This window comes from Dendrobates tinctorius, unplaced genomic scaffold, assembly GCF_039654945.1.
Source record: "Dendrobates tinctorius isolate UK_male_01 unplaced genomic scaffold, ASM3965494v1 ptg000069l, whole genome shotgun sequence".
Classification (NCBI taxonomy): Eukaryota; Metazoa; Chordata; class Amphibia; order Anura; family Dendrobatidae; genus Dendrobates; species Dendrobates tinctorius.
In genome coordinates, this window is record NW_027361737.1 from 22,900,265 (window position 1) to 23,044,443 (window position 144,179).

Consider the following 144,179-nt stretch of genomic DNA (forward strand, 5'->3'; position numbering starts at 1 on the left):
AGAATCCTCCGGTTCTCCGGTGGGCCACTCCGACGCTGATCAGGCTCACTACCTTTCTTCACCAGAAGAGGGAGTTCCTCGGGCCTCAGTAGTGAAGGGGAAAATGAACTCACAACAGTACCTCCCCCTTGAGGAGGGGTCACCGAACCCTCAACCACGCCACCAGGGCGATCAGGGTGAGCCCGATGAAAGGCACGCACCAATCTTTTGGCATGAATATCAGAGGCAGAGACCCAGGAACTATCCTCCTGACCATAACCCTTCCACTTAACCAAATACTGGAGTCTCCGTCTAGCCAGACGGGAATCCAGTACTTTCTCTACCTCATATTCCATGTTACCTTCAACCAATACAGGGTCTGGAGGTGCAACCCCCGGAACAACAGGTTCAACAAACCTCTTCAACAAAGATTTATGGAACACATTATGGATTTTAAATGTGACAGGAAGAGCCAAACGAAAAGAGACCGGATTAATAATCTCCAAAATCTTGTAAGGTCCAATAAATCTAGGCTTAAACTTAGGAGAAGCCACCTTCATAGCAATATTTTTTGATGATAACCACACCATATCACCAACCTTAAATTGGGGACCAATGGTCCTATGTCGGTTGGAAAACCGCTGGGCCTTTTCCTGGGAGAGAGATAACTTATCCACCACTTGGTCCCAGATCTGGTGCATTCTCTCCACCACAGTGTCAACCCCTGGGCAGGCGGAGGGCTCCACCTGCCCTGAAGAAAATCGAGGATGAAACCCAAAGTTACAAAAAAAAGGAGACATCAAAGTGGCAGAACTAGGTCTATTATTTAAAGCAAATTCGGCCAAGGGCAAAAATGAAACCCAATCATCCTGATCAGCAGAAATAAAACATCTCAAATATGACTCCAAGGTCTGGTTTGTTCTCTCTGTCTGCCCATTGGTCTGAGGGTGAAAAGCAGAGGAGAAGGACAACTGAATTCCCAGCTTGGAACAGAAAGTTCTCCAAAATCTAGACACAAACTGGACTCCTCTGTCAGATACAATGTTCTCAGGAATCCCGTGCAAGCGAACCACCTGTTGTAAAAACAGGGGCACCAATTCAGAGGAAGAAGGCAACTTAGGGAGTGGTACAAGATGAACCATCTTAGAGAACCTATCACAAATCACCCAAATAACAGTCATCCTTTGAGAGACAGGCATATCAGAGATGAAATCCATTGAAATATGGGTCCATGGCCTCTTGGGGACAGGCAAAGGCATCAACAACCCACTAGAGCGAGAACACGATTTAGACCGGGAGCACGTCCCACAGGACTGCACAAAATTCCTGACATCATGAGACAAGGAGGGCCACCAAAAAGACCGACTCACCAGATCTCTAGTACCAAAAATACCTGGATGACCAGCCAAAGCAGAGCAGTGAACTTCAGACATCACTCTCTTCTTCCACTGGTCAGGAACATACAACTTTCCACTGGGACAATGCTCAGGTTTGTCCTCCTGAAACTCTTCCAGAGCACGTCTCAAATCGGTCGAAATGGCAGAAAGAACTACCCCTTCACCTAAGAAGGTAGCAGGCTTGGTCACCACAGGAGAATCAGCAAAGAAGCTCCTAGAGAGGGCGTCAGCCTTGACATTCTTAGTTCCAGGAAGAAACGAAACCACAAAATCAAAACGTGTAAAAAGCAAGGCCCACCTAGCCTGTCTAGGGTTCAAGCGCTTAGCCGACTCTAGGTAAATCAAATTCTTGTGGTCAGTGAGGACCACGACTTGATGCTTAGCTCCCTCCAACCAATGTCTCCACTCCTCAAATGCCCATTTCATGGCTAACAGTTCCCGATTGCCCACATCATAGTTACGTTCAGATGGAGAGAACTTTCGGGAAAAGAAAGCACAGGGATTCATTTTAGATGTTACAGGATCCTTTTGGGACAAAACAGCTCCTGCACCAATCTCAGAAGCATCCACTTCTACCTGGAACGGAAGTGAGACATCAGGTTGCCGCAAAACCGGGGCGGAGGTGAATCTTCGCTTCAGCTCCTGAAAGGAAGAAACAGCCTCTGGAGACCAATTTAACACATCAGCACCCTTCTTAGTCAAATCAGTCAATGGCTTGGCAATACTAGAAAATTTTGCTATAAATTTCCGATAAAAATTAGCAAAACCCAAAAACTTCTGGAGGGCCTTCAAAGAAGTGGGCTGAACCCAATCGTAAATGGCCTGTACCTTGGCCGGGTCCATTTCAATAGTTGACGGAGACAAAATAAATCCCAAAAAAGAAATCCTCTGTACTCCAAAAAGGCATTTAGATCCTTTGACATACAGGGAATTCTCCCTCAAGATCCGGAACACAGTCCGAACATGTTCCACATGAGAATCCCAATCCTTGGAGAAGATCAAAATATCATCCACATAGATAATCAAAAATTTATCGACAAAATCTCGGAAAATATCGTTCATGAAGCACTGGAAGACAGAAGGGGCATTAGTGAGCCCAAAAGGCATCACCAGGTACTCAAAATGTCCCTCCGGAGTATTAAACGCCATCTTCCATTCATCCCCATGCTTAATGCGAATAAGATTATACGCCCCCCTGAGGTCAAGCTTGGTAAACCAGCAAGCACCATTAACTCTGGAGAATAGATCAGAAATCAGGGGTAACGGATACTGATATTTAACAGTAATTTTGTTGAGAGCACGATAATCAATACAAGGTCTTAATGATCCATCCTTTTTGGCTACAAAAAAAAAAACGGCACCTAAGGGTGACGAGGATGGTCTAATATGACCCTTCTCCAACGCCTCCTTAATATAGGATCGCATAGCCTCGTTCTCGGGTACAGATAAATTGAAGAGGAAGAGTAGTGAAGGGGAAAATGAACTCACAACAGATCTGATTCTCTCGGATGAGAGAATCGGTGCAAACTGAGGAGAAGATGGAGAACAAAATGTCTCCATCTTCTCCATTCTGTGAGTCCGTGAACATCTAAGTACAGTCCGATGATTTCCACGCACTCTTTGACCTGAATGGGCAAGTGGCATCAGATTTCAAACTGATGACAGATTTTGTCAGTGAAACAAATCGTGCATCAGTCCCGCCCATTGAACAACATTTGTCTACTCCACCTTCCCCTTTCTATATGTATTTTTCGGCATCTCTTTGATGCTATTGCTCACTAATAATTTTTATGGAAAACAATAAGCTGAATTGAATATAGCAATACAAATAATCTCCGAAGGTGTCTGTATCCCTTAACGTACGGTATTAAAATTTCTGCTGGTCCTTTTCTTGCCATGCAGTCAACATCTTAACTGTGTGAGTAGTTATTACTATTATTTGATGGGTTGAGTTTGGTTTGTAATGTAAAAAATAATTCTATTTTGCCAATTGGTCCCCCTACTATTTAATATATTTATTAATGATCTAGTGGATGGCTTACACAGTAAAATATCAGTATTTGCAGATGATACAAAACTATGTAAGGTAGTTAACACAAAGGAGGACAGTTTACAACTACAGACAGATTTGAGTAAATTGGAGAATTGGGCTGAAAAATGGCAAATGAGGTTTAACACAGATAAGTGTAAGGTTATGCACATGGGAAGGAGAAACAGATGCTACAATTACTTACTAAATGGGAAACTGCTGGGGAAATCAGACATGGAAAAAGACTTAGGCATCTTAGTCAATAAGAAGCTAAATTGGAGTGCCCAGTGTCAGGCAGCTGCCACCAAAGCAAATAGGGTCATGGGATGCATTAGAAGAGGTCTGGGGACACGAGATGAAAACATAATTCTCCCTCTGTACAAATCACTCGTCAGACCACACTTGGAGTATTGTGTGCAATTTTGGACGCCAGTGCTCAAGAAAGACATTACTGAACTTGAAAGAGTTCAAAGGCGGGCTACTAAAATGATAAATGGAGTTGGTTCACTACAATACCCAGAAAGGTTATCAAAATTAGGTCTATTTACTCTAGAAAAGAGAAGACTTAAGGGAGACTTAATATCTATGTACAAGTATATCAGAGGGCAATACAGAGATCTCTCCAATGAACTGTTTGTACCAAGGACTGTGACAAGAACAAGGGGGCATTCTCTTCGTTTGGAGGAAAGACAATTTCTGCACCAGCATAGAAGAGGGTTCTTCACGGTAATAGCAGTGAGGCTCTGGAATTCTCTTTCTGAGGAAGTGGTGATGGCCAACTCACTGAATGAATTTAAGAAAGGAATGGATGCGTTTCTTGTAAGTAACAGTATAGAAGGTTACGATTAACAGAATATTATAGGTAGATGGTTGACCCAGCTTAGGGGAAGGAAATTTTTTCCCTGTGGAGAAAATTGGCTTCTACTCTGTGGGTTTTTTGCCTTCCCCAGGATCAACAATGCAGCTGCACTAAAAATAGGCTGAACTAGATGGACATAAGGTCTTCCTTCAGCCTTCTAAACTATGTTACTATGTTACTATCATATTTTAGTTACTTTTATTTACGGTACTTATTTAATGCAGTTTTTCCTTCTCACTTGCTTATGTGGTGATGACCTTTTGAAGAAAAATCTCCACAAAACTGACCCAAAAATTCACATTTTAAAAGTATATAGTAGCCCTGACATTTCAGGTTTTTCTGGTTTCTCCTCCTGTTTCTCTGCTTTCTTCTCATTTCATACCTTCAGCTGCCATAACTTGCTTTTTGTCTTTAATATTAGCTCCGCAAATTACAGTAATCACCTTGAGCACTTTCTTTTCCCCTCCCCCTCATAAATATGTGAGCTGCTAATATGCTTGCCTGCCCAGATATGCTTACACCTATGAGTTTCTACAGAAATAAAGATAGGTTTGCATATATGATATCGATATTCTTGTATAGAAACTGAGCATATGTGTGCATTTATTTTTTTAATTCTACTTTTCTGTTTTTTTTTGTTTTTTATAAAATAGATTAATTCTACAATTAGCAAAGTTATGATGGGTTGCCAGGGTCAATCAAGTACAGATATAAAGTATAGTATTATGTAAGGAAGGTAATATTATATATTAGAAGAACATAGTGGATAAACAATAGGACAGATTTTCTATTGTTGTGCCAGAATTCAAATTGTCAATTGTGTCGTCATGGACAAATCTATCAATAATTTGCACCAATAGAGAACATACAGTGGATACGGAAAGTATTCAGACTACCCCTTTAAATTTTTCACTCTTTGTTTCATTGCAGCCATTTGGTAAATTCAAAAAAGTTCATTTTTTTTCTCATTACTGTACACTCTGCACCCCATCTTGAATGAAAAAAACAGAAATGTAGAAATTTTTGCAAATGTATTAAAAAATAAAAACTGAAATATCACATGGTCAGACCCTTTGCTCAGACACTCATCTAAGTGTCACATGCTGTCCATTTCCTTGTGATCCTCCTTGAGATAGTTCTACTCTTTCATTGGAGTCCAGCTGTGTTTAATTAAACTGAGTTCAGTCTAGGAGCATTTTCAGGAAGGACTGGGACACAGACAATTACGACTTGAATATGGAAACAGATAGAACCTATTTACATATTTACCGTATATACTTGTTTATAAGCCGACCCCCTAATTTTGCCACAGAAAACTGGGAAAACGTATTGACTCGCGTATAAGCCTAGGGTGGAAAATGTAGCAGCTACTGGTAAATTTCAAAAATAAAAAGATACCAATAAAAGTAAAATTATTCGAGACATCAGTAGGTTAAATGTTTTTGAATATCCATATTGAATCAGGAGACCCATATAATGCTCCATACAGTTCATGATGGCCCCATTAGATGCTCCATAGAATAATATGCCTCATATGCTGCTCCATAAAGGTTATGGCTCCATAAGATGATCCATAGAATATTCCCCATAAGATGCTCCAAAGAATAGGCCCCATAGGCTGCCCCATAAGATGCTTCATAGAATATGCCCCCCATAAGATGCTCCATAGATTTTGCCCCCATAAAATGCTCCATAGATTATGCCCCCATAAGATGCTTCATAGATTATGCCCCATTAGATGCTCCATAGATTATACCCCCATAAGATTCTTCATAGATTATGCCCCATAAGATGCTCCATACATTATGCCCCATAAGATGCTCCATAGATTATGCCCCATAAGATGCTCCATACATTATGCCCCTATAAGATGCTCCATAGATTATGCCCCCATAAAATGCTCCATAGATTATGCCCCATATGCCGCTGCTGCAAATAAAAAAAAAATGACATACTCACCTCTCGTCGCTGGGGGTTAGGTGCCGGTGTCACCGCTGGCTCAGGACCTTGCACCTGAGATATTCACCTGTCCCCGGTCCATCGCTGCACGCTGCTCTGTCTTCCGGGTCCTCTGTTAGTGACATTGAGGCAGCAGAGGGCGTGGCGCGAACAAACTACGTCATTGAGCCCTCTGCTGCATGAAAGTCACTGACAGAGGACTCTGAAGACAGAGCGGGTGCAGCGATGGACCGGGGACAGATGAATATCGCATATACTTACCCAGCCCCTGGGTCTCCGGCAGCTCTTCCTTCAGCAGTCACGTGGTACCGCTAATTAAAGTTATGAATATTCGCATATTCTTGACTTTAATGAGCGGTACCATGTGACTGCTGAAGGAAGGCGTGGGAGAAGTAGGGGGGCTGCAGAGACACCCCGCCGGGTAAGTATGATCTGACACCCCCACTCCCCCACCCCCGCCGCCCCTCTGGCGTATATGACTCGCGTATAAGCCGAGAGGGGGATCCGACGCTATGACTTGGTTGCAAATGACTCTGAGGGACCTACTGGTTTCTTGACTCGAGAAGTTTTACAGATATGGAACGATTTTAAAACTAAAAAGAAATTGACCAGCACTCTGAATCCGTTGACACCAATATTTGGTAACCCGGATTTTCCTCCAGGGTGTCACAGAAACCAATTTCTGGGTTGGCATAGAAGTACTGACTTACGTCTGGGACAAGTGTTGGTGGAAGGGAATGTTCCGTCTTGGGAAACCTTACAGGAAAAGTTCCCCACTAGGGCGCTCTCCTGTATGGAATACAATCAGCTGAGATCGTTTATCCGGGGACATTTGGTCGACCGTACTTCTCCCCCCCCCATGACACGGTTGGAAAATTTACTACAACAACAGGACCCTCCCTCTCATCTGATTTCGGTCTTATACAAGGAATTCCATACAGGAGACTCGGACGGGGCCCCGAGCTACATCCGAGCATGGGAAGAGGAGATGGGATATACATTTTCAGCTGAAGACCTTGACAAAGCTTATCTCTTTACGCATAAAATGTCTCCGGCTGGGGGCGCACAGAAGAAAAATGTTAAGATACTGACCAGGTGGTACCTGTCCCCCGTCAGACTAAAGTCTATTTTCCCGTCGGTAGACCATACCTGCTGGTGATGTGAAGCCGAAAGAGGCACACTATTCCATATTTGGTGGCAGTGCCCTGCTATACGACCCTTCTGGGAAAAGGTGTTTGGGGCTTATCAAAAAATTTCTGGAAAATACATTCACCCCCCCCTCCCCGCAAATTGCCATCCTATCAATCCTTCCAGGTCCCATATCCACTAAGAAAAGAAGCCTTCTCCGGTTTTGCATTACCGCGGCGCGCATGGTAATCCCACGCCACTGGCGCACGACGACACCACCGACTATGGCAGAATGGGTGTCAGAATTTGCAGATATCTTCCGTATGGAGGAACTGTTGGCCGAAATGGAGGGAGATAACACTCGTTTGGTCCGAGTGTGGCAGCCTTGGGTATTATTCAAAGAAACTCGCGGACTACCTCGATTGGTCGAGGGAGCTCCTTAGAGGTCGGCTCGGAGGTCCGAGACCTGCTTCCCCCCCACCCTCTTTCTTTTCCTTCTCCCTCCATACTCCCTGTGAGTCTCTTCGTCCCCTTTCTAACTTCTTTTCTTCACTGTTCATTGAAGTACACCTCCGCTGGTTACATGTAAGATATGGTTAAACATGCCTGCAATTATTATTTTCTTATATTCGTTTACAGATGATGCTGACGTGCCAGAAGACACACGGGGTGGCATGACATCTCTCCAGGCTGTTATAATGTACACGAGTAAACATTGTATAAAGAATGTGTTACGGTTGCTGTAGAGGGAAGGTATGGAGATGCAACCCGGAAGTGGACCCTCTGGGTTACGGCTCCAGAGCCCCCAAGGGCGAGTGCCCAGGTGAGGACCACCCCCTATACAGGGAGTGTTAGGGGCAGACCCCCAGGGGATGGAACCGCGACAGCCGGAACCAAAGGGGCGACTATGGCTAGGCAGGAGTGGAGGCACAGGCGTATCCATACAGAGAGCACAGGAGAGCACAGAGAGCGTAGGGATCAGGCAGAGCGCAGGACCGGAGCGTAGCGGGTGCGGGTGGCTGGAGGCTGCAAAAGAAGACACAAAAAGCGGAAGGATGAGAGGAGCAGGGCCGAGTAGGAGCAACTGAGGAACACAGTACAGCAGGAGAGCAGAGGAAGGACTGACGGAGGCAGAGAAGGTAGAGGCAAGAGTAAGGGTGCGAGGAGCAGGAGCACAGCGCAAACAGAGGCAGGTTAATAGGGCCTGGAACACGGAGGGAGCTGCAAAGACAGTGAAACCGTGTTAGAAGAACAGGCGTCTTACCTGTCCAGACGCCGGCCATAAGTAGCGCTGGGCGCCGCCATGTTGGAGGCGGGGCCAGCGTGTCATGTTACCCAGGGGGCTGCACGCCTGGAGGGAGGCAGTGCGCAGACTCCTGCCTCCGGGGGAGCCGGAGGCCGGGCGCGGGGACACGCTGGAGAGCAGGAGCACGCAGGGAAGTGCGCGTCGCCGGGTAAGTGAAGCCCCGGGGCGTAACAGTACCCCCCCTTTACGTCCCCCTCTCCACACGCTGGAGAGAAATCGTCTCATAATGCGAGGAGCATCAATATTCTCCTGGGCTTCCCATGATCTCTCCTCAGGACCAAAACCCCTCCAATCCACCAAAAACAGGGTCTTTCCCTTAACTGTCTTCATAGCCAATATATCCAGAACCTCAAAGGTATTATCCGAGCTACAGGGTTGGGAATTTTGGGAAGGCGCGGAGTGGTATTGGTTAAACACTGCAGGTTTGAGGAGAGATGCATGAAAGGTATTGGGAATCCTTAGTGAAGCGGGCAATTTCAATTTGTAGGCCACGTCGTTGATGCGACTTAAGATCTCAAAGGGGCCAATGTAACGAGGACCTAATTTATAGGAGGGAATCTTCAACCTGACATGCCGAGAAGACAACCAAACTCTATCCCCTGGGCGATACAGAGGTGCGTCTAGCAGACCCTTGTCAGCATACCTCTTCATCCTGAGGCTGGCACCCTCGAGGGCTACTTTGGTCTCCCTCCAAATCTGAGAGAAGTCCGTAGACAAAGAGTCCGCTGCCGGGACACCCGAGGTAGGGGAAACAGGAAGGGGAATGCCGGGGTGCTGACCAAAAACCACAAAAAAGGGAGATTTGGAGGAGGCTTCACTTGGGTGGTTATTATATGCAAACTCAGCCCAAGGAAGAAGAGAAACCCAATCATCTTGGTGCACATTGGAAAAATGCCAAAGATAGGATGTTAGAGCCTGGTTGACTCGCTCGACTTGACTATTAGACTGAGGGGTGGTAGGCAGAGGAAAAGTCCAAAGTGATCTTCAGCAACCCGCAGAGGGCTCGCCAAAAACGGGAGGTAAACTGGACTCCTCGATCCGAGACAATATGCTGTGGGAAACCATGGAGGCGAATGACATGGAGCAGGAAGATCCTTGCCAAGTCAGAAGCGGTAGGAGGACCAGGTAGAGCGATAAAGTGAGCCATTTTGGAAAATCGGTCCACGACTACCAAAATAACCGTACATTTGGAAGAGGAGGGCAAATCGGTGATGAAATCCATCGCAATATGAGTCCATGGATTGGTAGGTACAGGTAACGGATGTAGGAGTCCCGAAGGACGATGTCGTGGTACCTTGTTCCGGGCACACGAAGGACAGGAGGCGATGAAATCCTGGACGTCCCTGCGAAGTGAAGGCCACCAATAATGGTGGGAGGCAAGCGAAAGAGTCTTCTTAACTCCAGAATGCCCAGAAAATTTTGACGAGTGGCTCCAGCGAAGAACCATGAGTCTATCTCCACTCCGAACAAAAGTTTTACCAGATGGTGGGGAGACTAGGCTTAGAGGGGCCACGGTAAGGATCCTGGCGGGGTCGATGAGATCTGCTGGACCCTCCTCCTTATCCACTGGCTGGAATGACCGTGACAGGGCATCTGCCTTAGCATTCTTATCCCCTGGTCGGAAGTGGAGTTCGAAGTCAAAGCGTTCGAAGAACAAGGACCATCTGGCCTGCCATGGATTGAGCCTTTGGGCGGACTGAAGATAGGCCAAATTTTTGTGATCCGTAAAAATGATGAACGGATGGAGAGCACCCTTGAGAAGATGGCGCCATTCTTCAAGAGCCATCTTTATGGCCAAAAGTTCTCTGTCTCCAACGGCATAGTTACGTTCGGGAGTGGAGAAAGCCTTTGAAAAGAATCCGCAGGTGAGAGTACGCCCCGGAGGAGGTCTTCTGCAGAAGGACTGCTCCTGCTCCCACCGAGGAGGCGTCAACCTCTAAAATGAATGGTCGGCTGGTATCTGGAAGATGAAGTACCGGAGTCTTCGCAAACTCCTGCTTCAAGGGCCAATGATTGGGATCAGCCCCTTTGCGAACAAGAGCCGAGATGAGTTTAGTCAACGAAGAAAAGTGGGGGATAAATTGCCGGTAATAATTGGCAAACCCCAAAAACCGCTGGATAGCCTTTAGTCCGAGGGGACGGGCCACTTGAGAACTGCCGAGACTTTCTCAGGGTCCATCTCTAACCCTGAGTTCGAGACGATGTAACCAAGGAACGGCAACGAAGTCTGCTCAAAGAGGCACTTCTCCAACTTGGCAAAAAGATGGTTCTCCCTAAGACGTTGGAGGACTTGGCGAACGTCTCGGCGATGTGTGGCCAGATCCGGAGAGAAGACTAAGATGTCGTCAAGGTAGACTACGACACAGGAGTAGAGGAGATCGACATCATTAACAAGTTCCTGGAATACTGCAGGTGCGTTGCAGAGCCCAAAGGGCATAACCAAATACTCGTAGTGCCCGTCTCGTGTGTTGAACGTCGTCTTCCACTCATCTCCAGGACGTATGCGAACCAGATTATAGGCCCCTCGTAGGTCAAGCTTTGTAAACACACGTGCTCCTTTCAGCCGATCAAAGAGCTCAGAGATGAGTGGCAGTGGATATTTCTTCTTCACGGTGATGCGATTCAGGCCACGGTAATCGATGCAGGGACGCAACGACCCATCCTTCCCTTCTTCTTTACAAAAAAGAAGCCCGCTCCTGCAGGGGATGATGACTTGCGAATGAAGCCCCTGGCCAGGTTGTCTTGGATGTATTCAGATATGGCTTGGGTCTCCACCGAGGAGAGAGGATAAATCCTACCCCGAGGCGGAGTGGTGCCGGGAGCGAGCTCAATGGGGCAGTCGTAGGGTCGGTGCAGCGGTAGAGTTTCGACCTCTTTCTTATCGAAAACATCCACAAAGGCACTGTAGGCAGACGGCAATCCGGATAGAACAGGAGAGGGAAGAGGGGTACCCACAGGATGCACCGGCAGCAGACACCGAGCCCGACAAGACTCCCCCCCCCCAGCGCAAAACGTTGCCGCTATGCCAGTCTAAAGTAGGCTCGTGGAGTCGTAACCAAGGAAGACCGAGTAGGATAGGATGGGAGATACCTGCCAAGACAAAAAACTTAATTTTCTCCCTGTGTAGGGCTCCTACCTGCAACTCTATCTCATGAGTGACATGAGTAACTGTCTCTAGCAGGGGTCAACCATCTACAGAAGCTAGGCTTAGGGGGTTCACTAAGGGTTTCACTGGAACCGAAAATTTGTTGACCTCCTCAAGTCTAATAAAATTTCCGGCGGCACCCGAGTCCACATAGGCCACCAGAGAAGCCCGCTTCCCTTCAACATGCAAAAGGACAGACAAAGTGAGGGGTTGAGAGGTATCAAAAACGCCCAGGAAGGCCTCTCTTACCTGGCCTAGGCGGAGAAGTTTTCCGGACGTCAGGACAGGTTCGGAGCAAATGGGAGCTGCTGCCGCAGTAGAAACAAAGGCCTTGCAGGGTTCTCTCCCTGCGACGCTGGTCAGAGAGCTTCAGGCGGTCCACCTGCATAGGTTCAGAGGCGGAGGCTAAGGAGAGAATCCTGGGTCGGGGACTCGGTGGTCTGCGAAGAGAAGATAAAGGGCGAGAGGCCCTCCTCTCCTTGGCCCGTTCCTGAAACCGGAGATCTATCCGTCTGGCCAGGGAAATCAAGTCCTCCAGGGCTGTAGGGGTATCCCGACCAGCGAGCTCATCTTTAATACGACTCGAGAGACCTCGCCAGAAGGCGCCCACCAACGCCTCGTTATTCCAACCTAAGTCAGCGGACAGGGTCCTGAACTGTATGGCGTACTGGCCCACGGTTAATGAACCTTGGCAGAGGCTAAATAGAGCCTCGGTGGTGGAAGCTAACCGACCTGGTTCGTCAAAAACCCGACGAAAAGTGTCCATAAAAACGGATAACTGGGTAACCACCGGGTCATCACGCTCCCAGAGGGGATTGACCCAAGCCAGAGCACCTCCCTCAAGGTACGAGATGATGAAGGCCACTTTGGCTCGGTCAGTGGGGTACTGCTGTGGCATTAATTCAAAATGGAGGCGGCACTGATTTAAAAAACCCCGACACAATTTGGCGTCACCGCTATACCGGGGTGGTTTGGCCAGCCGTGGAGGAGGATGGGAACCCACAGCAGGAGAGGCAGAGGCGGCCGAGTGCAAAGCGAGCAACCGACCGTCCACCGAAACCATATAGGTGAGGATATGGGACTGGGTATCACGCTGCTGTGCCAATTCTTGTTGTAAGCCAGCCAACTGAGCGGCGTTACCAGGGTCAGAGAATTGGAGAGCGGAAAGACGCGAGTCCATAGTTTTCATAAAGGACATCATGCGCGTCTGGTTCTCCCGAAGGAAAATCAACTCCTTTTGGGCACCTGTGGCTCCAGCGGGGTCCATGGCCTGTTCTTACTGTTACGGTTGCTGTAGCGGGAAGGTACGGAGATGCAACCCGGAAGTGGACCCTCTGGGTCACGGCTCCAGAGCCCCCGAGGTCGAGCGCCCAGGTGAGGACCACCCCCTATACAGGGAGTGTTAGGGACAGACCCCCAGGGGATGGAACCGCGACAGCCGGAACCAAAGGGGCGACTAGGGCTAGGCAGGAGTGGAGGCACAGGCGTATCCGTACAGAGAGCACAGGAGAGCACAGAGAGCGTAGGGATCAGGCAGAGCGCAGGACCGGAGCGTAGCGGGTGCGGGTGGCTGGAGGCTGCAAAAGAAGACACAAAAAGCGGAAGGATGAGAGGAGCAGGGCCGAGTAGGAGCAACTGAGGAACACAGTACAGCAGGAGAGTAGATGAAGGACTGATGGAGGCAGAGAAGGTAGAGGCAAGAGTAAGGGTGCGAGGAGCAGGAGCACAGCGCAAACAGAGGCAGGTTAATAGGGCCTGGAACACGGAGGGAGCTGCAAAAACAGTGAAACCGTGTTAGAAGAACAGGCGTCTTACCTGTCCAGACGCCGGCCATAAGTAGCGCTAGGCGCCGCCATGTTGGAGGCGGCGCCAGCGCGTCATGTTACCCAGGGGGCTGCACGCCTGGAGGGAGGCAGTGCGCAGACTCCTGCCTCCGGGGGAGCCGGAGGCCGGGCGCGGGGACGCGCCGGAGAGCAAGAACGTGCAGGGAAGTGCGCGCCGCCGGGTAAGTGAAGCCCGGGGGCGTAACAGAATGTTCATACAGCTGAGTCTATCAATCCATAGTGACAAATACATGTTTGTTCTCTGGTACACGGTAGTATTGATGAATATGCACCAATCTTCATCCAACTGAGGCGATATGAGCCCTAGAGCCGGAAGATATCTCGTCTTTACAAGAGACTGACTATATTGTAACCTAACACGGCTTGGTGTACAATGTTTGTTGTCTTGTATGTTATTATGTCTAATTGTTTTCAATAAAACAGATTCAACATAAGCTGAGAGGGGGACTTTCAGCCCCAAAAAATGGGCTATCAAATCTCGGCTTACACGCGAGTATATACGGTACATAGGTTGAAAAAAGACCTAGGTCCATCAAGCTCAACCTTTCTCCACCAATTGTACATTTCAACTATAACCCACAGTATTATGTTTATCAAGAAAATCATCTAGCTCTTTTTTAAAAGGTGTTATAGTGTCTGCCGTTACTACCGCTTGTGGTCGGGTATTCCACAGTGTGACTGCTCTAACTGTAAAGAACACTTTCCTATTCAGCTGTCGGAATCGCCTTTCTTCCACCTGTAATGAGTGCCCTCTGGTCCTTAGTATGGTTTTTGGAAAGAATAAGTTATGTTCCAGTCCTTTATACTGGCCACACATATATATACATGTAAATGAGATCTCTTCTGAGGTGTCTTTTTTCTTAGCTAAACAAGCCCAACTTTTCCAACCTTTCATCATATGAGAGGCTTTCCATCCATTGCAGTAATCTAGTTGCCCGTCTTTGAACTGATTCTATCTTCTGCATATCCTTTTTAAAATGTGGAGCCCAAAACTGGATGCCATATTCTAGATGTGGCCTCACCATTGATTTATAAAGGTGTAATAATACGTTGGGATCTTGGGATTTTATCTGTCTTTTTATACATCCTAAGATCTTGTTTGCTTTTGCAGCTGCTGCTCGATGCTGAGTACTGCTGCTCAGCTTACTTGTAACCAGAATACCCAAGTCCTTCTCCTGTTCTACAGTTCCAAGTATGTTCCCATTGTATGTATATGCAGCAATAGGATTGCCCTGTCCCAGGTGCATTACTTTACATTTATCTACATTAAATCTCATTTTACAAGTGTTTGCCCATTCAGACATCTTATTCAGATCGTTTTGCAAATATTGTAATGTCAAGGTCAGATTTTAATATCCTACATAGTTTGGTGTTGCTCTCAGACTGGACAGACAAGGAGCCGCAGGTGCTTCAAAGGTGCAGAGCCGCAGGTGCGTCACGGGTGCAGAGTCACAGGTGCGTCACAAGTGCAGAGCCGCAGGTGCATCACGAGTGCAGAGCCGCAAGTGCGGTCAGGCGTAGGAAGCCGCAGACATGGTCAGGCATAGGACAAGTACACACTGGACAGACAGGACCAGATTCACATAAGGTGGTTGCAATGAAGTAGCAATGTACTGTAAGGAGGCTTATGGCCGCGTAGTCGATGGGAGGTATGTGTCACAGAGATGGCTGCTCTCTGTGATGTAATCATGAGTATTTCTTTAGTGCACATAAGCACTAAAAAGGCGTTTGGTGCACCTGTGTCCGGGTAGCTATGAGATGGGCGGGTCTGGCTACCCGCATACCTCATATCTGGATGTGGTTACAGTCTATATAATGGAGGCTGTTTTTTGGCACATGGTCTGTGACTGGAGGCATGGAGGCCTCCATTGCGTGTGTACTAAGACATTGACCTGACCTGGCGGACCTGCTGTGCTATATGAACTGTTTGCTTTGTCTGTTTGTTTCCATTTTGTGCCACAGAAGGCCATCTTTTCTTTGCTTAAACTTAAGCAGATTTATGGAGCATATAAACCGGATGGACATGAAAATCGCTTCCTATGCTTACCTAAACCCACAGCCGAGTGAGTAAAACCTCATAGTACACAAAGATCACTATTTTTGTACAGAGACAACAGAATAGAGAGAGGTGCTGGTTCAGATACTGCAAGTTAAAGGAGAAGGAACAGACGCAGCAAGGTAGGGAATGATCTAGACTTGGATACAAACAGGTACATAGAAAGGTACTAATAAAGACAAGGACAGAATCTGGGGACAGGCGTGGGGTATACAGCCCTCAGGGTGGAATGGAAACAGGCAAGATTAGAGACAGGACCTGGCAACTCAGTAGTTGCAGACAGACTGAAAGAGAATGTTGCTCAGGCATCTTCCCATTGGTGGAGAGACTTTAAATACCAGGTGCCTCTTAGCAATAAGCTGGGGACACATTAGGAATGCGCACACGGTCTCTTTAAAAATCAGGAAGGGCAGGCATGGCCGCCCTAAACATACAACCAGAAAGTATGTACACAGCAAGCAGAGGATTATAACAGCATACGTGGTTTACAGCATACAGCAAGCAGAGGACAGAACTCACTGCATGGCCAGGAGTGGTGAGTAAGTCGTGTATCTGCCTGGTGGGGGATGGAAAGCCATGCAGTTAAACCTGCAGGGATGTTACATCATAATCAGGTTAGGTCCCCAACAATAAGGTATGCTTTGTTGTTGGCCATTGGGCACTCATCTAGCCAACTTATGCGCTAAGTACCTTCATTTTTTTGTGTAGCAATTTTTTCTGTATCCATGTTGCAGTTCCATTTTTCTATATTTCATATGTACAGTGCGGAAAATAAGTATTTGATACACTGTCAATTTCTCCCTCACCCATGACAGCACCACGGAGAGGGGGTCCGCCCATCAAGGACAGGAACCTACAGACAAAAGAGCGGCACCTCTCCTCCGCCCCCAGTTGGGTTCCTGTCCTTGACGGGTGAACCACGGCAGCAGGAGCGCAGCACTTACCAGGGTGAAGATCCGGGACCGTCCCGTCCGCGGTCAGACAGCGGGGAGGCCCCTGTCGCGGCGGGGTCGGTTGCCGAAGCCGCCACCGCTGCAGCTGAGGGGCTGTCCAGGGTGAGCGGGCGGGGAGGACCGGGCCGCCGCTCCGGGAGGAGTAGGGGTCGGGGGACGCCGGTATAGGGGCAGCGCCGGGTACAGAGGTGTACCAAGATGGCGCTGCCCCGGAAGTAGAAGGAGGAACTTCCAGGTCCCCGCGGTCGGCACATGCGCAGTGCGCACTCCCCGGGGGAGGCAGCGGTGCAGGCCGTGAAATCAGGTGACGCCAGGGCGGCTTATTCAAATTTGGAACGCTGAAGCAGCCTCAGGGCTGGAAGCGTTCAGGCGTGATGGATAGCGACCAGCATGAGGAGCTACAGCAGCCTAAGCAGCAGCAGCAACATAGGCAGCATCACCAGCACCGCCAAAAGGATAAAGACGGACGGGGGAGCCCGTCCAGTAGTCACTCCACGCAGCATTCAACTGCAAGGAGCAAGTCACCTGCCGTGGATCGCCCAGTGAGGGATTTGGATCCACTTCCAGAACCGGTACCTGCAACCGCGCATGGGGGGTAAGTGGATCTTCGTGAATGTTCCCCATTGTAATAGACTTCTTTCCCTTATCAGGGAAAGAAGAGAGAAAAAACCAAGAACAGGGAATGCCCCACCTGTAGGAAACCATTACCAACGCCCTGGGAGAAAAAATTGTGTGACTCCTGTATACAGGAGGTCCTCGGCGGTGAAACCCCGGATCATGCCGCAGACCTAAGGGCGGTAATCCGCGCAGAAATTCAGAGTGCCCTTTCATCCAAGAAACGGGAAAGGAAAGGAAGGAAGGGGGACGTGGTAATAGAGTCCCAATCAGAGAGCTTATCGTCAGGGGAAGTCACCTCCCATACTGTAAATACCGACTCGTCATCCTCCGAAGAGGAGACGGAAGGTCGTCATTGTTTCCCCCTGGACGAAGTGGATGCTTTAGTAAAAGCGGTAAGATCCACTATGGGGGTGGAGGACCCCCGGACTGATAGATCAGTCCAGGACATTATGTTCGGAGGACTGGGTCAAAAGAAACGGAGGGTATTTCCGTTAAATAAGAACGTCCAAGGCCTCATAGATAAAGAATGGGAAAAACCGGATAGGAAAAACTCTACGGTTCCTTCCATCAAAAGAAAGTACCCATTTGATGAGGAGGCATCCACATCGTGGGATAAGGCCCCCAAACTAGACATGGCGGTTGCCAAAGCTTCAAGAAGGTTTGCACTCCCCTTTGAAGATATGGGTACCCTGAAAGATCCGTTAGATAAAAAAGCGGATACCCTACTTAAGGGCACCTGGGAATCAGCAGGGGGAAATATCAGGCCGGCGGTAGCGGCAACCTGTACCTCCAGAGCTCTTATGGTATGGATAGACCAATTGGAGAGACAGATAAGGGAAGGGGTTCCCAGAGATAAAATCCTGGAATCCCTGCCAATGATAAGAGGGGCGGCAGCCTTCCTGGCCGACTCTTCGGCTGATTCGATAAGATTGTCATCCAAAACGGCAGCCTTGTCGAATGCAGCTAGAAGAGCTTTATGGTTAAAATGTTGGCCTGGGGATCTCCAGACAAAAATGAAGTTATGCGCCATTCCCTGTGAAGGGAAATTCCTCTTCGGGGAAACTTTGGATGACATCCTCGAAAAGGCAGCCGACAAAAAGAAAGGCTTCCCAAACCTAGGACCAGTGAGCGCCACGTGCTTTAAACGGTCCTTTCGGAACAAAAAGTTCTTTCAGAGGAGACCCCCGAGAGACCAAAAATGGGAAGACAGAAGAAGGGACAGGGGGTTCATCTTCGGTAACTCGTCCCGGGATAAAAAACCCGCCAAGTGACTGTGGGCCCAGGGTGGGAGGGAGACTAAGTTTTTTCCTCCCAGCCTGGGAGAAAATATCCAACAATCCCTGGCTGATAAATCTTATAAGATCAGGATTAAGGATAAGCTTTTATTCTCTCCCGCCGCAAAAATATATTACCCCGATAAGGTCGTCAAAAAACGAACAAGACGCCCTCGAAAAGGAGGTCCTGAGTATGTTGGACAAAAAAGTCCTACAGGAGGTTCCCCCACAGGAGAGAGGCAGGGGGTTCTACTCGCCTCTCTTCCTAGTAACCAAACCAGACGGCACCTTCGGCACCATCATAAATTTAAAAAGACTGAATTGCTATGTCAAGAACGAAAAATTCAAGATGGAATCGATCAAATCGACCATCAAAATTCTCTTTCTGCAATGCTTTATGGTGGTCTTAGACCTCAGCGATGCCTACTACCATGTCCCCATTCACAAAGAATCCAGGCAATACCTCAGGCTAGCAGTCTCAATAGCAGGAGAAATAAGAGAATTCCAATACAGAGCCCTGCCATTTGGGATCACAGTGGCTCCACGGGTCTTTACGAAATTGGTGGCAGAGATGATGGCTCACATAAGAGAACAGGATGTTCTGATAGTGCCATATTTGGACGACTTTTTGATAGCGAGCAACTCAGGCCAGAAATGCACAGAACAGAGGGACAGAGTGATGAGCACTCTAAAAAACCTCGGGTGGCTTCTGAACCTGAAAAAGTCAAGGCTGGAACCAAGGAGAGTCCAGGAGTTCCTAGGCCTGACACTGGATTCAAACATCCAAGTGTGTTACTTGCCAGATCACAAAAGGGACAGAATCATTCATATGGTACAAAAAGCGAGGCAAAACCCTTCTATGACACTAAGACGAGCAATGTCCCTGATAGGGTCCCTCTCTGCATGCTTGCCGGCGGTCCAGTGGGCACAAATACACATGAGGGATCTGCAGTGGGATGTCCTGACCAACCAGCGGGCTTTAGGAGACCACTTGGAACATCATATTACGCTAGATTCAAAAACTATTCATTCCCTAGCCTGGTGGGAGGACAAAAACAACTTGTCCAAATGGATTCCCTGGGAGGCCAAGATCACACATGTAATTACCACCGACGCCAGTCCGGTGGGATGGGGAGCACACATGGGCATCAGTGTGGCTCAAGGGGGATGGAGAGGTCAAGAACTAAAAGCCTCCTCGAATCAAAAAGAACTACTAGCAGTAAATTATGCCTTGAGTCACTTTTTGCCAGCATTAAAGAGCCATCATGTCCGGATATTCTCGGACAACCGAGTAACAGTGGCCTATATAAACCACCAGGGGGGAACCAGGTCCAGAACGCTAATGGAGGCATCCTCCGAGATATTCAGGTTAGCCGAGGAAAACTTACTGTCCCTATCGGCACTACACATACGGGGAGTAGAGAACGAGACAGCAGACTTTCTGAGCCGTACCCAACTACATCAAGGGGAGTGGGCTCTAAATTAGTCCGTTTTTCAGAAGATTGTGGAAATGTGGGGAACCCCAGACATAGACTTATTTGCAGACCACAAAAACAAAAAAGTGGAAGCATTCTGTTCTCTAAATCCCAAAGGGAATCCTCGGACCCTGGACGCATTTATGCTCCCATGGACACGAGGACTACTGTATGCCTTCCCACCGACCATTCTCCTCCCGGCGGTGATAAGGAAAGTCAGGGAAGAGGGGGCTCGGGTAATACTTATAGCCACTTTCTGGCCAAAAAGAACATGGTTTTCATGGCTCAGAATAATGTCAGTAACCGACCCCTGGGTTCTACCAGATCTCCCCGACCTCCTATCGCAGGGTCCTGTGCTACACCCCCAAGCAGTGAACCTCCATTTAACAGCATGGAATTTGAAAGGTCACTGCTGAGGGGGAAAGGATTTTCAGAAAATCTAATTTCCACGTTGCAAAAAAGTAGAAAACCAATTACAACCAAAGGTTCAGGATGGAATACAAATGGATAAAATCCTGGAATTCCTCCAAAGGGGGTTAGAACAGGGACTAGCGACTAACACACTGAGGGTACAGGTAGCGGCCCTAGGCGCCCTCTATAATCAGGAGGTGGCGAGCGACCCTTGGGTATCACGGTTTATGAGGGCCGCAGCCAGGTCTAGACCAATAGCTACCCAGAAAGTACCATCATGGGATCTGAACTTAGTGTTGTCAGCCCTAACAGGACCCCCATTCGAGCCTATCCAGTCAGCTCCACTAAAGACCCTATCATTAAAAACGATACTGCTAGTGGCCCTAACATCTGCTCGCAGAGTGAGTGACATTCAAGCCTTATCGGCAATACCCCAATTCATTAAAATTATGGAGGATAGAATTATATTGAAACCTGACCCTGCATATTTGCCCAAGGTAGCAACACACTTCCATAGATCACAGGAGGTAGTCCTTCCTTCCTTCTGCCCAAACCCTACGAATAGAGGAGAGGAGAAATTTCACACATTAGATGTGAAGAGGTGCTTAGTGCACTACCTAGAGGCCACCAAGGGATGTAGGAAGGAAGGATCTCTCTTTGTGTGTTTCCAGGGACCTCGAAAGGGGCTCGGGGCGTCCAAAAGTACCCTGGCAAGATGGATAAGGGATGCGATTGCCCTGGCATACTCATGCAGCGGGAATACCATCCCGGAGGGTCTAAAAGCCCACTCTACGAGAGCAATGGCGACCTCATGGGCAGAAAGATCAGAGGTATCAATAGAGCAGATCTGTAAGGCGGCCACCTGGTCAACACCTTCTACCTTTCTCAAACACTATCGCCTAGATCTAGCCTCTGCGTCTGACCTGACCTTCGGGAGAAGGGTCCTTCAGGCGGTGGTCCCTCCCTAAGCTACCAATCTCTGAAATTCTCTCCGTGGTGCTGTCATGGGTGAGGGAGAATAGCTTAGTTACTCACCGATAACGGTGTTTCTCGGAACCCATGACAGCACCCGCTTAATTCCCCCCCTTTTTTCACGTGTGCGGTGAGCACGATTTAATGTGTGTAGAGTGTGTTCTTAGACACGAGGCTTCTCTATAAGTATACAAATTATAATGTTATGTATATACTTTTGTTGTTAATTAACCGGGAGACCCTCTGATGCTCTGTAACCAACTGGGGGCGGAGGAGAGGTGCCGCTCTTTTGTCTGTAGGTTCCTGTCCTTGATGGGCGGACCCCCTCTCTCCGTGGTGCTGTCATGGGTTCCGAGAAACACCATTATAGGTGAGTAACTAAGCTATTTGCAAGTTTTCCCTCCTACAAAGAATGGAGAGGTCTGTAATTTTTATTGTAGGTACACTTCAACTGTGAGAGACAGAATCTATAAAAAAAAAAATTCAGAAAATCACATTGTATGATTTTAGATACAGATCTTGCTCCCTCCAAAGATTTTCTATTGGGTTCAGGTCTGGATACTGGCTAGGCCACTCCAGGACCTTGAAATGTTTCTTACTGAGCCAACTGAGCCACTCCTTTGTTGTCCTGGCTGTATTTTGAGTCATTGTCATGCTGGAAGACCCAATCAAATCTCATCTTCAATGCTTTTACTGGGGGAAGGAGGTTGTTGGCCAAAATCTCACAAACAATGACCCCATCCATCATCCCTCCAATACAGTGCAGTCGTCGTGTCCCATTTGCAGAAGAGCACCCCCAAATTATGATGTGTCCTCCACCATGCTTGACGGTTGGGACTGTTTTTGAGGTTGTACTCATCATTCTTCCTCCAATTATGGTTAGTGGTGTTGATATAAAAAAATTCCATTTTGCTCTCATCTGACCACATTACCTTCTCCCATGTCTCCTCTGGATCATCCAGCTGGTCATTGTCAAACTTCAAATGGGCCTGGACATGTGCTGGCATGAGCAGGGGGACCTTGTGTGCCCTGCAAGATTTTAATCCATGGCGGTGTAGTGTGTTGTTAACGGTAATGTTTGAGACTGTAGTCCCAGTTCTCTTCAGGTCATTGACCAGATCGTCTCGTTTAGTTCTGGGCTGATTGCTGACCTTTGTCCGAATCACTACCCCTAAAGGTGAGATTTTGCATGGAGCCCCAGAGCGAGGAAGATTGTCAGTCATCTTGTGTTTCTTCCATTTTCTAATAATTGTGCCAACTGTTGATGCTTTCTCACCAAGCTGCTTGCTTATTGTGCTGCAGCCCATTCCAGTCTTGGGCAGGTCTACAATTTTGTCCCTGGTGTCCTTCAGCTGGTTTCACATTTGCATTGGGCAGAGCTGCGGAGGGCTCTGTTAAGCCCCACCCACTGATGAACCTCTTCCATTCAGCTCCGCCTACGTCTGCATGCATCATGCGTACCTATCTTTAACATTGCGTACGCAGGCCATGCAGATGTATGCATCTGCAGGCGTTGTTTTGACACGCCCACCGACCGCAACAAAATGCATGTTGCGTTCGGCGCAGCGTCAAAACGACGCGTACACATCTACATACATCCGCATGGCCTGTGTACCCAATGTTAAAGATAGGTACGCATGACGCATGAAGACGTGGAGCTGAATGGAAGAGGTGCCCTCCGCAGCTCTGCCCAACGCAAGTGTGAAACCAGCCTTAGACTGCTCTTTGGTCTTGGTGGAGAGGTTGGAGTGTGATTGAGTGTGTGGACAGGTGTCTTTTATACAGGTAACGCGTTCAAACAGGTGCAATTAATACAGGTAATGAGTGAAGAGTAGGAGGACTTCTAAAGAAAAACTAACAGATTTGTGAGAGCCAGAATTCTTGCTGGTTGGTAGATGATCAAATACTTATTTCATGCAATAAAATTCAATTCTAATAATGTAAAAATCATAGAATTTGATTTTCTGTATTTTTTATTTTTAGATTCTGTCTCTCACAGTTGAAGTGTACCTACAATAAAAATTACAGACCTCATTTTTTTGTAGGTGAGAAAAAGTGCAAAATCAACAATATAACAAATACTTATTTTCCCCACTGTACATATTATAACGTTCATCTATTTTCTATGGCAGTAATGCAGTTCCTGTTTTCTAGATTCAATGTTTTGCATTTCAGAGTGAAGCCTTTTTTTTCTTAGTACAACTATGTCAATAAAACTAGCTTGCACCTGTACAGGGCAGGCAGATCAGGCAGCTGCGTAGTGCCCCCACTTCTCCAGGGGCCCCCAGCTAGTGACACATCACGCAGCCGCTATGGGGCCCGTGAGGCAGGGGGACTCCCCCCGCCGCCGCATTGAACTATACCGGCGTCTGCCGGTACAGTTCAAAGCAATGATGGTGGGTGGAGAGAACGTCAGCTGACGCTCCCTCTCCCGTCATTCCCCGCTCTGCCTCTGACACACAGCAGGGAAAGATGACAGGAGCTGGGAGCAGTGGGAGCACGAGAGGTGAGGATTGTGGGTCTTTTTTTACTATAACAGTGAGTACTGGACTGTGGGGCCTTTCTCGGGGGGGGGGAGATGTGGGTTGTGCTATGTACTATGCGGGCTGTGCTATATACTACGCGAACTGTGCTATATACTACGTGGGCTGTGCTATATACTATGTGACTGTTAAATACTATGAGGGCTGTGCTATATACTATGCGGGCTGTGCTATATACTATGCGGGCTGTTATATACTACTGTATGTGGGCTGTGCTATATACTATATGGGTTGTGTTATATACTATGTGACTGTGTTAAATACTATGCGGGCTGTGCTATATACTATGTGGGCTGTGTTATCTGTGTTATATACTATGTGGGCTGTGTTATATACTATGTGACTGTGTTAAATACTATGAGGGGAGGGGAGGATTGTGTTTTTTTTACTATAACAGTGAGTACTGGACTGTGGGGCCTTTCTCAGGGGGGGGAGATGTGGGTTGTGCTATGTACTATGCGGGCTGTGCTATATACTACGTGAACTGTGCTATATACTACGTGGGCTGTGCTATATACTATGTGACTGTTAAATGCTATGAGGGCTGTGCTATATACTAAGCGGGCTGTGCTATATACTATGTGGGTTGTGTTATATACTATGTGGGCTGTGTTATATACTATGTGGGCTGTGCTATATACTATATGGGTTGTGTTATATACTATGTGACTGTGTTAAATACTATGTGGGCTGTGCTATATACTATGTGGGCTGTGTTATATACTATGTGGGCTGTGCTATATACTATATGGGTTGTGTTATATACTATGTGACTGTGTTAAATACTATGCGGGCTGTGCTATATACTATGTGGGCTGTGTTATCTGTGTTATATACTATGTGGGCTGTGCTATATACTATGCGGGTTGTGTTATATACTATGTGACTGTGTTAAATACTATGAGGGGAGGGGAGGATTGTGTTTTTTTACCATAACAGTGAGTACTGGACTGTGGGGACATTCTCGGCGGGGAAGATGTGGGCTGTGCTATATACTATGCAGGCTGTGCTATATACTATGTGACTGTGTTAAATACTATGAGGCCTGTGCTATATACTATGTGGGCTGTGCTATGTACTATGCGGGCTGTGCTATATACTAGGTGACTGTGTTAAATACTATGAGGGCTGTGCTATATACTATGCGGGCTGTGCTATATACTATGTGGGCTGTGCTATGCACTATGCGGGTTGTGTTATATACTATGTAACTGTTAAATACTATGTGGGCTGTGCTATATACTATGTGGGCTGTGCTATATACTATGCGGGCTGTGTTATATACTATGCGGGCTGGGCTATATACGATGTGGGCTGTGTTATATACTATGTGACTGTGTTAAATACTATGAGCGCTGTGCTATATACTATTTGGGCTGTGTTATATACTATGTGGGCTGTGCTATATACTATGTGGGCTATATTCTATGGGGGGCTGTATTATACTGTATTGAGGACTATGGGGAATACATTATATTATATGAAGAACTATTGCGTGCATTATACTATGGGAAGTGAATTGTACTACATGGATGACTATGAAGTGTACCTACAATAAAAATTACAGACCTCATTTTTTTGTAGGTGAGAAAAAGTGCAAAATCAACAATATAACAAATACTTATTTTCCCCACTGTACATATTATAACGTTCATCTATTTTCTATGGCAGTAATGCAGTTCCTGTTTTCTAGATTCAATGTTTTGCATTTCAGAGTGAAGCCTTTTTTTTCTTAGTACAACTATGTCAATAAAACTAGCTTGCACCTGTACAGGGCAGGCAGATCAGGCAGCTGCGTAGTGCCCCCACTTCTCCAGGGGCCCCCAGCTAGTGACACGTCACGCAGCCGCTATGGGGCCCGTGAGGCAGGGGGACTCCCCCCGCCGCCGCATTGAACTATACCGGTACAGTTCAAAGCAATGATGGTGGGTGGAGAGAACGTCAGCTGACGCTCCCTCTCCCGTCATTCCCCGCTCTGCCTCTGACACACAGCAGGGAAAGATGACAGGAGCCGGGAGCAGCGGGAGCACGAGAGGTGAGGATTGTGGGTCTTTTTTTACTATAACAGTGAGTACTGGACTGTGGGGCCTTTCTCGGGGGGGGGGGGGAGATGTGGGTTGTGCTATGTACTATGCGGGCTGTGCTATATACTACGCGAACTGTGCTATATACTACATGGGCTGTGCTATATACTATGTGACTGTTAAATACTATGAGGGCTGTGCTATATACTATGCGGGCTGTGCTATATACTATGCGGGCTGTTATATACTACTGTATGTGGGCTGTGCTATATACTATATGGGTTGTGTTATATACTATGTGACTGTGTTAAATACTATGCGGGCTGTGCTATATACTATGTGGGCTGTGTTATCTGTGTTATATACTATGTGGGCTGTGTTATATACTATGTGACTGTGTTAAATACTATGAGGGGAGGGGAGGATTGTGTTTTTTTACTATAACAGTGAGTACTGGACTGTGGGGCCTTTCTCGGGGGGGGAGATGTGGGTTGTGCTATGTACTATGCGGGCTGTGCTATATACTACGCGAACTGTGCTATATACTACGTGGGCTGTGCTATATACTATGTGACTGTTAAATGCTATGAGGGCTGTGCTATATACTATGCGGGCTGTGCTATATACTATGTGGGCTGTGTTATATACTATGTGGGCTGTGTTATATACTATGTGGGCTGTGCTATATACTATATGGGTTGTGTTATATACTATGTGACCGTGTTAAATACTATGTGGGCTGTGCTATATACTATGTGGGCTGTGTTATATACTATGTGGGCTGTGCTATATACTATATGGGTTGTGTTATATACTATGTGACTGTGTTAAATACTATGCGGGCTGTGCTATATACTATGTGGGCTGTGTTATCTGTGTTATATACTATGTGGGCTGTGCTATATACTATGCGGGTTGTGTTATATACTATGTGACTGTGTTAAATACTATGAGGGGAGGGGAGGATTGTGTTTTTTTACCATAACAGTGAGTACTGGACTGTGGGGCCATTCTCGGCGGGGAAGATGTGGGCTGTGCTATATACTATGCAGGCTGTGCTATATACTATGTGACTGTGTTAAATACTATGAGGCATGTGCTATATACTATGTGGGCTGTGCTATGTACTATGCGGGCTGTGCTATATACTAGGTGACTGTGTTAAATACTATGAGGGCTGTGCTATATACTATGCGGGCTGTGCTATATACTATGTGGGCTGTGCTATATACTATGTGGGCTGTGCTATGCACTATGCGGGTTGTGCTATATACTATGCGGGCTGTGTTATATACTATGCGGGCTGGGCTATATATGATGTGGGCTGTGTTATATACTATGTGACTGTGTTAAATACTATGAGCGCTGTGCTATATACTATTTGGGCTGTGTTATATACTATGTGGGCTGTGCTATATACTATGTGGGCTATATTCTATGGGGGGCTGTATTATACTGTATTGAGGACTATGGGAAATACATTATATTATATGAAGAACTATTGCGTGCATTATACTATGGGAAGTGAATTGTACTACATGGATGACTATGGCGGTGCATTATACTATATGGAGCACTATGCGGAGTGTATTATACCATGTGGAGGACTGATTTTATGAGGAAGGATTGCATCATACTCTTTGATGGGGCTACATTATATCCTATGGGGGGCTGTATTATATTTATTATATTCTATGAGGGGTGATTGCATCATACTCTATGAGGGGGCTGCATTATATTCTATGGGGGGGTTACATTATACTCTGTAGGGAGGATGCATTACACTCTGTGGGGTGGCTGCATTATACTATATGTGGGCTGCATTATACTGTATCGAGGACTATGGGGAATATATTATATTATATGAAGAACTATTGCCTGCATAATACTATGGGATGTGTATTGTAATATATGGAGGACTATGAGGAGTGTATTATACTATATGGAGGACTATGGGGAGTGTATTATATTATATGGAGGAATGAGTAGTGTATTATACTATATGGAGGACTATGGGGCATATTATATTATATGGAGGACTATGGGGTGTGCATTTTAAAATATGGAGGACTGTGGTGCACATTATAATATATGGAGGACTGTGGGGTGAATTATACTAAACAAGCAAAATGCTGCCTATTCATCGAGTGATTGGATTGTTTATGCCAGAACAAAATCATTGTTCTCAGCAGCACATCACCAGTGTAAACTATAGATGTGCTGCTGATAACATGATACTGTATGGGGACAGATTGATCTATTGTGATTGTTCTGTCCCCATCATTCTTTCTCAGATGGTGGAAAGAGGCCGGGAAACAAGTGTTGAACGACTTCAATATTGTCGATCACACTCATTTAGCATCCTGAACTCAACGCATGTAACTACAACCGAAATGCTTCTGTGTGATGTGCAATATGTTAGCATTTGGGGCCCCATTTTAAACTTTGCCTAGGGCCCCACTTTGCCTAAAACCGGCCCTGCACCTGTACACACTAGTTTGGATGTGTCAGTCAGTCTTTTCTGTTTGCAGTCAATCTCTGCTGACAGAGTTCCTTTAAATGGGTTTTCTGGGTGTACGTTTGTCAACCCCAATCACTTTTGCAATGTTAAAGTAACATATTAAGCTGTTACTTTCTTCAGGTCCTGCTGCTTCTCCGCTGATACTCCAGTATTGGATGGCAGGTTCAGTGGTGACGGAAGAACACCTGACCCCTGAAGCCAATCAATAGACTCAATTGGTCTGCCAACGCAGACTGTATGTTAATCTGAAACATTGCATGTGTTGGAATAACGCAAGATCTTGCTTCTTTACTAAATGGAGCGCTGTGGTCAGGTTATTTTTTTATTTTTTTTTTAGATTGAGGAGGTTCTGGGCAAAAGCCTGTCTCACCCTGTATTATATTAACATGTGTCGCCAACCAAAAGGGGAAGGAGGATGTCCACATTATGTGGTTGTGGCTCAGTCACATGTCTCATTTTTCGAATAACAAGTGCTATCCGTGATTTTCACAGATGGCACTCGTACCTTTGATAGCCTAAGGGCCCATTCGGATGTCTGATTTTTTTTTTTTCGTGAACCGAATGGTCCTTGGAAAATTACGGAGACAATTCTGATTTTGACCTGAGAGTTGGATCGAATTCGGGATTGCAAGTCTATGGGTCCATGACAAATTTGGACAGCAATGTGATGACATTATAGTGGGGTTTGATCTTTCATCGTTTTTAAGAAATCTCAAGATGGAAGAGGCCAGGAGCCATTTGGTGAGCTGCATTTCTTGCTACATGTTCACAGATTTACCAGTGGAAAAGCCAAACTTCACATGCCACAAATGCAAGCTTGTGTCCCTGTTGGAGGAAAAGTTGCAAAATCTCGAAGAGAGGTTAGCTACGTTGAAGATCATTAAGGAAGGTGAAGAGTTCTTGGACAGAGCAGAATTATCTCTTCATGTTACAGAAAGAGAAGAAATTCGAAGTACACCTGAAGAAACAGAGGAATGGAGACATGTGACCCAGAGAAGCAGGAGGATCAGGAGGCAGTCAGCACCCATACTGCTCAGGAACCAGTACCAGGCTCTCACGCAGGAAAACGATGAAGAAATACATCAGGATAAGACTTTGCCAACAAACAGCAACCTTGTACGCCTTCAGAGTCCTCCTGGATGGAGAAAGAAAAATGTTGTGAAGAAGAAACGGAGAGTGGTGGTCATGGGGGATTCCCTGCTGAGAGGAACAGAGGCCGCTATCTGCAGACCGGATATAACTACAAGAGAAATGTGCTGTCTTCCAGGTGCAAAAATTAAAGATGTGTCTGACAGGATATCAGGACTCTTCAGACCTACAGATGACTACCCATTCCTGCTACTACATGTGGGGACAAATGACACCGCAAGAAACGACCTGGAAATCATCTGCAGAGACTTTGAAGACTTAGGCAAGAAAGTGAAAGAACTGGGAGCGCAGGTGGTCTTCTCTTCCATCCTCCCAGTGGATGGCCATGGAACAAGGAGGTGGAATAAGATTCTGCAGGTGAACAACTGGCTACGTCGATGGTGCCGTCAGCAAGGATTTGGATTTCTGGATCACGGAGTGAACTACTTATACGATGGACTACTTGCTAGAGATGGGGTGCACCTTACGAAGACTGGAAAGCATGTATTTGGAAGTCACCTTGCTACACTTGTAAGGAGAGCTTTAAACAAGAACAACATGGGAAGGGAAGCAAAAGACCAGAAAAAGCCATACACCTGACAAATGCTATTGAGAACTCTGCTATTAGAAGTGGAAAGGAAGAACAAAGACGAAGGAATCTAATTAATAAAAATATTGGAGAAAGAGAAACCAATCACAAACTAAAATGTTTCTATACTAATGCACAAAGCATGGGCAACAAACAAGGAGAATTGGAACTACTAACACAGGAACAGAAATATGATGTAATTGGAATCACTGAAACTTGGTGGGACAATACACATGATTGGAATACAAGACTAGAAGGATACAACTTATTTGCAAGAAACAGACTTGATAAACGAGGAGGGGGTGTCGCATTGTATGTTCGAAATGCGTATATCTGCACAGAGATTGAAGCTTCAGAGACTGGGAGTTCTGTGGAAACTGTTTGGGTAAGAATACAAGGACAGAACAATGGAAAGGACACCATTGTAGGCATTTACTACAGGCCGCCTGTGCAAGCCGAATATATAGATGAACTCTTTATGCATCAGATGGCCAAGTTCTCCAAAAAATATGACATAGTTGTCATGGGAGATTTCAACTATCCAGACATTTGTTGGGAATCTCTCCCAGGCAAAACTAACAGGTCAAGGAAATTCTTATCCTCTCTTGCTGACAACTTTATCTTCCAAAAGGTAAGGGAGAAAACAAGGGGAACTGCTACCTTGGATCTAATCCTTATAAACAGGGAGGAAATGGTTGAGGAGGTAAAAGTGGCTGGGACCCTAGGAGGTAGCGACCATGCTATTTTAGAATTTTGGATTACTAGAGGTGGAAGACCTGTGAAGACTCAGACGTCAAGGTTAGATTTCAGAAAGGCAGATTTTAAGGGATTCAGAAAGAGAATTGGAGGGATCCAATGGCTGGATATCCTTAAAGACAAAAATGTCCAGGAAGGATGGGAAATCTTGAAAAATGAAATTCTCAAAGCACAGTTGTTAACAATTCCGAAAAGAGGGAATAGGAAGCATTTAAGGAAACCAGGATGGATGAACACAGAACTTAAGCACATGCTAAAAAGGAAGAAAAAAATGTTTATAAAATGGAAAGAGGGAGGCATATCTAAAGAAGAATATAATGCTGTCTGCAGAACCTGCAGGGCACAAATCAGATTAGCTAAAGCTGAAAATGAACTGAGGCTTGCAAGAGATGTCAAAAGCAATAATAAAGGATTTTGGGGATATGTCAAAAGTAAAAGAAAAGTCAAAGATGCTATAGGATTTTTACAGGATGAAAATGATGAAATGGTAAGACAGGATGTTGAGAAGGCTGAACTTTTAAATTCCTATTTTGCATCTGTTTTCTCTCAGAAAGGAAATGCAACATCAACTGTTATTCACTGTCCTATTAAGGGAATAGAAGAATCCAGGATATCTATAAACAGAAAGATAGTGAGGAAACACTTAGCTAACCTAAATGAATTCAAGTCTCCAGGTCCAGATGAATTACACCCCAGAGTACTGAAGGAGATAGCAGAAGAAATTTTTGAACCCCTCTCCATAATCTTTGAAAATTCTTGGAGAACAGGAGAAGTGCCAGAAGACTGGAGAAGAGCAAATGTTGTTCCTATCTTCAAAAAGGGGAAGAAGGTGGACCCAGGCAACTATAGGCCGGTGAGTCTGACTTCTATACCAGGAAAGATCTTTGAACAAATTATTAAACAACATGTATGTCAATACCTGGATAAGAATGAAGTGATTAAACAGAGTCAGCATGGGTTTCTAACTAATAAGTCATGTCAGACTAACTTAATTTCCTTCTATGACGGTATCACTGATTGGGTGGATCAAGGAAATGCTGTAGATATAGTATATCTTGACTTCAGCAAAGCATTTGACAAAGTCTCTCATACAATCCTTATTGAAAAAATGACTAAGTATGGAATGGACAAGGCAACTGTTAGGTGGATTCATAACTGGCTTAGTGATCGGACCCAAAGAGTGGTCGTAAATGGCTGTACATCCAGTTGGAAGAATGTCTCAAGTGGGGTACCACAGGGCTCTGTCCTGGGCCCTGTATTGTTCAACATCTTTATCAACGATTTAGATGAAGGAATTGAGGGTAAACTGATTAAATTTGCTGATGACACAAAGCTAGGAGGGATAGCTAATACTAGAGAAGAGAGAGAGAGGATTCAAAAAGATTTAAATAAACTGGAGAAGTGGGCAGCAACTAACAGAATGGTTTTTAACAGGGAGAAATGCAAAGTACTACATCTGGGCAATAAAAATGAAAAAAGCATATATAGAATGGGAGGAATAGGGCTAAGTGACAGCACATGTGAAAAAGACTTGGGTATACTAATAGATCACAGACTGAATATGAGTCAACAGTGTGATGCAGCAGCAAAAAAGGCAAATGCAATTCTAGGATGTATTAACAGAAGCATACAGTCTAGATCACGTGAAGTCATTATTTCCCTCTACTCCTCTTTGGTCAGACCTCATCTGGAATATTGTGTCCAGTTTTGGGCACCACATTTTAAAAAAGACATCAACAAACTGGAGCAAGTTCAGAAAAGAGCGACCAGAATGGTGACCGGTCTGCAAACCCTGTCTTATGAGGAAAGGTTGCAGGATTTGGGAATGTTTAGTTTGCAAAAGAGAAGACTGAGAGGAGACTTAATAGCTGTCTACAAATATCTAAAGGGCTGTCACATTGTAGAAGGATCAACTTTATTCTCATTTGCACAAGGAAAGACTAGAAGCAATGGGATGAAACTGAATGGGAAGAGACACAGATTAGATATTAGAAAAAACTTTTTGACAGTTAGAGTGATCAATGAGTGGAACAGGCTGCCACGAGAAGTGGTGAGTTCTCCTTCAATGGAAGTCTTCAAACAGAGGCTGGACAGACATCTGACTGGGATGATTTAGCGAATCCTGCTTTGAGCAGGGGGTTGGACCAGATGGCCCAGGAGGTCCCTTCCAACTCTACGATTCTATGATTCTATGATTCTATGATTCTGTCACAATGGATAAAGTGGACACACTGATCACACTCAGAATAATTGGTTTATTTTTCTTGTTTGTGGGAAAATCAGACTTGTGAAATGGGTAAGAGCTGGGAACTAGCACAAGTCTCAGTGTCATAACAAAAAAATATATGCACATATCTTCCAGAAGATCAGAAAAGTAAATCTGTGCACTTCCAGTCCTTTGTGCACGTAGCATCTCTCATGTGACCACCATGAAGAGTGAAACTCTGTCTACGTCACCTGTATTGTTACTGCACAAGTGATTCAGGTGCGCCTGCACGCTGTGTCCTCTAATGTTGATTAGTACTGTGTATGTCAGCAATAGACTACTTGGACTACCTGGTTTTGATGCCCAAGCATTAAAGGTGTGCGTCTACCCTGAAACTCCTGATATTTACAGCTTAAATTTACTCCAAAATAGCAATTTGTAAAAGATGTACCGGCCCCAATTCATTAAGACTGAAAATTTGTATACCAGAGGCCAGCAGGAATAAGATGTGCTGAATAGCAGGCACGTGCTCTTTTACAAATTCAGTCCTTATTGCCACTGACGTGCACCTCCCCAGAATTGCTACTCCTGTCAGAGACTAGAGTAATATTTCTGGGGTAAGGAATGTTGCCAGTTTTGAAGACTCTGATAATCGGGTATAGTTGCGCCTCGTCCAGCCTCCTCCCAGTACCGCCCTGTTTGATGGAGCTGCCCAAAACTGATGTGAAAACTCCTAAAGCAAAATGCATAGCCAACTATTGCTTTCGGGAATAACATAAAAAACTACCAATTGTTTAAATAAGATGTTTTGTTTAAATGTCGTCTTTTCTTGTTATTTTTAATTAGCAATGTTTTTTTCCATTTTGCAATCTTTATTAAAAAAAAATTAAAAATAAAACTGAGAAAAACTGCAAATTTTCAGCTGGTGACTGGGACTTTCTTAAACTATGTTATGAAATGCACAGGAGCATTAGAAGCATGAGGCAACGTTTATGCATTCAGTATTTGGTCAGTATTTTACATCGGTATGTGTAAGCCAAAACCAGGAGTGGAACAATCAGAGGAAAAGTATAATAGAAACACGTCACCACTTCTGTATTTATCACCCACTTCTGGCTTACACACACTGAGGTAAAATACTGAACGTGGCTTAGTGACTATGACCCTATTTTTGTATTGAAGCATCTAATCTGCGTGTGCAAAGGTCATTGAAAAAGGGGTTGGGAGGGGAACAAAGTCAGCTGAGACATCTCATATTGTGAATGGTGGATCCTGTGTCATCAGCTGTGTATAGAGGTGTTGCCTGTCATTGTAATCTTGCCTCTGATGATTAGGAAACAGCTGTAAACTTTTTCTGAAAGGACAGAATGTATGATTCTCAATAAAGCCCCAATAGCCAGTGCGAAAAAGGTAGGATTATTATTTTTTTTAATAAAGACCGTGACTCCACATCATTCTAGGGAGATGTTGTCTGTTTTATACAGCTGACATCTTCCTGTAATGGCAGGAGCGAGCTACTATCATTGCTGCTTATCTGAATGCCACTTTATGGCTGTGTGCACGCGTCCGGAATTCCCGCGGATCATATATCATAAAATAAGCAACCCATTGTATTCAATGACATTCCGCACATGCTGTGTATTTTTCCGCAGCAAAATCGCATCGCTGAAAAATACGCAGCATGCTCATTCTTTGTGCAAAATCACGGGAATTCTACACACATAGGAATGCATTGTTCCGCTTACTTTTCGCTTGTGGCAATGCCCACCATGCCAAAGTAAGCAGAAAATGTGCGGATGGTTACCCAGGGGGTGGAGGAGAGGAGAATCTCCTCAAGGCCCTGGGTACCATATCCCTGTAAAAAATAGAATTAAAATTAAAAAATCGTGTTATTGTCACCTTCCGGCGACCCACGCAGCGTCCCCAGGCCTCAGCGATGCTCCTGGCAAGTCCCGTTCCCAGTGATGCCTTGCGATTATGACCTGTGATGCCAAGTCATCAAAGCTCATTGTCGCAAGGCATCGCTGGGAACGGGACTTGCCGGGAGCATCACGAGGATCGGGGACGCTGCGTGGGACGCCGGAAGGTGAGAATAACACTATTTTTTATTTTTTTTTATTTTTAACATTATATCTTATTACTACTGATGCCACATAGGCGGCCTCAATAGTAAAAAGTTGGTCACACTCGTCAAACACTATGTTTGACGAGTGTGACCAACCTGTCAATCAGTTTTCCAAGCAATGCTACAGATTGCTTGGAAAACATTAGCATTCTGCAAGCTAATTACGCTTGTAAAATGCTAGTTAAAACGCGGGAAAAATGCAGGAATTTCGCATGCGGAATTCTAGCATATTTTCCGCGGCAGGGAGTTGCGGAATTCCCACAGAAATTTCCGTGGCAATTCCGCAACGTGTGCACATAGCCTGTATCTTTCACAGAATGACTGTGCAAACCAAATACAAGCTCTCGGTGCTTCATGATACAGCCAAACATTTAACTACACCTTCTCATTTCCCCTCTATATCCATCCTCCCTCCTTTTCTTGGATTGACAGATATTTCATCTATAGAGGCACAGATAGATGGAAAACAAGCAGGTGGGAAGGTATAGTTAAATGATTGGCACCACCATGATACACCGAACGCCTGTACTTGGTATGAACAGTCATTCTGTTCTGACAGAGCTTCCAGTACGTTGTATGGTAAAATGATCGGTGTCATGTAGAAATGAGTGCATCAATTTGCGGGATTCTGGTCGGGCATCCAAGTAAGTGGTACCTGACCACTCGAATGTTGTGCCGGTGACACCGGAAGGTAAGATATTTGCGATACTCCTGTCTAATCGCCAGGTACCACTAATATGGAGGCTGAACAGGAGTCCTGCGAATTGATACGCTCATCTCTAGTGTGATGAAAAGCTAGAAAAAAAAAAAACAAAAACAAATCTTCATATGGTTATGTTGATTGAAAGTTCTTAATCTTGTAAGAAGGGGAAAAAAAATGAAGGCGTTAAAAAATTAAGTTGGGTAAGAGTTAAATATAGTTCAGGGTCCTTTTGTAGGGTGTTTACTTTGCATCCTGGAGGACAGAGCTAAATGTTCTGATTTTGTAACATAGTAACATAGTTATTAAGGTTGAAGGAAGAATTTAAGTCCTTCTAGTTCAACCCATATCCTATCCTAACCTGCCCTAACATGTTGATCCAGAGGAAGGGAAAAAAAACCCATGTGGCAAACAGTAAGCTTCATATTGGGGAAAAAAATTCCTTCCCGACTCCACATACGGCAATCAGACTAGCTCCCTGGATCAACGCAATATTAAGGAAACTAGTGTACAGTCATGGCCAAAAGTTTTGAGAATGACACAAATATTAATTTTTACAAAGTCTACTGCTTCATTTTTCCTAATGGCAATTTGCATATACTCCAGAATGTTATAAAGAGTGATCAGCTTAACAGCAATTACTTGCAAAGTCAATATTTGCCTAGAAAATTAACTTTATCCCCAAAACACATTTCCACATCATTGCAGCCCTGCCTTAAAAGGACCAGCTAACATCGTTTCAGTGATCGCTCCATTGACACAGGTGTGGGTGTTGATGAGGACAGGGCTGGAGATCAATCTGTCATGATTAAGTAAGAATGACACCACTGGACACTTTAAAAGGAGGCTGGTGCTTGGCATCATTGTTTCTCTTCTGTTAACCATGGTTATCTCTAAAGAAACACGTGCAGTCATCATTGCACTGCACAAAAATGGCCTAACAGGGAAGAGTATCGCAGCTAGAAAGATTGCACCTCAGTCAACAATCCATCGCATCATCAAGAACTTCAAGGAGAGAGGTTCCCTTGTTGCCAAAAAGGCTCCAGGGCGCCCAAGAAAGACCAGCAAGCGCCAGGACCGTCTCTTAAAAGTGTTTCAGCTGCGGATCGGGCTACCAGCAGTGCAGAGCTTGCTCAGGAATGGCAGCAGGCAGGTGTGAGTGCATCTGCACGCACTGTGAGGTGGAGACTCTTGGAGCAAGGCCTGGTCTCAAGGAGGGCAGCAAAGAAGCCACTTCTCTCCAGAAAAAACATCATGGACAGACTGATATTCTGCAAGAGGTACAGGGAGTGGACTGCTGAGGACTGGGGTAAAGTCATTTTCTCTGATGAATCCCCTTTTCGATTGTTTTGGACATCTGGAAAACGGCTTATTCGGAGAAGACCAGGTGAGCGCTACCACCAGTCTTGTCTCATGCTAACTGTCAAGCATCCTGAAACCATTCATGTGTGGGGTTGCTTCTCAGCCAAGGGAATGGGCTCTCTCTCAGTCTTGCCTAAAAACACAGCCATGAATAAAGAATGGTACCAGAATGTCCTCCAAGAGCAACTTCTCCCAACCGTCCAAGAGCAGTTTGGCGATCAACAATGCCTTTTTCAACGTGATGGAGCACCTTGCCATAAAGCAAAGGTGATAACTAAATGGCTCAGGGAACAAAACATAGACATTTTGGGACCATGGCCTGGAAACTCCCCAGATCTTAATCCCATTGAGAACTTGTGGTTAATCATCAAGAGACGGGTGGACAAACAAAAACCTTCAAATTCAGACAAAATTAAAGCATTGATTTTGCAAGAATGGACTGCTATCAGTCAGGATTTCATCCAGAAGTTGATTGAGAGCATGCCAGGGAGAATTGCTGAGGTCCTGAAGAAGAAGGGTCAACACTGCAAATATTGACTTGCTGCATTAACTCATTCTAACTGTCAATATAACCTTTTGTTACTCATAATATGATTGCAATTATATTTCTGTATGTGATAAAAACATCTGACAAACACACATAAAAACCAGAGGGCAGCAGATCATGTGAAAATATAATATTTGTGTCATTCTCAAAACTTTTGGCCATGACTGTATATACCCTGTAATATTATACTTTTCAAGAAAGGCATCCAGTCCCTTCTTAAATTTTAGTAGGCAATCACTCATTACAACCTCATATGGCAGAGAGTTCCTTAGTCTCACTGCTCTTACAGTAAAGAATCCGCGCCTGTGAGTATGCTTAAATCTTCTTTCCTCCAGACGTAGAGGATATATATTTATACATTGTAATAAGATCACCCCTTAGCCTTCGATTCTCCAAACTAAATAACCCCAAGTGTAATAACCTGTCTTGGTATTGCAGACCCCCCAGTTCCCTAATAACCTTGGTCGCTCTTCTCTGCACCCGCTCCAGGTCAGCTATGTCTTTCTTATACACCGGAGACCAGAACTGTACACAGTATTCTAAGTGTGGTCGCACTAGTGACTTATATAGAGGTAAAATTATGTTCTCCTCATGAGCATCTATGCCTCTTTTAATGCATCTCATTATTTTGTTTGCCTTTGCAGCAGCTGCCTGACACTGGCCACTAAATGTGAGTTTGTCGTCCACCCATACACCCAGGTCTTTTTCAGTGACAGTTTTGCTCAGTGTTTTACAATTAAGCACATAATTATACATCTTGTTCGTTCTACCCAAGTGCATGACCTTACAGTTATCCCCATTAAAGCTCATTTGCCATTTATCAGCCCAAGCTTCTAGTTTACATAAATCCTCCTGTAATATAAAATTGTCCTCCTCTGTATTGATTACCCTGCAGAGTTTAGTGTCATCTGCAAATATTGAAATTCTACTCTCTATGCCCCCTACAAGGTCATTAATAAATATGTTAAAAAGAAGCGGGCCCAAAACTGGCCCCTGTGGTACCCCACTGCTAACCGTGACCCAGTCCGAGTGTGCTCCATTAATAACCACCCTTTGTTTCCTATCCCTGAGCCAGCTCTTAACCCACCTATACATATTTTCCCCTATCCCCATTGTTCTCATTTTATGCATCAACCATTTGTGTGGCACCGTATCAAAAGCTTTTGAAAAGTCCATGTACACCACGTCCACTGCATTCCCTTGGTCCAGTCCGGAACTTACCCTCTTCATAAAAGCTTATCAGATTAGTCTGACAGGAACGGACCCTTATAAACCCATGTTAATATTGGGTCATGAGGTTATTCTTCTCCAGATACTCCAGTATAGTATCTCTTAGAAAACCCTCCAGGATTTTACCCACAGTTGAGGTTAAACTTACTGGCCTATAATTTCCAAGTTCAGTTTTTGTCCCCTTTTTGGATATTGGCACCACATTTGCTATACGCCAGTCCTGTGGTACAGACCCTGTTATTATGGAATCCTTAAAGATTAAAAATAATGGTCTATCTATGACTGTGCTTATTTCCTGCAGTACTCGGGGGTGTATCCCATCTGGGCCCGGGGATTTGTCAATTTTAGTGATTTTTAGACACCGCTGTACTTCCTGCTGGGTTAAGCAGGTGACATTTAATGGAGAATTTTTATCCCTGATCATGTTATCCGTCATGGGATTTTCTTGTGTAAATACTGCTGAAAAAAAGTCATTTAGCATATTGGCTTTTTCCTCATCCTCATCCACCATTTCACCCAGACTAATTTTAAGAGGCCAACACTATCATTTCTTAGTTTCTTACTATTTATGTAGTTAAAGAATATTTTGGAATTATTTTTACTTTCTCTGGCAATGAGTCTCTCTGTCTCAATCTTTGCTGTCTTGATTTGCTTTTTACAGAATTTATTTAATCTTCTGTATTTAGTTAATGCCTCATCACTACCTACTTGCTTTAATTCTCTAAATGCTTTATTTTTATCTCTTATTGCACCCCTTACAGCTCTATTTAGAGTGGTTTCCTCCTATTTCTAGCATGTTTATTCCCATATGGTATATTGTGCACAGGTCCTATTCAGGATGCTAACAAACGTCTCCCATTTTCTTTGTGTATTTTTATGTCTCAGGATATTGTCCCAGTTAAAGGGAAGGTGCCATCCCAAAAAAATGTTTTCAGCAATTGAAAAAATGTAAAGAATTAATGTTTACATTTTCTTAAAAAATATTATCATTTGTTTTTAATTTTGTAAAATATGAAAAATAATTTTAAAAAGTTTGGCATTTCCACTTGTTAACACTAGGGGGAGCAGATACTGAAATTTGGCACAAAAACCTAGTGTACAACTAGCTCACATTACTGTCCTGCAGTAATTATGGGCGTACAGAGTCCATGATGTTTGATTTTGATATATGATCATGCCCTAAAATGGACAATGTATGGGCGGAATCTGCTGACATGGGTGTGGTGTCACTCCTCTCCTCCCCTACTGGGTGCTTGCTAAGGGAAAAGAGAGGATGACATCTAGGAACACAGTGAGCAGCCATTTTGATGGGGCCTGCAAAGTTATACTGACTGTCTTTTCATGTAAAGTCTGGATCAGAATAGGTCACCAATCAGCAGAAATGTTTCCTGGATTTCTGTGGAGCAGACAAGCAGACGGTCCATCCATGTGTATAAAACACAGCGCTCTATGTACAATCCCTGGCACCGAACAGGGTGCCCCCCACAGACCAGCACACTGCTCTCCTGAAATACTCTGTGCTGCTGTCACCCTGCTCCTTCCTCCATATATCAGGCCCCTGTCGCCTCGCTTTCACACATCGCCAGGACAGGATCTGAGGAGAGGAATGAGGTCTTCGGTCACCGAGGATGGCAGGCAGCAAGGATTCTGGGAGCAGGGTGACAGCAGCACAGAGTACTTCAGGAGAGCAGTGTGCTGGTCTATGGGGGGCACAGAGAGAGATATATGGTAGAGGGAGCAGGGTGACAGCAGCACACAGTATTTCAGGAGAGCAGTGTGCTGGTCTATGGGGGCACAGAGGGAGATATATGGTGGAGGGAGCAGGGTGACAGCAGCACACAGTATTTCAGGAGAGCAGTGTGCGGGTCTATGGGGGTCACAGAGGGAGATATATGGGGGAGGAGCAGGGTGACAGCAGCACAGAGTATTTCAGGAGAGCAGTGTGCTGGTCTATGGGGGCACAGAGGGAGATATATGGTGGAGGGAGCAGGGTGACAGCAGCACACAATATTTCAGGAGAGCAGTGTGCGGGTCTATGGGGGTCACAGAGGGAGATATATGGGGGAGGAGCAGGGTGACAGCAGCACAGAGTATTTCAGGAGAGCAGTGCGCTGGTCTATGGGGGGCACAGAGGGAGATATATGGTGGAGGGAGCAGGGTGACAGCAGCACACAATATTTCAGGAGAGCAGTGTGCGGGTCTATGGGGGTCACAGAGGGAGATATATGGGGGAGGAGCAGGGTGACAGCAGCACAGAGTATTTCAGGAGAGCAGTGCGCTGGTCTATGGGGGGCACAGAGGGAGATATATGGGGGAGGAGCAGGGAGACAGCAGCACAGAAATCCAGGAAACATTTCTGCTGATTGATGGCCTGTTCTGATCCAGACTTTGCATGCAAAGACCCCATTCCCCTCCTCAGACTCTGTCCTGGTGATGTGTGAAAGCGAGGCGACAGGCGCAGTCTGGGGTGACGCTGGGAAGCAGGCTGGGGGGGAATGGAGCCATACAGTAACGATAAAAATGAGACCCCTCTCTTCAGCTGCTTCACCAGCCCTCCCCTGACTGCACCTATTACCCCTGGCCCGTGTGCAGGTGCTCAGCCAGAACCACCCTAGAATGGGTCCCCTTTTAGCAGATCACAAATAATACCGCCATATACTTCACACACAATGCCACCATATAGATCATACACAATACCACCATGTAAATCACACATAAAACCAGCAGGGTGACAGCAGCACAGAGTATTTCAGGAGAGCAGTATCACACGGCAGAGAATTAGATACACGGCTCAGCAGACAGTATCACACAGGATAGGAATAGATACACGGCTCAGCAGACAGTATCACACAGGAGAGGATTAGATACACGGCTCAGCAGTCAGTATCACACAGGAAAGGATTAGATACACGTCTCAGCAGTCAGTGTCACACAGAATAGGATTAGATACATGGTTCAGCAGTCAGTATCACACAAGAGGATTAGATACACGGCTCAGCAGACCGTATCACACAGGAGAGGATTAGATACACGGCTCAGCAGTCAGTATCACACAGGAGAGGATTAGATACACGGCTAAGCAGACAGTATCACACAGGAGAGGATTAGATACACAGCTCAGCAGACAGTATCACACAGGAGAGGATTAGATACACGGCTCAGCAGACAGTATCACACAGGAGAGGATTAGATACACGGTTCAGCAGACAGTATCACACAGGAGAGGATTAGATACACGGCTCAGCAGTCAGTATCACACAGGAGAGGATTAGATACACGGTTCAGCAGTCAGTATCACACAAGAGAGGATTAGATACACGGTTCAGCAGTCAGTATCACACAGGAGAGGATTAGATACACAGCTCAGCAGACAGTATCACACAGGAGAGGATTAGATACACGGCTCAGCAGACAGTATCACACAGGAGAGGATTAGATACACGGTTCAGCAGTCAGTATCACACAGGAGAGGATTAGATACATGGCTCAGCAGGCAGTATCACAGGAGACAGTATTACAGATATGCCCACACTGGTGAAACTTCCAGCCCCCCCCCCAATTATACACTAGACTATGGGCTGTATATGTCACTGTCCTCCTCAGACAGCCATGAAAGCTCTCATAAAAGCAAAGGTGTCAGATTACCGGAGATCACTGGGGCTGTGAGTGAGGAGGCAGAGACAGAGCAGGAGGACAGTGGAGCAGGAAGCACGGTGCAGAAAGTGGAGCTCAGCAGATAGCACTGGGCTACAGTAAAATGGTGCCCAGCCACACCTACAGCAGTGAATGGTGCAGCCCACAGGGGCGTGCCCGGTTCACTGCTAATGAGGCTGCAATGTGGGGTCGGGAGCCGACCGCAGTCTCCTATGTCCAGGGACGGCCATATTTGCAGATTGTATGAGTCCTCCACAGATCTGCAAATCAAGATGGCAGCGCCCAGTGGCTACATTAAAACATTATTACAAACAAACCATAAATCCTAGTTAGTACAACATTTGCTTTAACAGCATGTTTTGTTACTTACTCTTTTTTTGCAAATTAAATAAAATTGTGGCACCTTTCCTTTAATTGCACCAAGATCATCTCTTATCCGTTGGAAATTTGCTTTCCTGAAGTTTAGTGTCCTTGTAACCCCTCTACTACACATCTTATTAAAGGATATATGAAAACGTATTATTTTGTGATCACTATTACCCAAGTGACCCCCAACCCTTACATTTGATATGCAGTCTGGCCTGTTGGATAATATTAGGTCTTGCAGTGCCCCCCCTCTTGTTGGGTCCTGAACCAGTTGTGAAAGGTAAATGTCTCTCATAGTTGTCAAAAACCTATTAGGCCTCTATCACACTTCCGTTTTTGACAATTAGTCAAGATCTGCCGATTTGTAAAAAAAACGGATCCGCCGTTTTTCTTTGCGGATCCGTTTTTTTCCCCATTGACTTTCATTATTGGCGGATCTTGACGGATTGCCGTCCGTTGCATCCGTTTTTGTGAGGATCCGCCAAAATGTTGGTGTCCGTCAACATCCTCAAAGATTTCCAAACGGAGCTTGCAACGTTTTTTTGGGCGGCGGATCCTCCAGACACAGATTTAACCCGAAATTCTGTCTGGGTGCCGGACAAAAAAAAAAAAAATTCTCTCTCTCTCTCCCTCTCCCTCTCCTTCCCGGCCAGCGGTTCCTTTATATTTCCTCATTCTGCGGATCCGTCAAAAAACGGATCCTGTGGCATCCGTTCACATCAGTTAGGAACGGATCCGCTTGTCCGCCTTTTTGGCGGATTTTAACTGACACAAAAAACTGATGTGTGAAAGAGGCCTTACCTTTGCTGGAACTGCAGGTTTCGGTTCCCCAATGTATTTCAGGGTAGTTGAAGTTCCCCATAAAATGACTTCTCCTTGAGTCGCTGCTTCATCTATTTGCTTTATGAGGATATTCTCTGTTGCTTCCATTATTTTTGGAGACTTATAACAAACCCCATCAGTAATTTATTTTTTTCCCCCTCCCCTTATCTGTACCCACAAGGACTCTACATTTTCATTAGATTCATATATATTATCACGAAGGATGGGTTTTAAGGATGATTTTACATATAAACACACGCCTCCCCCTCGCCTATTTGTACGGTCATTTCTGAACAGTATATAGCCCTGTAAATTAACGGCCCAGTCATGGCTCTCGTCCAGCCATGTCTCCGATATCCCAACCATGTCATAATTATGTTCCAACAACATTAACTCCAATTCCTCCATTTTGTTGGCGAGGCTTCTGGCATTAGTATACATGCACTTTATGTATCTCTCTGTACCTCTATTCTTTCTTAAATTATTAACTGTTCTAACCCCACCCCCCATGCCACCCCCACCGTCATTATTTGTGCCCAGGTCTCTATCTGCACTGTCTTCTCCTCCTATAAAAGGAATACCCCCCCGTCCCTAGTTTAAATACTCTTCCAACCCTTTAGCCATTTTCTCCCCCAGCACAGCTGCACCCTCCCCATTGAGGTGCAGCCCGTCCCTAGCATAGAACCTGTAGCCAACTGAGAAGTCGGCCCAGTTCTGCAGGAACCCAAACCCCTCCTTCCTACACCAATTCCTGAGCCACTTATTAACCTCCCTAATCTCCCGTTGCCTCTCTGGCGTGGCACGTGGTACAGGAAGTATTTCCGAAAATACCACCTTGGAGGTCCTTGCTTTAAGCTTAAAGCATAATTCCCTGAAATCATCTTTAAGGACCTTCCACCTACCTCTAACTTTGTCATTTGTGCCAATGTGCACCATGACCGCTGGATCCTCACCTGCCCCTCCCAGTAATCTGTCAACCCAATCAGCGATGTGTCGGACTCGAGCGCCAGGTAGGCAGCACACCGTTCGATCCCTGTCTTTGTGACAGATTGCCCTATCTGTTCCCCTAATAGAGTCCCCCACTACCAGAACCTGTCTGGCCTGCCCTGCTCTCCTATTACCCCCCTTACTGGAGCAGGCACTCCTCCGGCTTTCAGAGGACATGCCTTGCTGCAGCGGTGCTACTCCTGCACTAACACTCCCCTCATCTGCCAACTTAGCAAACTTATTGGGGTGTGCCAGATCAGGACTAGCCTCCCTGGTGCTCTTCCCTCTACCCCGCCTTCTAACTGTCGCCCAGCTAGCTGCTTCATTGTCCTGCAGCTCTAACCTAGCATCCCCCCCTCATCTATCTCACTGAGTGTCTGCTCGGTGAGCAGAAGACTCCTTTCCATATTGTCTATGGATCTCAGTGTTGCCAGCTGCACATTTAGATCCAGTATCTGGGCCTTCAAATGCACAATGTGCTCACATCTCACACAGCAGTATGCACCCTCGACCGGCTGTTCAAGGATTTCATACATGCGGCAAGACATGCACTGAATGGCATTGGCAATAGTGGAGCACATCCTAAGGGGGATTGCACCAGACAATACGATAAGCAAAAATAAATAAAAAGTATTAATAAAATATAACTGCAATTCAGTAATTCCTCCCTTGGAAACCCCGTGAATCCAAAGTCACTGAATCTCAAGTCACACACTTACCACAGTTCGCACTTACGCTCAGGTCACACTCAGCTCATTCACACTCGCTCAGGCAGAAGATTTAAAAGATTTTTTTTTCCCTTTTACCAGCACACCACCTTGCTGCTCAATGCACTTACAAAAGGAGTTGAGCCCCAACCAGCTGCCCCTTATAAACCCTTAATTATGAACTCCCACCCTTAATTAACCCCTTGTGAATATAGTTACACCTCAAGATTTAAATTTTGTGTCACTGGACTAGCTTGTGTTTATTAGGGTTGATGGTTAACTCTTTCACCCCAAAGCCTGTTTTCACCTTCTTGACCAGGCCAAATTTTACAATTCTGACCACTGTGAATTTATGAGGTAATAACTCAGGAACCCTTTAACGGATCCCGCTGATTCTGAAACTGTTTTCTCTTGACATATTGTACTTCATGATAGTGGTACAATTTGTTTGCTATGACTTGTGTTTATTCATGAAAATATCAGAAATTTGGCAAAAATTTGGAAAATGTAGCAATATTTAAACTTTTAATTTGTATGCCCTTAATTCAGAGTGCTATGCCACACAAAATAGTTAACAAATAACATTTCCCACATGTCTACTTTATATTAGCACAATTTTTGAAACATAATTCTTTTTGTTAAGGTATAAGGGTTAATAGTTGACCAGCGATTTCACATATTTCCTACATAATTTACAAGACCATTTTTTAGGGAGCACCTCACATCTGAAGTTACTTTGATGGGTCATTATGAAAGAAAACACCCACAATTACACCATTCTAAAAACTGTACCACTCAAGATAAGCAAAACCACATTCAAGAAGTTTATTAACCCTTCAGGTGCATCACAGGAATTAATGGAATGTGAAAGGGAATAAATGAACATTTAACTTTTTAACAAATAATTTTCCTTTAGACCCAAATCTGTTTATCTTCGTAGGGGTAATAGGAAAAACTGGACCCCAAATTTTTTTGTACAATGTGTCCGGAGTATGCCGATACTCCATATGTGTGCAAAAACCACTGTTTGGGCTCACGGCAGAGCTTGGAAGTGAAGGAGCGCCATTTGACATTTTGAATGTAAAATTTGCTGGAATAGTTAGGGGACGCCATGTTTTGTTTGGAGAGCCCCTGATGTGCCTAAAGAGTGGAAACCCCCATAAGTGAACCCATTTTAGAATCTAGACATTTTGCATTTCTATAAGGATTACAGGAGAAACTGCACCATGCAACTTGTTGTGTAATTTCTCCTGAGGCACAGTGCAAAGCTCAGAAGGGAAGAGGGTGCCATATTGGTGTTCAGATTTTACTGGACTGGTTTGAGGGTGTCATTTCATATTGGCAGAGCCTCTGAGGTGCCATAATAGCAGAACCCCCCTTAAGTGACCCCATTTTACAAACTACACCCCTCATTGAATTAATTTATGGGTGCAGTGATCATATTGACACCACAGGTGTGTTACAGAATTTTATACCATTGAGCAGTGAAGAACAAATAATGATATTTTTACCACCAAAATTGTGTTTTTGCCCCAGATTTTACATTTTGACACTGTGAAATGGATAAAAATCATACCAAAATGTGTCCCACAATTTCTGCTGAATATAGAAAAACTCCATATGTCGCTGTACAATGCTGCTTAGTCATACGGCGAGACTAAGGAGGGGCAGAGCGCTATTTTCTTCCTGAAGCACAAATTTTGCTCGAATAGTTTGCAGACTTCATATACAGAGCTCTTAAGTGCTAGAATCCTCCTTCAAGTGACTCCATTCTGAAAATTATACCCCTTTGGGAATTTATCCACAGGTGTAATGACGATTTTGATTCCATGGGTGTTTTTCAGGAACAAGGAGCAGTGGATGTAACAGAGTTAAAATTGCAAACTGCCATTGTGGTGCCCGTATGTTGTAGTGCACAGCTCATGCTTCTGGAGACATGCACCTGTAAATTAGGTGGGCTATCATCGCTACAGAAATGCCAAACATTTCGATGCTAAATATGCTTTGGGTACACTGGGGCTCAGAAGGGAGGGGGCATTTGAATTTGGTTTGGGAGCACTGAATTTCTTCTGGCAGGCGAGGAGCCATTTCGCTTTTCCAGAGCCTGTGTGCTACTAGTAACATGAAAGCGCCCTATATTTCCGTTAACAGATGACAGACCTGAGTGGGGACGTGTTTTTTTTTTTGTGGTTTGATTTGAAGCTTTAGTAGGGAACATTTTACATAACATTTGGGATTACATTTATCTGACGCTCTATGCTGAGCACTTACATCAGGGTTTCCATCCTAAATCTCTGAGTAACGTGATTCAGATGAAGCCTCCAAGGGATCCAATCACTATAAATGAGGCAGCAGTGTTATTCTGAACTCCATCTAGCGTCTGTTCAGATATGGCCTTCTTTTCAGAGGTGCACAAAACTGTGGTTGGTCGATCTTTTGTGCATGCCTAAAAAGACAGACACCGCCGGATCATAGGTGGCCCGACAGTGTCCACACTGCCTCCAGCTAACTTAGTATAGGGAATCTTCAGTCAGGGTTTCTGTCTGAATTACGTTTTTCAGAGATTTACATGGAAACCCGAGTGTAAGCGCTCATTGTAGAGCGCAGGATAAATGTGAGCCGAGCCTTACTGTGACCATTGGGAGGCAGAATGAAAAAATCAACAGCAGGTGGAGAATTGGTATTATTTTTTTTTTACACCGTTTCTCAGGTAGTATAAGTGATTAGGCGACTTTATTCTTTGGGTCGGCGCAATTACAGTGATACCAGATTTATGTTGTTTTTATGTTTGGCTGCTGTCACACACTAAAAGATGCTTTTTATTGTAAAAACTGCATCACCATATTTTGATAATTTTTCCATATTTTGGACCACAGAGTCATGTGAAGGCTTGTTTTTTGCAGTACGAAGTGACGTTTTTATTGGTAGTGTTTTTGGGCACATGACATTTTGTAATTGCTTTCTATTTCAATTTTTAGGAGGCAGAATGAACAAAAGCCAGCAATTCAGGAATAATTTTTTGGGGATTTTTTAATGCCATTCTGCATGTGGTAGAATTGATTATTCTTTGGGTCAGTACGATTACAGCAATACCTATCGTTTTTTTTTGTTTTTTTTTAATGTTGTGGCCCTTTTACATAATTCTTTTTTTTCTAAAATAGTTTTTATTATTTTTTTATCGCTTTATTCTGAGAGCTATAACTTTTTTTTATTTTTCAGCTGATGGAGCTTTATGGCAGCTTGTTTTTTGAGGGACCGGAGATACCATTTTTATTTAGATTGATCTTTTTATCGCGTTTTATTCCACTTTCAGTTTGGCTGTATTATGATAAAGCATCTTTTTTTTTTTAAATGATATTTACTGAAGGGGTTAACTAGTGAGACAATTTTATATGTATGATTGGTTCGGACTTGGCGATGCCAAATATACAGTATGTACTATTTATTTTGTTTAATGTTTATTAGATTCATATTTTTTATTCCTACATACAGTACAGACCAAAAGTTTGGACACACCTTCTCATTCAAAGAGTTTTCTTTATTTTCATGACTATGAAAATTGTAGATTCCCTCTGAAGGCATCAAAACTATGAATTAACACATGTGGGATTATATAATTACCAAAAAACTGTGAAACAACTGAAAATACTGTATGACTTATATTCTAGGTTCTTCAAAGTAGCCACCTTTTGCTTTGATTTCTGCTTTGCACACTCTTGGTATTCTCTTGATGAGCTTCAAGAGGTAGCCACCGAAAATGGTTTTCACTTCACAGGTGTGCCCTGTCAGGTTTAATAAGTGGGATTTCTTGCCTTATAAATGGGGTTAGGACCATCAGTTGTGTTGTTCAGAAGTCTGGTGGATACACAGCTGATAGTCCTACTGAATAGACTGTTAGCTGCTTTTTTCTTGCCATAATACAAATTCTAAGTAAAGAAAAACGAGTGGCCATCATTACTTTAAGAAATGAAGGTCAGTCAGTCTGAAAAATTGGGAAAACTTTGAAAGTGTCCCCAAGTGCAGTGACAAAAACCATCAAGCGCTACAAAGAAACTGGCTCACATGAGGACCGCCCCAGGAAAGGAAGACCAAGAGTCACCTCTGCTGCGGAGGATAAGTTCATCCGAGTCACCAGCCTCAGAAATCGCAGGTTAACAGCAGCTCAGATAAGAGACCAGGTCAATGCCACACAGAGTTCTAGCAACAGACACATCTCTACAACAACTGTTAAGAGGAGACTTTGTGCAGCAGACCTTCATGGTAAAATAGCTGCTAGGAAACCACTGCTAAGGACAGGCAACAAGCAGAAGAGACTTGTTTGGGCTAAAGAACACAAGGAATGGACATTAGACCAGTGGAAATCTGTGCTTTGGTCTGATGAGTTTGAGATCTTTGGTTCCAACAACCGTGTCTTTGTGTGACGCAGAAAAGGTGAACGGATGGACTCTACATGCCTGGTTCCCACCGTGAAGCATGGAGGAGGAGGTGTGTTGGTGTGGGGGTTCTTTGCTGGTGACACTGTTGGGGATTTATTCAAAATCGAAGGCATACTGAACCAGCATGCCTACCACAGCATCTTGCAGTGGCTTGCTACTCCATCCGGTTTGCGTTTAGTTGGACCATCATTTATTTTTCAACAGGACAATGACCCCAAACACACCTCCAGGCTGTGTAAGGGCTATTTGACCAAGAAAGAGAGTGATGGGGTGCTACGCCAGATGACCTGGCCTCCACAGTCACCAGACCTGAATCCAATCGAGGATGGTTTGGGGTGGGCTGGACCCCAGAGTGAAGACAAAAGGGCCAACAAGTGCTAAGCATCTCTGGGAACTCCTTCAAGACTGTTGGAAGACCATTTCCGGTGACTACCTCTTGAAGCTCATCAACAGAATGCCAAGAGTATGCAAAGCAGTAATCAAAGCAAAAGGTAGCTACTTTGAAGAACCTAGAATATAAGACATAGTAACATAGTTTTGAAGGCTGAAGGAAGACCTTATGTCCATCCAGCGTCGGACTGGAACACCTTGGGCCCACCAGAGAAAATCATTCTTGGGGCCCACTATGTAGCTGCATAGAGTTAAATACCAGACCACCAATTATGCGGTAAAACACGCTAATATCCGGGTATAATATAAGGTTGTACATGTCTTATTTATGTAGCAGGAGTTGGGGTAGCCCCCTCATAGAATATAAAGCAGCCCCCTCACATAGTATAATGCAGCCATCTCATAGAATATAATGCAGCCATCTCATAGAATATAATACTGCCCCCCTCATAGGGTATAATACTGCCCCCCTCATAGGGAATAATGCACCCCCTCATAGGGTATAATGCACCCCCTCATAGGGTATAATGCACCCCCTCATAGGGTATAATACTGCCCCCCTCATAGGGTATAATACTGCCTCCCTCATAGAGAATAATGCACCCCCTCATAGGGTATAATACTGCCCCCCTCATAGGGTATAATACTGCCCCCCTCATAGGGTATAATACTGCCCCCCTCATAGGGTATAATACTGCCCCCCTCATAGGGAATAATGCTGCCCTCCTCATAGGGTATAATGCTGCCTCCTCATAGGGTATAATGCTGCCCCCTCATAGGGTATAATACTGCCCCCCTCATAGGGTATAATACTGCCCCCCTCATAGGGTATAATACTGCCCCCCTCATAGGGAATAATGCTGCCCTCCTCATAGGGTATAATGCTGCCTCCTCATAGGGTATAATGCTGCCCCCTCATAGGGTATAATACTGCCCCCCTCATAGGGAATAATGCACCCCCTCATAGGGTATAATGCTATATAGATATAGAGTTAGATATAGATAGAAAGATAGATGTAGAAATAGATAGATATAGAGATAGATAGTAGATAATGGATAGAAAGTAGATAATGGATAGATGTAGATAGAAAGATTCATAGAGATAGATAGAGATAGATAGAGATAGATAGAGATAGATAGAGATAGATATAAAGATAGATATAGAAAGAAATATAGATAGATAGATCGATAGGTAGATAGATATAGAGATAGATAGAAAATAGATAATGGATAGATAGATAGATATAGAGATAGATAGCTATAGATAGAAAGATATAGAGATAGATATATAGATAGAGATACATAATAGATAGAGATAGATAATAGATAGAGATATACAGATATAATAATAATAATAATAATAATATAGACATATATAGATAGATATAGAGATAAATATATATAGATAGATGGCTATAAATAAAAATAGATATAGAGATATATATATAGAGATAGATAGATATAGAGATAATAGATATAGAGATAGATAGATGGATAGATAGATATAGATAATAGAGATAATAGATAGATATAGAGATAGATATAGAGATAGATGGATAGATAGATAAAGAGAGAGATAGAGATAGATAGATAATGAGATATAGAGATAGATACAGAGATATAGTGTTAGATAGATATAGAGATAGATAGATATAGAGATAGATATGGATATAGAGATAGATAGACAGATATAGAGATAGATATAGAGATAGATAGATAGATATAGAGATAATATATAGATAGATAGATATAGAGATAATATATAGATAGCTATAGAGAAAGAGATATAGAGATAGATATAGAGATAGATATAGAGATAGATAGGTAGATAGATATAGAGATAATAGATAGATATAGAGATAGATAGATATAGATATAAAGATAGATAGAGATAGAGAGAGCGGTAGATAGAGAGAGAGATAGATATAGAGAGAGATAGATACAGAGATCGATAAATAGATAGAGAGATAGATATAGATAATAGATAGAGATAGATAAAGATAGATAATAAATATAGAGATAACAGATAGATATAGAGATAGAGTAAGATAGAAAGATATAGAGATAGGTAGATATAGATAATAGAGATAGCTAGATAGATAGACATAATAGATAGATATAGATATAGATAGATATAGAGATAGATAGCAAGATAGATATAGAGATAGATGTAGAGATAGAAAGATAGATATAGAGATAGAGCGATAGATAGATAGAGATAGATATAGATAATAGATAGAGATAAATAGATAGATAGATAGAGAAAGATAGATAGATATAGAGATAGATATAGAGATAGAAAGATAGATAGATATACAGAGAGATAGATATAGAGATAGAGATAAATAGATAGATAGATATAGAGAGAGATATAGAGAGAAATAGATATAGATATAGAGATAATAGATATATATATAGATAGATATAGATATAGAGAGAGATAGATACAGAGAAAAGATATAGAGATAAGTAGATAGAGAAAGATAGATAGATATATAGATATAGAGATAGAAAGATATAGAGATAGAGCGATAGATAGATATACAGAGAGATAGATATAGAGATAGATAGATATATAGATAGCTATAGAGAGATATAGAGATAGAGCGATAGATAGCGAGAGATATAGATATAGATAGATACAGAGAAAAGATATAGAGATAGATAACGGATAGATAAATAGATAGATAGGTATAGAGATAGATAGATATAGATATTAGATAGAGATATATATAGATAAAGATAGATAGATATAGATGGTAGCTAGATAGATAATAAATATAGAGATAATAGATATAGAGATAGATAGAGTAAGATAGATATAGAGATAGATAGATAGATAGATAGATATAGAGATAGATATAGAGATAGAAAGATAGATATAAAGATAGAGCGATAGATAGATAGAGATAGAAATAGATAGATATAGATATTAGATAGAGATAGATATAGAGATAGATTGATATAGATAATAGATAGAGATAGAAAGATAGATAGATATAAGAGAGATAGAGAGAGAGAGAGAGAGATATATAGAGAGAGAGATAGATAGATAGATAGATAGATAGAGACAGATAGAGAGAGTGAGAGAGATATAAAAAAAAACAAAAAAACACAATACTCACCTCTCCTCCTTGCTCCCACGCTGATCCCGGCTTCAGTGTCAGGAGCTGCCCCCTCTGCCAGACACACAGCGGGTGCGCGATGTAGTGACGTCATCGCCCACTGGCTGTGAGTCAGGAGCAGAGGGAACTGAGGGCGGCGCCGGCCCTGATGCAGAGCGGCTTACTGGGCTGGGGGCGGGGCCTCTGGGGGTGTGGAGACCTGAAATGATATTCACTGCTTCGCAGTGAATATTCATTTCTCTTTAGCAGCGGGGACAGGGGCTCCTGCCTCCTGACACCCGCTGCTACTCCGCTGGCAGGGGCCCCCATAGCAGCTGCATGGTGTGCGACACACCACTGGCTGGGGGCCCCTGGAGCAGCGGGGGCCCTAGGCAACTGCTGGCCCTGTATGCCAGCAGGTGCCAGGGCCCACCAGATGCCAGGGCCCACCGGAGAATCCTCCGGTTCTCCGGTGGGCCAGTCCGACGCTGTGTCCATCTAGTTCAGCCTATTTTTAGTGCAGCTGTTCTGCATTGTTGATCCTGGGGAAGGCAAAAAACCCACATAGTATAAGCCAATTTTCTCCATAGGGAAAAAAAATTCCTTCCCCTAAGCTGGGTCAGCCATCTACCTATAATATTCTGTTATTCGTAACCTTCTATACTGTTACTCACAAGAAAAGCATCCATTCCTTTCTTAAATTCATTCAGTGAGTTGGCCATCACCACTTCCTCAGGAAGAGAATTCCAGAGCCTCACTGCTCTTACCGTGAAGAACCCTCTTCTATGCTGGTGCAGAAATTGTCTTTCCTCCAAGCGAAGAGAATGCCCCCTTGTTCTTGTCACAGTCCTTGGTACAAACAGTTCATTGGAGAGATCTCTGTATTGCCCTCTGATATACTTGTACATATATATTAGGTCTCCCCTAAGTCTTCTCTTTTCTAGAGTAAATAGACCTAATTTTGATAACCTTTCTGGGTATTGTAGTGAACTAACTCCATTTATCATTTTAGTAGCCCACCTTTGAACTCTTTCAAGTAAAGTAATGTCTTTATGGAGCACCGGCGTCCAAAATTGCACACAATACTCCAAGTGTGGTCTGACGAGTGATTTGTACAGAGGGAGAATTATGTTTTCATCTCGTGTTCCCAGACCTCTTCTAATGCATCCCATGACCCTATTTGCTTTGGTGACAGCTGCCTGGCACTGGGCACTCCAATTTAGCTTCTTATTGACTAAGATGCCTAAGTCTTTTTCCATGTCTGATTTCCCCAGCAGTTTCCCATTTAGTAAGTAATTATAGCATCTGTTTCTCCTTCCCATGTGCATAACCTTACACTTATCTGTGTTAAACCTCATTTGCCATTTTTCAGCCCAATTCTCCAATTTACTCAAATCTGTCTGTAGTTGCAAACTGTCCTCCTTTGTGTTAACTACCTTACATAGTTTTGTATCATCTGCAAATACTGATATTTTACTGTGTAAGCTATCCACTAGATCATTAATAAATATATTAAATAGTAGGGGGCCCAATACAGAACCCTGTGGTCAGGGGTGGATTAAGGGTAGCCAGGGCCCGGGGCAGTTCAGACTCTGTGGGCCCCCCTCGTCACGTGACGGGGGTCACGAATCGTAGAGCCACACTCTACATAGAGAATAATGGGGCCTCCAGCACCGACCTCCACCCGCAGAGCCACACTCTACATAGAGAATAATGGGGCCTCCAGCACCGACCTCCACCCGCAGAGCCGCACTCCACATAGAGAATAATGGAGCCTCCAGCACCGACCTCCACCTGCAGAGCCCCACTCCACATAGAGAATAATGGAGCCTCCAGCACCGACCTCCACCCGCACTCCACATAGAGAATAATGGGGCCTCCAGCACCGACCTCCACCCGCAGAGCCGCACTCCACATAGAGAATAATGGGGCCTCCAGCACCGACCTCCACCCGCAGATCCGCACTCCACATAGAGAATAATGGGGCCTCCAGCACCGACCTCCACCCGCAGAGCCGCACTCCACATAGAGAATAATGGGGCCTCCAGCACCGACCTCCACCCACACTCCACATAGAGAATAATGGGGCCTCCAGCACCGACCTCCACCCGCAGAGCCGCACTCCACATAGAGAATAATGGGGCCTCCAGCACCGACCTCCACCCGCACTCCACATAGAGAATAATGGAGCCTCCAGCACCTACCTCCACCCGCAGAGCCGCACTCCACATACATGGCTGCTCTCAGTGCTCTGTGCTGTGCGCACAGGACCTGTGATGAGGTCACAGGAGGGGAGGAGACAGGGGTCACATGATCGCAGGCCCTGACACCTTACCTCCTGTGATCTCATCACAAGCCTTTGCACGCTACCAGCAGCATCAGCGTTCACGCTACTTGTAGATGCTGCTGGTAGCAGAGCACATAATGCCGCCCCCACGGTCACTCACTTTTAGGTGGGGAGAAGATGGAGTGCCATTGCAGCAGCCAGCAGGAATGTGGTGGGGGCCCCCTTAGAAGCTCTTGTGGTGGGGGCCCCGGGGCTGAAGCCCCGCCTGCCCTGCCTATAATCCGGCCCTGCGCGGTGGCGGATTATAATGGGGCAATTTACTGGCCTGGGCTGTGGGCCCCTTAACCCCACTGGGCCCGGGGCAACTGCCCAAATTGACCTCATTATAATCCGCCACTGCCTGTGGTACCCCACTAGTAACCCTGGCCTAATCTGAGTATGCACCATTAATAACCACTCTTTGTATTCTATCACTAAGCCAGCTATCTACCCATCTACACACATTTTCCCCTAGCCCAAGCTTTCTCATCTTACTTACCAATCTTTTATGTGGGACAGTGTCAAATGCTTTAGAGAAGTTGAGATAAATGACATCCAATGATTCTCCTTGGTCCATTTGAGAGCTTACATCCCCATAGAAGCTGATCAGGTTAGTTTGACAGGAGCGATCCTTCATAAATCCATGTTGATATGGAGTTAAACATTTATTAACATTGAGATATTCCATAATGGTATCCCTTAGAAACCCTTCAAAAATTTTACCCACAACAGATGTTAAGCTTACCGGCCTATAGTTTCCAGGTTCCCTTTTACACCCCTTTATATTGGTACCACAGTTGCTTGCCGCCAATCAAAAGGAACAGACCCTGTTTCTATAGAGTCTTTAAATATAAGGAATAGAGGCCTGTCTATCACATTACTTAACTCCCTTAATACCTGAGGGTGAATGCCATCAGGGCCTGGTCATTTGTCAATTTTAATCTTACTAAGGCGGTTCTGCACTTCTTCCTAGGTTAGACAGGTAATACTTAATGGGGAGTTTACATTATCACTCTGCATTTCCCCTGGCAAATCTTTTTCCTGTGTGAGCACCGTTGAGAAAAAAGTATTTAAAACATTTGCTTTTCCCACATCGCTCTCTATGATTTCACCCTCATTGTTCTTTAAAGGGCTGACACCATCAATTTTAATAATTTTACTGTTTATATAATTAAAGAATAGTTTGGGGTTTGTTTTACTTTCCTTAGTAATGAGTCTCTCAGTTTCCACTTTTGCTAAATGTATTTGTTTTTTACACATTTTATTTTTTTCTCTATAACTTTTTAATGCTTCTTCATTGCCTTCTTGTTTTAGCTTCTTAAATGCCTTGTTCTTGTTATTTATTGCCCTTTTTACATCCTTATTTAGCCACATTGGTGTTCTCCTGTTCCTAGCCCTTTTATTTCTGTACGGTATGGCTAGCTCGCAGTTGGTGTGTAAAACTGATTTAAATATTTCCCATTTATTTTCTGTGCTCCTATTTTTGAGGACATTGTCCCAATCAATTCGGCGAAGGTCCAAACTAAGCTGATTAAACTTTGCTTCCTGAAATTCAGCGTTTTTGTAACCCCCTTCCAGGGCACCTTACTGAAGGACAAGTGGAATTGTATTATATTGTAGTCACTGTTCCCTAGGGGCCCATCGACTCGTACTTCTGTTATTCTATCTGGCCTGTTGCTTAACATTAAGTCCAGAAGGGCTGTCCCTCTAGTTGGGCCCTGCACAAGTTGTGACAGATAATTATCCTTGGTCACTGACAGAAATTGGCTTCCTTTCTGAGATACGCAGGTTTCAGTTTCCCAGTCTATGTTGGGGTAGTTGAAGTCCCCCATAATAATCACCTCGTTGTGATTTGCTGCATTGTCTATTTGTTTCAATAATAGATTTTCAGTGGTTTCTGGTATATTTGGTGGCTTATAACAAACCCCTATGAGGATTTTATTACTTTTCTCTCCTTGTATCTCCACCCATAGAGACTCCACCTCTTCGCTTCCCTCTTGTATATCTTCTCTTAGTGTGGGTTTTAAAGTGGACTTTATATATAGACAGACTCCACCCCCTTTCCTTTTTTTACGATCCCTCCTAAACAAATCATATCCTTGCAAGTTAGCCGCCCAGTCATAGCTGTCGTCTAACCATGTCTCAGTTATTCCTACTATGTCGTATTTTTCCTCATACATTACCAACTCCAGATCTTCAATCTTATTGGTCAGGCTTCTTGCGTTGGTCAGCATGCAGGAAAGAAGTTTTGCTTCCTTTTTCTTAGCTTCCTTCTGAGTACCCTGTCTTGGGTCCGCTTTACCACATCTAGACATATTTTCAGTTGTTTCACACTTTGTTGCTAATTATATAATTCCACATGTGTTAATTCATAGTTTTGATGCCTTCAGAGTGAATCTACAATTTTCATAGTCATGAAAATAAAGAAAACTCTTTGAATGAGAAGGTGTGTCCAAACTTTTGGTCTGTACTTTATGTGTGTGTGTGTGTGTGTGTGTGTGTATAAATATATATATATATATAATTTTACAATTTTTATTAACTTTTTTACATTGTGTCAGGATAGGACATCAACTTCATGTTAGGAGTGGCGGAAGGCACTAAATAAAAAATATAAAGTGCCTTCGCCGCTCGGGGTCCACCGTGCGGAGGATGGAAAAAACGCAGCTAGTAGATGCAGAGCACTATGGCGGTAATGTGCACAGGGTTTAAGTGCACCCAAAGCAAATTAGCAGTCTCTGTTATGGACACAGAGCTACAATGGCAGACAATGGAACTGAAAACGCTGAGCCTGTTGACAGCACAGGTACTCAGCAGCACACATGCGGTAACCGGTCACCGGAGTATTTATAAAAATAACGTCACTACATCCGAAAGGACCTACCGTAACTGGACGTGTGCGTGGCATCGCAACTGCGAACGCCGGGCAAGACTGCAAGCGCAGCGCGGCATAAACTGTGCCGCAGAGATGGCACCGCTATATCACAAGCGCGATGCAGGACGCTAGCTGCTGAGGTAGATGCAGCATAGGCGCGCTGGCGCTAGCGCTGCTACTGGCTGAACCCAAACACTCACAAAATCGTATTATCAGAGGGAAGGGGTTTCTTAATAAGTAATTCACCAGTCCAAGCATCCATCAGCAAACATACAGCAGTAAGTATGAAAAATACTAGCGCATGGCGGAACAGCCATGTGCGCTTTTTAGACCAAATGGGACCTTCCGGAAATCTCCAAGGCTCCAAGAGGAGCCAATAGGATTAGACACAGGACCTGAGCACCTGACTCCCGAACTCCAATGGGAGCTCGTCCCATGAGCATGCTCAGTTAAGGGAACAAAGGACTTAGCCTCTGGAAAGAGTTGCTGCAAGGCACTCTCCTCTGCAATCTCCTCTGCAGCAGATGAAGCGCAGGAGACTGCAGAATGTAAGGGTCTAGATTTCAACCTAGGAGATGTAGAAATCTGACTCCTAACACTTTACAGTTCACAGATCGCTAATGTAATATTCTGCAATGCATTAGAGCAGCGCGTCTGACATGCACTGAAGAGGCATGTCAGCTCGTGCTCGGAGCATGAGCTAATAGGCTACAGTCCCTGGGGGACCCCGCAGCTATCTTACGGCCTGGGGTGATAATGCAGACCATTGTCATAATGCGATTGCATCGCGTTGTACCGATGGGAGCACAGAGGGGGCTCCCTCCCGCTGCGATATCGTTGTCAATAGCGTTGAGCAAATATGCTCGCAATCGGTCGTCGAATCTGAATTTTCCATATTTATGCCATATAATCTATTTGTGCCGAATTTATGTTTGAGGATTGATTCCGAACATAGTCGGTAATTTCTACTCCCATTGACTCCAATTACGCTCAGCTATGTTCGTCAAATATTGAAAAAACAATATTCGCCGCCGATCGTAATCTGAACCGAATTTTGAAAAATTAGCTCGACTCTGTCACTATTGACAGCGACATCAGAAGGGTTAAACGCACGCAATCCGTGCTAGCACGGATTGTGGACGTTGCTGCTGGAATGCAGCTCTTGTTGAGCATGTTGGGAAGGAATTAAGAAGCCCTCCTCCTCCCAGCCAAGTTTTTATCAGCTTATTTTATTGCAATCATCAAATTATTCACACTGTGTAGTAACAATTGCTCATTTTTCCCTTCTACCTAGCTAATTCTCTTTTCTCTGCTCTACGTAGAAACGGGAAGTCTCTTGTCCCTGCTTGTATCATTCCCCTCTTCAACTCCTGACCCAGCTGCTGCATCCTCCCCACTGCCAGGGAATTTTGCAGTGACTCATGGCTCATACAGGGAAAATGGACCTCGTTTCTACATAGAGCTTAGAAGGATTCAGCTAGTCAGTTTAATACCGTGATGTCACAGACCTAATGGAAAAGAGAATTATCTGGGTAGAAAGGCAAAATGAGCAATTGTAAGTGCACAGCGCTATATAATATGATGCACTATATTATGAGGATCAATGTCATGCAGGGACAGCTTCTTTAATATTTTCACATTTCTGTGAATATTACACTGCAGAATGTATGTTTGGTAGTAAAATGCAAACACCAGTGTAGATGCCAGTCCCTCCCAGCAGCGGGCGCTGGGCCGAGGGTCATTGCTGCTAGTAGCCCCGGCCCCCTGCAGTGCGCACACAGCCCTTACACAGCGCTCCCCGCCCCACAACCAGCTGTCAACAATAAATGATGCAATAAAGTTTGTTTAAAAATTTAAAAAAAAAAGTTTGTTCCGGTCTCCTGGTGACGCATTTCCGCTTCCGGTCCTCGCGCTTTCTCCAGTCCCATCCTCTGGCTGACGTGTCGCGGCAGATGACGTTCCCCCTATTGATAGGCTAGGGGCCATTCTATATAAGCGCTGGACGAAGCGGCCGACGCTTTCCCCGGCAGTCAGCGGATCGGGACACGGAGTGAGTGTGAGGGCGGCGGCGGCGGCTGGGGAGGGCTCGGGGCTGCTCCGGTGTAGTGAGGGGGATGTGCCAGCGCGGCACTGGGGGGGGGAAGGCGGCTGCGCCTACGTGGAGAGTGCAGACTGAGGCAGTGGGGCAGCACTTGTCATTGACTGCTACGTGCCTGCATCATATGTGTCCTCTGCTGGAGCGGATCGATGGCTCCTGGCTGTCAGCTCTGCTGGATCCTCTGCCTCCTCTCTGGATCCACCTGCAGTGCAGGATCACCCCTTCCCCTGCTGCCAGCTGGACCCCTTCTTCCTGCATCTTCCCATAAGCAGTGATCGGACTCCACTGCCCCCATCATTCCTGTCCTCTGCACCTAGAACCAAAATCTTATTACAACTCCTCTACCCCTGTCAATAAGTAGAACGAAAAAACACAAAGTTCCCACGAATGAATCGCTGATATCCCCAGTCTGTCATTAATCTGCCGAAAGGCCGCGACATGTGCGGTAAGCGTCCTGTGCGGTAAACTGTGACTCATCAGATAGTTGGGTCACGACAATCGTTACCGTCGATCATTACTGAACGTGTCTGACAACTTTCCCCTGTGCTGTGCCCACTATTGGCTGTGAGTACTGGAGGGCTGTACCTGGTGATTGGCACCTCGCGGCGGTGACGTGTATAATTCTGGGGGGATCATGCCTCTGCGGAGTTCTGTTTGTCTTCCTATGAAGTTTGTGTAAAAAGTATCAGATTGTAATGTTCCTTTCTGCAGTGCGAATTCTGGTGTTGTATCTTTAGTGACAGTGTCTCCTAACGTTGTCTACCTGTTACCATCACTATCACATAGGACAGTGCACGGGGAAGCTGGTGTTTTCTAGAACGCTGGCCCTTCCATATAACGTGTGGATTGTCGGGCGTCCTGTCAGTCGTCCAGGGAGGGGAGGGTTAAATCCTGCATCTAGTAAGTAGTAGAGGTTTAACCTGGGCCTGAAGTGGTGACGTTGGCATAGAATGAGGCCTGGGGTGGGAGGGCTATGCAGAGTTAGGCTAGGGGGGAGGTGAAATCCTCCTAATCCAGCTCCCAGTCAGCAGTCTCTGTTGCAATCTCTGCTAGTGAAAATCTGAGTGGGCTCAGTCAGTTCACAAGCAACTTTACTTGCTGACGCACACTTTTCCCAGAGAAGAAAGATCTACCCCATAAGTATAAATAATTGGCCAGATTATTTCTGAGCAGTATATGAAGTGTTCTTATTCTGGGTGATTGAACTGGTATCTGATGGAAGGAAAAATGGCCGACCTGCAACTTGCCTGTTGTAGAGTCTCTAGTTTTCTGGTCATCAACAATAAGTCTTTCTGTGGCCCTTTATCCTGAGTTCTCAAGCATGTAGCGTAGCCGGAAGAACGCAGCCCGCTGTAACATCTGGACTCCTCTCGTATAAGCTACACGTGTCCTAATAAGTTAGGAGCAGGTTCACATCCCCCTTAGTCCTTCGCTGCTTATGCTGGCCATATTGCTAATGAAACGCAGACCTGATATTTCCAGCTCTCCTTAGAAGAACAAGCAATATGAACCCTTTATCAGTTTAATGCTTTTTTAGAAAGTTTAGGTTTGTTTTCATCGGTGTCTCTTCTGACGCCAACAGTCTAAAGATTCCTTTTAATCTGATCTCCGCCTTGTCGGGTCTCTAAACGTTTATGTGGAGGATTAATTTGTAGGTAAAACGTTCTCTTAGCCTGTCACCTACAATAATGCGTACAAAGCTTTAGACTGAGAAAAATTGATCAAGTTGATTATTTCTAGAGTTAGAACTAAACTAAATTGTCTCTCTGGTCTGTTTTCATTTGGCCCTAGCTGTAGAGCATGGTTGGCTTTAGAGATTGTAGCTTTTAGTTTTCTTGTAACCTGTTCTTATGGCCGTGCACAATCCCTTAGGTTTCTTTTACAGAATAAGATAAAGCGAGTCATTCATGTAACATGCGTTTGTGTTACAATAATCGTATGTTTGTGTAACTTTGCTTGTTTTTTCCTGTTGGTGATAGGGAGAAACTTTGCTAACTTTTTAGGTTATCATAAAATATCCCATTACCAACAAATGTTAGTTTTCACTGAGTAATCGCTGACACTGCAAATTTTCATGTCCCATGTAAAGGGCCTTCTTTCCGTTTGCTCGCACACAAAATATGATCACATATTCTTATTTGTTAGGTGTTCCTGGATTAAACCGCTTGTGTGAGTTTTGCCCACATGAAGTCGCTGGTTAAAAGTTATTCTACCCCAGTTTGGGTTACAGAGACAAGGCTGCATTAGTGCAGTACAGATGTCATATGCTTGTCACTAGCCCCTCAGTACAAGGCAGACATTTCCTTTTTAAAATACAAATCCAGAAAAGTCTTGGTCATTCCTGATCGGCCCGCAATGTGGGACTTCTGTTTAGATAGCCCATATTGTTTTTTTTTCATTTAAGATGTGCCCTTGACTTATTCATTCAGTTCAATGAGGCAAATGGTATAAAAATATGGACATTTTGCCTTGATTTGACCCTTTCCATTGGTGTTTGTCTTCCATAGAAGACAGACGTCAACCGTCATGTTTTTAGACTGTTTGACTATTTGATCTGACTGTATCCATGTGAGGCACATCTGCAAACCACCTTTTTTGGGTGCAGTGTGTAGTAGTTGTTGGATCCCAGCCTTAGCTTAGTCCTGTGCATAGTATTGCACCATATGGTCACACGCTGGATCTCTGAGCCTTCTCCACACTACTTGTTACAGATCTAGAATAGGAGGTGACTTTATTACAGGGATATTTACCAATCTGTCCTTGCGGCTGTCTGTCTGATGATCATTTTGTAGGTTTTGTTCTCTTTTTCTTATTTTTCAGACTCCTTGAACACACTTTCCTCTGTGCAGCCACATTCCTTAATTCCAGACATTCTGTGTTCTGAAGGAATCTGAACGAGGGGCTGATTGTGATTAAGCGTGGAGGTTACTTGCTTTGCTTCGTAAATTTTCACTTTAAGTAATAAAAAAAATCTAAAAATTTATCATGGATTAACAGAAGTGCCCCCTCCTCTACTTGTATCGTTTGTGGTTTTTGCTACATCGGTGATAAAGAATCTTTATCTACCATAATGTCATATATGTGGTCATGATACAACAGGGCTTGTCATTACTTTAATAATCTTCGGTTTGCATATATTTTTTTAGAAACATGTTTTAATGAAGAGTGCAAATATTTGGCCATGACTCGTTTAAACTGAAAACTGATCCAGAGAATAGACTGTGCTGTATGCTGAGCTGGCAGGGAGATCTGGCCCTTTAAGATGTCCCCTCCCCCATACCGGTAATACAGGCTGTGCTGAGGTGGCAGTACAGAGGGGCCTGTCCCTCCAGCCCCGCTCCATGCTGGAGGCTGTGTGCCTCCTTCTGAGCACATACACACCTGCCACCTCCGTGCACAGTGACTGTGATCCCCGCTGATCCCTTGTGTGCACTAATACCGCAGTCCGTCATGTTAACACTTCCTCCACATGTATGACACAAATCCACCCAACAAATCAGTGTCCCTTTTACTGCTGACTTATTATTGGGGGGGGGGGCTTGGAACAAGGCAAATTAAACTTTTCTTTTTTTCCCTTGCTGTATGTTTGAAGCCGTGTACTTTGCAGCATGTTTTCTACCATTAAACTGAATAGGTGTTCTGCCGTGTGCCTTCTGACCTCAGGACAGGCTTCTATCTATCCGCCTCCATGCTTTTTTTTACGTGATTTAAATAAATGTGTTGTTAAGAGCCCTTTATGTCGTGTATCATTGCAGCTCTTCCTGAAGGCTGGCGCTAAATTGTTCTTAATTCTAATCTTTATTTGCAAAGTAATTATGGAACATCTGCTGGTGAAGACTCTATCAATCGCATAAGGAGCAAGATATAGGCTTACATAGCAAAGGAATTCTTTTTTCAGCTTACAATGAACTGTTGTCCTAACCTTTGAACCGTGATTGGCTTTTCTGAGCTTTGTAGACTCTGGGTCAGTGAGGGTTATGCAGAGTTGCTCTATAGAACAAAGGTAGGGGTGCACTTCTATCTATATATATATATATTATACACACACTGTTCAAAAAAAAAAAATAAAGGGAACACTTAAACAGAATATAACTCCAAGTAAATCAAACTTCTGTGAAATCAAACTGTCCACTTAGGAAGCAACACTGATTGACAATCAATTTCACATGCTGTTGTGCAAATGGAATAGACAACAGATGGAAATTATTGGCAATAATCAAATATTCAGGATTGAGAGTCCTCAGTGGTTGATACCTTTTAATGGCTAACTGAAACACATTGCAAGCTTTCGAGACTACTCAGGTCTCTTCATCAGGCTAGACTAATACAAAATCTGAAGTCACATATTTATGCACAATACAGCCTAGAAAAAATGCAATAGATAAGACAAGTGACGTGAAGCAGAACTATCAATATGGGAGTACAAATTTATGACGACCTTTAACACTCTCAGTGCTGGAATGAATGTGTCGCATGGATTTGTCTTTTTACATCAATTAAGGAATTTCCTTTTAAAACCTTGTGGGGGCATCACAACACAGAACTAGACCCCAATCAGAGGACCATAAAACATCCGGACTCCTTATCTATGAACTGGTCCAATGTTTATATTTATGTTTCTCCCTCTCCCATATTGATAGTTCTGCTTCACGTCACTTGTCTTATCTGTTGCATTTTTTCTAGGCTGTATTGTGCAAAAATATGTGACTTCAGATTTAGTATTAGTTTAGCCTGATGAAGAGACCTGAGTAGTCTCGAAAGCTTGCAATGTGTTACCATCTTTTCAGTTAGCCATTAAAAGGTATCAACTACTGAGGACTCTCAATCCTGAATATTTTTCTATCTACTGGCTAACACGGTACAAAGATATACATCTTTCCTGTGGCAATAATCAAGACACCCTCAATAAAGGAGTGGTTCTGCAGATGGGGACCACAGACCACATCTCAGTACCAATGCTTTCTGGCTGATGTTTTGGTCACTTTTGAATGTTGGTTGTGCTTTCACACTCGTGGTAGCATGAGACGGACTCTACAACCCACACAAGTGGCACAGGTAGTGCAGCTCATCCAGGATGGCACATCAATGCGAGCTGTGGCAAGAAGGTTTGCTGTGTCTGTCAAATGTAGTGTCCAGAGGCTGGGGGCGCTACCAGGAGATGTGGAGGGGGCTGTAGGAGGGCAACAACCCAGCAGCAGGACCGCTACCTCTGCCTTTGTGCAAGGAGAAACAGGAGGAGCACTGCCAGAGCCCTGCAAAATGACCTCCAGCAGGCCACAAATGTGCATGTGTCTGCACAAACTGTTAGAAACCGACTCCATGAGGCTGGTCTGAGGGCCTGACGTCCACAGACGGGGGTTGTGTTCACATCCCAACACCGTGCAGGATGGTTGGCATTTGCCACAGATCACCAGGATTGGCAAATTCGCCACTGGCGCCCTGTGCTCTTCACAGATGAAAGCAGGTTCACACTGAGCACATGTGACAGAGTCTGGAGACGCCATGGAGAGCGATCTGCTGCCTGCAACATCCTTCAGCATGACCGGTTTGGCAGTGGGTCAGTAATGGTGTGGGGTGGCGCAGCCTTCCATGTGCTTGCCAGAGGTAGCCTGACTGCCATTAGGTACCAAGATGAGATCTTCAGACCACTTGTGAGACCATATGCTGCGGTTGGCCCTGGGTTCCTCCTAATGCAGGACAATGCCAGACCTCATGTGTCTGGAGTGTGTCAGCAGTTCCTGCAAGATGAAGGCATTGAAGCTATGGACTGGCCCGCCTGTTCCCCAGACCTGAATCCGATTGAGCACATCTGGAACATCATGTCTCGCTGCATCACAGACTGTCTAGGAGTTGGTGGATGGTTTGGTCCAGGTCTGGGAGGAGATCCCTCAGGAGACCATCCACCACCTCATCAGGAGCATGCCCAGGCGTTGTACAGTAGGGAGGTCATACAGGCACGTGGAGGCCACACACAATACTGAGCCATCTTTTCCTTGTCATGAGGCATTTCCACTGAAGTTGGATCAGCCTATAATTTGATTTTCCACTTTTATTTTGAGTATCATTCCAAATCCAGACCTCCATGGGATATTCATTTTGATTTACATTGATAATTATGTTTATTTTCCTGAACCCATTCCACTATGCAATGAATAAAAATTTACAACTGGAATATTTCATTCAGAGATATCTAGGATGTGGTATTTGTGTTCCCTTTCATTTTTTGAGCAGTGTATGTGCTTCAGCTAGGTTTCTAAGGGTTCATTTAGGCTGAACGGTTACCATGAACGAACAATCCCGGGAACACGCTTGTTTCCAAATAACAGTCCAGTGTAAACAGGCCGCCAATCACTTAACAAGCAAAATGCTAATTTATCAGGTGAAATGATCTTTTGATTTTCTTAAAAACCATTCTTTGTAGCACATTGTGATGTACTACTAAGAGCGATGGCAGGCTATGCAACCAGAACTATTACTGATCTTTCGTGTGCAATGGAAGAGTGTTTTTCCTGTCTAGAAAAGGCTATTAAAAGGCCACCAATCAGTGGTGGTTTAAAGTGAATCTTGATGGCTGATACATGCTGCCTGAGCCATGGATAGCATGCGTCAGGCACTGGCTGTATGAGCTCAGTAGCGTTTCAGAGAAAAACCTACTTTGAAAGATGCCTGGGACCAAGCCGCACTGGAGACAAGTCAGGTGGATCTGCGGTTGCTTCTCACTGCCCTTGAGTTACAGCTCTCTCCCTATACGTGCACATAGAGGAGGTGACCTGTCAGTCTGATCAGTTGGTGGGGTAAAGCCGCCGATGACCCGCCTGTCCGACTAGTCTCCCGGTGACTGTTTGAGATCATACAGCCAGTACCGGATTCTTGCTGCCTGTGGATTGGACAGCAACTTATGACTGCTGCTTTTATGATACGGTTTTGTGACCATGGTACAACCAGGACTTCTGATGCCTTACATATTTAGTTTCTGTTCCAGATTTTTTTTTCTCTCCTTACTCTGGTTGTATATTTTTGGACATCTCAACGTAGACGTCTAACTAAGGAATCCAGAACATATTGTATAGATATGCCGCATGGGGGGTGGGACAACCAAAAAAAAACCTTTTGGCCTGGCCTGTCAGAGGATCACAGTGTGTGGCTGTGTTTGGGTTATTCACCGGACACCTTTCAGCCAACAGCTTTTCTTCCTGCAGTGATGTTATTTTGTTTTTTAGACTAAAAAGGCCATAAGCAGATTCAGAAGCATTTGTCATCCTCTTATGCTTTGCTGATATAGCGCCATTATATTCCACAGCACTTCACAGACCTCATCACCGTCTCCAGTGGGGCTCACAACCTAACTCCCCCATCAGTATATCTTAGGAGGACTATGACAATGCGCCTGTGTCAGCATTCGATAAATCCATCCTCATGTCGCTTGTCTCATTGAGCCGGACCTCTTGTTTTGACGCGTTCTAGTAACGTAAAAGTGTTGAACTCGATGTGACTTTGTACCCTGTCCATTTTGTCTGATGGTTACATTTTTTGGGGGGATAAAAGTCGTGCCCAAATTTAATCAGTATAACTTGTAACCCAAATGCCATAGGTTTTAATCTTATGCCAGAAAACTGGTGAAAATGAATTTATATATTGGTATTTGGGATACTTTGATAGAAATTTGAGTTTGGGGTATGTGGCTTAAAAATACAGTCTTAGATTGAACAGCTATCCTGGTATCAAGTGTCTTGGAATTTTCCCCTTTGCTGCGTCATTCGTGTGTAAACAGGACTGTGGAGTTGAGGTGCTTTTCTTGCTTTAAAATCACTAGAAGACTTAAAGGGACTTTCCAGGCCTATAAAATCTTCTACAAATTGCTGACGATGGTATAAAATTTTAACAGGCGTAATACCTCACTAATCCTTGCCACTTCCCTCAGACGTGTCTCCGACTGTCAGATGTCAGCAATGCTGTGGTGTCGTCATCATCTGACCACTGTACCCAATTCCCGGCTATAGTAGGGACACGTCTCCACTACAGCCAGAAAGTGTCAGACGCCGACACACCACACTATTGCTGGAGTCCTGTAGCGCAACCACTGGAGCCACAGGCTATTCGGGAGTAAAATCGTAGCTACGTTTTAGGGCTCATTCAGAAGTCCATTCTCCCTTTCGTGGTTTTCTCGTGAAAAACATCTGTTAAAATCTATGCGGCTCGTTCACATATCTGTGGACCTTGTGTCTGTAAGACAATCACGGAGACATGCCTGTTTTGATCTACATAATGGATCAAAATTGCCCATAAAAGACAGCACAGGGATGACATAGTGACATAGGTGTGCAATGGTCACTACTGAGCATGTACATAAAGTGTAGCACAGATTCATCTCATCTATGACCCCACAGCACTGGTCACTACTGAGCATGTACATAAAGTGCAGCACAGATTCATCTCATCTATGACCCCACAGCACTGGTCACTACTGAGCATGTACATAAAGTGTAGCACAGATTCATCTCATCTATGAATCCACAGCCCTGGTCACTACTGAGCATGTACATAAAGTGCAACACAGATTCATCTCATCTATGACCCCACAGCACTGGTCACTACTGAGCATGTACATAAAGTGCAACACAGATTCATCTCATCTATGACCCCACAGCACTGGTCACTACTGAACATGTACATAAAGTGCAGCACAGATTCATCTCATCTATGACTCCACAGCACTGGTCACTACTGAGCATGTACATAAAGTGCAGCACAGATTCATCTCATCTATGACCCCACAGCACTGGTCACTACTGAACATGTACATAAAGTGCAGCACAGATTCATCTCATCTATGACTCCACAGCACTGGTCACTACTGAGCATGTACATAAAGTGCAGCACAGAGTCATCTCATCTATGACTCCACAGCACTGGTCACTACTGAGCATGTACATAAAGTGCAGCACAGAGTCATCTCATCTATGACTCCACAGCACTGGTCACTACTGAGCATGTACATAAAGTGCAGCACAGATTCATCTCATCTATGACTCCACAGCACTGGTCACTACTGAGCATGTACATAAAGTGCAGCACAGATTCATCTCATCTATGAGTCCACAGCACTGGTCACTACTGAGCATGTACATAAAGTGCAGCACAGATTCATCTCATCTATGACTCCACAGCACTGGTCACTACTGAGCATGTGCATAAAGTGCAGCACAGATTCATCTCATCTATGACTCCACAGGACTGGTCACTACTGAGCATGTACATAAAGTGCAGCACAGATTCATCTCGGCTAAAAGCCGAGATCCTAAGATCACGAACAGGACAGACATTTATGACATTTCATAGCTTTCCCAAATTCATATAAAAGAAAATTCAGCGCATACTGCATTGAGCTACCCAATTAATTATATATTTTAGGAGTCGGTCCATTTGATATCAACGCTGCCAATATGGACTCTGCCTCTGCAGAACTGGACCAAACACTGATGAAATGTGGGTGAAAAACATTGATTAGTAATGGTCAGTGTGTTTATGCATGAGAAAAATGTCTGAATTAGGCCTGAAGATTTTTTTTTTTTTTTTTTATATAGGGAACACTATTGTGATTCTGTGTAAAATGTAAAGAAACCAAGAATGCGATGATTAGGAAATGTCTTACAGCCATATTTTATAAACCTCTGACCGTCCTTGCTTCTTAGAGACTCTACCTCTCTAACACACTCATTATACACAGTCAAGTGACTTAGTTGAAATTCACCCTCCAGCTATTTTTCATTAGTACGGTATCACTTGCCTTTCCAGCCTTTTGTTAACCCTTTCCCAACTGTTTTGCATACAGCGGGTGAAATAAGTATCGAACACGCTTACTGAAATGTAATACTTCATACAAGTCCCTTTGTTGGTGATGACAGCTTCTAGATGCCTCCTGTATGGAGAAACTAGTTGCATGCATTGCTCAGGTGGGATTATGGCTCATTCTTTCACACACTCTTCAGTTCCTGAATTTCCTCTGGGCTTCTTCTATGAACTCTCCGCTTTATTTCCTTCCACAAATGTCCTATTGGTTTCAGGTCAGGTGATTGCCTGGGTCATTCTAGCAGATTTAGTCTATCTGAAACCTATTGAGAGTTTCCTTGGCGGTGTGTTTGGGATCATTGTCTTGATGAAATGTCCACCCTCATTTCCTCTTCATCATCCTGGTAGATGGCAGCAGTTTTTTTTCCAAGAATATCTCTGTACATTTGTCCATACATCTTTCCTCCAATTACATAGTTTGCCATTCACAAAAAAATGTGAACTTGGGCACAGTGTTCCAGATGAGGCCTGACCAAGCAGGAGTAGAGGGGGATAATTACCTCTCATGATCTAGACTCTATGCTTCTCCGAATAAAATTACATGACTTGTATCCATCATCCTGTACTCAAGTTAAAAATGATTTGATGCCGATACCAATATAATATGTCCAGGAACAATCCTGACTCATACTCTCTTCGTAGGCAGTCTGCTAGCTTTATCGGTGGACCACGCCTGCCGTTGACTTGCCTGTTTTGAACCGAACTCTCCTCTTTGTTATGCCTGAGCAGTGAGCACAACTGGTCACGCAGAAAAACAGGAGCACTTTTTGTAATCTGCCTTAGCATCTCTGCTTATAGAAACAGATTACACTTGACAACAGGCAGTGAACACCGCAAGCTGCACAGAGTGGCTGAAACTTTACACGGACTTTGCCGGATTAAGACTACATTATAGATCATGTAGTTGCTGAATCTTGAGCTTGCCAGTTAAATAGCGATCTTCTGTTAAATTACCGAATGCCAGTCTTGTTCGTCAAGATGTATTGAATCCATTAAAAAGAATCTCATAAGGTTTTTGCTATCCCATTTGAGAGCAGCATGATGTAGGGGCATAGACCCTGATTCCAGTGATCAATCACTTTTTTTTGGCTACTTGCTGCAGTTTTGATAAAATCTATTTTATCTTCTGCGCATCTACCAGTTTTCTTAATGTTGAACTCTGTGTAACCTTCCTCCACCACTGATTGGCAGCTTTCTGCCTATGCAGTGTATACAGAAAGCTGCCAATCCGTGGTGGGGGCAAGTTTATACTGACCCCCTGAATATGGAGGACTACATGGCAGCAAGTTTACTAGTCCTCTATTGATAATCTGCTGATTAAAATGGCGATTTTTATAAGAACTACACTTAGCAGCCCAGTAAGTGGTACATTATTGGAATCAGGGTCTCTGCCCCTACAATATGCTACTCTCCGATGGGTAGCAAATCTTTTTGACAGATTCAGTGATGATGGAAAACGGCCAAAAGCTGCAAAATTTTTACACAGCCTTGTATTATGCAATAATGTTTCTTGCTGCATTTCAAGGTGCCTTACTGGTGTAATCAGGCCTTTAGTATTTGGTGACATTGGGTTAGTGACTTTATTTTTTTTTCCTGATGGGGGTGGGGGGCTATTGGATTTAAGCATAGAAGATGTCTGTAATTCTAGAGACCCCCTTCTTTCAGAAAGCAGATTTGCTGTTCAAAGCTTCTAGAAAGCTGAATGGCTGCCAGTGATGAAACACATACAGTACGGTCACGTCTGATGGCTTCACCTGAAGTCACATCGGGAAGAAGAACAACTCAAGGACTCTCCTGTATCCCTCCAATGATTGCAGTAAATCCAGTGCCAGTTATCACTCTGTGTTTCCCGTGAGATGGAGGATTGCTGCGCTCTCTGTGTAGTCCAGGAGAAGGGCTGCAGTCATGCTGCAAGGATCTGTCTCTCGTCGTCTGCAGCTCTTGGAGCAGAACGTTCCCTTGGTTGCCATTGATGCTGGAGTAGAACGAGTTGTCTGTGACATGAGGGAGTTGTGCGTGCAGAACCTTCTGATTTTTCCCATAGGTCAGCCACATGAGAACGAAGTCACATCTGTACCGGCCCCACCAGGGTGTCGCAGCACCCGGTGGGCGGTCATGGTGTCGCAGCACCCGGTGGGCGGTCATGGTGTCGCAGCACCCGGTGGGCGGTCATGGTGTCGCAGCACCCGGTGGGCGGTCATGGTGTCACAGCACCCGGTGGGCGGTCATGGTGTCGCAGCACCCGGTGGGAGATGCCATGCTTGTTTGGTAGAAACATTTAAGAGACCTCCGTTCATATTGTGGATAAATGAAGTCCTGTGAAGTTTCACCATTTTTGTATTCTGCAGTCACTGCTGGCAGTGTAAGGGCGTGGAGAGAATGACTGCAGACTCCAGCTGGCCGTCCACATCTGTTACAACTCACGGAAACTCCTGCTGCTTTCAGAAATGGCGGAGTGAACATTCAACAGAAATAAGAGGATGTGAAAACTAGCAACGGATGACTAGAGAGCAGACATGACACACATCAGCTATGCAGAAAGTTCTGTGCACAACCCAATCACTCTATAACCTATACAACATGTAGGGTAAGGCAGTCTCCAGTCCACGACCGGGTACAAGCCGTGTTGTGGACAGTCATGATGTCTCGGCTGCTGCAGACCTCTTTGGCCCATTTAGACGAGTGTTAATGGGAACGTCATTCCTTTCGTCACACATCCATGTTTCCAGTATGCTTGGTATATTTGTTACACTGATGGTACACGTACCCATTATAACCTATGGTGCTATATACATGAATTTTTTTCTTTCCGGCCGCATGGATGGGAAGGGCCAATACAAACCTATGGGTCCGGAAAAACACGTACAGCACATGAATCCATGAGACTGGGCGTCACATTGCGAAGTATAGGAGAAGCTTTACAATTTAGTTTGCTTTATCCGGAATGCTGACACGATTACCGGTTTTATGCGGATGTGTAATGGAGGCCTAAGGTTATATTCCCATGTCCAGTAATCATCCATTAGAGCGATCCGTCGACTGCGTTTTGCAGACACAGCTTCTTTGTCAGGCTACAAAAAAACTGATTTCAACTAGATTCGTTTTGACAAAGTTTTTTTGTCAGTTTGTTGCTGCTGGATCCGTTCTAATAGAGGATTATGGGACGTGTGAACGTAGCCGAACAGGATCGCAGTCACTCAATGATCTCTAAATAAAAAAGCTCACTAATCAGTTGCAATGATAAGTGGAAAAGATGAAGCCCAAAACCCTTGCACATTCATCTGCCCCTCGAAACAGGCGAGTAAATGACAACTGATTAGATTTTAGGCTATAAAGGATCATAAGTGATCTGAAATGCGTTTCGTGTTTTGCATTTTTCCTTGCCGGTTTCCTGTGGATTATTTAAAGCGCCACTCCAGCAGTTTTTATTTTCTCCCCTGCTGAGCTGGTGCTTAAAATCCAAATCACCAGCCCCCTGATACTCGCCTTCGGCGTTTCCATCTTTTTTTTACCGCCGCTCCGTTTTGTGACCTGCCAACTGCTCCATTGTTGGCTGGAGAGAGCCGGAGGTCACTAATCAATGCAAGTCCGAGAGCCTTGTTCAGGCCTCGTCCTGGCTCTCGTAGACTCGCACTGAGAACTTGTGATGTGGCTTCTGACTTCCGACCAGTCAAATGCTGCTCTCACGAGATGGTGCCGGGGGACCGGAGCAGCACCGAAAAACGGTGGATGCCGGAGGGGGAGTATATGACCAGAGGCAGAGGACTTGCGTTTGAAGCACCATTCCAGTGGTGAAAAATCCCCCCCCCCCCCCCCCCCCAAAAAAAAAACAAAACACTGGAGTGCTATAATAAAAGCCAATTTTAGCTGCATTGAAACGTGTGAGCTGTAATTCTTTCTTTATTTGTTGAGCACAGACCGCATGATCCGTGCACCTGGTGGTGCGTTAGTTGGGTTTTATTTCTAGTATTGGGATAAAGTCATTGCAGGATATCGTATTACAGGTCCACTTAAAAGAAAAAATGCAAGCCGCACCATACAAAGCCTGACCCTCTATGCTAGTGTATGCAGTGTGACAATCGCTTACACTTTACAAGCTGCTAACCTGTAAAAGCAACCGGGTGCCCATCCAGAAAATACAGATAATAACAGTCCAATCCAAGGAAAAAACGGATGGCACTTACCGGTAAAATCCAATTCTTTATTTCAACGATAAAACATAATTGGCAGGAGTGCAGGAGATGATGGCTGTTTCGCGTCGGGGTTGCGCTTCTACGGGTCTCCCGGTGACCCGTAGAAGTGCAATCTCAGCGCGAAACGGCCATCATCTCCTGCATTCCCGCTCCCATTCTCCAACAATAATGTTTTATCATTTGAAATAAAGAATTTGATTTTACCGGTAAGTGCCATCCGTTTTTCCTTGGATTGGCCTATTACAGGCACAATAGTTGCTGGAGCAAGACATAAACGTCAGATTTGGTATAGAAATTTCTTCAAGTAAAAATCTGTTCCTGCAGTAATATAGATCTCTGATAATGGTAGTGCTCGTGTGACCATTGCTCCCACTGACACTGCTGCTCCATTCAGATGGGGGGACACAATTGCCAGCCTCTTGTTTGGTGGTGGTCCCAGTGGTAGTTCTACACAGTGATAAGTGTCATCACTATGTATGAGTGAGGAATAGCCCCTTGCGGTGCACCTCATGTAGCCCATCGGTTGGCCTAGAACGGTCCTCAGGCACCATGTTGATGGTTTTTGATCTTGCACTAGTTCTTCAATCGATGGCGTGGTCCTAGGAGTGATACAAGGTAGCTGCTGGCTGATGCAGGAAATCTTGCACTCATGGCTCCTTTACATTGAAGTCCTTGTCGTGTTTTCCTGCCTTAGACCAGGAAACGGTTGCTTCAGGAAATTCTGTGACTGTTTGCTCCCTCGGATCATGCGGATTGCCATAGCAGTAATGTTCCCATGAGTGCATGTGATTACCGTCCTGTCTGGTGTATGATCCTCCTAGTTGTTGGACCTGTCTTTTTTGTTCATTGCTGAATGTTAATCACTTTTGTCTTGTGCAATGTTCTCGGAGCAGTGACATGAAGATCTCCGGGTATTTGCGCTATTTAGGTCACGATTTGCATCTGACGCTTTAGGTGTGACCCCGCACCATTTTGGTGACTTGGTCCCGTTTCACACACTGGTGTAGAAATCTCGCATCTTGGTGCTTTGTGTTTGTTTTTTGGGCTAGTTTTGTCTTTTTGATCTGTTTATTAAATAGTGCATTTAAATAAAGTGAACTGTCTTTAGTTTCTATGTATTGTCTATGACAGCCCGCTAATATTCGCAGCGCTGCTCTGTACCCGTGCTCACCCCATTTTTTTTTTTTCTTCCATAGAAGCTGGCAGGCTGATAGAAGCGTTCAGCTCACCGGACGGACTTTCTGGCTTTTGACCCTTTAGCTGGTGAGTTACTTTTTACACTAATCATCTAACTCTCTGTAATGTTATTCTATCTTCTATCTGCCCCATTTTATTGCAACATCGGCTTCTTTCTCTGCAAGTGTGTCTGTAATTTATATAGTTATATATTGTGTATATACACCCACACTAACAATATATTGTGTATATACACCCACACTAACAATTTATTGTGTGTATATACACCCACACTAACAATATATTGTGTGTATATACACCCACATTAACTATATATTGTGTATATACACCCACACTAACAATATATTGTGTATATACACCCACACTAACAATATATTGTGTATATACACCCACACTAACAATATATTGTGTATATACACCCACACTAACAATTTATTGTGTGTATATACACCCACACTAACAATATATTGTGTGTATATACACCCACACTAACAATATATTGTGTATATACACCCACACTAACAATATATTGTGTATATACACCCACACTAACAATATATTGTGTATATACACCCACACTAACAATATATTGTGTATATACACCCACACTAACAATATATTGTGTATATACACCCACACTAACAATATATTGTGTATATACACCCACACTAACAATATATTGTGTATATACACCCACACTAACAATATATTGTGTATATACACCCACGCTAACAATATATTGTGTATATACACCCACACTAACTATATATTGTGTATATACACCCACACTATATATTGTGCATATACACCTACACAAACAATATATTGTCTATATACACCCACACAAACAATATATAGTGTATATGTGCACCCACACTAACTATATATTGTGCATATACACCTACACAAACAATATATTGTGTATATACACCCACACAAACAATATATTGGGTGTATATGTGCACCCACACAAACAATATATAGTGTGTGAGTGTACTATATAACACATACACTATAGTGTGTGTATGTATGGTATATATTACATATATGTATGTTTGGGTATTGTGAGGTAGCACTGTCATTAAAGTAGGGGATACTCGCTCAGCAGCCACAAAATCAGATCCAGCACAGGTTTTCCACAAAACAATCATAGTCCCTTCGGTTTATTCAGCATCATAAAACATCACAGCAACAGAAAACAGCATATAATCAGCATAGCGTCCATTGCAGAGTTTCCCTCTGTTATCATGTAGTCATATAAGTTATGCACTGTTCAATGCGCAGGCTTCCTAGCCCCAAGTTATCTCACCCTGTCAGGGTTTCCTCATGTTTCTTCACCATGCTGCACACGTTCATTCCCTCCAGGGAACTAACAGTCACACGTCGCCATTACTCACAGCCACTTCACAAGCTGTTAGCCAGGAAGCCCCATCTCAGCGGGACCTTCCACACTGGACCAACCGGGTCTCGGCATTCACCACATGTGACCTACCCTGGCAACCATATATGGTCCGTAGCCATGCCCACCGGGTCACATGGCTATGACCTCATCACAGGTCCTTGATCCATTCACACACTCTTAGCAATAGCGTCCTTAAACACACCCCTTGAGTGGGTTTGTAGGTAACTGGGTCCACCCGTCTCCCCAGTTACCTGGAGACTTCTCCCTGGCACATTGAAACAACACCTCAGCAATATCACTGCTGATCAATACACACATCAGTCTCCATCTCAAGGCCACCCAATTTGAGATATATAATGGTCATTCATGACTCTGCCATTCATCCTCTCTCCTCGGACATCCACACAGCGCCCCCTAGCAGACACAGTGGTCACTACACCACAGTATTATATATAATATTCTTTGTTGGTAGCAAACCCTTTGTGATATCTGGGCGGGTGGCACTTGTGACTCTCTTGGCGCTCCAATGCTTACACTGTCATATGTTTCCTTGGAGATGCTGGGAAATGTATATTACATGGGTGGCCATACATGACATTGTAGGAGCAGAGGCCTCTGGTCCTTGGGGCTACCCTAAGCATAGTTCCCCTTTTGATGTTAATATACCCTCATTAGGCTTTAAAAACTGCAAGTGACGGATGAAACAGGACTTCTCTTTGACTTGGTTGCCTGCTGGCAAAAACACTGTAGTCGGGAAGTTTTGCCAGAACTGGACCTATTTTATTTAAAGGCAACCTTTAACTACCCGATCTGCGAGCAGCATGATGTAGGGGCAGAGACCCTGATTCCAGTGATGTGTCACTTGGCTGCTTGCTACAATTTTGATAAAATCACTGTTTTATTTGCTGCAATTCTCTGAAAGCTGAGCTCTGTATAACCCCGCCCACACCACTAATTGGCAGCTTTGTGCCTATGCACAGCGCGCACAGAAATCTGCCAATTGGTGGTGGTGGGGTTATACAGAGCTCATGAATATGGAGGACTGCATGGCAGCAGGGTTAATAATTTTTAGTGAGAATCTCCTACTGATACATAGTTTTAAGAAAATCGCTACTTTATCAGGCAGCCTAGTAAGTGACACATTGCTGGAATCAGAATCTCAGGCCCTACATTATGCTGCTTTCAGATTAATTGACAAAAACCTGGTGATAGCCGCCTTAAAGGGTTTGGGGACATGACTTTGTTGAAATAATTACATCTTCTTTTCCTTTTCTGCCCCTTCCTTTTATGCTCCGATGTTCATGCAAATTAGGTGCTAACTTGTCTATCACCTATTCAGGAAGGACGAGGGTTTGGATGTATCTGTAGTTGCCACATAAAATGAAGACGTCCAATATCAGGCTTATTTATTATCGTGACTTTTACATTGGGCCTCTGTGTCCCGAACTCCTCGCGGGGTCAGCATTCCCATCACATGGCCGTTTCAGTAGGTTTACTAGTAGCTTTGTGTTTAAAAGCTCACTATTGGGGTAATTGCTCACAGCGGTTAATGAATTAATTTTTTTCGACAAATTGTCTGAAATTTGCCTGGAAGAAGCTCTCCATAAATTTTAAATGAGTATATGCATTGCAATGTGAAATGTTCTGCTCCCATGGAGACTTTATTTGGTGAGTATTTGATGCTGCATATTTTTGCCGCCCCAAAAAAATGCAAAGTCTTCGCGTTTCAGAAAAGTGAAAGGGATTTATAGCAATCTAATGCCCACTGTGCTTTTTTTTGTTTGTTTGTTTTTTTTCATGACCTGCGCTGCTTTTTTGAAATCCACAACATGGCAATTATGGTTGCGGGTACGCAGAGTTTTATGTGACAATATTCCCCGGAGACTTGCATCAAATGTGGAAAATTTGCGGGGAAAAATCCAGTTTAGTTTTTTCTGCTGCAGAAACGCACTCAAAGCACGTGTAATCCAATAAATTTTTCCAAAACCAAATACCACGAAATCTAAAAAATAAATCTGCTTTATTTTGAAATCTGACAACCTCAAAAACTCATACGTGGGAACTTGGCCTTAAAAGCGTTTGACGGCTTACATACTGATGACCTATCCTGTCTGTCTCGACACACCCTCCAATCACGTGATGGAGGCCGAAGCTTCGATCATTGTCTTGTGGTCATGAATGTTACTGCTTGTTCTCTACTATACAGATTAATTGAATTCCAGCCTCGTGGTATATAATTGATAGTGGGGTTCTCCCTTCAGACACGGATTCCTGATGTTTAGGATAGATCTTGTGTTCATTAGGCCTTGCCGCTCTAGTTTCAGGGAAGCCATGTCTCCCAAAACCCGTCTTTGAATTTAAAATACTGGCCATGTGCATTGGAAACACTCTCACCAGAAAACCTACTGGTACAATAGAATCTATTGCTGAAGTAACTTCAAAAGTTAAGAAATGACTTTATTGTTGCAGTGGTTACACGGATTTGCGTGGGACAATGAGCTCGGTGGCGGTTCTTACCCAGGAAAGCTTTGATGAACATCGTAGTGGGCTGACCCAACCAACGGTCAGAGGTTAGTGAAGTCTGTCTTGTGTTTTTCTTTCCTCTTTTAAGAGTTTCAATATGTAAAGCAGCTGTGGGACAAAATTTCACAATACAGATCTTAGACCCTATGAGGCAGGTGCACTTACTGTGAAAACCCATGTACGAATTTATGCTGATTTTTGAAAGTTTCCCGACCTACTATTAAAATGAGCATTTTAAGTCCAGCTCTCTGTAGCCTCCATAATATTTTTGAGTATTATACAGAAATTTGGACTTTCAGTTTGTATTGTGGGATCTGTCTACCTTGAAGTGTAATTAAACGTTTAATTATTGATCAACCATTGCAAAGTTCTGAATCTTTGTAATATACTCCATTACCTTATTTTGCTTCCTTCTCTCTATCACCATGCTCATAGTTCTGTTTTAACTGCCCAGTTCATGCTCCTTTAGAATATTCTTTGATCTGCCGCTCCAGCAAGGATCCGTACTCCAACCATATTTACAAGACTCTCGCTTTGTCATCTTCTCTACTTCCCTCCCCCATGATCAGTGAGCATGTTAGTAAATATGCTCTGCTTTGAACTGCTGATTAAGTGAGAATACTGAGTTTCTAAAAGACCATGATCTAGCAGCTAAGGCCTCTTTCACACTTCCGCTTTTTGGGCAGTTGCAATCTGTGAAAAAATGGAAAACACGGATCCGTTTCCGTTGTGACACAACGTATGCCACCGGACCGTTGTTTTGACGGATCCCCTGAAGTCGGAAATTTAAAGGAACGAGAGAGAGAATTTTTCCTGCTGCCAGAACGGGATATGGGGTTACATTTCTGGACAGGAAATTCTTCTGGGCATGCTCAGTGTAAAAAAGCGGATCCGTGCAGAGAAACACTGGTATTACATACCTGGTAATGTGTTTTTTCATGAGACATGACGGCACCACGAGAGAGGGGATCCACCCAGCGAGGACAGGAAACCTTCAAGATAAAAGGGGCGGCTCCTCTCTCCGCATCAGTTGGTTTCCTGTCCTCGATGTGGAACCCTCAAGATGAAGACCTCTTGAAGATTCTAGAAGAAAGAAGAAAAGAAGAGGATGCCTGGGTCGGGTGGTTTCTGGCGGGCACTGGTCTGCTACACCCGTCACCAGGTACTGGTAGTCGCCTCGGGGGCCATATATTCCCATGTCCCCCCCTGAGCGAGTGCATGGCAAAAGCCCGGGTGAAGTTGGAAGCCTCGGAGGCCACTTTGGGTGTTCCCTCCCTGATGCCAAGCATACCCCATAGAAGTCCACGGAGGCCACTTTCCGTGCTCCCTCCCTGTCGACATAAGGTGGCCATGCAGCCCGTGTGGCACATCGGTGCCCGGGCAGAGATTAAAGCTTCTTGGAGACCACATATGTAAACCCTCCCTGTTGAGCACGTAAGAGCCAGAAGAACTGCCCCAGGGGCATGCTCAGTGTAAAAAAGCGGATCCGTGCAGAGAAACACGGATATTACATACCTGGTAATGTGTTTTTTCATGAGACATGACGGCACCACGAGAGAGGGGATCTGCCCAGCGAGGACAGGAAACCTTCAAGATAAAAGGGGCGGCTCCTCTCTCCGCATCAGTTGTTTTACAGAGCACGAGAGGAACTCTGCAGGTTAGTGTACACATAAATAATACATCCTTTACACTACTAAATTTTCCAACACCCAAGGGAGTGTATAATGCTAATAATGCACCCAACTAATGACGTGATCAGTAGGGAGGGAATATAAGGGTGCCGTCATGTCTCATGAAAAAACACATTACCGGGTATGTAATACCCGTGTTTTTCCATTCTACATGACTGCACCACGGGAGAGTTAGAGATTTGTATTCTCTTTAGGGAGGGATCACTGCTTGTAACACTCTTCTCCCGAATGTGAGATCAGAGGTAGCAGAAAGATCTAATCTGTAATGTTTGAAAAAGGTAGACGGAGAGGACCAAGTGGCCGCCTTACTGATTTGGTCGATGGAGGCGTCAGCTTTCTCCGCCCAGGACGTCGCCATGGCCATCGTGGAGTGGGCTTTTAGGCCTTCTGGAACCGCCCTGCCTGCACTACTATACGCTAGCATGATGGCCTCTCTCACCCATCTAGCTATAGTCTGCTTAGAGGCTTTAAGGCCTTTTCTTGCCCCCTGGTATGAGACGAATAAGGCCCTCTGTTTTCTCCAAGGTTTTGTCATCTCTAAATACCGTAGGATACATCTCCTAACGTCTAAGCAATGAAGTCTCTCCTCCTTCTGGTTACCGGGGTTAGGACAAAAGGATGGTAAGACTATCTCCTGAGCCCTGTGGAATTTCGACACTACCTTAGGGAGGTATGCTGGGTCTAATTTTAACACAACCCTATCGTCCATGACTTGAGTGTATGGCGGGTCTGCTGATAGTGCGTGTAAGTAGATTTTTGATCTTCCCTACGGGCCGATGTGAGTGCCACTAATAAGGCTGTCTTTAAAGTTAACACTTTATCTGATGCTGCGTCTAGCGGTTCAAATGGACTTTCTGTCAGAGATGATAGGACTAAATTTAGATCCCAGGGAGGAGGCCTAGGAGACAGGACAGAGTCAGCTCTAGTACAGGCACGGATAAACCTGGACACCCATCTATTGTTTGCAAGGTCATAGTTGAATAAGGATGCCAGGGCTGAAACTTGAACTTTGAGGATGCTGACAGCTAACCCCAACTCTAAACCCTTCTGCAGAAACTCCAGTACTGCTCCTACCGGTACTTCTCCCTCCCGTATCGGGCCTGAGGTAGATAAAAATTTCCTCCATATCCTTCCATAAATTTTCGTAGTCACTGGTTTTCTGCTATTGAGTAAGGTGGATACTAACCCCGCTGAGAAACCTTTTTTCTCTAACAGTGACCTTTCAAATTCCAGGCTGTCAAATGCAGCCTTCGGAGGGTGATTGAAAGGACTCTGTGTTAGCAGGTCGTGATCCTCTGGGAGCACCCATGGGTCTGTCACTGACATCACTCTCAGCCAGTAGAACCACGGTCTTTTCGGCCAAAAAGGAGCTATCATAATTACTCTGGCTTGGTCCTCCCTGATCTTCCTCAGGACTGCTGGAATGAGGCATATTGGAGGGAAGGTGTACATGAGACCTGGTGTCCACTTTATCCTGAAGGCGTCTACTGCCAACGGCCTGTCTGCTGGAGCAGAATCTTTTAACCTTCTTGTTGGTTTTTCAGGCGAAGAGCTCTATGATGGGTTTCCCCCACATATGCACAATCCGTTGAAAAATGGACTCTGTTAGGTACCATTCTCCTTGCCTCAGGTGGTTCCTGCTAAGAAAGTCTGCCTTCAGGTTGTCTACGCCTCGAATATTCAGGGCCGATAATGAAAGGAACTGGTGTTCTGCTAGAGCCATGATTCTTCCTGCTATTCGCATCAGGGACCGAGAACGGGTGCCCCCCTGGTGGTTCACATATGCGACTGCTGTATGGTTGTCTGATAGGACTCTCACATGATGTCCTCTTAGGTGTGTCAACAATCCTTCCAGCGCCCGTTCGATGGCTAGTAGCTCCCACTCGTTTGAGGATAGATTTCTTTCCTCCTGGACCCAGGGATCCTGGAGCCATAGTGTGTCTAGATGGGCTCCCCAGCCCCAAGGACTGGCTTCCGTTGTGACTACTCTGGAGGCTGTGTATGTCCAGGGCACTCCTCTTGGAGAGGACACTATCTGTAACCACCACTTGAGTGACTGGAGTACAGGGTCCGGGAGGGTGAGCTTCTGCACTAACTGCCCCTGAAGCCTCAGGTTGCTTTGTAGAACACCCCACTGAAGTTCTCTTGTGTGAAACTGGGCCCATTTTACTGCTGGTATGCAGGAACTTAGGGACCCCAACACTGACATGGTCCTTCTCAGTCATTTCTGTTGTTTTTTTTAATGCTGCCATGATTAGATTTTTGATCTTCTCCTCTTTCTCCTCTGGAAGGCGACACTCCTGTACCACCAAGTCAATTGTAAAGCCAAAAAAATTCTGGATCATTGCTGGTACCAGTTTGGATTTTTTTGAGGTTCAGTTGCCAACCCAGGGTCTGTAGTGTCTCCATCACTATTCTGACTTGTTCTTGACAGTGAGAGAAATTTCTTCCCACCAACAAGAAGTCATCCAGATATGGTATCACCAGAGTGTCTTTTTCCCTGAGATGCGCTGTGACCTCTGCAATTAATTTTGTGAAGACTCGGGGGGGCTATCGCTACACCAAAGGGCAGAGCCCTGTATTGAAAGTGACGCTATTGAGACCTTCTCTGGACCGCCACTCTGAGATATTTGCGGTCTTGTTGCCGGATCGGGACATGATAGTAAGCATCCTTGAGATCCAGGACTGCCATGTAGCACTGAGGATAGAGGAGCTTCACCGCTGACCTTATCGTTTCCATCTTGAATGATGGAACTATCAGATATTTGTTGAGGCCTTTCAAATTTATGATCGTCCTCCAGGAATTGTCTGGCTTTTTTATAAGAAATAGGGGGGAGTAAAACCCTTCCTTCTTTTTCCGGAATTTCTTCCAGGACATGTTTTTCTAGGAGTGATAATACTTTCTCCTTCCAAACTTTCTTGTTTTTTCTTGAGATGACTGTACTGGAGTCTGTATGTATCTTTGTGGCGGCCAGTGGTGGAATCTTAATTCCAGACCCGACCCTACTATTTGTCGGATCCAGGTACTGGATGAGATCCTCTCCCAGGCTGGGAGGAATTAAGAGAGCCTTCCTCCCACCTGAGAAGGACCGTCACTGGGAGGGGTTTTTGGTGTCTTTGGAGGGCTTGCCGAAATAGAAGCCTCTCCCACCTCTGGCTCGCTTGTCAGAATTGTTTCTGTCTCGATCCCTGTACTGCTGTCTTCTGAATTTTCGGCCCTTCTGAAAGGAGCGCCGAAAGGCCTGAAATGGCTGTTTTGGGAAATTCTTTTTGTCGCCGGCTTTCTCCAACACTTCATCCAATGCCGGTCCAAACAGGAAATTTCCCTCACATGGCAGAGAGCAGAGTTTCATCTTTGCCTGAGTGTCCCCTGGCCAGCACTTGAGCCATACTGCCCGGCGTCCTACATTGGTTAAGGCCGCTGACTTTGCTGCTAGCCTTGCTGAATCTGCTGAAGCCTCCGCGAGAAAGATGGCGCTGCTCTGATGGCCGGCAATGCTTCCAGAATAGCTTCCCTGGGGACTCCTTGCTCTAGCTGGTCTTCCAGGTTGTCCACCCATATTTTCAGGGACCTAGCCACACAAGTGGCCGCGATGGCGGGCCTTAGGGCCCCAGCCGAGGCCTCCCAGGCCATTTTAAGACAATTGTTTTTCGGTCCAGAGGTTCTTTTAGAGAACCTAAATCCTCAAAGGGTAGGGAGGATTTCCTGGCGACTTTTGATATCGCTACATCAATTTTTGGAGCTCTATCCCAGGACGAGGATGCCTCTTTCTCAAAGGGGTACCTCCTTTTTAGGGAATTGATTATCTGGGACTTCTTCTCTGGTTTTTCCCATTCCCGTTTTATGAGTCCTTCCAGTTCCATTAATGGGGAAGGCTCTACATTTTTTATTTTGTAGTCGACTAAACATGAGTTCCTGAGCTGTCTTTTTTGCTCGCTCATCTACCAGCCCCATGGTAGACCGGATTGCTTTTATAAGCTTATCTGTAGCTTCTACTGGGAATGCGTCTTCCTCATCAGAACTACTATCTGAATAGCGGGTTTTATCTGAGTCCTCCTCTGACCCTGTGGAGTCCTCCTGAGAGACCACTGAGGGGCTGGATCTATCTCTGGTTTTGCTATCCGTATCCGCTGACTGTAATGCCCTTACTGATCTGCAAACCTCTGTTTGAATTAAGGTTCTCAGACTGTCAGAGAATGAGGGTGTCTCTTCCGCTACTGTCTTGTTAATACAATCCTGGCACAAACTTTTATTCCAGGATGCTCCTAAGGGACTATTGCATAAAGGACATTATTTATTTTTAGTTTTTTCCCTACTCTTCTTAGGGACCTCCTATACTCCACCTCGCCAATGTATGTAAAAGAGGGGAGAGAGGAGACAAGAGAGAGAGAAAGAGAACAGACATTAGAGTGCTGGACTTTCTCGAAGCTCACTCACGACTCGGACGCTTCACAGAACGGGTACTGGATCTGGAGGCTGGCTGGTCTTCTCACTGTCTCCCAAAGAGACTAGGGACCCCTCCTTTTTGCGGTGACGATCCGCCCTGAGCGGCTCCCACTGCTGCCGCGGCGTGTCTGGCTCTCCTCCTCTGAGCGCGACCGCCTCTCCTTCGCCTCCTGGTGTGGTTGCATGGTTGCAGGTGCTCTGGTGAAGGGCTCTCCATCTAACCAACTGCTTTGCTGCCTCTTGGTGAGAGTAGTCACACTTGACCTGTAAAAGGCTTGGTGATACTTACTAGCAGTTCCGCTGTGTTTAAATAACAGCATTCCCTTTTTTTTTTTAAACACCTGGTTGTGCACCTGTGCCCCCGCCTCCTGAATTGTGTGTGTGTGTGTGTGCGCATGCACACCCAGCCATCATATCCAGTGCGCGCTCCTTTAGAGCCTACTCTGTCTGCGCTTGTGCACCCCTGGCTGAGGCAGTAACGCGCGCACCCGGCCGCTACATCCGGTGCGGAGCTGATAATCGGAGCGCGCCCTCCTTGTAAGCATGGACCGCCTAGACGCCGGTCTCCTTGGCGTTCAAAGAGTCGCCCACACTGCGGTGTGTGCTTCACCCTTAGTGCTGGCCCCTGTGCTGAAGCCCAGCTTCACTTTCGGTGCACGCCTGGGCCATTTCCGGTACGCGCCCGGCCCGGTGTGTACCTGCGCCATACACCTGGCATTCTCCTGCCATACCCCTTTTCCACCGCGCTGCTCTGCCATGGCCTTCAGATCGGAGAGCCACCCACGCTGTGTCCTACCTCGTCTGGACCGGAGGAAGTAACAGCACCGCCACTTACTACAGGTATTTTCTCCCCTTGGTCAGCTCTTCTGGCTCTTACGTGCTCAACAGGGAGGGTACACATATGTGGTCTCCAAGGAACTTTAATCTCTGCTCGGGCACCGATGTGCCACACGGGCTGCATGGCCACCTTATGTCGACAGGGAGGGAGCACGGAAAGTGGCCTCCGTGGACTTATATGGGCTATGCTTGGCATCAGGGAGGGAACACCCAAAGTGGAACACCCAAAGTGGCCTCCGAGGCTTCCAACTTCACCCGGGCTTTTGCCTCACGGGCTGTGGCCATGCACTCGCTCAGGGGGTCATAGGAATATATGGCCCCCGAGGCGACTACCGGTACCTGGTGACGGGTGTGGCAGACCAGTGCCTGCCAGCAACCACCCGACCCAGGCCCAGGCATCCTCTTCTTTTCTTCTTTCTTCTAGAATCTTCAAGAGGTCTTCATCTTGAGAGTTCCCCATTGAGGACAGGAAACCAACAGATGCGGAGAGAGGAGCCGCCCCTTTTATCTTGAAGGTTTGCTGTCCTCGCTAGGCGGATCCCCTCTCTCGTGGTGCCGTCATGTAGAATGGGAAAAAAAAGGTACATTGTCCGTCCACTCAAGTAAGCGGACGCCAAAATTTTGGCGGATCCGTCAAAAAACGGATCCAACGGATGACCATCCGTCAAAATCCGCCGCTAATGCAAGTCAATGGGAAAAAAAAAAATGGATCCGCCAAAAAAACTAAAAATAAATGGCGGATCTTTTTTTTTGTTTTTTTTTTTTTTTGCTAAACGGCGGATTTTGACTGATGGAAACAAACGGAAGTGTGACAGGCCTAAAACTGCAATTTCAGCACAGGGTTTACGAAAAAAGGAAAAATTATTATTAGCTAAAAAAATTAGCTAATGAAGTATATTACAAAGATTAATAATTTTTCAAAGGTTGATCATTAAATGAAAATAAAGGTTTAGTTGCCCCTTAACTATTTGTGACTTTCCATACAGTGGCAGCCATTGGATCTGAAGAGGAAAATGATCCCCCCACTTACAAGGATGCATTCCCACCCCTCCCCGAAAAGGCTGTTGGCGGTGAAACCCCTTCTGAGCCTGCAGGTGCATGGAGCAAAATTCGGCCTATCAAGTCTTCCGTTATCACTCAGGTTGGTTGATTACTTCTGTAGATTATTGGAATGTTGTGGTCTGAACTTTTTAGATCTGTTAATCTTGTATTTAAGCACACCTAGAGGACTTAAGGGGAGTCGGTCAGTAGGGTTTTTGCTAACTCCTCTGAGAAAAGCATAATGTTGGAAAAGAGACCCGGATTCCGGCAATGTATCTTTTTAGTTTACTGTGCAGCAGTTGTGACACTGTCTTTAGATGTTGCAGAGCTCTGAAAGCTAATTCTGCTCACACCAGGCTCTGTTGTGTACATTGTCTATTGACATTGAGTTTTCAGAGATGGGGACATGGCTGGATCAAGGCTTGCTTTCATTGTGGTAATATCCTGGTGATAAAACCTGTGTTGTATGGAACTACGGAACCTAATAAGTGACACATCACTAAAATCTGTGTCTCCGCTGCTACATTATGCTGTCTTCAGATTGCATAGCAAAAACCTGCTGATATATTCTAAGAGCTTTCTTGTGCTCCAGTAACTGATGTGTTTTCATCTAGGTGTTCCATGTCCCTCTGGAAGAGCGTAGATACAAGGACATGGCTCAGTTTGGGGAGGGTGAGCAGGCCAAGATTTGCTTGGACATCATGCAAAAGACTGGGGCTCAACTGGAACTTTCCCTGGCCAAAGATCAAGGCTTGTCTATCATGGTTTCAGGAAAGCTCGATTCTGTAATGAAAGCGAGAAAAGAGATAGTGACACGACTGCAGACCCAGGTAAGGTGAATCTCATGCGGTATGGGTTTATTTGTAGCCCTCCGAGGGGAGGGGATGTGCAGCCTCTAAGGGAAAACGGTCGTTGGGAGTAAGAAGTATTTCTGAACCTGATGCAATTGGAGCCCTCTAAAGATTAATTTGCCAGACCTTCTGGGACACACTAATGTTGTGTATATCAACAGATTCTACTGCCAGTGGCTAATGTCAAGCGAGCTGATTCCCACGTGTTGTGTAGTGAGGGACGGGAGCTCTTGTTATGAAGATTCTATTCCCGCACATCACACACAGCGCCTATCTGAATTGTTCGTCTCCTGTACTTGTTGTTGGAAATCCCAATAACCGAGCTCACATTCTGTATAATCAATGCAGACTCTTTACAGCTAGGTTCTTATTTGTGCACACCTATGCACTGTTGGGGGGGTCATCAGGTGTGATTTAAGGGAATATTGGTCAATTTCGTAGATTATTTTAGATTTAAATGAGACCTAAGATAAACCCTTTTACATCTTTAATTGCAATATATAATGCCATAATTCTGGAATAGGTTTGACTACATATAATAGCATTGTAAAACCGAGCAGATCGCCATGTATTCTTTCACACTGTATAATAATATGTCATCTATTTGTTTCACAATGCAAAAGACCCAGCCTTGCTATGTACATACAAGAGAAGACACTTCTTAACACTGTCTGGCCTCCATAGACTGGCTTTATAATAGTTCTCATTTGCAGATTTATTTATTTTTTTGTTATAGGAATCAATGAATGGAAGAAACTGATCTATCCCATGAGGGACTCAAACAGCGCCACATTGTCTTTTAATGTGATCCACCATTTTTTTTGTTGAATTCTGATAATTTTTTTATTGAAAAACCCACTTCATTACTTTTTTCCATTTTCCAAAATCTAGCAAAACACAAGCACTAAAAAGAAATAAAGTAATACATACTGTACTATCCATACTGCACAAATTGAAATTTGCTTATTAATGTGGTCATCGTGAGTCAATCCGATAATCAAACTAGACACCTAATAATTTTTCTATTTTTATGCAAAGCAAAATTGTCAATTCCCCCCTCCATTATAATGTGTGTATTCAAAAGCCAAATGCAAGCATCTGGATTCATTTAAATTACCGTATATACTCGTGTATAAGCTGAGATTTTCAGCCCATTTTTTTGGGCTGAAAGTCCCCCTCTCGGCATATACTTGGGGGTCGGAGGGGGAGCGGGGGTGTCAGAGATCATACTTAACTGTCCTGCCGTGGTCTCTGCAGCCTCGCTCGCTTCTCCACGGTCTCCCTTCCTGCCTTCAGCGGTCACGTGGTACCGCTCATTACACTCATGAATATGCGCATATTCATGAGTGTAATGAGCGGTACCACGTGACCGCTGAAGACAGGAAGGGAGACCGTGGAGAAGCGAGGCTGCAGAGACCGCGGCAGGATGGGTGAGTATAGCGATACTCGCGTCCCCCGGTCCATCGCTGCTCACCGCTGTCTCTGCTGCATCCTGTGTCAGTGACGTTTAGGCAGCAGGGGGCACGGTGACGTGGTTAGTGCGTGCCACCCCTCTGCTGGCTGAACAGTCACTGACACAAGAAACGGAAGACAGTGGCGATGGACCCAGGGGAGGTGGGTATGGCTTTTTTTTTTTTTTTTTTAGCAGCATATGGAGCATATTCTATGGGGCAGCATATGGGGGCATATTCTATGGGGCAGCATATGGGGGCATATTCTATGGGGCAGCATATGGGGGCATATTCTATGGGGCAGCATATGGGGGCATATTCTATGGGGCAGCATATGGGGGCATATTCTATGGGGCAGCATATGGGGGCATATTCTATGGGGGCATAGTCTATGGATTCCACCCTCTGCTTATACACGAGTCAATAAGTTTTCCCAGTTTTTTTGTGGCAAAATTAGGAGGGTCTTCTTATACACAGGTCGGCTTATACACGAGTATATACGGTAATCAACAAAGTGCAGAAAACATATGCATCATCCACTCTCTTATGAAATATTAGAGGGCAACCCCAGAATATCCAACCATTTTTCTCCAAAATTTTTGAATTCGTATAGTGTATTTTTTTTTTTTTTTTTTTTATATATATACATGCTTTTTCAAGTCCTTATTATATTATTTATTTTATATATTCTCTAGTAGAATGGGGTCTGGAATCTACCCAGTGTAGGGCAAGAAATTTGCAAGCTTGAAGTAAAATACAAAGCATACCTATGACTTTGGGTCCGTTTTTGTTCTAGCATACCCAAAATAGGGGCTCTTGGAACTAACCAAAGTCTTATATGGTAGGCCCGTTCTATCGGATATATCGCCTCTTTCCAAAATACTCCAATTCTTGTGCATTCCTGTAGCCAATGCATTAAATGGGCATCATCCTTACCACACCTAGGACACAGAGAATTGGACTGAATTCCCATTATGTGGAGTAAATTCGGGGTTTGTGGTTGTTTTAACAGAAAAGTAGTGGTGAATGCCGCTCTTTTGTTTTAAAATCTGGTTAAAAATGACAGATCTTGCAATGAAGCGTCCTATGGACACTTAAAGAGCAGCTGTTGTTTTATTTCTTAATTCATAAATCAGTTGTACACATGAAAATGAGCAACTTTTGTAATGTATCTTGGCAAAGAAATCTGCTTCTTTTTCTTCCTGGACTGATCTTTCTCAATTTATGGGTAAAACCTGCCTTCCATGAATACAGATTTTCCAAATACTAAGAGAAGAAAATTGCAGTTGCTGCTTTTGAAATTCTATGGAGAGGGGCCGGAGGCAGACAGACATTACTCTGTCGCCTAATTGGGGGACACAGAACCTTGGGTGTTATGCTGCTGTCCACTAGGAGGCGACACTATGCATAATCTGAAAAAGATTAACTTTGGCTCCTCCTCTGCAGTATACACCCCTGGACGGCATCAGCCTTCTCCAGTTTTTGCTTAGTGTCGCAAGGAGGCATACCTTTTTTCTTCCGTTTTTTTCCTTTTTTTCACGGAAATACAGATGAAGAAAAGTGGGTCTCCAGCGAGACTCCCGGCATGGCTCCCTCCTCGGTCCCCTATTAGGGGTACCCGGTTGAGGTCGAGGTGGTTTTTCCCCATGTCGCTCCCTCCCCAGTCCCTCGGGTCCTGGTTCGAGGTCGAGACCCCCCTCCTTCCCCAACCCCTTTAAGGGGTCTTGGTTGAGGCGAGGATGAAGACCCCCTGACGGTGACAGACGCACCCTCCCTAATCCCCCGCAGGGGGTATTAGGTTGAGACGCCTCAGGTAGGGTCGGAGATCAGGCAGCATTTCGCAGCTTCCAGGGACCCCAGGCTGGCTGAGGGATCCTGTTGGGGCCGGGGGAGGGTGCGGACTGGATGGCACAGCAGAGACAGGGTTTTTCTGCGTCCCTGTCTCTGCAACAGCGGCAGCTCCATAGCGCTTCAGGGGCCCCCCATACAAAAACCGCTACCCCTGCTACCCCCACCGCTATCCAGTCGACCATTTTAGGGGGGTCTGGTGCAAATCCGCCCCCCCCCCCCCCCGGACTACCGCGCCACTCTGGAGCCCTCCTGGGCATCAGACTTCTAATTTAGGCCGCGGCTTCGGCCTAGCTGAAGCCACCGCTTTTTCCCCGCCTCCCGGCCCGCCCCCCGGATGACCAAAATGACACGCTGGAGTGTCATAGAAGGGGCGGATCGAGGCGGAAAGGGCGCGTTTTTACACAGCCCAGCGCGCCCTTTTCAGCTCTCCGCCCCCTCCTCCCTCTCCTCAGAGCCCCGGTGGCCATTTTTTCTGGATGAGATCCAGGACAGGAGCATCACAGCGGTCTCCGGGGGGCACAGAACTGGGATCTGTCGGCGCTGGACCTAGGGGCACACCGGTGGGGTAAGCTCACAGCTGGGTTCTCATTACTCAGCTGTGAATCTATACTTCCTATAAGGTTTTCTGTGGGTTCCCTCTGCGTAGCCACCCCTGTACGATCCCTTATAGCCAGCCTCTGTGCACTATGCCGGGCTCAAGGAAGAGAACCAGGCAGGAATGTTTCTATGCATTCTGTACAGCCTGCAAAGCCACGCTCCCTAGTGGCAGCACGTATCCGCACTGCCGGGACTGCATCCAGAACTCTGGGTCAGAACCCCAGGGAGTCCCTACTGACGCTTCAGTGTCACAGGCCACGCCGGAATGGGCAACTCAGATGTCTCAGTCTATGTCACAGTCCATAGACAACCTAACTGCCACATTGCTGCAAGCTCTGCAGAGTCGGGCCCCGACTATGGACGGTACACAGCAAACGGACAGCTTGTCTCAGGAACATGCTGCTTCCGTCTCTCACAGACGTAAGCGGACCCACAGGTCTCGATCACCTGAGTCGCACTATCGCACAAGGTCGTCCCCCTCTAGGGAGAGACAGCGTCATTCCAGGTCTCCTGGGCAGTCCCCTGCCACAGACAGTGCAATTTACCACAGGGATCCCCCACCACAGAAGACCCCCGCTCCAGGTCGCCCTCCAGGGATCACCTTAGCGAGGCACAGGATTCGGAGGGCATCTGTGACTCCGACTCAGATAATGAAACGGTCAGGTCCGTGGTACCTTCTCCCCCTAGCAATACAGCGCTAGTTGAGGTCATAATTTCTGCCATTCATCGGGTGCTAAAAATTCCAGAGTCGCCCCCGGAAGTCCCAGAACATAGGATTTGCTTCGAAAGTGTTCAAAAACCACCTAAGGTCTTCCCTAATCACGATGAGTTTGAGAAAATACTTACCAAACAGTTTGCGCAGCCTGATAAAAAATTCGCTAATCGCAAATATTAGGAAGCGAAGTACCCCTTCTCACAGAAAGACACCAAACAATGGACAGATCCACCTGAAGTGGACCCTCCGGTTTCTAGGCTAGCAGCGCAGACTTTACTCTCTCTGCCGGATAGCTCAACCCTCAGGGACGCAGCAGACCGGCAAGTAGAATGCATGGCTCGTTCTATTTTCGAAGCGGCAGGCGCCTCTCTGGGCCCTGCGTTTGCTTCAGTTTGGGCAGCCAAGGCCATCCTGGCTTGGGCCAAAAAACTACAGGAGGGTCTTCAGGCTTCAAATCCTGAACTCTCGGACCAAGCGGTCCAGATGGCAGTGGTAGCAGACTACATGATTCATGCAGCCCTGGATTCCGCCAGAGGTGTAGCGGGAATAGCATCAAACGCCATCACAATCCGACGCATCCTCTGGCTGCGAGAATGGAAAGCTGATGCGGCCTCAAAGAAGTCCCTCACGCGACTTCCGTATTTTTCTGGAAGACTTTTCGGCGAAAAGTTGGACACCATGATAGCCAATGCCACTGGGGGTAAGAGTACCTCTCTCCCTCAACTAAAACCGAAACGCACGTTTAAACGAAGAAACCAGACGCGATTCCGATCCTTTCGGAATTCCTCGGGCTGGTCCGTTTCGCGCCCAGTGCAAAACCGCAACCGTTCTCCACGCATAGACAACCCACGGACGCAGCAGCGACCGGACAGGGCTTGGCAGTTGAAGGCAGGCCAAGCGATACCCAAGGGAGGAAAACCTCAGAACTTCACTTCATCATGACTCGAGACCTCCGGAAGACACCCCACCAGTAGGCCGCCGACTTTTACTCTTTCAGCAAGTCTGGCTGCCTATTACAGAAGACAGGTGGGTCAGGGAAATAGTGTCTTCCGGATACAAGATAGAGTTCACTTCCGTTCCACCGAACCGGTTCTTCCTTTCTGTTCCTCCAACACCACCAGAAAAGGCTCGTGTTTTCCACCAAGCGGTTTCCTCTCTCCTTCAATCAGGAGTTGTGGTGCCGGTTCCCGCGAACGAGAGATTCCGAGGATTCTACTCAAATTTGTTCGTAGTCCCCAAGAAAGGAGGTGGCGTCCGACCTATACTGGACCTAAAACAGCTCAACAATTACGTACGGGTCCGTCATTTCCGCATGGAGTCCCTCCGGTCCATCATTGCATCCATGGAGCAGGGAGAATACCTCGCCTCCATAGACATACAGGATGCGTATCTCCACATACCAATTGCTCCCGCCCACCAAAGGTTTCTCAGGTTCGCGGTCAACCAAAACCACTACCAGTTTGTCGCCCTTCCGTTCGGACTCGCCACGGCTCCAAGAACGTTCACCAAAGTCATGGCGGCCACCATGGACGTCCTGCACTCAAGAGGCATCCTAGTCGTCCCGTACCTGGACGACCTCCTCGTCAAGTCTCCCACTTTCAAAGACTGCGAGGTCAGTGTCTCAATCACAATAGACACACTGAGTCGCCTGGGATGGCTAGTCAACCTACAGAAATCGTCGACCATCCCAACTCGGACTCTAACATTCCTGGGAATGGTATTCGACACCGCCAGGGGCCTGGTGCTCCTTCCCAAGGACAAGACACTGGCCATCCGTCTGGGAGTTCGCACACTCCTTCGCAGTCCTCCTCGATCTCTCCGGTTTGCCATGAGAATCCTCGGCAGGATGGCAGCAGCAATAGAGGCAGTACCATTTGCCCAGTTTCACCTCAGGGTCCTTCAACTAGCCATACTCAGATCTTGGGACAGGAACCCTCTCTCCCTCGACAGGGAGTTCAGGTTGACGTCATCAACCAGTAGGTCCCTGCATTGGTGGCTCAAACCAAACTCGCTTACACGAGGGAAGCCATTCCTCTCAGGACAATGGAAGATCCTGACTACCGATGCAAGCCTGACAGGCTGGGGGGCGGTGCACCTACATCACAGGGCACAGGGCAAGTGGTCACCGAGGGAAGTGACATTGCCCATCAATGTTCTGGAAATCAGGGCCATTCTCTTGGCACTGAGAGCATTTCATCACTTGCTTGCAGCCTCGCACATACGGATACAGTCGGACAATGCCACGGCTGTGGCATACGTGAACCACCAAGGCGGGACCCGCAGCGCCCAGGCGATGAGAGAAGTGGCTCATATCCTCCGCTGGGCGGAAGACACAAGGTCTGTACTTTCTGCGGTACACATTCCGGGTGTAGAAAACTGGGAAGCCGACTTCCTCAGCAGGCAAGGAATGGACTCGGGGGAGTGGTCTCTCCATCCCGAGATTTCTTTACCAGATCTGTCAACGCTGGGGAACCCCGGATGTGGACCTAATGGCATCCCATCTCAATACCAAGGTTCCCAATTTCATGGCCAGGACACACGACCCGCTTGCCCTGGTCCAGGACTGGTCCCAGTTCCGACTCCTGTACATTTTTCCACCCCTCCCCCTAATCGCCAGGGTCATGAGGAAGATCAAGCAAGAGGGAGTTCCGACCATCCTCATCGCGCCAGACTGGCCCAGACGTACTTGGTACGCCGACATCGTCCAACTTACGGCAGACACCCCCTGGCGTCTACCCGACCGTCACGACCTTCTGTCTCAAGGTCCGTTCTTCCACCAGAATTCAGGGGCTCTCAATTTGACGGCATGGCCCTTGAAACCTGGATTCTAACCCAGGCAGGTTTTTCACAGGCAGTCGTTGCAACTATGATCAGGGCAAGGAAGCCGGCCTCCGCCAAGCTCTATTATCGTACCTGGAGAGCTTTCTTTTCTTGGTGCGAATCTCATGGACAAGTCCCACTCCCTTATTCCCTCCCGAAGGTACTAGGTTTTCTTCAATCGGGCCTAGATGCCAAGCTATCCTTAAGTTCGCTTAAGAGTCAGGTGTCGGCGCTTTCAGTCCTTTTTCAAAAGCGCATTGCTATTAAACCGCAAGTAAGGACTTTCATCCAGGGAGTTTCCCCGATTGGTTCCTCCCTACAAACGTCCGCTGGATACGTGGGACCTCAATCTGGTCCTGACAGCATTGCAAGCTCCACCCTTCGAACCTCTTAGAGGAGTTCCACTCTCCATTCTGTCTCAGAAAGTGGTTTTTCTAGTGGCGATCACCTCGTTACGCAGAGTGTCGGAATTGTCAGCACTTTCCTGCAGACGGCCTTTCCTAGCCTTTCACCAGGACAAGGTGGTTCTCCGCACGGTACCATCCTTCCTTCCGAAGGTTGTGTCCAACTTTCACCTTAATGAAGAGATTTCACTGACTTCCCTTTGCCCGGTTCCGGTTCATAGAGTGGAGAAGGCTCTGCATACGCTTGACCTCGTCAGAGCATTGCGGATTTACGTGTCCAGGACTGCACCTTTCCGGAAATCTGATTCCCTCTTCATTCTTCCGGAAGGTAGTCACAAGGGGTTGCCGGCTTCCAAGGCTACCCTTGCCAGGTGGATCAAGTCCACCATACATGAGGCCTACCGACTTAACAGTTCCCCTCTTCCGGCCGGTATCACGGCACACTCTACACGGGCAGTAGGGGCCTCCTGGGCCATTCGGCATCAGGCTTCGGCACAACAAGTGTGCAAGGCGGCCACTTGGACTAGCCTACACACGTTTACGAAACACTACAGTGTTCATACCCAGTCCTCAGCGGATGAGAGCCTGGGTAGACTGGTTCTGCAGGCGGCAGTACCCCAAGTCTAGGGGACTGTCAGCACAATATTCGTCCACTGCTTCCCACCCAGGGACTGCTTTGGGACGTCCCAAAGTTCTGTGTCCCCCAATTAGGCGACAGAGTAAAGGAGATTTTTGTGTACTCACCGTAAAATCTCTTTCTCTTAGCCTTTAATTGGGGGACACAGCTCCCACCCTGTTGCCCTTATGGGCCGTTGTTTCCTGTTGAGTTCTCATATTGTTCTTTGAGCTCGTACATAGTAGCCTTCTTACAGGCATGGTTATGTTATTTGGTTACGTTCCTCCTTATGCTTTGGCACAAAACTGGAGAAGGCTGACGCCGTCCAGGGGTGTATACTGCAGAGGAGGAGCCAAAGTTAATCTTTTTCAGATTATGCATAGTGTCGCCTCCTAGTGGACAGCAGCATAACACCCAAGGTTCTGTGTCCCCCAATTAAAAGCTAAGAGAAAGAGATTTTACGGTGAGTACACAAAAATCTCCTTTTTGCTGCAGGTTCTGAAACTCAAGTTACAGTTCTCGGTAGTTTTTCATTAGCACCCACTGTCGACCATCTCCGTAATGGGAAAATCTGTATTCACTGAGGCCACATTTTACCCTTGAGTTCAGAATTTTGAGAATTAATGATCTGTCCAGGAGGAGAAAGAAGCCGATTACTTCAAGTAGCATACATTACAAAGTTTGTTATTTTGTATTACTGTATGGACTAAAAATTAAAATGACTGTTACTCTTCAAGCGCATATATGAACTTAGAAAAATCTAGATAAAATGTAGGCCTGGTAGAAGAATCCATTCAGGTGGCACCTTCTTGTCTGCACATGAGTGACTGTCAATGTACTCAGAGGGTTAGAGTGTTGGCAAAGAGCTTTGGTTCAGAGATTTCCTTTTTCTTACGTGGGTTTTGAAATAGATCGCCCCTTAATGTATTTGCAATGCTCTTTGAATTCGCCTCCCATCACTTTCAATGTGAAATCTTCATTGTTGTTCATAGAAAAGAAAAAAAATGACGTCTGTACTTTGTAAGAAATCTAACGTGGAAGGAATCTTCATCAAAGTTAAAAAGGCTGCTAGAAAAGTGTGAAAGTAAAGCTCCCCTGAGGAAGCCACTTTCTTTGGTGATACGCATGGGTCCTCTTTTACATATCATAGTTTCCTTATGAGCCAATTTATATGGGTGACTGTGCACATGGCACTTTATTGCGCATAGTTATTGCTTATAGTTTCTTTAATAACTTTTTGATGTGCATTACACCTTTACAAAATACCACTTGACATAACTTTAGAGGTAATGTCTATCCATACTTATCATGGATATCCAACACATTTACATGACTATTGAATTTCATGCCGGTCATATGAGTTGTGTCCTAGTGCTAATTTTTGGCCTAGGACTCAGGTTCTGGCTCAATTTATGCATTTGAAAATGTTTGTGTCTTGGTTTTTGGGTTTTATTTAATATAAATTTACAATGTTTAAATTTAGTATGTGCAACTGATCTTTTGTATGTGACGGTCCTCCTTTTTTTAAAATTGCATTTGTCCTAGATGTATTCTGGTTAGCACTCCGTTATATACAGGTAGTGCCCACTACATTTTTAATAAATAAATCTGATACTTTTTGCTTAGTAGATACAACAATAATAATCTCATTGTGGATTTTTCGGACTGGCAAAAACCCATGGGTGGTAACTGCAAGTTGCCGGGTTGCTAATTATGGCAGGTACCAAATTATTTTAGTAGGTACCTGTTTTCAAAAAGTCCCTGGAAGACTAAAAACTCTGTAAGGGTATTCACCTATTGTAAAAAAAAAAACAAAAAAAAAAAAAAACACGCTTTAGCCTTTTTTTTTTTTTTTTTTTTGTCCTGTGTGTGGCATGTTTTTTTTTTCTGCTTTATTAGATGTAGAAGTTAAATTTGCAGCACTTTTTTCAATGAAAAGCTCTCAAAATTTCACACGACCCATTGCTCTTTTTTCTAAGTGGAGAAAAACTGCAGTATGTGCACAATTTGCACATTTTCCTTTTGATATGAACAGGAAGCTTTATTCAAGGGGTACTTTAAACTGTTTTTAATGAATTTCAGTGCAGATTCTTCAGTTACACAAGTTTAAAAACAAACATAGTCAAGTCTTGATCATCCTTATGCTTTTTTTCCCCTTTAGGCATCTGCTTCCATTGCTATCCCCAAGGAACACCACCGTTTCGTGATTGGTAAAAGTGGAGACAAGCTGCAGGACTTGGAATTGAAAACCGCTACCAAGATTCAAGTCCCCCGGCCCGATGATGCCAGTAACCAGATTAAGATCACTGGCACCAAAGAGGGCATTGAAAAAGCACGGCATGAGATTCTGCTCATCTCGGCCGAGCAGGTAAGGGACAGCTATCGGTGATACATAGATGATGTTCTTTTGGTTGGTTTTGGGTTCTCTTTTCTTTAACCCACTTGTATGTCTTGTATTTAAGGATAAGCGAGCAGTGGAACGTTTGGAAGTTGACAAGGCCTACCACCCTTTCATTGCTGGACCTTACAACAAAACTGTAAATGACATCATGCACGAAACCGGAACGAGAATAAACATCCCTCCTCCGAGCGTCAACAAAACTGAAATTGTTTGCATGGGCGAAAAAGATCAGCTGGCGCAGGCAGTGGCCAGAATCCGGCAAATTTATGAAGAAAAGGTGAGGCTGAACCTGACTTCATGGCTTTTACCAATGAGTTTCTCGTGGGATTTCACATTTCTTCCTGAATAAAGGTGCTTCCTCCTGCTGTCTACTCAGTATAGCTAGTCATTCTTCCCAAAGTTTGTTTTCCTAATGTACTTGTGACTATTATCATGCCTTAGCTATAGTATTAGCCTGAACGCACTGAACTGGTACCATAATTGTTGGTCTGTTCCACTGTGTGCATGTTAGATGGGCCCATTGGGCTAGTAACCGATCAGTGTTTTAAAAGGGTTTTCAGCTTTTGGAAAAGTTTTCCCCAAACCATTAAATACTAGGGGAAAAAAAAAAAAAAAAAGAATAGTACTCGCATTCCTTGAGTTCAGAGCTGATGCTCTTTTCTGTTTTGCCTGCAGTAGTGACAGCACACATCACCGCTGCAGCTAATCGCTGAGCTCAGTGGCTCGAGAACCAATGTCCTCAGTGATTAGCTGCCACGATGATATGTGAAGTCATTGCTGAAGCCAAAAATGATAGTATGCCAGCTGTGAACCCAGGAGGGTGACTATCTGTTTAATATATATTTGAAACTAATATCAGATTGTTTGGGGACCAGTTTTCTAAAGGTAGAAGTCCCTTTTTTAATGTTCTTAGTGTAACTTTTGTTTTCTACTTTTGCAGAAAAAGAAAACCACCAATATTGCAGTAGAAGTGAGAAAATCTCAACACAAGTACGTTATTGGCCCTAAAGGCAACAGCCTCCAGGAGATCCTGGAGCGCACAGGCGTGTCCGTGGAGATACCACCCAGCGATAGCAGCTCAGAGACGGTGATCCTGCGGGGTGAGCCCGAGAAACTGGGACAGGCACTGACTGAAGTGTATGCGAAGGTAAACTAAGATCTCTGCGCGGATGTGTCAACGTTAATAGAAGCAAAACCAAGACATGACTTGATCTTTCTGATTCCTCAGGCAAACAGCTTCACCGTGGCCACCGTGTCTGCTCCATCTTGGCTGCATAGATTCATAATTGGCAAAAAAGGACAAAATTTGGCAAAGATCACACAGCAGATACCAAAGGTTAGTAACTGGCATCTCTTCTGATACTCCCTGACATCCTAAACTCGTGCAAATGTTTGATTGATGAGATGATCATGCCGAGGGTCTCCTTACAGGTGCACATCGAGTTTACAGAAGGGGAGGACAAGATTTCTCTGGAAGGCCCTACAGAAGATGTTACTGTTGCCCAGCAGCAGATGGAAGTGCTTGTCAGTGATCTGGTAGGTAGTTTTATTAGTTTGTGTGCTGCCGACTCTGTTTGTGATGCCATTTACAGGATTACTTTAAATCCACTATTAAAATGCTTGTTTGAAACTGAAATGGGCTTGTCTCAACAAGAGCTCTTGTTCTATGGCTTTTATAGCATTCATTCATTACATGGAGGTTTAGTGCTCGTATAATCTGTTAGGTATGTGCTGATCATCTTCCAGACTAGTGATAATATTAAAAGAAATCCCAAAAATTACCAGTGAGCCCATAACTTTCCTGCAGAGCGCCACAGCCCCTTAGTTCTACTGATTGGTGGGAGGCGCAGCACATGAACCCCGCTGACTGGACACATCCAAACTGTTCTTTAAACTGAGGCTATAGTCTACAGTTGTAATGTGACTCATAATGCCCATTAGGTAGCTCTGAATTGAAGAAGTTGCAAGACAACTTAAGCAGTGCATAAGATTTCTGTCAAAAATTGACTTCAGTTTTTTCTTTACTCTGGTAGTAGTTTAAGATGCGCCAAATCCATTAAGATTTTTTTTTTGTCTCCGGTCTTGTTGATCGGATATGGTGACATAAGACGCTCCTGATTCATTATTATTTTTATTATTCTTCTTCTTATTATTATTATCTATAAAGCACCATTGGTTCTATGGTGCTGTACATGAGCGTCTCGTCATGAATCTAGAGTTTCTAATGTGTGGTGTGCTCCTCCGTACGCCATGCCAGAAATCTTATTCCAGTCTGAGAATAGCCACGGGTAAAATTGCGATCCACCTGCGGCTATTAACCCGTTAAATGCCGCTGTCAAACGCATGCGCTTCCAGCAATTGTGCCGGAAATTCGCCCACCAGTGACCCCGTCACGTGATTGCGGGTCACCGGATGGGTTGGCATGACAACCAGAGGTCTCGTCTATGGTCGTCGCTGCCGGCTTGCTGTGAGCGCCGCCCAGTGGTCGACGCTCATAGCAAATGAGTAATTCAGCTACATACAGGCGATCTGACCATCGCCTCTATGTAGCAGAACTGATCCGGTTATGGTGGCTTCTAGTCTCTCATGGAGACTATTGAAGCATGCCAAAAGTGTAAAAGAAAAAAAAAAATATATAAAAATTCAAGTCACCCCCATTCAAAATAAAACAATGAAAATAAAATCAAACATACACATATTTGGTATCGCCATGTTCAGATTCACTCGATCCATCAATAAGAAAAAAAGATTAACCTGATCGCTAAACGCCAGAATTACGCTTTTTTTTTTTATTATTATTATTTTTTTGTCACCACGACAATGCATTAAAATGCAATAACGGGCGATCAAAAGATCGTATCTGCACCAAAATGGTATGATTAAAAAAGTCAGCACGGCGCACAAAAAATAAGCCCGCACCCAGCGTCCCCCGAGATCTCGGGACGAGATCTGAACCTGCGCATGCGCCATCCCCGGACCGGCGGCCATCTTCCCGGCGTCCTTGTTCCCGGAGGCCACCGCAACATGGCGGGGGCCTCCGGGCTTGGAGGAAATGCCGGCGGAGCCGCCACCCTCACCCCACAGAGCCCAGCTGCCCCAGTACAGCCCAGCTGCTCCAGCACAACCAGCCTGCCCCAGCACAGAGCCGCCAAGGCACAAGCCTGGACCACTGAATGACCCCTGTGACCACTCCTCCACCTGTGCCGGATCCCTTCCCAGGTCAGCTGAATTCAGACTGTAAGACAGATCCCCATTTGACACATTATTATTTTTTTCCCTATTTTCCTTCTGAAAATTGGGGTGCGTCTTATGGTCCGGTGTGTCTTATAGTCCGAAAAATACGGTAGATAAAAAAAGAACCTAGACAAGTTTGGTGTCTATAAACTCGTAATGACCAGGAGAATCATAATGGCAGGTCAGTTTTAGCATTTAGTGAACCTAGTAAAAAATCAAAACAAAAAACAAGTGAGATTGCACACTTTTTTTTTTCCAATTTCACCGCAGGTGGAATTTTTTTTTTTTTTTTCCCGTTTTCCGGTTCACGACATGCTAAAACCAATGATGTTGTTCAAAAGTACAACTCATCCCGCAAAAACAGGCCCTCACAAGGCCATATTGACAGAAAAATAAAAAGTTATGGCTCTGGGAAGAAGGGGAGCAAAAAATGAAGATACCTTTGGTCATGAAGTTAATGTCTTTAGTTTTTACACTTTTGATGTTGCCAATGGCAGTTTCAATGAATGTGGTGTAGAGTGCATAATATACTCTGACCTTGCTGGACTCATGGCCTGGAGAATGCATTGTGAGGCTGCACGTTATAATTGGTGCCACCATTACTACACAGAAAAATAATTGCCAATCAGGTAATTGAAAATAAAAATGTATCTGCTTGCTTAGGTTATCATTCTGCCAGTCCTTTATGCGTTAAGCATGAGTACCTCTGAATACCTATTGACATGAACTATTCAGATCTTACAATGTTTCCACTCTTTTTAGATCTCCAGAATGGATTTTGCAGAAATTAATATTGACCACCGATTCCATAGGCACCTCATTGGAAAAAGTGGAACAAACAGTAAGTTAGCGAACAATTGATTTTGAGTTAAGATAGAATTAGCAGTGCTAGTCATGATCATGCTTTAATTGCATGAATAATCAACATGATTGCCACTGATGCTGTCTGTTTAGGCACCAAGGACCTGATTCATCAAAACAGTTGTGCCAGAATTCTTAATGTATAGGGGAACGTCTGACTCAATCATGCCCACTAATCAAGACTGGCAATAAAATTGCTGGTCATAATGCATTAAGCCTAAGAAACTATAAATTCTTACTAACAAATTACTCAAATGGGTAAATAAATGCTATCTTGGGATTGTGGTTAAAACGTTACTTTTATTTATTTTAATATTGATAAGTCTAAATGATTCAAAAATAGAAATGCGGTCTTATATTAGTATATTTTGATGTTATAACAATGCCTTATACAGCTCTGGCAAAAATTAAGAGACCACTGCACAGTTCTATAAAAATCAGCTTCTCTCCATGTCTGACAGCTATTCCATTCCAGTGTCACTTGAATTCCAACCAGAGTGCACATCATTCTACTTAATGTGCTTCTGATTAGGTGATCACCTGAACCAAATCTTATTTAACGAAGGAAAGTATGAAGAAAAATCCTGCTGTAGTGTTCACAATCCTCTTGCAATAGGACAAGCTGGATGGCAAAACAAGTGCTAGTAAAAATAACTTTTAACCTTGCCAAAGAAATTGAAAAGAAAAGTCTTGAGTGAGGAAAAGAAGGGCTCAATTCTGGCTTTACTTGCAAAGGGATACAGTGAGCGTCTTGTTGCCTCCATCTTTACAATTTCTAAGACTGCAATCCATTACAACAAGGTCAAGAAGCAGACATTGGGGACAACAAAGCTACAGATCGGCAAAGGGCGAAAACTGCTCTCCTCTGACCGGGATGACCGTCATCTTATTCGAATGTCATTCAGCAACTGCAGGATGACATCATGTGACCTACAAAAGGAATGGCAAATGGCAGCTGGGGTGAAGTGCACGGCAAGAACAGTTTGTAACAGGCTCCTATAGGCAGGGCTCAAGTCAGGAAAAGCTAGAAAAAGCCTTTCATCAATGAGAAGCAAAGGAGGGCCAGGCTGAAGTTTGCCAAAGACCATAAGGATTGGACCATAGAGGACTGGAGTAAGGTAATCTTCTCTGATGAGTCTAATTTTCAGCTTTGCCCAACACCTGGTCGTCTAATGGTTAGATGGACACCTGGAGAGGCGTACCACAGTGTCTTGAACCCACTGTGAAATTTGGTGGAGGATCGGTGATGATCTGGGGAAGCTTCAGCAAGGCTGGAATTGGGCAGGTTAATCTTTGTGAAGGACATATGGATCAAGCCGTATACAAGGTTATCCTGGAAAAAGTTGATTCCTTCTGCTCAGGCAGTGTTCCCCATCTCTGAGGACTGGTTTACTCTGTCGCCTCATTGAGGGACACAGAACCATGGGTGTTATGCTGCTGTCCACTAGGAGGCGACACTATGCATAATCTGAAAAAGATTAACTTTGGCTCCTCCTCTGCAGTATACACCCCTGGACGGCGTCAGCCTTCTCCAGTTTTTGCTTAGTGTCGCAAGGAGGCACACCTTTTTTCTTTTTTTCCTTTCGTCGGAACAGATGAAGAAAAGTGGGTCTCCAGCGAGACTCCCGGCATGGCTCCTTCCTTGGCCCCCTTTTTAGGGGTGCCCAGTTGAAGTGGAGATGGAGGTTCCCCATGTCGCTCCTTCCCCAGACCCTCGGGTACTGGTCCGAAGTTGAGACCCCCCCCTCCTTCCCCTACCCCCTTCAGGGTCTGGGTTGAGGTTGAGGCAAGGATGAAGACCCCCTGACGGTGACAGACGAACCCTCCCTAATCCCCCGCAGGGGGCATTAGGTTGAGACGCCGCAGGTAGGGTCGGAGTACAGACAGCATTCTGCACCAGGGACCCCAGCCCAGCTGTGGGATCCTGCTGGGGCCGGGGGAGGGTGCAGGCAGACGTGGCACAGCAGAGACAGGGCTTTCTGCTCCCCTGCCTCTGCAGTAGCAGTGGCTCCATGGTGCTCCAGGGACCCCACACACAGGTACCGCTAGCCCTGCTGCCCCCATCGCTAGCCAGTCGCCCATTCCGGGGGGGTCCGGTGCAAATCCGACCCCCTCCCGGACTACCGCGCCGCTCTGGAGCCCTCCTGGGCATCAGGCCTCTAATCTAGACCGCGGCTTCGGCCTAGCCGAAGCCGCTGCCTTTTCCCCGCCCCCCGGATGACTAAAACGACACGCTGGAGTGTCATAGAAGGGGCGGATTGAGGCAGAAAGGGTGCGTTTTTACAAGCCCAGCGCGCCCTTTTCAGCTCTCCGCCCCCTCCTCCCTCTCCTCAGAGTCCCGGTGGCCATTTTTTTTTTTTTTGGATGAGATCCAGGAGAGGAGCATCACAGCGGTCTCCGGGGGGGCACAGAACTAGGATCTGTTGGCGCTGGACCTAGGGGCACACCGGTGGGGTAAGCTCACAACTGGGTTTTTCATTACTCAGCTGTGAATCCATACTTCCTAGAAGGCTCTCTGTGGGTTCCCTCTGCGTAGCCACCCCTGTACGATCCCTGATAGCCAGCCTCTGTGCACTATGTCGGGCTCAAGGAAGAGAACCAGGCAGGAATGTTTCTATGCATTCTGCACAGCCTGCAAAGCCACGCTCCCTAGTGGTAGCACGTATCCGCACTGCCGGGACTGCATCCAGAACTCTGGGTCAGACCCCCAGGGAGTCCCTACTGACGCTTCAGTGTCACAGGCCACGCCGGAATGGGCAACTCAGATGTCACAGTCTATGACACAGTCCATAGACAACCTAACTACCGCATTGCTGCAAGCTCTGCAGAGTCGGGCCCCGGCTATGGACGTTACACAGCAAACGGACAGCTTGTCTCAGGAACATGCTGCTTCTGACTCAGACGTAAGCGGACCCACAGGTCTCGATCACCTGAGTCGGCCTATAGCACAAGGCCCCCAGGGAGAGACAGCGTCATTCCAGGTCTCCTAGGCAGTCCCCTGTCAGACAGTGCAATTTACCACAGAGATCCCCACCACAGAAGACCCCTGCCCCAGGTCGCCCTCCAGGGATCACCTTAGTGAGGCACAGGATTCGGAGGGCATCTGTGACTCCGACTCAGATAACGAAACGGAGAGGTCCGTGGTACCTTCTCCCCCTAGCAATACAGCGCTAGTTGAGAACATAATCTCTGCAATTCATCGGGTGCTAAAAATTCCAGAGTCGGCCCCGGAAGTCCCAGAACATAGGATTTGCTCCGAAAGTGTTCAGAAACCACCTAAGGTCTTCCCTAATCACCATGAGTTTGAGGAAATACTTACCAAACAGTTTGCGCAGCCTGAGAAAAAATTTGCTAATCGCAAATATTTGGAAGCGAAGTACCCCTTCCCACAGACAGACACCAAACAATAGACAGATCCACCTGAAGTGGACCGCCCCCGGTTTCTAGGCTAGCAGCGCAGACCTTACTCTCTCTGCCAGATAGCTCAACCCTCAGGGACGCAGCAGACTGGCAAGTAGAACGCATGGCTCGTTCTATTTTCGAAGCGGCAGGCGCCTCTCTGGGCCCTGCGTTTGCTTCAGTTTGGGCGGCCAAGGCTGTGGCATACGTGAACCACCAAGGCGGGACCCGCAGCGCCCAGGCGATGAGAGAAGTGGCGCATATCCTCCGCTGGGCGGAAGACACGAGGTCGGTACTTTCTGCGGTACACATTCCGGTAGAAAACTGGGAAGCCGACTTCCTTAGCAGGCAAGGAATGGACTCGGGGGATTGGTCTCTCCATCCTGAGATTTTTTACCAGATCTGTCAACGCTGGGGAACCCCGGAGGTGGACCTAATGGCATCCCATCTCAATACCAAGGTCCCCAATTTCATGGCCAGGACACACGACCCGCGGTCGCTCGGAGCGGATGCCCTGGTCCAGGACTGGTCCCAGTTCCGACTCCTGTACATTTTTCCACCCCTCCCCCTAATCTCCAGGGTCGTGAGGAAGATCAAGCAAGAGGGAGTTCCAACCATCCTCATCGCTCCAGACTGGCCCAGACGTACATGGTACGCCGACATCGTTCAACTTACAGCAGACGTCACCTGGCATCTACCCGACCGTCGCGACCTTCTGTCTCAATGTCCGTTCTTCCATCAGAATTCAGGGGCTCTCAATTTGACGACATGGCCCTTGAAACCTGGATTCTAACCCAGGCAGGTTTTTCACCGGCTGTCATTGCGACTATGATCAGGGCAAGGCAGCCTGCCTCCGCCAAGATCTATTATCGTACCTGGAGAGCTTTCTTTTCTTGGTGCGAATCTCATGGACAAGTCCCACTCCCTTATTCCCTCCCGAAGGTACTAGGTTTTCTTCAATCGGGTCTAGACGCCAAGCTATCCTTAGGCTCGCTTAAGAGTCAGGTGTCTGCGCTTTCAGTCCTTTTTCAAAAGCGCATTGCTACTAAACCACAAGTAAGGACTTTCATCCAGGGAGTTTCCCGATTGGTTCCTCCCTACAAACGTCCGCTGCATACATGGGACCTCAATCTGGTCCTGACAGCATTGCAAGCTCCACCCTTCGAACCTCTTAGAGGAGTTCCACTCTCCATTCTGTCTCAGAAAGTGTTTTTTTCTAGTGGCGATCACCTCGTTACGCAGAGTGTCGGAATTGTCAGCACTTTCCTGCAGACGGCCTTTCCTAGCCTTTCACCAGGACAAGGTGGTTCTCCGCACGGTACCATCCTTCCTTCCGAAGGTTGTGTCCAACTTTCACCTCAATGAGGAGATTTCACTGCCATCCCTTTGCCCGGTTCCGGTTCATAGAGTGGAGAAGGCTCTGCATACGCTTGACCTCGTCAGAGCATTGCGGATTTACGTGTCCAGGACTGCACCTTTCCGGAAGTCTGATTCCCTCTTCATTCTTCCAGAAGGTAGTCGCAAGGGACTGCCGGCTTCCAAGGCTACCCTTGCCAGATGGATCAAGTCCACCATACATGAGGCCTACCGACTTAACAGTTCCCCTCTTCCGGCCGGTATCACGGCACACTCTACACGGGCAGTAGGGGCCTCCTGGGCCATTCGGCAGCAGGCTTCGGCACAACAAGTGTGTAAGGCGGCCACTTGGACTAGCCTACACACGTTTACGAAACACTACAGTGTTCATACCCAGTCCTCAGCGGATGCGAGCCTGGGTAGACTGGTTCTGCAGGCGGCAGTGCCCCAAATTTAGGGACCTGCTAGCACAATATTCGTCCATTGCTTCCTACCCAGGGACTGCTTTGGGACGTCCCATGGTTCTGTGTCCCCCAATGAGGCGACAGAGTAAAGGATATTTTTGTGTACTCACCGTAAAATCTTTCTCTTAGCCTCTAATTGGGGGACACAGCTCCCACCCTGTTGCCCTTATGGGCCGTTGTTTACGGTTGAGTTCTCATATTGTTCTTTGAGCTCGTACATAGTAGCCTTCTTACAGGCATGGTTATGTTATTTGGTTATGTTCCTCCTAATGCTTTTGCACAAAACTGGAGAAGGCTGATGCCGTCCAGGGGTGTATACTGCAGAGGAGGAGCCAAAGTTAATCTTTTTCAGATTATGCATAGTGTCGCCTCCTAGTGGACAGCAGCATAACACCCAAGGTTCTGTGTCCCCCAATTAGAGGCTAAGAAAAAGAGATTTTACGGTGAGTACACAAAAATCTCCTTTTTCCAGCAGGATAATGCGCCATGCCACACAGCTAGGTCAATCATTGTGTGGATGAAGGACCACCACATCAAATCCCTGTCATGGCCAGCCCAATCTCCACACCTGAACCCCATTGAAAACCTCTGGAATGTAATCAAGAGAAAGATGGATAGTCACAAGACATCATACAAAGAACTGCTTAAGTTTTTGTACCAGGAGTGGCATAAGGTCACCCAGAAGCAGTGTGAAAGACTGGTGGAAAGCATGCCAAGATGCATGAAAGCTGTGATTAAAAATCATGGATATTCCACAAAATATTGATTTCTGAACTCTTCCTGAGTTAAAACATTAGTATTGTTGTTTCTAAATGATTATGAACTTGTTTTCTTAGTATTATTTGAGGTCTGCAAGCACTGCATTATTTTATTATTTTGACCATTTCTCATTTTCTGAAAATAAATGCAACATTTAGTGCTTGGAAATTCAAAGACATGTTGTCAGTAGTTTATAGAATAGTTTAAATAATAAGAGAGCAATTTACATTTTACTCAAAAATATACCTATAAAGAGAAAAATCAGACAAACTGAAAATTTTGCAGTGGTTTCTTAATTTTTTTTGTATGGTTTTGCAAATTGTATAGAATGATTTACAAGCTTGCACTTACAATGTGAACCTGTTCAGTTAATAGGATAAAGGAGCAGTACAAAGTGTCTGTACGCATTCCCCAGGACAGTGAGAAGAGCAGTCAGATCCGAATTGAAGGTGATCCCCAAGGTGTGCAGCAAGCAAAGAAGGAGCTGCTCGAGCTGGCTTCACGGATGGTGAGTCCAGCAGGACTCGCTTTCATATTTTAGGAAGAGGTCTCATCTTGTAACTTATTTTTATAATATACTTCTCCTTATTTAGGAAAATGAGCGCACAAAAGACTTGATCATTGACCAGAAATTCCATCGTACAATTATTGGACAAAAAGGTGAAAGAATCCGGGAGATTCGTGAAAAGTTCCCGGATGTAAGGCGCTTTAAGACCTCAATGTCATCTTCGCACATTCGACTGTTTTCTAGCAATCTCATTTAATCTCTCCACCCTTTTTAGGTAATCATTAATTTCCCAGATCCAACTACAAAGAGTGATATTGTGCAGTTGCGTGGCCCCAAGAATGAGGTGGAGAAGTGCACCAAGTATCTGCATAAGATGGTGACAGAGATGGTACGCACAGGCTTACACTCCTTTGTAATTGTCGGTTTTCACTTTATTAGTGTCCATCATTTATTTTTAGCAGCAATATTTCAAAAAAAAGTCAGCAAGTCATAGACAAGCTTTTTAAAAATATTAGAAAGTATGCAGTAAAACCAAGTAATTGATATGGCCATTAAACCATGATGTGTGACTAGTGAATGCCGTACTCTCTGCAGTCAGCCAGTTTGATTGGTCCTGTGTACGTAGTGAATTTTTTTTTTCTGAACTCTGTCGGATTTAGTTTTTTGTCCTTTTTGTTTTTTTCCCCCTTACTTGTTTTTAATGATTAATTTACTTTTCAGGTGGAGAACAGTTATTCCATTTCTGTACCAATCTTTAAGCAGTTTCACAAAAACATCATCGGAAAGGGAGGTGCTAATATCAAAAAGGTAAGTTGTGACTTCCATTTGTATCCTTTTTTTTTTCTCCTTTGTGTTATACTGAATGTTGGTTTCCCTTTTTAGATCCGTGAAGAATGTAACACTAAAATTGACCTCCCAGCTGAGAACAGTAACTCCGAAATGATTATCATTACTGGGAAGAAACCCAACTGTGAGGCTGCACGGGATAGAATTCTAGCTATTCAAAAAGAACTGGTAAGCGTTGTTCGCAATGCATTACACTTGTAAATTTTAATATTTTTTAAAAAACACTTTTGGTAATTTTATTAGAATTAGACGCACTGCTGTTTGACTCCCATTCTTTGTCCATGTGGTTACAGGCTAACATAACTGAACTGGAGGTCAGCATTCCATCTAAACTGCACAACTCGCTTATTGGCGCTAAGGGGCGCTTCATCCGATCAATTATGGAGGAGTGCGGAGGCGTGCACATCCACTTCCCAAGTGAGGGCTCTGGAAGCGACACAGTTACTATTCGAGGACCAGCTCAGGATGTTGAACGGGCCAAAAAACAGCTGCTTCAACTGGCAGAAGAAAAGGTAACGGATTTATGTAAGAACGATTAGGAGAAAAATGTCAAAAAATATCCTCTGCCCACTCTTTTACCCATCCAGTGCACCCCCCCAAAAAAGGGGGATACTGGGAAAGTTCATTGCTTTATATTTTTCATTTATTTGCTGTGTAAGGTCAACTGTTGAATAAAAAATGGCCATTGGATGAGCGTAGACTTATGTACCGGCACCATTCAATATCAGTTGGGGAATATTCACCGACACTTCGTAATAACATACGTGTGTATTAGTACAAGCCCCCAAGCAGATTGATATTAATTTAATTTGTAGACCTTACTGTCTCAGGAGGCTGAAAACAGTGATTGTTCTTTACACTGCAGCTTATCTCACGTTTTGACATTTATTTATCCGCTGCTTAGAAACTTCTTACATCGGTCACTTTTTTTTTTTCCAGAAAATATTTTATAGGTTGTAATAGTTTTAATGTTGTTTTCCAGCAAACAAAGAGTTTTACTGCCGAGTTACGCGCTAAACCCGAATATCACAAGTTCTTAATTGGTAAAGGAGGAGGAAACATCCGCAAGGTGCGTGACCAAACTGGAGCCCGAATAATCTTCCCCACAGCTGAAGATCAAGACCAGCAGCTCATCACCATTGTGGGCACAGAGGAGTCTGTGAAAGATGCACAGAAGGAACTGGAAATACTAATCAAGAGTTTGGTGAGAACAGATTGCCTTTTTTTTATTTTTTATTTTTGCTCTTCCCCTTTATATCCAGAATTACCAAGAATTTTAAGTCAAATGAAGAGGCGAAACACCATGTTCATTGCCCATCATGAGCTGTGGAAATGTCTACTTTGCTTCATCCTAGTTTTGGAAATGTGGTATATACACCTTTAGTGATCTTGTGGGTGCGTGTTTCAAAGACCCCTACCGCATTCACAAATGTAGCATTGGGTAAAGAGACTGGACCTGATGTTGATGACAGGTCTTGTGTTTCTTTATTTATTTTTTTTTTAATGCTGCTTGGTTTAATTAGGGCCTGTTCGGCTGGAATTTAACAGTCGCGGCCAAAAGTTATGAGGCCAACACACATTTTGCTTTTCACAAAGTTTGCTGCTTCAGTTTTTATAGCAGCGATTTGCATGAACTCATGATTGCAATTCATCTGATTTTACTTTTCCGAAGTGATTTCCTGCCATGAAAATTAATTTAAGCACAAAAAAGCAATTTCCAATAATTTCAGCGCTGTGAAAACGACGAAAAACTGGAATTTTGATTGCATCGTTTTTACTGCCAAAACAGCAGGTTTTGGCTGCAGAAAAAAAACTCAACAAAAATGCTGAATGTAGCCTAAAATCAGATGACCTTCCTTTTAATTGTACTTCGTTAACCATCAGACTAAAGGGACTATAAAAACTGAAGCATCAAACTTTCAGAGAACCAAAATTTGTCGGCCTCAAAGTTTTTGGCCACATCTTTACAGAGAATTATGTGGAGCCCCTTTTTTAAAAAGGTTCTCTGGAAGTAGAAATAAAATATAAACTCCTAAACTAAATTTCATCATAAAGAGCTTCCTAAATGTTTTGAATCACCCTGTTGTCCCCTCCATCATTCTCCTGGGGATGTACTGAAGTTAGGCCAAAGGATTAGAGGACAATGTCTTCATTGATGTGAAAATCTGATGCTGCCATAGGAAGAAAGAATGGCATGGAATGGAGGACAACCTTGTCCTGTTGGTGAACAAGGAAGAAGACAAGTGCAGGAAAGGGCAGTGAGCTCACACTTCTCAGGCACCTGTTCTATTAAAGTGGTTGTCTCCTCTTTGGCTACCCATCCTCTTGGAATTCTGGGACAGTACTATTGATCAACAGTCTAAGCAGCAAAACAATGCCGCTAGTCTGAGCGAACAGTGCTCTCCAGAGATCCAACCAGCCTCAGTGCTTACAAACTCTATTGGAAACAGCTTGTAAACTCTGCATCTGTCTGGTTACTGCTGATAGACTGCACTGGTCGGTAAAGTATGATTTGTTAATTAAAGGTATTTGGGAATACATGATGACATTTCCTTTTAATTTATTGATTCTAACCAGAGAGACTTTTTAAGCTGTAATAATGATATAAAAGTAGGCGATCTGTAGTACTAATTGACTGCAACATTCTGCACCTCAAATGGCTGACCTGCATAATATGGTTTTCCTAAACTACCAGCTATGTTATTCATTTGTTTTGTTTTTTTTTTGTTAGGATAACATAGTTGAGGACACAATGTCTGTGGACCCTAAGCACCACCGTCACTTTGTAATCCGACGAGGACAAGTGCTACGGGACATTGCAGAAGAATATGGCGGTGTAACGGTTAGCTTCCCGCGTTCTGGTGTTCAGAGTGATCGTGTTACTTTGAAGGGTGCAAAGGAGTGTGTAGAGGCTGCCAAAAAACGGATCTTGGACATCATTGAAGATTTGGTGAGGAAGGATGCATCATGGCTTCCATATTTTTCTTTCATAAAGTGTGGTACCATCATTGGAGGGTCTGACATTTCTCACTTTTGTACTTTAGGAGGCTCAGGTCACCATTGAGTGCATGATTCCTCAACGATTCCATCGATCCATTATGGGTCCTAAAGGTTCTCGTATCCAGCAGATAACAAGAGAACATGGTGTACAGATTAAGTTCCCTGACCGTGAAGAGAACCCTCAGGCAGGTAAGGGAACCTCTTGGTTCAGGTATCCTTGGTGGTTGGGTAAAGAAACCATACATGTATGATCAACTATTCTTTTCCATCAGCCCAAAATGCTGAGTCACCAGCCCAGGAGAATGGAGAAGAAGGGACTGAAAATAAAGTTGCTGCAGACCCAGGCTCTCCTAAGAAATGTGACATAATTCTGATCTCTGGACGCAAGGAGCGCTGTGATTCAGCTTGTGAAGCCCTAAAGGTTTGTAATGATCGACTTGATAAGTGCGTAGAATATATTGGAATCATTAACATGTTGGCCACTCTCATTGAAAAATGATGAAATTCCTAGCTTTTGGATAAATAATGCAGCTTCCTCTATTTCGTTAGGCTCTTGTTCCAGTCAGCATTGAGGTGGAGGTCCCATATGATCTCCATCGTTACATCATTGGGCAGAAAGGTACAGGCATCCGCAAGATGATGGATGAGTTTGAGGTAGGTTTCTTCAGACTTCAAAAAACCTGTTTTGAGCAGATCATTAATCTGATTACAGATCAAATTATTTCATGTATTTGTATTATGTACATTAGGTCAATATCCAAGTGCCAGCCCCCGAGCTGCAGTGTGATATAATAACCATCACCGGCCTTTCTACTTATTTGGATCGCGCCAAAGGTGGTCTTCTTGATAGAGTGAAGGAGCTGCAGGCTGAGCAGGAGGACAGGGTGAGTGAAGTTTACAGTGATTGATTTTGAAGGGGCCCATTGTCCTTTCTAATAGATCTATACAATGTGAAAGAAATCTGTCCATTAAGGGTGGTAAGTGGATTTTGAGGTTTTGTCTAACATGGGCCCTTGTGTCTTTCTAGGCATTGAGAAGCTTTAAGTTGGTCATCTCTGTAGATCCCAAGTATCACCCTAAAATTATTGGCCGCAAAGGTGCAGTCATTAGTCAGATTCGCATTGAGCACGATGTCAACATCCAGTTTCCTGATAAGAATGATGAAAACCAGGTAAATTCTGCTAAACTTGTTTTATTCTTTGCTACTGAAATATAAAAATGTTAGGATTTTTTTCATTTTTGCTCCATGTTTCAGTTTGAAAAAGCCTTCTAAATATTTATTTCATATATGGGGAACAAAATTCTTAGCTTTTCCTACCCAGTATACCGTAAAATGCATAAAACACATGGCTGACATCTGTGTGCTACCCACCTTCTTCTTTCTTCCACGGAACCATTGATTTGTCTTGGTGAGTTTGATCTGCAAACGCTGATCAAAGTAGGCATATATCTGAATGAAAGCACATATGGAAAGGCACATTCATTGTAATGGGTCTGTGGTCTATCTGCAAAAGTAACAGTAGACATGTTAAAAAAAAATATCTTGTGTAAAACCATCATTACATTCCCAGAAATTAATTTGTTGGGGTGCCACAAGCGAAATATGGTATTATACAAGTGGACATCTAAACCAAAGTGTTGTCTGTGTGATACAGTACAGGAGTGATCTTTGCGGTCTCTTCTGTTTGGCCATGAGATGAAGATCCTGAATGGAGATCCCCCTCTATTAACGCAGAATGACCTAATAGTTTATATGCAGATGGATGTTATGAATTGTTACCTTTGTCAGAACAGGCCTAACAATATATGGATGACCAGATGAGATATACACATGGTAATGAAGACCTAATGCGTGCAACAGGCAACATATAAGTTGTCCAGCTAGAGGAAACGGACATCCTGTATTACTACAAATCCTGGCATATAGCTATACTTATTTTCTTAACTTTCACTTCACCGGATGGATTTTTCTACTCCTTTAGTCACCTTGTCATTTTCAATCTCTTTAGGATCAGATCACCATCACTGGTTATGAGAAGAATACAGAGGCTGCTAAAGAGGCAATCATGCAAATTGTTGGGGACCTGGAGCAGATGGTGTCTGAAGACCTTACCTTGGATCACCGTGTCCACGCTAGGATTATTGGCGGAAAAGGCAAAGCCATACGCAGGATCATGGATGAATTTAAGGTTGAGAGCAGATCTTACATTTTCATATTATTCAATATCTGCTCTCATATTCCCTGTTGGGTTATATGGTGGTATTTAAAGGGAATTCCTCAGTGGGATCCTGCCTCTATTAATGAGAGTGAAGGAGGTCTCCAGTTTCTGTGGATTATCAGGCGACCTATCCAATAAAAGACCATAAAAGTACAGTAATTTGAGTTCCCAAGAGAATATAAAACTGATAGGCGTCCTGCTCTGTCCAGAGAATGTTACTTTCTGATGTGTAATATTAGCCGTAGATACCTTGCCGGTCTGATCATCCTGTGTACGGATTGTATGAGGCTTGTTCCTTGTGGATTTTAGTTCTCAAGTACAGTAGTCTGGTCTGTGATGAGAAATGGTGTTGGTCGCTAATTCGCCAGAAGTACATTTGAATAAATGAACATTTTGTCTTTCTCTAGGTGGATATTCGCTTTCCTCAGAGTGGAGCCCCTGATCCAAACCTTGTGACTGTGATGGGCAAGCCAGAGGATGTAGATGAAGCCATTGATCATCTGCTGAACCTGGAGGAGGAATATGTACGTTCATTTATTCTTTGCTTTGTATCTCTGAACAAAAAATGTCTATTTGAGTTGACAACATTTTGCTATTTCATTAGTTGTAGTAATTCTTTATTTTATTTCTCAGATGTCTGATGTGGTAGAGAATGAAGCGATGCAATCGTATATGAAGCCCCCCTCTCAGGAAGAGAACAAGCCCCAGCCATCCAAGGGCTTTGTTGTACGTGATGCTCCATGGGCAGCAGGAGGCAGCGACAAGGTGCGCGTCTTATACACTAATAGGTGTCCCGTTATTAATAAACTTCCATACAGCATCAACCCGGGAATATGCAAGAACAAAGGGAAAACCATTGCGACTGATACATTTTTTTCCTTTCTTTTAGGCTCCTGACATGACCAGTCCTGAGGATTTCCCCCACTTTGGGGCTCCAGTGGCCCACAAGACTTCTCCATGGGGCCCAAAAAGACACGGTGGTGGAAAAGGCTTGATGCCTGCTGACATGTCTGCTTCCTGTTAACTCTCCTGTTGCTGTGTCTGAATCACTTGACCTGTCATCTCCTTATCTCCCTCTCCACCCTTTTCCTCTGCCTTCCAGGATCCCATATACCAGTCACTGCTGCAGGGGTTTACCTGGCACTTCTGGTTCCTCACGGGAAGATAAACATTGGTATTTCAGCGATCGTATAGAAAGAGCCTATAACTGCACCTGTCTGCCATAGTAATGCTATGTGTTTCTACACACCATGAGCTATAGTAAAATGATTTGTACATACTGCCACTACAGCCTTTCGTTAGTCGCTAGATATCTGGAGTGATCGTAGGGTCTGCTGATGGTCGGAGCGACCACTCTGTTATGGTAGTATGCTTGTATCCATTTGGAAATGTATAAACCATTTGTCTTTCTAGTTCTTCTGACCAAACTGTTAGGTGTGCAGCTGTACTTGGTAATATCATAAAATGTAACGCGAAATGCTGTTTTTAGACAGCTTTGGATTCTTGAGACGGCAGAGAGGCTATTATTTGTCAGTCTAATGTCTAAAATGCCATGGTTGTAATTGGCATCCTTTCCTGCCACAGAGCAGAATGTATTACGAAGTGCCCTGTAAACCTTTCACTGCCAGAGCCATATAAGAGGGAAGGATATGCACAAAGGGGGAAGTGTTGAAGGCGTATTGACTTCCCCCTCCCCATCCTCTCATCTGGTTTTATGACATTAAGGCTAATGCTGTTCCAGGCTGTGGAGAAGCCTAGATTTACAAACCGGTGGCATCAGGATGGAATTGTACCCTCTGCTGCTAAAGAACAACCTTGCCATGAGCTGAGTAATGAAATGGGTAAAAAAAAAGTCCACCACATCTCGATAGTCCTGTCACAGCCCTTTCTCTTGTCCCCTTACCTCTGATGCCGGGGGAAAGGGATCCGATGTTCTTGTCCAGTTTGGGTGGGGGGGTAACATTTAGTTTCAGGTTTTTTCCAGACCTCTCCTCAGCCCCCTTACTCCTTGGACATTTCTACTTACTGTGCCTCAGTATCAACTTCCTGTACACAAAGGTCAGGAAATAAACATCCTTTAAAAGCCAGCCTCTTCTGTGTCCCTGTCTTAATATTGACAATTTGGTGGGTGGGGATGAGTTCTTCATTGCAGTAAAAAGGTAAATTTGCCAAAAAAACTGAGTAAGTAGTCCGTTCTTTGTGACGTTTTAAGGATACAGCATAGAATTCAAGAGGTCTGGAGAAGAACATGTCAAAGTATAATGCAGACTGGGTGACAAATGTAACGTCCAGTAGAAGTGATGGGGATCTGCACTAAATAGATGATTGCGATTTATTACACCGCATCTACACTGGCTACTACTGTTCTATAAAGACCACAGTGTACAAGAAGCAGCACCCAAAATATGTACAGACCGCTACACTGTGCCAAGTCAACGTGGTTACCAGGAGCTGAGCTTTAGTGACAATTTGGTAGAAAAATTAAGGCTATGTCTTAGGCTTTAAAAAAAAAAAAAAAAAAAAAAAAAACAGGGCTGGTTTAGATCGTTGCCAGAGAGCGGGGCTGTGGAAGGTTGTGGGATCCTCTGCTTGCCAGTATACCACACTCCAGATGTAAGGACCTGAATATTGCTCGCAAGGCTGGGTGCTTTAGACAGTTTTTGTTATTTATAAAATCCTGCAGTTGCCCACTGCTGTACCCCTTCCCGACCTTTGACGCCACATAGACGTCATGAAAAGTCGTGCCAATACGACCCATGATGCCTATGTGGCGTCATGAAAAGATCTCCCTCCTGTGGGTCGGGTGAGCGGGTTCAATGAAAGTTCACCCGACCCGCCGTTACAGGGGACCTAGACTTGACCCGGGGGGGGGGGGGGCTTTGACCCCCCCCCCCCCGGGTCTACGATCACGCCTGGTGAACTTTTTGTCACCCCCCCTCTGATCTGATTGGAGCTAGCGTCCATGTGAAGCTAGCCCTCCAATCAGATGTGGAGGGCACGGAGTAAAATGATAAAATGATGGCTGCCTCCTTTCTCAGCTTCATCCCGTCTGTGGAAGCTGAGGAGCGAGGTGCTTGACTGTCGCCCTGACCTGCGTTCGCCGCTGCCACCATCTGGTAATCCCGTCTTCTCCCCCGCTGCCTAATTCCTGCCCCCCCACCTCTGCTCACTCTCCCTTGCACCCCTGATCCTCACCCAGCACCCTTTATCCCCCTGCTGCTGCCAGCTCCTCAGCCCCCTCCTGCCTTCTGTGCCTCAGAGCCCCCTCCTGTGCCCCCGTGGTCACAGCTCAGCCCCAGTGATCACCCCCATCAACCCCTGCCCCCCTGATTAACCCCTGCTGCAGGTTTTTATTTGGATCTTCATCTCATGAGCCATCTCGTGCCCCCTCCCCCCCCCCCCCGTGCCTGACAGCCCCCTTCTGCCCCTGGTGATCACCCCCCAGCACCCCTGATCATCCCCCTGTTGCTGCCGGCTCCTCAGCTGCCCCCCCCCCCCCGTGCCTGACAGCTCCCTTCTGCCCCTGGTGATCATCCCCCAGCACAGCTGATCACCCCAGCCCCCCCCCGCTGGTTCCATCTCCTCAGCCCCCTCCTGCCCCCCCCCCCACGCGCCTGACAGTCCCCCTCCTGACAGCCCCTTCCTGCAGTAAAAAGTTTCACCAAACGCTCACACACATGCACATGTACACTGTTTTTTTTTTTTGTTTTTTACACACACCACACGCACAATGTCCTGCTCATCCCAGCCCAACACTATACCACACACCAACCTGATGTAGTGTCAGGTTGGTATGTGTGGCGCAGTGTACGTCAGGTTGGTGTGTGTGGTGTAGTACACACACACCAACCTAACGTACACTACACCACACACACCAACCTGACATATACTACACCACATACACCCCAACCTGACGTAGTTGTCAGGTTGGTGTGTGTGTGGCGTAGTGTACGTTAGGTTGGTGTGTGTGTACTACACCACACACACCAACCTGGCGTACACTACACCACACACCAACACTTGCTAAGTTCCTTGGGGTATCTATTTTCCAAAATGGGGTCACTTGTGGGGGTACTCCAATGTTTAGGCACACAGGGACTCTCCAAACACGACATGGTGTCCGCTAACAATTGGAGCTAATTTTCCATTCAAAATGTCAAATGGCGCTCCTTCCCTTCTGAGCCCTGCCGTGCACCCAAACAGTGGTTTATAACCACATATCCTGTTGCCCATGTGAAAATGAAAAAATTGATGCTAAAAAAAAAAAAAATTTTGTTGGAAAAATTAAAATGTCCACTTTTTCCTTCCACGTTGCTTTAATTCCTGTGAAGCACCTGAAGGGTTAATAATCTTCTTGAATGTAGTTTTGAGTAGCATGAGGGGTGCAGTTTTTAGAATGGTGTCATTTTTGGGTATTTTCTGCCATATAGACCCCTCAAAGTGACTTCAAATGTGAGGCGGTCCCTAAAAAAAAAAAGTTTTGTAAATTTTGTTGTAAAAATGAGAAATCGCTGGTCAACTTTTAACCCTTAACTTCCTCCTAACAAAAAAATTTTGTTTCCAAAATTGTGCTGATGTAAAGTAGACAAGTGGGAAATGTTATTTACTAACTATTTTGTGTCACATAACTCTCTGGTTTAACAAAATAAAAATTCAGATTTTGAAAATTGTGAAATTTTCAAAATTTTCGCCAAATTTCCATTTTATTTTTTTTTTCACAAATGCAAAAATTATCGACCTAAATTTACCACTATCATGAATCGCAATATGTCACGAAAAAACAATCTCAGAATCGCTAGGATGTCTTGAAGCGTTCCTGAGTTATTACCTCATAAAGGGACACTGGTCAGAATTGCAAAAAATGGCCAGGTCATTAAGGTCAAAATAGGCTGGGTCATGAAGGGGTTAATCCCTTCATGATCAGGAGATCCATTTTAGTACTTTACTTCTCGTTCGCCTTCTTGGGGGACACTGAGACCATGGGTGTATGCTGCTGCCACTAGGAGGCTGACACTATGCACAAAAAAGGTTAGCTCCTCCTCCGCAGTGTACACCCCACCGACCGGCAGGAAATTCCTCAGTTTTAGCTTAGTGTCAGTAGGAGGTGGACACGGGTCTTTAATTAGACCCATATCTACCTTGATGTGCGTCGTTCCTTTTCAGGTTTTCCCGGAGGGATACAGTGTGAATGGTCACATCTGTACTCCCACAAGGAGTCTGTGAGTACGGCGTGTACTGCCACCCCGTATCCTCACAGTTCCCCGTAGCAGGACCACCAGCCTTCCAGGCGCACGCCAACACGATGATGTGTCAGCGATCCAGAGGGTCCTCGTCGCCAGTCTTCCACCCACTCGCCTACCAGAGCCTGTCGGTTGGATGAGACGCAGACTCTTCATGTACAGGTACTTTCTTCGAGGATTCGGGCCCGGGACGGGTAAGTATTGGGACCCTTTGGCTGCAGCATTCCTCCCCGAGGGCACGTTTGCAGCGTCTTCCCTGGAGCAGGGATGCGGTGGCGCTGCGAACTACTGCGCCCATCCTGCTCCTACAGCCAGTCCCTTCACTGTCCTCTTCTCCCCGACACTCCGATCGGGTATTCCAGGGTCCTCTCGCGGCAGCGCTCACATTGCGGCACCTCCGCGCCGACCCCGTGCTGACAGGCGGCCGCCGCTAGTAATTTAGGCCCCGGCTTCTGTCGGGCCTACCTTAGCGTCGCGGCCACGCCCCCCGCCCCTTCTAAGCGGGCTTCTCCCGCCCGTTCCAGGCCCTCCCACCGCCCTTCTCAGCCTGTTCCTGGCCAGGAGCGGTGCCGGATTCAGGGCGGTTAGCTCCGCCCTCCTTGTTCCCCTGGGAGCGCGTTTTTTCCCTGTTTCCTCTCAGGCGGTCGCCATCTTTGCAGCCGCACAGCCGGACGCCCCTGTCAGCCGGATATCGCGTTGTCCTGCATCTGCAGAGAGGTGGATACCTTCGTCTCTGGGGTCACCGGACCGTGAGTAGCTCTGCATCTGCAGGTTGACACCCTTCTCTGCACCCTGTCCCCCAACCTTCCGGCACTACCTCAGGTTTCACTATGTCTAACTCCAAATCTGACCGTAACCGCCCTGCGGCTCCCCCCTGCACTCTAGTCAAGTTCTTTGCATGCTCTTCTTGCAATCGCAAACTTCCCTCAGGTCAGTCCACTTCCCTCTGCCTGGACTGTAGCAATCCTATTCAACCTGACGCCGCCCAGGATCCATCTAGGGCCCCAGGCGAGAGTGAACCCCCCCCCCCCCCATGCCCGGCTGGGCCTCGTCTCTATCACAGTCAGTGGCAGACCTCACCAGGGTGTCTCAGTCCCTAGTAGCCGTTCTGGATAAGTTACCCCTGGACGACACCTCTACAGGGTCCAGCAGGTCTCAAGAGGTTACATCTGAGTCGGCCAGTGTTAGTCGCAAAAGACCCAGGCAGGACACCAGCTGGAATACTCTCCTCGCCCCATGTCACCACATAGTCCTTCTCGGCAGCCTCCCTCCCGGGCCTCCTCTCCCGAGTCAGGTGAAGCGCTCTCGGACAGGTCACCTGAGGGGATCTTAGAGCTGGATTCGAACCAGGATGCGAACATGAGGGTTACTGTACAGAACCTCATTGCAGCGATCCATCAGACCTTCGACATTGCTGACCCCCCTGCGAAATCCTCAGATCTGGAGGTTTCGTTCAGACGGGAGGAAACACCCTCCAGGGTATTCCCTTTACATTCCGAGTTTGGAAAGATTTTTACCAGGGAAAGAGGAGATCCGACCAGACGCTTTCAAAGAGGAAAGCGTCTTGGCGTTCTGTACCCGTTTGCTAAAGAGCTCACGGACAACTGGTCTGCCTCCCCCTCGGTCGACCCGCCCGTGTCCAGGCTTTCTACGAACACGGTTCTCCCGCTTTCAGTCGTGGGGTCTCTAAAGGATTCTAATGATAGGATTATAGAATCCCTAGCGAAGTCTGCCTTCGAAGTGGCTTCGACGGCGGTATGTCCAATTTTTGCTTCATCTTTGGCAGCAAAGGCCATAGCTACTTGGGCAGTGGATCTTCATCAGGGCATCCTAGAGAAAGCACAACCAGATCGATTGGCCTATCTCGCCAATCAGATTTCCCATGTGGGGGATTATCTGCTTTCTGCTTCTTTGGATGCCGCATCCTGCGCAGTTCAGGCGTCCAGTAACGTTGTGGCAATCCGACGTACAATTTGGCTCAAGGCCTGGCAGGCGGACCCATCTTCTAAAAAGTCTCTTACTAATCTGCCTTTTCAGGGAGGGCGCCTCTTTGGATCCCAGTTGGACCAGATTATTAAGGACGCCACCGGAGGCACGAGTTCTCTCCTGCCTCAGTCCAAGCCTCGCAGACCTCCACTAAGGCGTCAGTTTCGACCCTTTCGGGCTTACCGCCGTTTCAATACGGTGGAGACCTCCTCCAACCAACAAAAACCGCAGGCACGCCAAGATAGGAAGAAAGTTTCCTTCAGACCCACTCCCTCCTGGCGTTCCCACTCTTCGCAGGGCAGGCCATCCAGATCCAGATCTGGACGGTCCACATCAGCATGACTATCCTCGGACTCCCGAGGGTCCCTTCCAATTGGGAGGTCGACTCCTGTTCTTCAAGGACGTCTGGCTGGCCTCAGTAGAGGACACTTGGATCCGAGAGGTTGTATCGTCAGGATACAAGATAGAGTTTGTCTCTCTTCCACGGGATCGTTTCTTCGAATCCCGTCCTCCAAAAGATCCAGCTTTGATCCCGGGGTTCCTTACGGCCATCGACTCTCTCCTCAGTTCCGGGGTGATTGTGCCCGTTCCCGAATCGGAGCGGTTTACAGGGTTTTATTCAAACCTATTTGTCGTGCCGAAAAAAGACGGGGCGGTCCGACCCATCTTGGATCTCAAGCTGCTCAACAAGAGTCCGTCTTTGCCACTTCCGGATGGAGTCGGTTCATTTGGTAATCGCTTCCATGGAGGAGCAGGAATTCATGTGTTCAATAGACATCCAAGATGCCTATCTACATGTTCCCATATTCTACGGACATCAGAAGTTCCTGCGTTTTGCGGTTCGTCAGGAACATTACCAGTTCGTCGCGCTGCCCTTCGGTCTCGCCACCGCTCCCAGCGTCTTCACGAAGATCATGGCTTCGTTGATGGCCTTGTTGAGGATCAGAGGTCTCGTTCTTTTTCCGTACCTCGACGATATTCTGATCAAAGCTCCCTCTTTCCAACAGGCACGCCTAAGTTTGACGATCGTCCTAGACACTTTTCAATTTCGGGTGGATCGTCAACAGGAAAAAGTCCTGTCTGGTTCCTACTCAACGTCTTGTGTTTCTGGGCCTCCTGTTCGACACTCGTCGGTCAAGGGTCTTTCTCCCACAAGAGAAGATTCTCTCCCTGCGGCAGGATGTACAATCGCTGCAGACCACACTATTTCCGTCCCTCTGAACAACCATGAGGGTCCTGGGAAAGATGGTGGCGGCGATAGAGGCAGTTCCCTTTGCCCAATTTCATGCCAGACCTCTCCAACACGCCATTTTGTCGAGGTGGAACAGGTCGGCTCTGTCCCTGGATCGCCCTTGTTCGTCTTTCATGCCGGATCAAGCGGTCACTCAACTGGTGGTTGACGTCACCTCTCATCCTCTTGGGGCGGTCTTTTCTTCCTGTTCACTGGCAGATTGTAACAACGGATGCCAGCCTCCTCGGCTGGGGTGCAGTGTTCTGCCATCACACTGTTCAGGGTCGTTGGTCGACTCAGGAATCTGCTCTGCCGATCAACGTCCTATAGATACGAGCGATCCATCTGGCTCTCGTCCACTGGGAGAGGCTCCTCAGGGGTCTGCCTGTCCGGATTCAGACAATCAATGTCACAGCGGTGGCATATGTCAACCGCCAAGGAGGGACACAGTGTCTCAGCCCTGGCAGAAGTGTCCAAGATCCTTCAGTGGGCAGAGATTTCGGTACCGACAATCTCCGCGGTACACACTCCCGGCGTAGACAACTGGGCCGCCGATTTTCTCAGCCGCGTGGGTCTCGTGGCAGGAGAGTGGTCCCTACACCCGGAGGTATTTCTTCAGCTCTGCCGTCGTTGGGGAACCCCTGACGTAGATCTGCTAGCTTCTCGCCTCAACAGGAAAGTCCCACAGTTTGTATCCAGGGCTCGAGATCCTCTCGCAGTGGGCGCCGACGCTCTGGCCATTCATTGGTCGCAGTTCAAGCTCCCCTACCTGTTTCCTCCCCTGCCTCTTCTTCCCAAGCTGTTGAAGATCAAAGCAGAAGGAATTCCAGTCATTCTCATCGCCCCGAATTGGCCCAGAAGGTCTTGGTTCGCGGACATTGTCAACCTTCTCGCGGATGCCCCCTGGAAGCTTCCAGACAGGGCAGATCTGCTGTCTCAAGGCCCGATTTGCCACCCCAATTCTCGGCCGCTCAATTTAACGGTGTGGCTGTTGAGACCGAGGTTTTGAAACGAGCAGGATTCTCCGGTCGAGTAATTCATACCATGATCCGAGCCAGGAAGCCATCATCTTCCAAAATTTACTACCGTACTTGGAAGGCCTATTTCACTTGGTGTGAGGCCAATAACATCGCGCCCATGTGCTTTTCGCTCCCTTCCGTTCTGGCATTTCTTTAGGCAGGGCTGGATGCGGGGCTTGCTCTCAGTTCCTTGAAGCGTCAAGTTTCGGCGCTGTCCATTTTGTTTCAGAAGACATTGGCCTCCCGCCCTCAGGTCAAAACCTTTCTTCAGGGCGTGGCTCACACGGCTCCTCCGTATCGAGCGCCCGTGGATACATGGGATCTTAATCTGGTTCTTGAGGTTCTGCAAGGTTCTCCTTTTGAACCTCTCAGGGATGTTTCCCTTTCTCTCCTTTCTTGGAAGGTAGCTTTTCTGGTGGCCATCACTTCCATCCAGCGCGTGTCAGAATTGGCGGCTCTTTCTTGCCGCTCTCCTTTCTTGGTACTTCACCAGGACAAGGTAGTTCTGCGGCCTCTGCCCTCTTTTCTTCTGAAGGTGGTGTCCTCCTTTCACCTCAATGAGGATATTGTTCTGCCGTCCTTCTGTCCGAGTCCAACTCACCCTCGGGAGCGGTCCCTGAACAAGCTGGATCTGGTCAGGGCGATGAGAGTCTGTCTAGGACGACTTCCTTGCGAAAGACAGACTCTCTTTTCGTCATTCCAGATGGGGCGCGGAAAGGTCACCCGGCTTCCAAAGCTACTATTGCTCGCTGGATCAGATCGGCAATTTTGGAGGCCTACCGGGTTAAGCATTGAGTTGGCCCCTCCGGGGATCAGAGTGCACTCTACCCGGGCAGTGGGTGCCTCCTGGGCGGTGCGCCACAGAGCCTCTGCGCTGCAGCTTTGCAAAGCTGCAACCTGGTCTTCGGTTCACACGTTTGTGAATTTCTACAATGTCCACAACTACGCTTCGGCAGACGCCAGCCTAGGTAGAAGGATCCTGCAGGTAGCGGTGGTGAGTCCACTGGCCTGATGGAAGTTTGTTTTCCACCCCAGGGACTGCTTTGGGACGTCCCATGGTCTGTGTCCCCCAATAAGGTGAACGAGAAAACAGGATTTTTGGGTTGCTTACCATAAAATCTGTTTCTCGGAGCCTTCATTGGGGGACACAGCACCCTCCCATGTTCTACAACTCCTGTTCTTACTTTGGTTGATTGGTTACAGTTGAGTTGTTTGTTCTGTTTTCAATCTATTCTGTTACTTCTCCTACTGCTTTCTCACTAACTGAGGAATTTCCTGCCGGTCGGTGGGGTGTACACTGCGGAGGAGGAGCTAACCTTTTTTTGTGCATAGTGTCAGCCTCCTAGTGGCAGCAACATACACCCATGGTCTCTGTGTCCCCCAATGAAGGCTCCGAGAAACAGATTTTACGGTAAGCAACCCAAAAATCCTGTTTTTCCTCCCCCATCTTCCAGAAGCTTTAACGTTTATTTTTCTTTCGCCCTAGTCAAGGGCATGTTTAGGTTTTTTATTTATTTTTCTCCAAGAAATTTGCTATTTCTCCTACGCCTCATTGGGGGATACAGACCATGGGAAGTGTTATGCTGCTGGCCACTAGGTGGACACTAAGTAAACACAGAAATAGTTAACTCCTCCCCTGCAGTATACACCCTCACGCTGGCTGGGAATTCCCCAGTTCTTGCTTAGTGTCTGTATGAGGCACTTGGGTCTGGTTTCTGTAAATTTTTAATTAACGGAGTGAAGGGGGCGACTGTTCCTTTCAACGGCCCGCTCTCCCCCGAACCAACAGGTGAGAACGTGGAGTATACCTCCCCGTACCCTCTCCAGCGATGACTGGGGCATACCTGATTCTTCTGGGCGATGGTTCCTTTACGGTCATTGTCTCCCCACACGGATACGAGGACAAGCACACGGAGTAGACTTGAGGAGCGCTTTGGATGCCCTGGATCAGCCCCATGGCCTCTCCATCCCCCTGCCCATAGGGAGGATCGATTGAGAAATACCCCTTTAATAACTGCTCTGGCTCTGCTACGTCGCCAGGGAGGAAGAGTTCTGCAGGCTGGTTCCTGGACAGCGCAGCCTGCATCAGCACCGGATTGAAGGTATTAGGTCGGGTCCTGGTTCCTGGGAGAAGCTCTGACTTAGTGTCAGCGGCGGTACACCGGCGCCCCGTCGCGCACACACCCCCCCCCGCTCCTAGAGCTCACCACGGGTAGGCCCAGAAATTTAGTCCCCGGCTTTTTGTCCTACTAGGCCGCAATTTACATTGCGCCGCCCACGTCTTTGGCACTTCTCGCTCTGTACGAGAAGCTCCCTGCTAGTCTTGGGGGCCATGTCCTTTTTCACCTCAGGCTCTGTGATGACTGCGGGGGGCGTGTGCACTGACTGACAGCACCTGGTGATGCTACAGGGCCACCGCTGTTCCTCCCGGGGACACAGCATAAGGACTGGGTAAGCTGCATCTGCCCTCAGAGCAAAGCTTAACCCCTTCTCTGCATACTCCCTGCAGCTCAGGCTTTGCCTGTAACCCTTTCAGGGGCACTATGTCTCAACCTAAGGAAGCCAGAAGGGCTACTAAGAAGCACACTGCGTTCTTTACCGCTTGTACCTCTTGCAAGACGGCCTTGCCTAGTGCCCAAACTAATCCGTTATGCACGGATTGCGACCCGGCTTGTGCTCAAACGCCATCCGCCGCTGCTACGGTGCTCCCTGAGTTTAGTCCCCCTGAGTGGGCTGCGTCCCTGTCACGGTCTGTGGAATCACTGACCAAGGCTATAGACTCCCTCCGGGAATCCTCTTTAAGTCAGAATGCGTATATACCGCCCAAGGAGGGCTCTGGCGACGGCCAGGAACCGTCCAGCAGCAGGGGCCAAACTCGTTCAAGGGATCCTCGGGTCTCTAGAAAGCGGACCCATGACGCGTCTCTTAGTCACGCTCGCGCTTCAGCATCGGCGAGTTCTGTCTCTCCCTCTCCTAATGTTCGCAGCGAACATGACTCTGAATTTGAGTCTGACACATCAGTCCCTCAGAATCCCCCAAATGACCAAGAGTCGCTAGATTCTCTTATAGAATCAGTCAACAAGATTCTGACGTTGGAGGAGGAAAATATTCCCGTTCCGGAACAGGTTATCTCCTTTAAGAAGACTAAACGTGTACGCAGGGTATTTGCCAGCCATCTGGAGTTTAAGGACATTGTCCAGAAACATAGGGACCGGCCACATAAACAGTTCAAATACCCCTTTGCTCCAGATCTAATGAAAGATTGGTTACAGTCCCCTTCGGTGGACCCTCCTGTACCGTGCCTTGCTTCTAAGACGCTTCTATCTGTTTCTGAGGGCTCTTCAGTCAGAAACCCCTCCGATCGTCAAATTGACTACATCGCTTCAGGAGCGGCACTTTTTCCATCTTTCGCGGCGACTTGGGTGGCTAAGGCAATGGCCGCTTCGGGAAAAGTCTTAAATACTACCTTCCAAGGTAGCAATATTCCTCCGACCGCAACCTGTGTTGCCAGGCAGATAATTCACGCAGGGGACTTTGTAGTGGACGCTTCTTTAGATGCCGCCAATTGCGCTGCTCAGGCTGCCGCTAATGCAGTCTCCATTAAAAGAGCCCTATGGCTCCACGACTGGCGGACGGATTCCACCTCCAAAAGATCGTTGACTTCTCTGCCCTATTAAGCTGGTTGACTATTTGGAGAAAAACTGGACCAGCTCATTTCTGACTCTACCGGGGGGAAAAGTAAATTCCTTCCCCAACAAAGGGCTGTCCGACCGTTTCGGAATCAACAGCCGACTCTTTCGACCTTTTCGCAACAATTCCAATTGGTCCTCCACAACCTTCTGTTCCGGATCAGGTCGATCCCCACGTGGAGACAGAGGTTCCCTGGTCTCATACAGACCTAACTGCTCTTGGAAGCCCAGACCAAGGGCATCTGGATCTAGGGGAGCCTGATCCCATAGATCCTCTACACAATGACTTGTTGCGGTATACGGCAGACACCGACAAAGTAGGCGGTCATCTACATTCATTCAGCCACATCTGGCTCGTGGTTGTCCACGACGAGTGGGTCAGGGAACTGGTGTCCTCCGGATACAAAATATAATTTTCTCTCCCCCCCCCCCCCCCCCGACACGTTTTTTCCAGTCCTCCCCTCCCAAGACAAAGACTACAGTCTTCCTTCGGGCCGTTCATGCCCTGCAATGGGACGGAGTAATCATACCGGTCCCTCAAGACGAAAGGTTCAGGGGTTTTTATTCAAACCTTTTTGTGGTTCCAAAGAAGGCCGGAACGATGCAGCTCATACTGGACCTCAAACTGTTAAATCGGTTTGTCAAAGTACGGCGATTCCGGATGGAATCTCTCCAATCAGTTGTCGCCTCCATGGAAAAATGAGTTCCTAGTATCCATCGATATCAAAGATGCTTACCTTCACATCCCGATTTGCTCGTCCCACCAGCAGTTCCTGCATTTTGCAATTCAAGAGGAACACTTCCAGTTTGTTGCCTTGCCCTTCGGGCTTGCCACCGCCCCCAGGGTCTTTATCAAGGTCATGGTGGCTGTCATGGCCATTCTTCACGCTCGGGGAGTGGTGGTACTGCCGTATCTGGACGACCTGCTGATCAAGGGTCCGTCCCTTCCAGCTTGCGAGAAATCCATGGATATCACAGTAAATACACTTTCTTGCCTGGGTTGGAAGATAAACTTCGTAAAGTCTTCCCCCAACACCGGCCAAGCAGATTTCCTTTTTGGGAATGATCTTGGACACTTCCCGCGGGTTGGTCATTCTCACTCCAAAAAAGGCCCGAGCCTTATAACAGGGAGCGCGGACTCTTTCCTGGCCGGTTTCTCACTCCATACATTTCAGCATGAGAGTTCTCGGAAATATGGTGGCAACGATGGAAGCGGTCCCCTTCGCAACATGCGTTGCTGTTGACTTGGGACAAGAACCCTTTGTCCCTGCGGGTCAGACAAGCCCTCAAGTGGTGGACACTAAAATCCTCCCTGAGTCAAGGGAAGTCGGATCCAATCCGATAACGCCATGGCTGTGGCGTATATCAACCGTCAGGGGGGTACTTGGAGCAGGATGGCCATGCACGCAGTGAGTCACATCCTCCATTGGGCCGAGATCAACCATTCGCCCATCTCAGCGATCCACATCCCGGGCGTAGAGAATTGGGCGGCAGATTTTCTCAGGCGCCAAGGCATTGCCTCAGGAGAGTGGTCCCTTCATCCAGAAGTCTTTCAGCAGATTTGCCATCGTTGGGGGACTCCGGATGCGGATCTCATGGCCTCAAGACTAAACAAAGTTCCTCAATTCATTGCCCAATCGTGTGATCCATGCGCCATCGGAGCGGACGCCCTAGTTCTGCCGTGGCACCAGTTCCAGCTCCTGTACATTTTTTCCCCTCTTCCCTTGCTCCCGAGGGTCAAGAAAATCAGAGCAGAGGGAGTACCAGTGATCCTAGTCAAGCCAGATTGGCCGTGCCGGGCATGGTACACAGAACTAGTACAACTGGTTGCCGACGTTCCCTGGCGACTTCCAGATCGCATGGATCTACTCTCACAGGGCCCAAATTACCACCAGAACTCCGAGGCCCTGTCTTTGACAGCGTGGCCATTGAATCCTGGATTTTAGCACAGGCTGGCTTTTCTCACGATGTGATCTCCACCATGATTAGTGCTAGGAAGCCCGTGTCCATGCGCATTTATCACCGCACCTGGAAAACCACCTTCTCGTGATGCAAGGACCATGATCGATCCCCTCTGGCGGTTTCCATTCCTTCCATATTGGAATTACTGCAATCTGGATTAGTCAGACCTCGTGCTTAGCTCGCTCAAGGGCCAAATTTTCAGCCTTGTCAGTTCTATTTCAAAGCAAAATTGCCACAAAATTACAGGTGAAGACCTTCATTCAGGGAGTTTCCCATGTGGTGCCTCCCTATAAAAGGCCATTGGAATCAGGGGACCTTAACTTGGTTCTCGGAGCCTTACAGGAGGCTCCTTTTGAACCACTGCAAGACGTACCACTAACTGTTCTCTCTTGGAAGGTGGTCTTTCTAGTGGCAATTGCGTCAATCAGATGTGTTTCGGAATTGGCGGCCCTGTCCTGCCGTCCTCCGTTCCTGAATTTATCAGGACAAGCAGTTCTCAGGACATCCACGTCTTCCTTCCATCTCAATGACGAAATTGTTTTGCCTTCCTTCTGTCCGGCACCAGTCCATCGCATTGAGAAGGCCCTCCACACACTGGATGTGGTTAGGGCTCTGAGACGGTACATCTCACGGACGGCTCCCTTCCGCAAGTCAGATGCCCTGTTCGTACTTCCAGAGGGACATAGGAAGGCTCTAGCCGCTTCAAAAGCCACGCTAGCCAGGTGGATTCGTTTGGCGATTCAGGAATCCTACAGTGTCAGGAACACACCGGTCCCAGCAGGGATTAAGGCGGACTCTACCCGATCAGTGGGCACCTCTTGGGCCATTCGGCACCAACAGGTCTGCAAGGCTGCGACTTGGTCCAGTCTGCATACCTTTATAAAACATTACCAAATTCATTCTCAAGCCTCTGCGGATGCAGCTCTTGGCAGATGCATCCTGCAATCGGCAGTACCACAGTGTTAAGTCAGTGGTACATGGGGTATTAGCAGTTGTATGCTCCCCACCCAGGGACTGCTTTAGGACGTCCCACGGTCTGTATCCTCCAATGAGGTGCAGGAGAAATAGGGATTTTTGTGGGTGCTCACCGTAAAATCCTTTTCTCTAAGCCAATCATCGGGGGACACAGCACCCACCCTGTTTAGCCTATTGGCTTACTGTAGCATTCTTGGGTTTTGACATGGTTATTGTTACTTGTTTAATGCTCCTACTGCTTTTTCACTGAACTGGGGAATTCCCAGCCAGCGAGAGGGTGTATACTGCAGGGGAGGAGTTAATTTTTCTGAGTTTACTTAGTGTCCTCCTAGTGGCAAGCAGCATAACACCCACGGTCTGTGTCCCAAAATGATTGGCTCGGAGAAAAGGATTTTTACGGTGAGTACCCACAAAAATCCCTATTTTCTACAGTCAGGTATTGTTCCAGCTCCTTTTCAGGAACAGGTCAAAGTTTTTTATTCAAACTTTTTGTGCCCTCAAGGAGGACTGCTCAGTTCCCATTTTGAACCTAAAATTATTGCAAAAGCAATGGAAACCCCCCTGTTGCCTTCAATGAACCAAGATAATTTCTTTCCTCAATGGGCATTCAGAATGCATATCTTCACATCCCCATTTCTGCATTGTATAAGACGTTGGTCCACTTTGCTGTCAATCTGTCCCATTTTCAGTTTGTGGCACTCCACTTCTGGCTGCGCACAGCTTCCAGGGTTTTCCTAAAGGCCATGGCTGCCATTATGGCTTTTCTGCCTTTAAGTGGTCATTCCCTACTTTGGACAACATCCTTGTAAAGGCTCCTTCTTACTCAAAGAACCTAGCGTCTGCACATCACGCGAGACACGACATATCGCTGCCAATGGATATTACATTCAAAGTTGTCTCGGATCCTGGCTCAGCACATAATTTTGCTGGTAATTATTTTCAACACTGTTTAAGTGAAAGTTCTCCTTTCAAAAGACAAAATGTTGGCTTTATGAACCGGCATCCAATCTCTATGCCATTCATCTTCTCTCTGCATGAGAATTCTACGAAAGCTGGTTTGTGTGAAGAATGTGGGGGAATATAATTTCATGCCAATCGACTATTATATCCGGTCCAAGATTATAGACCTTCAAAATGTGAAGCAGAGACCGTAACCTGGCTCAGCAGGTGGTACAGCTTCAAAAGATCCAAGTGGAAAAATTCACACCCCTAGCAGCCTAGCTGGGACCAAGGCCTTTCTGGCAGGCTGAACCCCTGCTGGGAGCCCAAGCTGCTTAAAGGCCCCGTCACACATAGCGATCTCGCTAGCGAGATCGCTGAGTCACAAGTTTTGTGACGCAATAGCGATCTCACCAGCGAGATCGCTGTGTGTGACACCTATGAGTGACCGGCCCCCCTGCCGGTATCGCTGATCGCTGTTGGAAAGCCCTGGACATTTCTTTGATTGCTGGTCTCCCGCTGGCCAGCACGCATCGCTGCGTGTGACAGGCGGGAGACCAGCGATCAGCTGGTAACTAAGGTAAACGCAGTGTTTCTAAGCACCGAGCGGTGCTTAGAAACCCAATGTGTACCTTAGTTGCCAGCGTGCTGAGGCAGGGAGCTGGTAACTAAGGTACACATCGGGTTTCTAAGTGACGCATGTTCCTTAGAAACCCGATGTGTACCTTAGTTACCAGCTCCCTGCATCAGCGGGCAGGTAACTAAAGTACACAGCGACGCAGCGCGCTCAGCGTCGCTGGTGAAGCTGTCTGACAGCTCACCAGCGATCATGTAGCGACTCACCAGCCATCCTGACACGTTGATATCGTTGTTGGGATCGCTGGTGAGTCGCTATGTGTGAGGGGGCCTTAACTGCTTCAATTAACCCCTCACCCCAAACTTCCCCCCCAGTTGTCGAGTTATTGTACGTCCTAGCTGGATGCCAGTTAAAATTTTGAGATCTGGGAAAAATGATTGCCCACCAGGATCTCAACCTGTTCTACTACCCTGGGATGGGCAGATATTTAGAAGCAAGATAGCTAAGCCATGTTTGGTCTTCATGGGGTATATGGGAGCCTGGCCGGGTCCGGTGGTGCGAAAACCGCCTCTCTATGACCTTCCGTGGAGAAGTTAAGATTAGTAATGAGTGCATGGGCTCATTATTAGTTTGCCTAGGGTGCTTGGGTATGCACAGAGTATCAAGGGTGCTTGAGTGACATGTTTGAGTCCCTGCAGCTGCATGCTTCGGGGCTGTTAACCACAAAACATGCATTGGATTGCCTAACACTGGCAATCCCTGCATGTTTTGTGCCCATCAGCCATGAAACATGGGGGCGTGGTGACTGACACCTGCGATACTGTGCTTCGGGTGCTCGGGTATGTACAACCTTGAGTAACTTCGCTCATCGCTAGTCATCATAAGTTTTGAAGTTTCAGCTACCAGACCCAAAGGGAGGGAAACTAGGACCATAACGAGGGTAGGAAAGAGTGACCGATGAAGGGGGTTAATTGCTCGTACAAGGCTGTGGCTCAGAGTTCCCTTCTCTTCTAAGGGAGACCATATGGTGTTGGAAGAAACCGCTGGTGCCCCACACCTCTTAGAGGCCTTGGTGCTTAGCTACAATATCCAAGTGGTAACTAATTTTGTATCATCTCCTTATACTTATTGTACTACCACCTGTCATTGCATATCTGACAATCGTATATGTATATCCATTGTATATATAGTGTTTTGTCTAATGTGCCAATAAGACAAAAGCCGGATTACTTACCGGTAATGCCCTTTTAATGAGTCCACGACATCACCCACTGGAGGTATCGGATCCGTCCCACTTGGAACAGGAAACCCTACAGGAGGATACAAAGGGGCAGTCCGCCTTTCCTCCTCAGTTTTGTATTTCAGAGAACCAGGAGGACCGCCAAAGGTTAGGCAATGTCTTTTCCTAATTTTACTTATTCATCCTTAGCAGATACACTTTATTATTGATATCTTAGCAGGGAGGGTAGTGAGCGAGTGCTGTCGTGGACTCATTAAAAGGGCATTACCGGTAAGTAATCCGGCTTTTTACCTTTCGCCACGACAGCACCCACTGGAGAGATTCCAGCGACCATCACCTGGGTGGTACCACCGTGCTAAGGACAGTCCTGCCAAAGCTTAGGTCAGAAGTTGATGAAAGGTTAAGTCTATAGTGATTATAGAAGGTAGAAGGGGTTGACCAAATTGCCGCCTTACATATGGCTTCAATCGGAACGTCTCCCCTCTCTGCCTAGGAGATTGTCACTGCTCTGGTGGAATGTGGTCTGATGTTCTCCGGAGGCTCTTCATTTTTCACGGAGTAGGCTAAGCGAATGGCATCCCTGATCCATCGGGAAATGGTGCTCTTCGTGACTCCGTACCCTTTTTTTACAGCCCCGAAAAGATATGAACAGAGCCCTACACTGCCTCCAGCTCCTGGACCTCTCAATATATTTTAGGACAGTTCTTCTAATGTCAAAGGTGTGGAATTTCCGCTCCTCCGGAGTGGAGGGGTCTCCAAAGAAGGTCGGGAGAAGTATCTCTTGAGATCTATGGAACCTTGTTGATACCTTAGGCAGGTATGAGGGGTCTGGTTTTAATATTAACCTATCCTGGTATATCTGAAAAAAGGGTGGGTCTATGGATTATTATTATTATTATTTATTGTTATAGCGCCATTTATTCCATGGCGCTTTACATGTGAGGGGCAGTATACATAAAAACAAGTACAATAATCTTAAACAATACAAGTCATAACTGGTACAGGAGGAGAGAGGACCCTGCCCGCGAGGGCTCACAATCTTCAAGGGATGGGTGATAATACAGTAGGCGAGGGTAGAGCTGGTCATGCAGCGGTTTGGTCGATCGGTGGTTACTGCAGGTTATAGGCTTGTCGGAAGAGGTGGGTCTTCAGGCTCTTTTTGAAGGTTTCGATGGTAGGTGAGAGTCTATGTTGTGGTAGAGAGTTCCAGAGTAGGGGTGATGCGCGAGAGAAATCTTGTATGCGATTGTGGGAAGAGGAGATAAGACAGGAGTAGAGAAGGAGATCTTGTGAGGATCGGAGGTTGCGTGCGGGAAAGTACCGGGAGACGAGGTCACAGATGTATGGAGGAGACAAGTTTTGGATGGCTTTGTATGTCATGGTTAGGGTTTTGTAATGGAGTCTCTGGGCAATTGGGAGCCAGTGAAGGGATTGACAGAGGGGAGAAGCTGGGGAATAGCGGGGGGACAGGTGGATTAGTCGGGCAGCAGAGTTTAGAATAGATTGGAGGGGTGCGAGAGTGTTTGAGGGGAGGCCACAGAGCATGAGGTTGCAGTAGTCAAGGCGAGAGATGATGAGGGCATGGACTAGGGTTTTTGCAGATTCTTGGGTGAGGAATGAACGGATTCGTGAAATATTTTTGAGTTGAAGTCGGCAGGAAGTGGAAAGGGTTTGGATATGTGGTTTGAAGGAGAGATCAGCGTCAAGGATTACTCCGAGGCAGCGAGCTTGTGGGACTGAGGAGAGTGGGCAGTCGTTTACTGTAATTGATAGGTTCATGGGGGGGGTCACGTGAGATGGGGGAAAGATGATGAATTCTGTTTTGTCCATGTTGAGTTTCAGAAATCTAGCGGAGAAGAAGGATGAAATAGTGGACAGACATTGAGGGATTCTGGTTAGTAGGGAGGTGATATCTGGTCCAGAGATGTAGATCTGTGTGTCATCAGCATAAAGATGATACTGAAAGCCATGAGATTCTATGAGCTGTCCCAGGCCAAAGGTGTAAATAGAGAACAGCAGGGGCCCAAGGACTGAACCTTGTGGGACTCCGACAGATAGGGGGCGAGGTGAGGAGGTGGTGTGTGAGTGGGAGACGCTGAATGTCCGGTCTGTTAGGTATGATGAGATCCAGGAGAGGGCCAAGTCTGTGATGCCGAGGGATGAGAGGGTCTGTAATAATAGGGAATGGTCCACTGTGTCAAAGGCAGCCGACAGGTCCAGGAGGAGGAGGACAGAGTAGTGTCGCTTGCTCTTGGCAGTTAAGAGGTCATTGGTGACCTTAGTAAGGGCAGTTTCAGTGGAGTGGTGTGACCGGAAGCCAGATTTTAAGCGGTCGAAGAGGGAGCAAGAAGAGAGATGGGAGGACAGTTCAAGGTAGACGTGTTGTTCCAGTAGCTTGGAGGCGTATGGGAGAAGTGATATAGGGCGATAGCTAGATACAGAGGATGGGTCAAGAGAGGGCTTTTTGAGGATAGGTGTGATGGAGGCATGTTTAAAGCTTGAGGGGAAAACACCAGTTGTTAGTGATAGGTTGAAGAGATGGGTTAGGGTTGGGATGAAGACTGTGGTGAGGTTTGGGATGAAGTGGGATGGGATCGGGTTGAGTGCACAGGTGGTGAGATGTGATCTTGAGAGTAGAGTGGAGAGTCGATCTTCTGTAATGGTGGAGAAGTTGGTTTTGAAGGTGGAGGGCTGGGAAGTCGGGAGGAAGGGCACTGGGGGTTGTAGACCAAAACTGTCCCTGATGTTATCAATTTTCTGCTTGAAAAATGAGGCAAAGTCTTCAGCTGAGATGAGTGGGGAGGGAGGAGGTGCTGGGGGGCGGAGGAGAGAATTGAAGGTGTTGAATAACTGTTTAGGGTTGTGAGACAGGGAGGATATGAGAGATGAGAAGTAGGTTTGTTTAGCTGTGGCGAGTGTGGTCTTGAAAGTAGTGAGGGACTGTTTGAATGCGATGAAGTGCTCGTTGGAGTGCGATCTTTTCCATCTGCGCTCAGCAGCCCTGGAAGCTCGCCTCAGGTCTTTGGTCAGGCTGGTGTGCCAGGGCTGTCTGTTGATTTTGCGAGTTTTGGTATGTGTAAGTGGGGCAGCGGATTCCAAAGCTACAGCTATTGTGGTGTTATATAGAGCGGCAGCGTCATCCGCATTGTGTAAGGAACTTATATCTGTAAGAGGGAGGAGGGATTCAGAGAATGAGTGTAGGTCAAGGTGTTTAAGATTCCTGCGAGGGTGTGAAAGTTTGTGGGGTGGGGATTGTAGACATGGAGTGAAGAGGGAAGAGAATGTGAGCAGGTTGTGGTCAGAGAGAGGAAGAGGTGAGTTAGAGAGGTTAGATAGGGAGCAGAGGCGGGTGAAGATGAGGTCCAGTGTGTGGCCATCTTTGTGGGTGGCTGTAGAAGACCATTGAGTGAGGCCGAAGGAGGAAGTGAGAGATAGAAGTTTAGTGGCAGCTGAGAGGGAAGTGTCAATGGGGATGTTGAAGTCGACCATGATGATAGTAGGGATGTCCGCGGAAAGGAAATGAAGTAACCAGGTGGTGAAGTGGTCAAAGAAGGTGGTGGCTGGCCCTGGGGGGCGGTAGATGACAGCCAGTTGGAGGGGGAGTAGATGCGCACAGAGTGCACCTCAAAGGAAGGGAGAGTAACAGAGGGTGGCAGTGGGATTGGGGTGAAGGAGCAGGTATCTGACAGGAGAAAACCAACTCCTCCGCCATGTTTGCTGCTGGGGCGGGGGGTGTGAGAAAGGTGGAAGCCGCCATACGAAAGTGCAGCAGGAGAGGCTGTGTCAGAAGGGGTGAGCCAGGTTTCGGTGATGGCGAGGAAGGAAAGTTTGGTAGTAACAAAAAGATCATGGATGTAGGAAAGCTTGTTGCAGACAGAGCGAGCGTTCCACAGAGCTCCTGTTAGTGGGACGGGGAAGCGGGGGCTGGGTGAATGGGTATAAGGTTGGAGAGGTTACGGAAGGTTGTGATAGAGCGTGGATGGGAGGTAGAAATGACTGTGGGAATGTGGTGAGGAGGACCAGGATTTGGAGAGATATCACCAGCAGTGAGAAGGAGCAGAGAAAGTGTTAGCAGGTGGGAGCAGGAGAGGGCATGAGGGGGCTGTCTGTGTTTGGAGACAGAGGATTGTATGTTAAGGAACAGTTTTGAGGCGGAGGTGAGGTGGATGGGGAGGATTGAAGAAGAGATGAACAGTTCCTTACTAGGAGTAGGGATTAGGGGAATTAGCAGAAAGTGAAGGATTATTGGGGTGAAAGTGAAAACAAACAGAAACATTGTTTACAGTGACTGTGTCCAGTTACCTTCAGTTCCCTTCTGGTTCAATTCTGGTTTTAATGGATAGAGCTTGGATGTCACTCACTCTCCTAGCCGATGTCAGTGCCACTAAGAGGGCCGTTTTGAGTGACAAGCATTTCAGGGATATCGTGTATATCGGCTCGAAGGGTTCTTCCATAAGAGCGTCTAAGACCAGATTTAAGTCCCATGCAGGGATTGCAGGTATGTGAACCGGAGTTATCTGTTCGCAAGCTGTAATGAATTGTGATATCCACTTATTTCCTGCTATATTATGGCCGTACAGTGCGCCAAATGCGGACACTTGGACTTTCAGCATGTTTACTGCCAGGCCCAAGTCCTTCCCTTTCTGTAGAAATTCCAAGATGGGAACTATCGGAACTTCTGTTGTATGAGGCACTGTATGAAACTGCAGGAATTTTTTCCATATCCTTGTAAACATTTGGGTAGTGGACTGCTTCCTGCTCTGTAGGAGCGTAGCAATTAATGTTTCAGAAAACCCCCTCGATCTTAGTAGCTGCCTTTCAAATTCCACGCCGTCAAGTGTAAGTTGTCCACTTGGGGGTGGGAAAAAAGGGCCTTGGGAGAGGCCTGGAGGGTGTCCAGTATGTCTGATCTGACGGGAAAAGGGAGGCAAACGCTTTTATCTGTCCTTTTTTGTGGCAAAGAGATCCACCTGAGATTGCCCCCATAGAGCTACTATGTCCTTGAAGATTCGGCGATTGAGGCACCACTCCCCTTGCCGAAGTGTGTGTCGGCTTAAGAAGTCTGCCCCCTGGTTGTTCTCTCCCCTGAGATGGAGGGCCGAGTGGGACAACAAATAACTTTTGGCTAAGTTTAAGATTCTTGCCGCAGAAGACATCAGAGTCTCTGATCGAGTACCTCCCTGTCTGTTTATGTAGGCTACTGTAGTGGTGTTGTCCGATAAGATCCGGACATGTTTCCATTGGAGCTGTGAAAGAAAATGGTGTAGAGCATAATATACCGCCATCAGTTCTTTTAGACAAGTAGCCTAGTTCATCTCCATTCCACCTTCCTTGACAAAAGCTAGTCCCCATATGGGCTCCCCAGCCGTGGGGGCTAGCATCGGTGGTTAGGATACAAGATGGTACTATGACCCATGGGACTCCTGTGGACAGATGGTTATCATCTAGCCATCATTCTAGAGAAGCCAAGACCTCCTGTGACAGGGTTATTCTGCTCTCGAGGTTTACCCCTATGTCGCCTGTCCTCTTGGAGGATCTGATGCTGCAGTGTGCGGACACGATAATGGGCCCACCGGGACACAGGAAATGAGTGACATACGTGGTCTACTTATGGCTGCCTCCACCTTCGCTTTTGTGAATGTAATTTTTACCTGAGGGAGTAGACATCTCTGGGTTGTGGAGTCTAACTGGAACCCTAAGAGCATCTGAAGGGAATGCGGAACGAGTCTGGACTTCTGGAAGTTGATGATCCAGCCTAGATCCTGCAAAGATGAGATCGCATCAGCCACACTGGGTGACCGAGTTCCCGATAATTAAGAAGTCATCCAGATAAGACATGATTAGAGTGTCTTTCTGATGAAGATAGGCCATCACCTCTGCCATCACTTTGGTGAAGATTCTTGGCGCCGTAGAGAGGCCGAAAGGCATGGCCGTATACTGAAAATGACGGATCTTGCCTTTGAATACCACCGCGACCCTTAGGTACCTTTGGTATCTATTATGAATAGGAAGATGATAGTAAGCATCCTTCAAGTCAATCCCTGCCATTACACAGTTTGGAAAGAGAAGTTTTATGGTGGATCTGATTGATTCCATTTTAAACTTATAATTTTTTATAAACATATTAAGCTTCCTTAAATTTATAATTGTCCTAAACGTACCATCTGGTTTGGAAATTAAAAATAAAGGAGAGTAGAACCCTCTACCCTGTTGTCCCTCTGGGACTTCTGCTAAAATCCCCTTGGATAGTAGGCTCTGAATTTCTACTTCGAGGGCCTTTTGTTGTACTACAGAGTTAAGGCGGGTTATGATAAAGAAATTATTAGGGATTTGAAGGAATTCTATTTTCATTCCCTCTTTGATTAAACTTAGGATCCATGGACTCAAAGTTATTTGTTCCCATTTTGAAGACAAAAATTTTAATCTACCCCCTACCGGGAGGACTGATTTTTTAGTATTTATTTTCCTTTCTGAATGTTGAACCTCTAAACATGCTACCCTTCTGCTTTTCTTCCTATGTGGGCCAGCTATTTGATCTATCCGCTTGTCTCCTTCCAAACGGTCGGCTTGTAAAGGTTCTCCCTCGCACGGGGTTGCGCAAATCTTAGATTTTGATTGCGCGTCCCCCTTCCAGCTCTTCAATCCATAGTGCCCTCCTGGCGTTGTTTACAAGACCAGCTGATCTCGCTGCCAGCCCAGAGTGTCTGCTGATGCATCGGCCATGAAGGCTGACGCCCCTCTAATTAATGGAATAGCAGCCCGTAGTTTTTCCCTAGACACCTTCTGCTCGATTTGTTGATCCAGTTGGTCCAACCACATGAGCATAGACCTGGCGGTTCATGTGCTGGCTACTGCTGGCTTAAAAATGCCTGTGGTAGACTCCCAAGACCTTTTTAATGATGACTCCGCTTTACGGTCTAGCAGGTCCGCCAATAAGCCTGCGTCCTCTACCGGAATAGTGGACTGCTTCGAGGTAGAGGCTACAACGGCATCAACCTTTGGTCCATTTTAATAGCTCGTCATCGATAAATAGATACTACCTCTTTGAGGCCGATGGGAGAAAACTTCTTTGATCGTGTTTTTCCCATTCTCTTTATTAGGGCCTTAACTGCCGGTATTACTGGAAATGCTCTCCTTTTCTTTTCCGCCAACCCCGCAAACATTATTTCTTGTGCGGTTTGGGCACCCCTTGTCTCCTCAGACCCCATAGTGTTCCTCACGGATTTGACTAGGTTATCCACACTATCCAGGGGAAAACAAGATCGTCCCTCAATGTCTGATGATGATGCGAGTGAAGAATCAGAGATTAACCCCTTTTCTTCCTCTGACTCTGAGCCGAGGGTCACCTGGTTTTTGCTCCTAGCTTCTGAGGGAGTACTGGCACGGGTGATAGCATGTATTTCCTCCCTAATTATGGCACGAATGTCCTTTGAAGACACCGCCGACACTTGTCTAGTATCTCTGGTGCAATGCTTACAGAGCTTTTTGGGGTAGGAGTCAGGGAGAGGCTCAGCGCATAAAGTGCATTCTTTATGTTTGGATTTCTCTTTTTTCTTCGCCTGGAAGAGGGGAGACATGGCGAAAGGAGGGAGGGGGAGGAGAGGTCAACTTAATAGGCAGAGTATATATATTGCACACTCACCCAGTGAAGCTTTTTATTACCGGATTAGATGGCTGAGATCGTGTCCTAGGTCTTGACTCTCCCGCCTCGCTCCTGTGGGTGGTGTCTATCCTGGTAGCGCGGTCCCTGGAAGAGTTGCCCCCCGCAGTCTCCTGCTGGAGCGTGTACCTCTGCTGGGGATGACATGGCTTCCTGCCGCTAAGCTGCGACGCTGGTTTAAATAGATTTTTTTTCTTCTTCTCCCGGAAGTCGCTCCTCCTCCCCGGGTTCACCGCGCATGCGCCGTTGCGCTCCTCAGCCATCATGCCCCGGAAGTTCACTCATTACTTCCGGGGCCTAGGAGCATCTGCAGACTACCGTGCCGCCGCTTTTGCATGCGGCCTGCGCTTCTCCCGACGCTGCCGCCACCGCTGCCTTTTTTTCTCTTCGCGCCACTGGCGCACTTACCGCAGCGGTGGCTCCTGCATGCTTGGTACCGCCTGGCGTGCCCCTAGGTGAGACCGGGTGGCCCTTCCCGGACCCGGTCATCACCTTTTAGCCATCAGACGAGGGGGGAGCCGTCCAACTGAGTCTCCCCCGACGCTGCGTCCAGACCGCAGCCCCTGCCGTTCTCATGGACACCGCGCAGGCGGCCTGCATATGGCCCAGGTACGTCTTCCTGAAGGATCAATCCCCAGGTTCCCTGGGAACAGGAAACCAAAACTGAGGAGGAAAGGCGGACCGCCTCTTTTTATCTTCCTGTAGGGTTTCCTGTTCCAAGTGGGTAGGATCTGATACCTCCAGTGGGTGCTGTCGTGGCGAAGGGTAAAATATATAATTTAACCTCGGGCTACACTTATCTCAATCCACATGTCAGAGTGCTCTGTTTACGTTCCATGCTACTGGGGCTGGTTTCTGGCCTGATATAATCCCATTAATAGATTGGGCTTATATCTAAAGAGGAACTGGTGGCTGGTCTACTGGGCTGGCAAGGCTCTGTTTCACTGGTGCTAGTGAAAGGGGTTTCCCAGCCTGTCAGGATTGTACCACACCAACATTTGTGTGGGCCACCCTCTTTCCGTGACTGTGTGGACAGGGGGTGACTGTCAAACTGCCAAGCTGGCATTATGTATCCCTAGGGGGTGTGCAATGCTACGTTGGTGAATGAGGAGACTGTATCACGTGACCCTCTGTATTAATGAAGTCCAGCAGGGCTGCGAGTTGTGGTTCTCCAGTTAGCCAATGTACTCGGCTACATAATGCCTCTACAGATAGCCCTGTGCTACCA

At 46.0% G+C, this 144,179-nt stretch overlaps 1 protein-coding gene across 1 annotated transcript; it reads left to right on the plus strand.

Moving 5' to 3' along the window:
• Positions 1-60,701: 60,701 nt before the first annotated feature.
• On the plus strand, positions 60,702-118,520 carry HDLBP (high density lipoprotein binding protein). The gene is made up of 28 exons (XM_073581198.1): positions 60,702-60,853; positions 76,140-76,206; positions 80,012-80,112; positions 88,027-88,181; positions 88,696-88,911; positions 99,548-99,754; positions 99,849-100,064; positions 100,728-100,934; positions 101,016-101,123; positions 101,219-101,323; positions 103,784-103,862; positions 110,229-110,368; positions 110,454-110,558; positions 110,643-110,756; positions 111,089-111,175; positions 111,251-111,382; positions 111,508-111,726; positions 112,197-112,418; positions 113,946-114,164; positions 114,259-114,403; positions 114,487-114,635; positions 114,764-114,868; positions 114,964-115,098; positions 115,242-115,385; positions 116,224-116,403; positions 116,841-116,957; positions 117,067-117,198; positions 117,323-118,520. The coding sequence occupies exons 3-28, from the start codon at positions 80,037-80,039 to the stop codon at positions 117,455-117,457; spliced, it is 3,849 nt and encodes a 1,282-aa protein (XP_073437299.1). The 5' UTR covers positions 60,702-60,853; positions 76,140-76,206; positions 80,012-80,036; the 3' UTR covers positions 117,458-118,520.
• Positions 118,521-144,179: the final 25,659 nt, after the last annotated feature.

Bases quoted from the DNA above. Each gene is read 5' to 3' on its own strand.
- HDLBP (XM_073581198.1), top strand. From the start codon at position 80,037: ATGAGCTCGGTGGCGGTTCTTACCCAGGAAAGCTTTGATGAACATCGT. The intron at 111,176-111,250 runs GTAAGTTGTGAC...TTCCCTTTTTAG, and splicing joins GAGGTGCTAATATCAAAAAG to ATCCGTGAAGAATGTAACAC. The intron at 114,404-114,486 runs GTAAGGGAACCT...CTTTTCCATCAG, and splicing joins TGAAGAGAACCCTCAGGCAG to CCCAAAATGCTGAGTCACCA.